The following is a 143,241-nucleotide window of genomic DNA, read 5'->3' as shown; positions in this document are numbered from 1 at the left end:
TCTCCCTTCCCATTTTGCTTCCTCTCTGTTAATTGGTTGCTCATAAAATTGTGTAAAATTACACATTCTCTGGAAAAAGTGTGATGGTGAAATGACTCATAATAAGACTGCACTTAGGTATTCCATTTATAGTACATATCTTGGCCCATTAACAATAAAAACATGTGCATTAGCCAGTCAAGGTCATTGAGGGGGCATGGAAGAGCCAGTTGCCATGAGTCTACTGACCTGAACAGACTTAGGGATGCCAGGTCACCACTAGCTGATGTTAAACCATCTGCATGCTTCAGGGTGCTATGCCAGTAGCTTTAATCCCAGTTCTGAGCATTGCCTGCTGCCAGCAGTACATACTTGATCAAGATGAAGCTTGGGTAGTTACACTTCTTAAATTAAGCAGAACAAAGAAGTTTATGCCAGTTTTTTTCTTCTTGTTGCCTTTATTGTATGCACTTGTGTTCTGGCTTGGCTGATATGAATAAGGTTAAAATGCAATGAGTAACTACTGTCTCATCTGAAAACCTTCAGGTACAAGGTTAGCCCGTGGCTTAAACTGCAATGGTTTAATCTGTTAGAAAATATTAGATTGACATTTATGTCTTGTGGCCGTTGTGTTTTTCATCTCATGTTACACCCCAAGAGCCAGATTAACATCTGAGGAACCATTTCCATAATAAACAATTTTGCAGCGTTTTCAAAAGGAAGGTGTTTATCTGAATGTTTTGCAGATAGAGAAACACAGGCAGAAAGGCATTAAATGACTTGACAAGGTCATCCAGAAAAATCAGTAATGAAAGAGGGAATACAGTGCGGGCCTCCCAGCTGCCAGTTGCTTTCTCTAATCACTGCTTTCCCAGGAGGATTTCTCAAATTGTGCTTGTCAAACATTCAGAATTGGCCTGTAAACTTGGGACTTCCTTTGAAACTACTGAAGCAGCTAAATATTATTGTCAGAGAAAGATAGTATGAGTGCATATATTGAATCTGTTTTCCCCTAATTCAGCTGAAGTTGTGTGGAAAATGGTTTGTTTGCAGTATCTTCTAGCATCTCTCTTCCAAGAGTGATTTCTGGCAGATGTGCTAAAGGCTTCTGTAGGAGGAAAACAGAAGCTCAATCTTTTACCAAAACATAAATTTCAAAATGTGGTTTCAAAAGAGGCAGAAGTAAACCAAGAGCATCAGATACTCCCATCAAATCCTTTAAAAATAATGTGTTATTGAAATGGCATGTGAAAAGAAGGAATTATTAGGGGGACATAAAGCCAGTCAGCATGTGTAAAAGGCTATACAAATCCTTTTCCTTCGCAGCTTTGTTAGGGCACCTCAGTAGCATATAATATAGTACCTGCAGTTTAGGTAGACCTGAAGCTCAGCCAGTGCAACTCAACCATGGCTGGGCAGATTCTCATGCTGCTCTGTCCTGGAGGTACCAATCACAGCCATGTTTACTTTGGCTGCTGAACCTTAAACATAATTCTAGCACCCTTTACTTTTCTGATCATAGGTTTTTGCTTGACTAGGGTATGCTAGTTTGCTTTTAGTTTTTGGACATGAATGTGTTACGTTTTTACACGTGTATAAAGTAAGCTTTGAACTAGGAGAAATGAGCATTGCGTTAAGACTGGTACACAAGCTATCGCTGATTCGGATTTCTTTGGGGAATTGCATGATTAGTTTTGTATTCAGAGAACAAACACGTAGGAGGATGGTTAAAATGCTTTTTTGTAAAAGGCTACAGAGGTTGCCAATTCTTTAAAATTACCAAATAGATTGTAGAAGGAGACTGGTAGGTGAGCCTGACAGATTGAAATGTGTTTCATCAGAGATGAGATAGCAAATCTCATGTACGTGCCAAGGGTTTATCACTCTGGTGTACTTCAGATTGCTTGAGACTTCGCAGACTGCAGTGGTAAAAGTTAATTCTCTCACTGCAAAAGTACGTAGTCCTGTTAAAAAGTTAGAGAAACACTGTCAGAAGCAGAGAGACCTGTGCAGGAAGAGAGATCTGTTCTGTTCCTGCACAATATGGATTTGATAATGTGCTAATAGTTGTTTTTTCCGTAGAGAAAATTAGAAGGGGTTTGTTATTATTTGGGAGTAAAGCAAAATGATGCAGTAGCCTGGATTATATAGCCTATATGTATGACAGTTGGTTTTGGTACGAGGGATTTTGCTAAGCCATCTACATTATTGATTTTTAATAATAATGGTGGTGATAACAGCAATAATAAAATCATATTACCATAACTTTATTGTCAAGGGTGTGTAGGTTTGCCACAAGTGCAAAAGATGGACTGGAATAACTTATACAAGTTGGATAAATAATGTATTAACAAAATAGAGGCTACGAGATGCATGAAATGGGTAAAATAGGTAACAAATGGTACATTTTAGAAATTCTGGAGGTTTCCCTGTGGTACTGACAACTTACCATCTGCTTCTACCCAGCCGTGTTAAAGGGATAAATAGGATTACTCACAGTGGCATAAATAACAGGCTAGGGAAAAATGTTCTATTCAGAATACTTGATTTATTGCTGTGATTTTTATAATAAACAGTGTTGCCTTATGCTTTAGTTACTTTGTTAGTAGTTGTGAGACTCCCTCAGCAACTGACAGATTCATTCCGTTAATCAATGTTTCACATAGTTGTATCTACTTCCATCTGAATGTGAGCTGACGGTCAGCAACCTCACTGCCCAGATCTCTCAGTGCTAATGAAATGGCAGCATCTCGGTAGTTGATTATTGCATAGCAGTTCTGTACCCATCACAAAAATGTCTTCATCCAGTTCTGTCAACATGTGTCAGCACAGAGAGAACTTCAGAGTTTTCTTACGCAGGAGTTTGAAGCCAAGGACCATGCGGTGTTCCGGGCTTTGGTATGATGGCCTCTGCTGTCCTGAGGAGTGTCGGATGTTCCCATACCTATTAGGGGACCTCATTCCCCACCTGTTGTGGACTGTAGTCACTGAATTTTAGTCATCGTTTTTATCCCGATTTACTTTTTTCCTTGCCAAAATCTACCCCTTGCAATGAGCTTTACATTTTTAAGTGAAAAACAGAAACCAAATCAGTGCATTTCTGACTGAATGTACTTCAGGTATTTTTGTAAGGTAGGAGTGAAGTCTGATGACATGTATTAGGCATCAGGCTTGAATTGTAATTTGCAGTTGTACTTCATAGTCTCTCTTTTCTTTTCAATGGCCATATCAAGATTAAGATTGGATTAAGAGTCCACCCTTTAAGCACCACAAGAATTAAAGGGTCCTTCTGGCTCAGAGTCTTCCAGAATTTTAAGCAGCTGATCCTTCTCATTTTCCAAAGTCAAAACATTTTCTCCAATGAAGTCTTCAATTATACTTTTTTTCAGAAGTCCTTCAGTTTTAGTGTGTCTCCAGAAATTGATTCCATAATTCATGTGTTGTTTCTGTTTATCTAATGGTGACATTCCTAAATTGCCAAGTGTTGTGTACCTAAATGGCACCTTAATCTTACTCTCTAAATTATACTATTTGTGAGGATGCTTGAGATTTACAAGGCAGCTGTGGAAGCTGATATAGCAGTGTATGTTGATGTGCACACTTAGTTATATGACAAAAAAGTAGCCATGTAGTTCTGTGGTTTGCTTATCTTAATTGTCCCTGCCATGGGATTTGCTGGAGCGTTTCAAACTGAGTCAGAATCTGTCAATAGGTAGGTGGATATAGATGTCAAAAAAGTCTGTCTGCACAAGGTCTCTGTGGTGGGTGTGCAACAAGTGGAAGAGCCCCGTGTCCATTCTTCTGTGAGCAGCCAGTGTCGATAGAAAGCAGAGCTTGTCCACAGTCAGCAGGGACAAGCAAAAGGCAGCGTGACTGAATTGGCGTGAAGACCCCTGACTTCGTGATGTCTTTGGCTTTGTTGTGTGTTTTGAAACTCTGTCCATAAACCCTTAGACTTTTTCTAGGGCAGGTCACATTTATTCAAAGAGTAATTTATTTGCATTCCTTTTCTTTCAAGTTTTCCGACTTTCGCACTCATGGCACAGGTGAAGGAGCTTCTGCCTCATAGATTTTCCATTTACTTAGAAAAACCCCACCCACAAACACCCTTCACTGTCAGTGCATCCATTTTGCTGAGTGCTTTTCATTTTCCATGACCTTGAAAACATAAGGGCATTTATTAATTAATTCAAATTTACAGATGGGTGGAGGGGAGAATTGCAGATTGGAGATAAGCAATTTGTTGCATGCCCCTTATTTGATGAGGATTGTGGAAGGAGAAGAGGTCCTCACCAGTGCCAAGATTTCCCATATAACACAATCCAATGTGTTTTTCATTTAACCACTGGTTAAATAGTTACCCTAGCAGGAAGAGAAGACTCTGGACTTAGAGTAATTATTGTAAACTGAATTCCTGATGGTCTTGGATATGGACAGGAGCTGTAATTATCTCTGCTTTTTTAACTCACACTGATTAACTCTGGATGTTTCCTAGTGTAAGCCTGTATATGCTGCTATAAATGCAGCAATAATGGGAGGGACTTCTGACTTGTACACAACTCTGTCAAAGTTTGTTTCTGCCCAAACATATACCAGACCATTAAGAAGTTTTGTAAAGAGGAAAATAGATTTTTTTTTTTCCCCTCAGGCTGCATTTAACTGCTTTTAACAGTTCTTGCAGTGAGCTAGTAGGGAAAAATACCTCTTTGATTCTCTCATTAAGTCTCAACCCCAAAGCTGATACCAGTGAGTTATGTGTGTACAGAGAAGGAAGAAAATATGTCATGAACTTTTGTGCATTCTCAGAGAAGGATATTGTCTCCCCACCACCCACCTGAATTCTGAATTCTTTTTCTAGTCTACTGGATTATCATGTGTTCAACCTAGGACTTACTGGAGCAGGTGAATAGAGGACTCTAAATATGTCTAGCTAGTGTAATATATCTGTGCCTCTTTCTCTGTGCCTGAATAGAATAGAATATTTCAGTTGGAACAACCCACATTAGAACCACTTAGAGTTTAATGATCGATAGCTAAGTCCAAGACTCAAAGCATCCTGTTCCAAATATACAGCCATTTAAAGTAGAGAAAAATCTTTTCTAGCTCTTAATGACATGAGATTTTGATACGCAACTGAACACTGGCAATGCCTTCCAATAAAAAGTGTACTGTGTGGTACACCTTGCCGTGTTCAGCTGCCCCTCTGACATATAACCTGGAATATGTGCCACATGAGAAGGAGCCTCCAGTCCCCTGAATCCCACACTGTTTAGGAAGCAAGGAGCAGAATGCTAAGAAATTTAATTTACTTGCTTAATCTCCCCAGTGTTTTGTATTAATATGAAGTGCATTGTAGGAGCAGGGATATGCTTATATAACAAAATGTTCTCCTTCAGCTTAAGGTTAATGTAGTTACTGGTATTTACCACACATAAAATGCAGGTCTTAATCTCCTGCAGCAGGATACAAGTAACTTCCATGAGAGTTAAGTTACATTCTATGCCAGGAGTCTCTGAGCCAGGGAATGGGATATCAAGTATTTGTAGTTTCCCCAAATCATGGAACAGTAAATACTGGAGACATTGACATCTCACCAAAGGTGACGGAATCAGTATGTGTAGAAGAATAATATTGATCAGCAGCATGCAGTGTTAAACAGGAAATCTTTGTTTGCTTTAGTAGCCTAAAACAAATATTAAAGACCTGTTCTTTCTTCAGCCCTCAAAGACTTCTACTTTGATATTGGACTGCATATGATGCAGTGCAGAAATTATGCTATACTGTGAGGTGCACTATTGTTTTCTTGTTAATTAAAATAAGTGAGATTCATCATTTTTTCCTGTCAGCTCTTTGGGTCAGGTTCCCTTTAAACTTCATTGATGAAATCTCACTGGTAATAGTAGACTGAAACAGTGTTACAGTCTCTCAGTGTTTGATTGACTCAAAGACATTCAACATACGGGAATATTCCATGAGATTATCTTTTCCGAATCAGTATCAGACATATAATGTCTCCCTGTTCTTGAGTGCTGTCTTCCTGTATCTCGTAAGAAATTAATCTGTTAAGTTGTGATAAGTGCAAATAATCAATCATCTCTCATGCTCCCGTATGATACAGGTGGCCAAACATAACTCTCCTCCATTGTCCCTGATTTCATTGGGGCCACTTGCCAAACAGGCAAGCATGATTAAGCTTTGGATGTTTCTTCAAGAGATAGTTTTGTAATAACCCATTTTCATCTCTGAGCCTGCCTTAGTACCTTTTGGACAGGAACTGGTTTTGTTTTCCCATGGTTTTATAGAGCCAAGCATAGTCTCACTATTTCATAAATACAGAATGTCTCCTCTGTAACCTAAGTTATGTTTTTGTTAATTTTAATACGAGTTAAGCTGCTTAGTTCAGTCCAATTTAGTTGCTGCGTGAAAACTGAGGGGTATCTATTGTTATTCTTTGCAGAACCTGTGTGTGATTCTGCTCGTCCAGCAGATTCACAGCAGAACAGTTTTGCCAGCTTCAGCTGATTTCTTCTTGATGTTGTTTGACAGAAGGTAAGAATGAGAGCCTCTCTCAGTCTTATTTGTTGTTGTTACACAAGATGTGAATAGACAGGGAGGCAAATAAACGCAATCTCAGTTGTTATTCTCAGCAAAAAAACCCCAAGTGTGATAGATGGAATGCCATTTGTGATAGAAGATACTTTCTTTTCCTATCTTAGCATTCCAGAGGTAGAGTATTTGCTAACATTTAACAACAGCCTGATGTCAGTGGAAAACTCAGATGTCATTTGACATAAGCTCTCACATTAATGAAGAAAAATGTAATTTTAAGAAACATTTCTGCTGCCTGAACAGAAGTGAGGCTTAGGGTCACAGTGGGAGGTTGGAGATTTAAAGATCATTCTCAAGCTGCTTTTTCTCCTTACATGCTGCAAAGCAATGTTTTTCAAAAACAGTCTTTTTATGAAGTCGAACAATTTCATGGCTCCACTACATTTGTTGTAAAGGTAAACATAAAAATGTCTTAATTACAACAGTGCTGATGTCAAATAATTGCTTTGTGTCTGTGTTTTAAGAGGCTGACAGTGAACGTTTTAACTTGAAGGGTAAAGGACTGGAAGGGAATGGTTTTTGACTGTACTGACATTTCCAGTGCCTCAGAGTCCCTTCCATATCCTGTGTAGTGTGACTCTGGGGTTGAAAGCCACTGCTATAGAGAATCCACAAATCACCTAAACTTTCTACCACTCTGGCATTTCTTTCCAAAAAAAAGATGATTTTGGTGTGATTTCCACATATCCTTTACCATGGATTTCTTCATGCTCCCTGGGTGGTCAGGCAAACCTGTTAGAAGTAAGGTATTGTAAAAGCTACTGCATTGAACTACCTTCAAAATAGAATGAAGCTTGCTGGCATACTGGTGAGCTTTGCCTGTTTGTCTTGGTAGTAACAGCCTGAAAGTTGTTTTTAGGATTTGTGCTTCTCGCCATGAAGGTCCGGTCTAGCTGTATGTACTAGAGATAGTTTAATGCCATATAGAAGGTACTGGGCAAGACCACCCTGCTTGTATCGTCCTGACTGCTGGACTTTCCACTTGTGGATATCTCACTAGTGGAGTAAAAGCCATTATATCAAAGAGGCTCAGTACTTAAAATAGTAACATAGAAGCAATTTGAGAGTATTTGGCAATTTTAAAGGTGTTATTGGACAGTGCACAGCAGAGAATACTTAACTTTGCTTTTCGGTGTAAGTCCAGACTCATATGCTTGTAAGTGAAGTTAAACACTCTTCATATTGAGAAGAAATGATCCTTTAAATCTGTCTGGGCTTTTCATTTACATTTGAAACAGCATATCAAGGTGGTGCAATCTGTAGCTTTTCTTCTCCAGCAGGTGTAAGTTTCATAAGACTGTTGTTTCTTGAGGTTTTGAAAAGCAAAGAAGAACAGGCCGCATTAATCTGAGAGTTTCTTGTAAAACAAAGAAAAATACATTATTTCCGATGTTTAACTGTTTTATTCTTTTTAAGAAAAATGTATAAAAATACAGGACACACACCTGACTGTACAGCAGCACACAGTTCATCTATGGGCCTCTACCGTAGGGTATTGTGGATGCCAAAAGTTTACATGGGTCTGAAAAGTAATTAGACAAATGCAAGAGAAAAAAATCTCCCACTCAGAGGGCTCATGATACTTATTGAAGTGTGTTTGCAAGGGTATAGAAGAACAGTCAAGAAAGAAATGTCCAGAAAGGAGTTAACGTCAAATAAATAGAAGGCAAAATACTTCTCTATCTAGGTGCTTCAAAATGCTCTCTGAAACAGTGTGAAGATCCAAAAGACACTGGCAAGTCATTGCTGATTAAAGAGAACAAGTCAGGGAGTTCGGGTTCCAGCTGATGACTGTTCTTATGTGAGAGTTTACAAATTCCGTTACACTCATGTTAACTTCAGAATTGTTCTTGCTAACTTTCTCCATTGAAGTGCATTCCTTGCACCTTGCTTGATAAAATAGAAAAAGTAATTATAAATTTGGCTCAGAGACAGACAGGAGCTACGTCTGGTTGGGTCTGTGGCTGTTCAATATTCATTTTTCTTCTTCGTTTTGCACAGTGAAAGGACAGTTTATTTTTACAATTGTATTGACATACTTTGTGGATGCTATCAGGTGAACCATTTAGTTGGAATCTTCTCGCTATACTAGGAAGCTGTTCTTGGTCAGTCCTTTTATTCATACACCACAGAACTCAGACCTCAAGAAAAAACAAGGGAAAAGAACAAACTTCATGTGGTCGTGTTGCTTAGCATACAGCTGGATGACAGTCAGATGTAGTGAGGAAAGCAGCACAGGAATCTATATAACACACCTGTGCACTGCACTGAGGAATGCTGCAGTACAGGATACAGTTTCTTGAGAATCAGAGACTCCGTTGGGAACACGCAGACTGACTTCTATACCATAAGCTGTAGAATTTAACCCAGTGCATCTCACTGCAGCCTATAGATGAACTAGAGCATTTCTCTCCGAAACAGTGGTTCGATCTTGTTTTAAAGCCATTAAATGATGCTGTGCCATTTCAATTTAATCAAGTTAATTAGGAAGAGAAGTCTTTTTAAAAAATCACCTTGTAAAAGCAGCAGTACCTCTACCTCTTCCTCTTCACCACTCGGTGAGGAGTAGGTGATCGTAACAGTTTGTATTCAACCTCTTGAAGCCTTCAGGAGAAAGAGGGTGGTCCTGAGTAGGCCTGTTACTGTCACTGGCTGTTCACCTGCTGTCAAGTTGCATGTTTCCTGCTGTCCCTCTCACTACTGCTCACTGCCCTCAGTAGGTGGTACTAGCACTGTGACTGCTTTTCCAGGTACAAGTTAAAAAGTATCTTACTCTTAATACTCAGCCAATGGCATGTACCTCCTTTGATGTTGCACCTCATATTTGCTGCTTTGGGCTTACTATTCTCAGACCTATACCAGCAGTTGGAGTTGTTTTATCCCTTATCAGAGGTTGAACATGGAAGCATTTAAAGATGATGCTGAAGTTCTTGAATAAAGTCAAGTGTGCTTCTCGCTGTGAGTCTATGGGAACCCTGGCTTATGACATACAGAATAGGATAGATGGAGCAATTTCCCTGTCAGTCATTAATGTGGCCAGTGAAAAATATTCCAGCTGGGTTTCATTTAAATGGCAGGTGCTGGGGTTAAAAACGGAAGACATGAGTCTAACAGGAAATTCAAGGAAGAAACTGCAACCTCTCAAAGTCCCTTTGAATTAAGTTTGGGTAGGAATGATTCTTCCTGCTGGCTGATGGAGAAAGGCGGTGGAATCTTCCTCCCTGTTGTGAAGGGTGTCTTGCTGTGTGTATGTATATGATGACAGACATTGCTATTGCCTAACCAAGTCTATGCACCAGCCATACTTTAAAAAACCCCAGATGGTAGAGAACATAACGGGCCTAGCAGCAGAGTAAACTGATGGTCTCTATTTATCCTGGAGAGCAGGAACAGGTCAAGGTATAGCAATATAAATCACTCCCAACTACACGTATGCTCAACCCAGCTCTGGAGATGACAGCAGGAAGTGAGAAGGAATTAATACATGGGTATGAACAAAAGACTCCAGTTGTCTGGGACTGTAGTCTGGTTCTGAACTCACCTCTCAGTGTAGTCTGGCAGCCGTGGACTCCACTAGAAGTATCTACAGAAGGGCAGGTGGGGAGGGGTAGGTGTTCATTCTTCCATGAGGCCTTGGCATGAGATTCCACAGGAGCACAGCCACTGTGCAGTCATTCAGACACAGAAACCTGCCACCAATGCCATGTCCTGACTGGATCTGAAATTGTGACCAGGGGTAAGCGGTGTCTTGAAGAGTTGCCAGCTACACTCCTCTGGATTCCTGCATTTTAAAGGTCCTTTCAACCAAAACGATTCTATGATTCTGTGATTTTGTCTGGTAACCTGTTTGCTTGTCTGCCCGTTACCTATTTCCAGTTGTGAGGATACAACACGGAAGCCTTGGTGTTTGCTTGCAGCCAGTCACCTAAGACACAGTTAGGTACTTGCTTAGTCCTCATCTGGTCCAAGACTGGCACTGACTCCTGCCGTAATTTAATGGGATTTTTTTACTCTAAAAGCATTGTCTGAAAAAGCTGACTTGTTCTACCATGTATAGCAAATGGATCCATCTGCTGAGCCACCTGGAAGGCCTCTATTTTTAGGCTCTTTTCTTGGAGCAGTTGTAATTTGAATTGACATATACCTCTGGAAGTCATGGATTGTTAACACAGCACTAGAAACACCCTAGTGAGAATCTTTGCTTTTTCCAAGCAGGAAAACAAGCACAGAAGTTTAGCTAGCGTAGAACTTGCTTTCAACAGCCAGAGCTGAGCAGTCTTAACAAGTCAGTTATTCAAAGAGAGCAAAAGGATGAAGGACACATTTTATCTGTTTGGGAAAGAGTTCAGACTGTCAGTTACCAGTTGATACGTGAGGCAGACACAAGTGACTGGAGCCTAAAGTGCACTGTTTAAGTTAGGTTCCTAATGCCTCATCTGTACACAGCACGTATGCAGTTTGGGCTAACGTTACATTGTTAGTTTTTAAAGAATTTAATGAAAGTAGCACCAATAGCCATTATGAATGTATTTAATTATGAAATGATTTCTTCAGCATGTTCACACAGTTTACATGAACTTGATTGGGAATTAGCATATCTTAAACTGCACAACATTTTGTACACGCGTCTGCTACCTGCACATACTTGACTGATCAGGTCATGTGGATTACTTACTGCAGTTGCTGTTTTATACATGGTGATAGGTTTCTGTCTGTATGTACATGTGTTAGTTCACAAAAGAGTGGGCGTTGGCCTATAGCATTTGTCCCATAAAGATAATATGCATTATATAACTGTCCTAGACTGACCGAAGGGAAAAGCAGAGGGACCATTTCATCCATCTGTTCCTCTCTGAAGGGTAAGAAGTCGTATCTGGCTAAGGCAAACCTTCCAGGAGAGCATCCAGTCCTGATACAAGGTTATTAAATGACTGAAAATTCACCATCTCCTTGGTAGTTTGTTCTGATAGTTAGCTTGCTTTTAAAGTGTACTGCCGGTTTATCTCCCACTTCAAGACATTTGTTACACATCTTTATGTGTTTCTGTGCTTGCTTACCTAGTTCTTTAGTTGCCAGTGTAATGCCTTTTCATAAATAAGTGTATCACCTCTTGGTCCCTTTTTATGACAGATTAAACATACTGAACTCTTCTCTTACTTTAAGGTGTTTTTTTTTTCCCAGATCTTCACACTTCTTCCTCACTACCCAGCTGCTTCTAGTCCATGGTCACAAAAGCCCTGAGAGCTCATGCAGGCAGTCCTTTTCAGGGCCACTGCTTTATCAGGGTGCAATCCCCTAATCTGCAGATATTCCCATATTTTGCTTCTACATGTATGACCTTGTGTATTGCTGCATTAAATAACACTCTGTTAAATCATCTCCATTTACCAAAGTGCTCTCTGCATTGTGCTGACAGATAAATCATTATTTATCACTTTTGCTTTGTTTCATTCACAAGCGGAATAGGCAAAGACTTTGCATCTATGTGGATCCTCAGAAAGTTAGTCTGAATGTCTTTCTGTGTGTATCTGTGTGTGTGTGCAGAGGCACATTTCTGTTTGCTTTGTTATCACTGTTAAAGGTTGGATCCAGAGCTATTATTTCTGGTCCTTTTTTTCCCGGATCAACTCTGAGAACAACTCTACCAAGACAGGTTTGCTTGGGAATCTGATTTCCTGTTTGTTCTTGTTGAGCTTTCAGAAGAGGGAAGTCTTAATTTCTGCCCCGAATTCTAGCTGTGCAAGGAGCCACGTGCTAAAGCTTTGCCAAATGGAAAACCTGTGCATTCCTAGGAAAGCAGTAACACCTACATTTGCTGGGTTTGTGCATCACTTGTACAAATGGATGCAGTTTAGGTGCTATTTTTTTTTAAATTGTGAACAAGGGAGTGCTTTGATTCCACTCAGGCAATTTGCAGCAGCTTTTCCTTGCTCTGAAATACTGTCAAAATCTCAGTAATCCATATCCTGCCTCTAAAAACATGCATTCATTGGGTTTAAAGTGATTTCCACTTAGTTTTGTGTTCAGAAAGCTGGCAGACCAGTGTATTATCTGGCAATTTGAACTGACTGGAGGAGTTTTCTTCTGTAATATATATCTGCAGCAGTACCAAGGTAAGTCAATAGAATACTGGTCTGTTTGGTCTCAGACTTTTTGTTGAACTAATGCATGTGCCCCAGATGTGCAATCATACTAGAAAACAGGTAGCGTGAGGCACTTCATTTCTGCTGAAGTACAGAACTGTTCTTATGATGTGGAGGGAAACTGTAGGGTAATAATTTCTCTGGCATTATTGATAACGATGGCAAGAGAGAAGATGATAAAATCTGCTTGTTGATGTTGGTTACTAGGCAGAGCAGAGTGACAGTCTTTGCCTTTCCTGTTCAGATCTCTATTGCCAGATGTTCTTCATGTAGCAGTGAAAAGACTAACAATGAATCCCAGAACACAGAACTGTACAAAACTGGGGGTCATTTTCTGGTTTGTCATCAAGCATTCTTTGCACTGAAAAGATTATGTATATTCCTCTGTCTGTGCTGTACCTCTGTCCTCTAGTTAGAAAATGGGAGTGATACTACTATGCTTTATGGTTGTGAAGAGAGAGAAGTAATGGTAAAATTATTCCTGTTAATTACAAAGGAATCCAGCTCCAATTGCTTGTTGTGGTTGTAGGAAAAGTCAGGGATTTCTACCAACCAGATATTGTTTCATTCCCACTAGAATGTCTGTTTCCAGATAATAGAGCAAATGGTCCTAGTCAGTCAGACGCTGCTACTATACCTCAACTCACCAAACACTGAAGCTGTTCAGAAATCCAGGGTAATTGTGGTACATACTTTGACCCTACTTGTCAAAACAATCAGTGACTCAGGGAGAGGATATCTACCAAGGCTGCATTATATTCCTGTGGGATATGGAAACTTCCCCCCTGTGTAACGGAGAACGTGATTAATTCTGACTGTGTTGACGCAAGAAGGTTATTGAATAGGATTTCCTTGTGAAGGGGCAAATCCATTCCCAGCAGAAAACCATTACAGAGATGTCAAACATACTCCCACTGTATTCTGAAAACCCACAGCAAGGCTGCATAAAAACAGCTCAGGGCATGCACAATTAAAAGTTACAGAGAAGCATCTACAAACTTATGCCTTTTTTAGTATTTTGTAGTTATGAAACAATATGGAGAAGACTAATTTATCTCTGGTGCCTTGCTGTGTCTCCTCAGTCTCTGTCTCTATTTTTTCAGTAGCAACTATCCATTAGTCTCTACAACTCTGGGATTTTGGTTCATGCTCCTATGTGTCCAGAGACTTTGGTTCACACTCAAGGCAGTATATAATCACATTCCACATTTTAAGCAGCTTAACAGGTCACTGGCTCAGTTCATGCTTCTCCAGACACAACTTCAGTACCATCTGGAATGAGGTCAGTCCATAAGGGAAGAATCGGTGGCAGCAGTCAAAGCTGAATGAGGCAGCCAGCATGGTAGATGATGAAGTAGAGAGGTCTTCCTCAGTGCTTGTAGCCTCTGCTGTTTGAAGACACATACCTACACTAGACAACTTTGGTTAGTGAATCAGGAGATGGGAGGAACCTTTCCTGGCAGCAAGGGTAGGATTTATTTCCCCTAGTGTAAAATTTTGCATGTCAAGGCTGGTCACAACATAGCTCACTTTATAGCCACTGGAGAGCAGAAGACACTGCCAGAGTGTCCAGCCCCTTATAGATAGACATTTAGAGTGAGGAATTGTGCCTCCATTGATTATGAAGAGAAATGAGTAAATGACTTAGATCTGCACTGCAGGCATCCATGTTTGGTCAAACAAATCATACATCTGAGTGATGCATTCATCACTGTTATCCTCTAGAGGTAACTAAGGACCCTGACAGATCTGATCACCTTTTGCTTCAAATGCAAGGTGTGCATCATCTTGACATCTGACAACAAATCTGTGCGCGTGTAAGTGGGTAACACTTGACCTGCATATACTTTGCCCCCTACTGAGAGGATGTAAGAACAAGAAAGTGACAGATATTGCTCATGGTGCTCTAAGCACTGTTGAAAGATATTTTGGTGCAAGGTAATGGATGTAGTATAGCTGTGTAGAATTGCCACTGAATTCACTAAGATATAAGCATGCATTAAAACTGCTGGAGTGCTGCACTGACTAAGGTAAGCTCCCCTTAAACAGCAGTCACCTTTCTGTTGCTCCGTTAAGCTCACTAGAGTCAGTGGAAAGACTTGCAGCTATTAAAAGTCACAGAGAGGTAGCTGTTACCGCTCTATGAAGTTCTAAAATCCTCCTTTAGCAACTGTTGAAAAGCTCTGCCTATGACTCATAAAGGCTTCTCCTTTTTTATGACCGTTTCTGGCAAGTACATTTTCGTGGACAGAGCAGTGTGTCCTTCTGGAAGGTATAGATAGCTGTGAATACCATTTGATATATTTCTGGTGCCACAAGAGGACTAGATATATCAGCACAAAGTATTACAGCAGTTAACAGGATTGGTGTGATTGCAGGGGCCCTCTTTACTCTCTGGTTGTGTAGATTCCCTTGGAAGAGTTTACTGCTTATCACAGTCATAATACACAACAGTGCTTGACACAGCACAAAGTCTCAAAACAAATAAGAAAAAAAAATAGATTATTTAAGCCATCTCATTCATATATTGGACACTTTTAACTAGAGTATCAAGAGGACTCTGTGAAGAATCAAGATGTTTTGTACATTTGCTTGCCAGATGATGTCAGGCATATGGTAGGTTTTGGAATTTATTGATGAACCCTTAAATATTTATTTCTTGGTGTCTGCAAGGCAAGTTCTCACTTAAGCAGTTAACCTGCCTTCAAGAGAAAGGTGTTGGTGACTGAATGACTGCTTATTTGCAGTAAATCTGTTCCAAAGCATGGTGAACTTTTGGTCTGAATAGATGGGCTTCAACTGTGCTCTCAGTCTCACTGAGTAAATACACAGGAATTCATCCCAATGTCATCAGTGGAGTTACTCTATAGAGTTTCTTATATTAAATCAGATTTTTAAAAATTCATTGTTCTACCTTCTGTGGTGGCATAAAGAATTCAAATTGCTTTTGCCATCTGGAGAGGATAGTTGGATCATTTTTCCTGTGTAAGTGAACAACCCACTGGTAGAAATGTGATATATTTCAAGTTTGCCTCTCTGACTGAGCTTGTCAGCTGTGGCAGTTTAAATACAGTTTCTTCAACTGTATAGTTAGCTCTTGGGGTTTTTTTGCATCTCAAAATATTTGGTACTTCTCAAATGCAACAGCTTCCAAATTAAGAGCACAAGGTAAACATCACAGATTCGTGTTGTTATTTATTTTGGGGGGTGGTGGTGGAAGATAACATCTGTAGATGTAGAAAAACGTCAAGTGACTTGTTAGACAGTCATTTTTTAAAAATAGATCTCTTGGTTTTGAAGGCTTAGTTTAAAACTCTTGAAGTAGTGTCTGGCTTAAAACACTTGAAGTGGTAATGCTGAAGTAGAAATTCTTTCTGAAAAAGTCCGTCTGAACCTGAGCAAGGTTGGGAGGGCATCCTTGTACACATGTAGTAGGTGGTAGAGAAGTGTGATAGAAGGAGAAGAGAGAATAAGATGATCAGGTGAAAGGAATGATATTCCTTGATAATATTAACTTGCTTTCTTTTGGAACAATGAGGTAGGACAGTTAAACATTTTGAGATGCCCTTGACAGTCATGGAACAAAACTATTCATTTTGTACTGACTCCCAGCATATTTCTAGTCTGTGTTACTCAGCATCACTTGTCTTTTGCCACAAGTTGTATCTACATGGGTTGGGGGAAGGAGCAGGTAGATTTCTGCTGTGTTGTGAAATTTATGGTTTTACTTCAGAAGGTTTCTTTCTGTAGCTGCAAGGAGTCATTTTTTATGATAGCGGTAAAGTCTGTAGAAAGACTAAATCCTGATCACAGATTCCAAAAATAAGCAAATTCCTGGTATTCTAGATCTAAGGAGTGGGCACGTGGAGGCTGTATGCAGCTTTGTTGCACGTCTGTCTGTCTGAATAGCAGTGGATGTGATGTATGAATATCGAAGAGAAGGGTTGTTTTAAAAGTGCACTATTTTAGATTGGGCATATATTGGATAAGAAACCCTGCCACTGATGTGTATTTCTTTGTTCATTGCCCATATACATACATATACATTTATATAAATGTACACCTGTACATGCATACCTGTATAGACTCTGGAAATAAAACCTCAGTTTTGAGCTTGTGTCTTGGTTGCCAATCTGCCTATATGAGTAGAAGATAATATGGCTGAGACTTCAGATTAGTGACAGAGAGGGATCATTCTATTTTCTGAATGCTGCAATTTGTGTAGTTTGGGATTGCTTCTTGGATTATATCTCACTTGGGGCCTAAGAGTGCAGTTAGGGTGAGGTGTGTTGTTCAGTGGCTTGAGGTTACTAGTTAGGGGACTGGTTTTACTGTATCCCAAGTCAGCAGGTGCCTGAACTGCAAGGGGAGGTTTCATGTCATTCATACATCTCCTGTTTAATGACCATCACACTTTGGACTCTTTTGAGAATGCTGCTTCCATAGCCCCATCTTGGTTTTGACTTGAGCTAAAACACTAGACCACCACTCTTAAGTTCAGCTTGAGCTAAAAGACCGAGTTAGAGAAATAAATACTTGCTAGCAAAGGAGCACAAGAGGAAATGTATATCATACTCAGCCCAGTGGGGTGTACAAAACATTGTCAAAACTGGACAGTGTTATTGCACATACTTCAAGGCTAATACAGACCTCAACCCCAAAAGCTTCACTTCACTGGGGAGAAAAAAGTGAAAATATATGCTGTATAAGATGGCTTTTTATCCCAGTCTGATTATCAACAGAGTCCCTCTTTGTCCGAGATATCATCATCAATTATACCTTTTCCCCCCAGAGCCGTTTACTGTAAAAATCTATTTTCAGAGCTATATGTAGTAGCAACAACAAGAAGAAGAAAGGCAAAGAAAGCTGACATTTTACCCTTCAGGTACAAAGAAAAGGATCTATTAGTGGTAGGGAATGCTATTTTAGAAGTGTTACCACTGTCCCACTTATTCACTGGTCTGATCCTTCCATCTACCTTTCAAAAACCTGTAACAATAGCAGGGGAAAAAAAAGCCTTTAGAAATCTATGTGTGTCTTGCTCCTGTTTAATTGGTGTGTTGGGTGACTGAGCTCAAAAGACTTGTTCCGTGTCAGCCTCTGTCCCAGTTCCTGCACTGCTGTGAGAGGCTGTCCTCACCGTGTTCCTGCTGTGTGTAACACAATGCTCCAGCACAGCTGCGGAAGACTTTGGGTCCCTCTGCTGCATACTGCTGTCACTGACAGCAGGAAGGAAACTGAACTGTGCTGAAAAGCATAGATGCACATAGGGCCTTTTTTAACTGCGGGGAATAGTGTCATTTATTTCTAACTGCAGTGAAGAACTGAAGTACTACAAGGGCCAAAATCTCCAACCTGTGTAAGCCCTGCTCCCCACAAGCCTGCTAAAGCTTTTGACTTAGTTTTAAGGCTCCATGTTTTAGGGGCAGGGTGTGAGGGAGTCTGAACAGCGTGAAGTTTGATCTAGTTTACATTGTCCATTCTAGAAGCTGGAAGTCACTGGAGTTCAGTGTACAAATCCTGACCTTTGTTTTATCTAGGTAAACTTAGAAGCAGGGGAAGCAAATGGCTTATGAGTGTGTGTGACAAATAACCCTTACAGAGTTAGATCTGCTCTGGCTTTAAGGCAGTTTTGTTTCTGGAGATCTTCCCCAATGTGATAGTTACACTTGAAATGTGCTTTGCTTAGTAACTGTCTAGTGTTTAGACTGGAAACTAAGATAACGTAACCTGGGGGAAGTCATGAAATTGCATACGACCCTATTTGCAAGTTTGGGATATTAGTCCTCTTCTTGAAGAAGGGCAAGAAAACATATATTCAAGTTTCCTAGGAGGAAGGCTGCTGGGGCAGTGAGCATCATTGCAATTCACTTGCTGGAGTGAGACGTGAGTACAATTTGCAGTGAGCTCTGCAGCATTAGCAATATTCTCTTCATTCTGTTGTACTGAGGTTTTATAATTCTATTACTTTAAAATCGATATAACATGAAGGCAAATCAGCCTATGGAATGGAAGCGTACTTCAGTGCATACACTCATCCTTTTTAATATGTTTAGGCAGGGGTACATCCCACTGGAAGTAGTTCATGCCTATGTTGTGAAAAGCTTAGTAGGGGAAATGGAGGCACACACATCCTTCAGATTACTCACCTGCCCAAAAGCTTGTCCCTTTTTTCAAACTACAAACACTTCCATTTAATGTGTATGATTTTCATAACAATAAATATTTAACAGCCTTGAAGAACTCCAGACTTTTACACATCTACCAAATGATTCAAGCAGAAAAACTTGTCCTATCCTTGCATGTGCTGCTCTAAACAGGGAGAAAGTTTGCGTTCCGTGGCTCATCCAGTTCTTAATAGGCAAGCCAGTTTTTATCTGGGAACAGAACTGAAATAATTTAATGCTCTCTGTCCAGTAATCAAGAGAAGACATCAATTCTGGCTCTCTACTGATGTGAGCAATGTGAGCTAGATTTGTTCTTGAGGCTCTGGTTATCAATGCAATTCTCTAGTCATTCCGTCTTCTTTCTAACTCTATCTCAAATTCATAAGACAGTCTTTATCATATCGCCCATCCTAGTTAGTCCTGAGACTATAATTTAATTTTGTTACTGACAATGAATTACATGATGAATGTATGCAAAGGGAAAGAACTATGAATGAGAAAGTAATTGTGGAAGAATTGCTGCTTTAATTCCCCCACACTCATCCCTGTCCCTCTCATCCACACACGCCTTGCCTGCATTAAGAGGTTACAAGTGAAATTATGAAGTTTCAGGGAGCAGCAGGAGCAGGGCTATTCCACAAGGAAAGGCAAGCCAGCAGCTGAGGGAGACCACAGCACAGGCAGGGGCAGTGTCCTCACCAACAGGGCACAGACCCACAGTACCTCAGCTGGGCAAGCAGGACAGGGCTGGTGACGGTAATGGGTTCCATCAACAGCCCAGCCATCCTCAAGCAAAGAACAAGTGAGGTCCAAGGTCAGTCCAGGAAAGGCAAATAACTCAGGAACAAGCATGGAAACAGGTACACCTACAATATAGCTTAGGCCAGGACTGGGTGCCCAGGCCTGAGCTTGAATGGAGCTACTGGAGCAAAGAGCAGAGGTTGTTTGGGTAGGGCTGGTGGGGCAATTAAGACCTGCTGGTGCACTGAGGACCCTGACACTACAAGTTGAATAGTGATCTGTCTTTAAAAGATGAGTGCCTGCTTCCCTGTCTCCTCACACAGTGCTGGCTGGCATTGTGGATGCAGAGTTGCTGTTCCCTTCATTTGAATGAAATGAATGTGCTAAAGCCAGTCGCAGCCTGACCATCGCAAGCAATTTATGGTAAAGCAATTCTGTTGTTTTCCAAAGTGTCATCGCAAGCCAATTTGAAATGCAGGTTTATCTTCCCATTTCTTTAACTGTTGGTTCCTGGAAATTCACAGCATAGAATAAATGAAGAGCACATAGTAATAAATTACCCTTGTTCAGGCTGCTTGGTGTCCAAAACACTGCAGACGGAAAGAGACGTCACATCATTGTTATGGTGACAGTGAAGTCAGTGAAGGATGATCCTGCCCCCACCCTCAGCTCCAGTCATGAAAATTCACCTATCATACCTCTTTAGTCTGTGATGTGTGCCAGCTGCCACTCATTAAGCAGCAGTAGAGAATTTGCATCCATCCCTACCACATATGATTTACTAACCAACAACGGGGAACCTTTTCTGAAGAAACAACTTGTTTCTACCCTCCTTTATACATACAGCAGCTTGAGGCAGGGCTAGCTTTTCTTCCTTAATTCCAAATTATTTATTTTTGAGGCAACCAAATAGCTGACTTATTCCTGACCACTCCAATGTCTTCACATCTGACAGGCTCTTCTGTGGGCTGCTGCTGAGCTGTCCTTTTAGACATTGTGTCTTGGCTGCTGCTCCACAAGATACTTTGTCCCAATTCAAGACTAAAATATTAGTCTATTCCCCAAAAGAGCAAGTCCATATTTCAGTCAGATGCTACAGCTGAGTGATGAGTCCTTTCAGTCCTATACAGGAGAAGCACTGCAGAAGTTGCTCATTAAGGGAGAAGCTATGTTTTCTCATCTGATGTCACTGTTACGAGGTGCTGTTCAGTCATGGGCCCTGTGCTTTGGGCCTGCCTGAGGCATTGCACCTAAAAAAGCGTTTTAAAACATACTTTGCATCAGATTCCTGAGAGTTAAAGACAATCTGACAACATTTAGTGCCATAACTGGTCTCCTTTGTGTTCCCTATTTTAGCACATTCTTAGTAAAACAGCTTTGTGATAATCTCTTCCCTAATCCTGCAGAAACCTGGTTTTCACTAGGCTGCCAAGGCTGTGGTCCATAGAGGTCAGATTCGGGATATAGATGCACTCAGGAGCATGGTCTTTCTTACACTTGACGGGGTCTTCCCAGGCGTGATCACTCTGATTCTCTGATTCTCAGCCTCTTTTTTGACTGAAGAGTCTTTGAAAGCAAGGGATTCTTCCACACATAAGCCATGATCAGTTTACAAGTCTATTGGTCTTCCTTGTCCTTTTTGATGAGAAATGAGGCCCACTTCTACCTTCAGTTTACTGACCAAGGAGAAGGTGGCTGCCTGCGTTACAGCTCACATTCTCCAAAAGAAACCAAACATTCCTGTGTAGGTCAATACGTTGAGTCTTGTCCCACTTTGAACTAGACTACAACTGGTGGCCCAAGAGTGGAGAGGTGTTGCATCTTTTTGTTCTACCAAGACATCTAATTTCATAGAAGAGGATACAAGTATTTACAAATACTGGTGTTCTGGTTAATTAAGGAACCCATTTTCCATCGTCCCACGAGCAGACATTAATTTCTGTAGAAATCCAGCAATCTCTGACCCAGAGAACAGATCTGTTCACTGTTTATGGCCTGCACTGAAAGGTTTTCTAAAAAACTTGAGAGACAGGGATTTGATCTTGAATGATTCATCCCCAAGAAGGTCTGATAAGTATTTCACAGTTGCAGCAGCATCCTCACAGACTTTATTCCTGTTGTTCACTTAACTTCTTTGAACTCCTTATTAGTCTCCGATTTCTTTCTGTCTTGCCCATAACCACCATGACGGAATCCAGGGACAGGCAATTCTGTCTCTCGCTGTCTCTATTAAGCTCACAGCATTCGTTTCTGAGTTACCACAACAACAGGGATTACGTGGCAAGCAAATGAAGAACCAGTCAGATAATGGAGTTTTTAAAATGGGGATTACTGGCACTGAAGATGTAATGGCCTCTTTGATGCTGTTACTATCTATAGCATAAATCCGCCTCAGTCTTTGAACTGTTGACCTGACACACTGAAAAGGCTCTTTTGCAGCCCCTGTTGTCCAAAGACAGGGAAAAGCTTTGAGCGCAGACATCTCCAAGGCACAGGAAAAACACAAGGCCAAGAGATAAGCTTGGTAATTTGAAGGCGTTTTATTTCTTTCAAGCACAATCCCAATGTTTTTGCTGAAACTGATAGCCCGATTTTATCTGTGTTGCTTTTTCTCCAAGGTGTGCACTCAATACTTTGTAATTGCTAAAGATATCCTGAGCTGATCTCCTTGGGGTCGGAGCGGCAGCCTTGCAAATCAGCATCTGCTGCCAAGGACTGTCTAGTGAGATTTTGGAAAAAACAGTTGTCCCTGACACTTCGGCCATTGTGTCTCTTGGAGTGTCTGCAGGCCTCTCGTATGTACTCTTTACTACCTGAGAATAAACAAAGAGCTGGATTTTGGAATAACTAGGTTGATTGTTCTTGGTTTGGGAGATACGAGTTAATGGCAGTGGAATAATTTGTAGAAAAGTGAGAATTTTTAGCCTTTGTCCATAACAAATGCTAACTCTCTGCAGAGCTGTTAATGTAAAGAGAACTTTTTCTGAATTCTGCGAATATGAACCCTTTGTGCTTTCATCCAGAGATCTCTGAGGTTTTTTACAAATAGTTTATCAGGTTCATAATATTGTGAGGAAGTAGGGGAATGTAATTCTCCCTATTTTACAGGTATAAGGTGAAATTATTTCCTGAATTAGGGCAACATTATGCTTTATAGCAGAGTTATGAAGATTGCCTGCAGAAACTTAACAGGTGTAGCTATGCTTCTCACACACACACACCTAGCGCTCCTTTGCTAGGTTCTCTGATTAGTCTTTGGTTTTATGAGAGCTCTGTGGGATACCGAGCAATTAGCAAGTGTTGGACCAGTTTCAGTTTGCTCTGAAATTAAAAATATGTGGGTAAAAGAAAACTGAGGGGTGAGGTTGAAGGCTACACTTGTACAGAAGTTGCTTCCCTCGGTTTTGACTCTGCTCCTCAGCTCCATTCAAGGACAGACACATGAAAACTAAGAATAATGAGACTCCTTTTCATCCAGATACCTTATCATCACCGTCACTGTGAGTCTCTGTTCTATAACACACGCTGTCACTCAGTGCGTGAACAAGCCTCCCGCTGATGCTAACACGTTTGTTACGTTACACTGCCCAAGTTCACAGAGGCCGGTGTTTCCTTTTTGTTGTTGCCTGTTTGAGACTAAGGACTCAAAAGAGTTGTCCAGGGGCTTGAAGTAGGTGAAGTGTACTTCTACAGTGACTTCAGAGTGTTTTACAGGGCAACTGTGCTTTCCCTTTCTGTGTGCCAGTGTGTATATCATCAGAGCTGTTTAGGCATTTGTGCTCAAGACCTTCGTTTTTACAGGTTTTGAACATTTCTCTTTATCAGTTGCACTGTTCATGTAGCAGCAACATCTCCCTGTCGGGAAGCTCTCCTGGGCTTTAGCCTATGCTGCTTTTACTCCGTTCCCTTTTCCTTCCTTCTCATTATTGCACTTCATAACAACTAAATTTCCCTCCCACCTTGTATTCAAACCCTTCAGCTATTGGAGGGTGGCTATCGTGGGCCCCCCGTCATTGCTGAGCCAAGCTATACATATTTAATTTTGTTAATTTAATCTTTCTTCACAAGTCAATCCCTTCAGCTCCCCAGTCACTTGTGTGGCTTTTTTCTGAACTCCCTACAAAATCTGTCAATGTCTTTATGATAACAAGGACCCCATCACAGAACACCATGTTATAGATGCAATTTCACCACAGGGGGAAAGAAGACATTTTACCGTTTCCTTGTTGCATAATACAATGCTGGTGCAGAATCTCCCTCAAAATTGCTTTCTCTCTTCCTTTTTGTCGATATATTTTAGTGAAAACTTACTTCCAATTTTCTGTTCATTCTTAGGCCTCAGGTCTTGCCCGTGGTCACACATAGTACGCAGGACTTGAGGAAGTTATTTGCTTTAAGTTATTTGTAAGAACAATCCAACTTGTTTTCATTGTTTTTTGTGTGGGGGAAGGATGGTGGTCTTATTTATCAGGGTGGATAGAGCTCGTGGCAGGAGTCCCTCAAGGCATACCAGTTTAAATAGAACTAAATTCAGGTAATGAGTCATGGCCAGAGCTGAGAACAGGAGACAGGAACTCTGGTTACTTATTTTCTGCATCAGCCTTTGACCTCACACCTCAGATACACGGGCACCTTCCTGACTGAGGAATGGCCCATATCAGAAACTGCTTGCTTTTAACTGCCCGTGGCAAGCTGAACAGAATCAATGACAAATTGATGTTTATCTAGTGTGCAGGCACACCAGAGCTGGTTGTCTGCAAGCCCCTGGAGGGAAAGCAAAGTTTATTCACAAAAGCAGCTATACACATTCTAGACTGCACTGTGTGAACTGTTCAGATTGGAGCTGGTTTAGGTGTTATCTATTACATAGGCAGTGACAAGGTGAAACTGTGCAAAGGGAAAATTAGTTGAAGTATCAAAGTGTTGTAACAGAGAAACAGCGTTGGTGTATTGAACTGGGTTGGTACTCAGGAGACCTTGGCTATACGCTTGCCTTCACCACTGAATGACTATGTGAGAATGATTAAATCACCTTCTCACCCTCATCCTCGCTTTGCTCTCTGACTCTTTATCTAGAACATAAACCCTCTGAAACAACAGCTGCCTGTCAAGGTATGTTTTATGCAGTGCCTAACACAGCAGGACCTGGTTTTAGCTAGGATTCTCCTATAAATCACCATAATGAAGCCCATCACAAGAGAACAAACTACAGAAATAGAGCAGAGTGATGACCCCATCACTAGGTTATTTGAACTACAACAGGGCTAAATCCCACAGAATCTGCGGAGGACAAGACTGGTGGCAAAGGGAATGCAAGTAACCTAAAACATGTATGAGCTAAGATACGCTGGGACAAGAACACATGGCCATAAGCTAGCCACAAGTAAAATTTAGGCTGAAAAGTAGGAAAAGAGCTTTCTAAGCATCAAGCCAGGGATGTTCTGGAAGAGTTTCCCGACTAAGGAAGACGGAGGCAAAAGACCTAACTGTTTGTACTAACTATAAGTGCCCTCTTTAAAGTTCGTTAGTAACAGGATATGGGGCTTGCTTAATACTGTATTAAAACATGGGCAAGTCGTGAAGTTTAGGGACAGATTCCTACTCCCCATCTTCCTTTCTTAAAGCTATGTCAGATCTTCATTCCTTCTCTGTTCTTTTCTAGCTTTAATCTCTACAATGAATTTAATTCAGTTAACTTGGACAAGAATCCAAAACAAATTTGTGAAATAAACTAAGCTCAGATCAGAGAGTGTGACCTGTCCATTCAAAACCTGAGAAACTGTGGCTTCCCACTCAGGACTTTTAACAGAACTTTTGTCTGAAGCACATTGCCATGATGGAGATAAATTTGTCCCTTGATTGCATCAGTCCACTTAAGGAAGTTTGTAACTTAAGTGTACAAGCAAATGCTCATTCTTCACTATCAGTAGGAATGGAGCCTCTGCTCCCTTGCCTGCCACATTTGATTTATGCAGCACGCTCCCTAGGACTTGCCTGTTTCTTAAATAGGTCAGTCAATATGTAAAGTGGAACCTTAGCTAGTTATCGCAGGTGAGGAAATCAGTGTCTTGGGTTTCAGCACAATCTGCTGATACAACCTGGTGGGAAAATTACTTCAGTGGAAAAAGCTACATTTGTGAAGGAACAAAGCAGAGAGGAATTTGAATCTGCTTTGGCTGAGAAACTCTGCTTGGTATCTGCCTGCCTTTGTCCCACCTTACAATGCATTTGCTCTAAAGTATATAGCAGAAGAACAAGCACAAGACTTCTTGGACTGTAAAATCACAGGAATTCTGCCTGAGCAGATCAGTGTCATTCTTGGGCCAGTAACATGTCTCTGACAGGACTGCTGGATGTGAAGTCCAGTCAGAGCCAATCATAACCTCAAAGCCCAAGCAACACTTTTCTGTAAGAGCTGGGTTTACAGCATCTTTTTCCAGAAGGTTTTGCAGGGTAATGCTGACTGGGAGGCAGGATAGTCTTACATAGAGCCTGCACTTGAAGAATTAACACAGTATGTGGAGTGGGAAATACAGTCTAGATCACTTGTTTCTGTTTGAGATCTTCCTTCAGTCTGTGATTCACTGCTTTGTCCTTTCTCACATGATGGTTCATTGTGGAAGGCAAATCACAGCTGCCCTGTCTTTTTTTACAGGGAGGTACATATGCTGCTGAAATTAGAGTCCTGAGACTCCTATAGAGGTACTATCTGATACTGCCCAGTCAGAGCCCAGTACAGAATGTTCTTCAGGGCTTCCAGCACTTCTTTCTGAAAACATCTCAGCAGCTTTCCTGGCAAGGAATCCCTTCCTGATGTCTCTACCTTACCTTGCTATTTTGTGTGTCAGAGTCAACCTCATCAAAAGGTTACCGCTACTGAAAGCGAGAAGCTTTATTTCCCCAGCTACCTCCTACACTCTGTTGCTTTTACTGCCTCTGGCTCTCATCAGGTGCTTTAATAAACTGATGTAGTCTATTAATCTGTCAGATAACTAAAGAAGCAAACCAAAAAAAATAACGTTTTTTCGCGATTAGCGAATAGAAATGTTTATGAAAGTCCTGTGAGTGCAAGGAAAGAGGAGGGGAGGGCAGAGCTGGAGGATGAACAAGGCCTCTCCTCTTCCAGCATCTGCCAGCTGGTAGATCAGTGTGTGAAACCACAGCTGTAGTTTCATCCTATTATTCTCTTTAACACTAGGAAAAACTGAAAACCCAGAACCAAATTTCATGGGTCAGGGAGATTTCTCACCTAATTATGCACAAATATCTAGGGGGTAACGATCACAGACCACAAAGCACGTGAATGTAGTTCCCTCTGTAATTCTAGTTCTAGGTGTATTTTGGCAGAGTTCAATGCTTAATAGTGAGTATTCTTTTCTTTAGGTGGAATCTAGGCTAGACTCATACAATAAAAGAAAAGAATTAGCTTGTCCCAATGAAACACCGGGTGGTGACTGTCCGTATGCCTGTATTGCTGTTAGAACTTCCACATGTTATTCTGGATTGCAGACTGTTCTCTCCTGCTTCATACGTAGCCTGGTTTCATCTGTCTGGAAATGGCAACTGCGGGGGTTTGATAAATGGATTGAAAGGTTGTCCAACTTCACAACTGTCAGCTTCAGAAACTCGCTTATATAAGGAGTTTCTTGGTGATTCACAGCAGCTACCCCTGCCTGAGCTGCCAGAATCAGCTGGGAGAACCGTTCTCCTGCTCTCTAGTGGTAAAAGCACAAAAAAGCCAAAAATGTTCTGCTTCTTCAGCACAGACTCATACACGCATGCCTCGTTCTTGCTGCGCAGACCTGAAAATGGCTGCCAAATTCCAAGTTAGTAACTTGGAAAATGGAAGTATCTAAACCACCCAAAAAAGAACAAGAAAAAGTTTAATCTGGTATATGTGTATATGCATAGTGTTACTTGAGAGTGTGAGAGCAATCATCATGCTGAATTCTGGAAGCTTTTCAAGTGAGAACTTTTTGCTTTTCTAGGAGCCCTTGCAGGAATGATTTTGCAGAATGAAAATTTCTCCCTGCCATTAGCAGCAGACGGCCCAGGACATGCAGTTGCTCAGTTTAGTTACAGCCAGTAGATAGCAGCAGTAAGCAGACTCACCAGTTTGCTGCCACTTTGTGCCAGGGTAGGCAGGGCAGCACCTGGTGCACAACAGTCTGTTTCATACCAGAGTTGAACAGCCCTGTAACGTGGTTCATTAGGGGATAAAAGTGGTGTGTGAGGCTGTCCTGCATGCTGAAAGAAAGTGGCAGCCTGCTGCAGAAGATGCTCATCAGCATTGTCTGCCAAGAGCATCTCAAAGGCCGCTCCTGGCAGTTCATGGCAAGTCAGGGCGAGGTTGCTTACTCCGTGGGAGAGCAGGGGTCCTTTAGCTAGTCACAGCTAACTGACTTCTTGTAGGGGTCTCTAAGCAATTGCGTACTGTCTTTTCAGAGACTGGAAAACTGAGAGATCGGCCAGTAAAACTGGAGGCAAAACTAGAAGTAAGGTGATTACCCACTTCCCTGCCTCTTATCTCAAGGGTGGCTAACTCCTTCTTTAATTGTGGCTCACAAGTGTCCACTGAGGTCATCGGCAGTGTTACACATCGTCTGTGATCCCTTAGGCTGGCATAGCCACCACTATCTGTGTGGAGTGATCTGCGTAACTACCACTCCACCTGAGACTGGGGTCATGTAATAAGAGTAGTAATAGCAGGGAGGCTACAGGCTCCTTGGCTGCCTGTCAGCTAAGGATGCAATCCTTAAACACATACCTGTAAATATAGTGAGTCCATACTAAACTAAAGGTGAATCTGGATTTTAAACATGCAAACATTTCAGAACAGTGATGTGTGCTGGAGCATCTCTACAGTTCTGTATAATAAAATGAACAAAAAGTTCACTTTAAGGCTTGCTTTAACATGGGCAACTCAGAACAGATGAGTCAGTGCTGGAAAATTGCAGATTATTCCTTTCTCCTTCCCCATCCAGTGGAAAATAAGGAATAGAAACTTTTTCCTGCAGTCACCTGTGGACGTGAGTCGCACATGGTTTGATACCTGGGTAGGCAATCTTCAGCTTAACTGCCTCAGTTGCTCAAGTATCTATTTTAATCAGTGTTGCACAGCACCCTCTTCTGCTGAGAAGTGATGAGAAGTAGAAACCCTTGGTCAGTCTCTTCTCCTGTCTCTGATAGGCATTTATATACTGAAGAAGAAGGTAAGTATAAAAACTCAATTACAGCAGAGGGGAGAATCAATAAAGGAATGAGAAGCTGGCAGCCACGCAGATGGGGGTTTATCTCCGCAGCAGAATCCTGACACATGACATTACAAGAACATAGAGTGCTCAAATGAGTTATGAAGATTGATATTTATGATGACTTGCAATTGTGCTATTTAAAAAACCCACCTATTTGGTAATGAAAACCTGCTGGCAAGATCTGATCAAAGAGGTGAAATTGCAGGAAGAGTGAAATAAGATCAGTAAATCAACTGCTTTAAATCATCAGTGAGGCACACTGCAATTAGGGTTGAATTCAAGAAGGCAGAATTATTGGAATTGTAAGCATAAATCCGTGTCATGCATGTGCTGCCATTTCTTCTGGGAAGCACACGCTCACCTCTAGCATTTCCAGACTGACCTCTGGCAAAGGCAAAAAGATAACAACTGTCTCCTAACGTAATGATTCCCATTGACTGCAGCATGTTTTGGTTCAACAGAGGCTACACAGCCTTTGAGGATCCCCATTTTATTACCTTAGGAAGGCTCTCGGATTTTGTGCCTTCACATGAGCTTTCACAGCAACTTACATAGAATACAGTCTGTGATGTTCATCTGCAGGAGTGGCCCACGGCGCATACAGCTGGATAGGTGCAGAGAGACCACGTGCCTGTTGGTGGAGGCTCAGAGACCTTAGCTGACTTTGCTTGGGAGATTGTTCATTGTTACTGATCTGAAATGCAAAACAACCTTGGAACAGCAGTGCCTTCTACCTGTTCTGACTACAAGCCTTGTCTCTTTTTTTTTTCTTTTTTTAAATTCCACTAGCTCTGTTTGTCTTATGAAAACTTCCAGTTCTTAATCATATACTTGCCAGCGTATGATATCTGCAGCACAGGAATTAAAGGTGAATAAGGCCCTCTAAGTAATGCAGTATAATCTCTTGTATACTGCATGATTATCTCTTTACTTATACATTGAAAGAAAAAAATGTGAGACTATCTAGTCATAAAGTTCCAGCCTGGGATTTCTTTTTTGGTCAGAGATGTCTACTTAGAACATTCATATCAGACAGAGATTGAAGTAGGTAGTTCCTGTCTCAATGGTCATGGCAGCTGGTAGATCAGGTTTAGTGAAAACATGTTTTGGGATGCATTTAGGGAAATGCTTAACAAAAGCTGCTTTGAGTTTAGTGACAACAGCTGGATTTTGGTTTTAAGAGGCAGTGTTGAGCAAGCAGAAGCGGGGAGCAATAGCTTGTTCCAATGGACTCATTATGGGATGAGGAATTAGGAAATCCTGTATTTTAGTTCCTGGCCTGCCACTGCTTTGCTGAGAGGCCTTGGTGAAATCTTTTAGATTCTCTGTAGTGAGCACGTTACTTATTTCATCTCATATAGCATTAAAACGTGCTTTGGTGAACAGTCACAAAGGCTAGCAGCTTGATAAGGTACCAATGTGCCTTGCTTAGAAAATTAAGCAGTGCATGTGGTTTCTTTCCCTACACAGAAACTAGACAGAAGGTGCTGAAATGAAGTTGTGCACCTACTGTAAGGTGCAAAGCAGAGTGAACTTGTTTCAGTAACGCCACGATTTTCATTCTGTGTATACTGAAACTGCTAGAGGGAACTTAGTAAATGAATGGTTAGTTATTATTCGGTCTTCAGAATGCCTCCATCCAGTTCTTTAAAGTGCCAGTTTATTAGTCATTTTACTTAGCTACAAGGCATTAATAAAACATGAAAGGCTAAAGCTGACTTCATTGCACTTGGAAATCCACGCCCTGTAGTTACACAGACTGCGAAATCTCATTTGCATTCATTTTCTACAGGAAAATGAACATTATGCACCAGCAAAGTTTACCATTTGTGGGTTTAAATTTGGATCCCACCAGGGAGCTCAGTGATGTTCTCTCAAGCTTTTGTCAAGCTATCAACCCATGGAGAGCTGGGCAAAGAGGAACCTAATGAGGTTCAACAAGAATAAGTGCAGAGTCCTGCACCTGGGAAGGAGTAATAAAATGCATCAGTACAGGTTTAGGAGGCAATCTGCTAGAGAGCAGCTCCATGGAGAAGGAACTTGGAGTCCTGGTGGACAACAAGTTATCCATGGGACAGCAATGTGCCCTTGTGGCCAAGAAGGCCAATGGTATCCTGGGGTGCATTAAGAAGAGTGTGTCCAGCAGATCGAGGGAGGTCCTCCTCCCTCTGTACTCTACCCTGGTGAGACCTCACCTGGAGCATTGCGTTCAGTTCTGGGCTCCCCAGTTCAAGAGGGACAGAGATCTACTGGAGAGAGTCCAACGGAGGGGTATGAGGATGATTAAGGGACTGGAACACCTGCCTTAGGAAGAAAGGTTGAGAGACCTGGGTCTTTTGAGTCTGGAGAAGAGAAGACTGAGGGGGGATCTGATTGATGTGTATAAATATGAGGGCTGGGTATCAAGAGGAAAGGGGCGACCTCTTGTCACTTGTGCCCTGCGATAGGACAAGGGACAATGGATGCAAGCTAGAGCACAGGAAGTTCAACCTCAACACGAAGAAGAACTTGTTTACTGTAAGGGTTACAGAGCACTGGAGCAGGCTCCCCAGAGAGGTTGTGGGGTCTCCCTTCTCTGGAGACTTTCAAGCCCCGTCTGGATGCGTTCCTGTGTAACCTGCCCTAGATTGGTCCTGCTCTGGCAGGGGGGTTGGACTCGATGGTCTCCAGAGGTCCCTTCCAACCCCTAACATTCTGTGATTCTATGATTCAGCCATGTGCAGGGTAAAGATGTAAGTTTGTTGTTTTGTTTTTTTTTAAAAAAAAAAACAGAACCGTTCTCCCTGTTTTCTCCTAAATTGCAGCTGGTGAAGCAAATGCCACTTTCCCGTTCCCCTAGTGTCCCACAGGAAGCATCTTGGTGAAGTTGCTTCATTGAACAGAAGATTTAAGATTCCATCAGTCGGTAGGAGAGCACAGGAGGGAATATGATTGTCAGCTAATGGTTTAGGGGAGAATCAGGAAGGCCTGACTTCTGGTCCTGCTCCCAGGAAGGTTTCTACAAATCACATGGGAAAGGGCATTGTCTAAAAAGAAGACAGAGTCCAGGAAGCAGCATCTAGAACTGCTGTGTGTTGTCCTGCCCTCACATTAAGCAGCACAGAGCAGTAACGTTAGATGCAGTGTGAAGTTTTCTCATTGATTTCACCGAAAAAAGCTCCAGCATTCACAGAAGAGCCAGGTGAGCCAGATCCCTCCCCCTTGCAAAACCACACATGCACAAACACAAGCCTAGCATCCACTGAGACAAATTTATACAATGATGAACTGATGCTATCAAGGCAATGGCCTCAAGTGTCTGTAGAGCTTTGTTTAAACTGTTACACAAAGGTCAGTGGAGTGTTGAAAACAAATGAAAGCACAGGCTGTGAAAATTAATCAATGGGGAGTCCCTGGGTGGACTTCTAGAACTGCCTCAGCGTGGGGCAGGGTTGGTCACTCCCTGCCTGTGCAGAGCCAAACACAGCCTTGCAGCTCAGCTCCAGGCACATCTGAGCATCTGCCATTGTTTAATCAGGGTCAGCTTGTGTGGCACTGTGGAAGAGAAAAACTTAGTCCTTAGTCTGTGTGCCTGAGAACTAGGGAGATGCCTGCATGACAGATGCTAACTAGTATACAAGGGCATACAGGCTGAATAGATGTGGCTGGCAAGGAGCACCCAGGGAAGGAGAGGCATTGAAGGAACCTTCTGTCTCCACCCTTCTGGGTTTACTGGGTATTTAATCTTTGTCAAGTGTACAGCAGTTGCACTTCCTTTTTATTAGGAAGTCCAGATCTCATTTTATTATTAGCCACTTGGGTAATACATTGGTTCCTAAAATACCATTTAAAAAAGAGAACAGGAAAAGTGCATTTTCTCTTTTTTTCTCTTCTACACGTACAACCTTCTTGTTTCCAAAACCAGCAGGTTTTGCTTTAACTTACAAAAGAAGGAAATCACTTCTTGGTAAACAAAGTTTTCAGAATGTCAGCTTAGTTGGTTGAATACAAGAATGACCATAAAGAAGCTTATAAATCAGCTTATATAAATAGCACGAACACAAGTGTGCATGCATAGACATAGGCAGGAGCAAACCCAAGGAAACAATCTCCAGATTTAGGATAACCACAGCAGCTTTGTGGTGTTGAGTAGGTTATATGCAGTACCACTGAAGGGCTGGTTTCTAAAAGCAAAGCCCAGAGAGAAGAGGCCTTTATTTTAATCTCATAGAATTATTTGCAGCCTTATCACCTGAAGCCTCTTCCCTTTCCTCTACTTATCTACTGGCTCACTGAGGCACTCAGCATTGCTGACAGTTGCAGACACTCCTGCTGAGCAACAGACACGGCGGTGGCACAAATTGCTCTTCTGAACGTGCAAGAAAATGGGCATGTCTTGAGGACTCAGACTGGCCTAACCGGGTTGCTTGTTTGTAGGGGATGCACTTATGCCAGTAAGGAATGAAAAATGCAGACAGAAATACTGTATCTCCCTTGCCTTTGGCCTTGATTTTACTGGCAGTGAAATGGTACTGCATGGAGGTTGCTGAGTGGGAGGAGTAACTACCTGAAACATCCCTCTGTGGGTAGCAGCGTGACCAGGGGTGTCAGTCAGAGGAAATGATAAACTACGATCTTCTGCCTGAAGCTCTTCTACTGCCATATTGTTTAGACATGCAGGCCAAGCTTGTTTTTGCAATTAGGCTATCTTCAAGGGTTCAGGAGTCATGAATAAGCATTAAAATATCTGAGTTTGTTCTCCAAAATCATGAAATGACTTGTAGCTGCCTGCTCGAGGAAATAAAGCTTATACAGTCATGCTTTGTATCCATCAGTCTGTCAGTTCCCTCCTACTAATATTTCAACTTGTTCGAAGGTTAAAACCAAATTTGACAAGAGGGATTGTGTCTCAAAGATAGTATCTTCCTTACATTGTTTTGAAGGTAGGTAGCTAGAGTAAAGGGACAATTCCTGTTGAGTCATAGAATTAAAGGATAATTTAGGTTGGAAGGGACCTCTGAAGGTCTTCTGCTCAAAGCTGCTGCAGCCTACAGCAATGGCATCAACAAATTATTACACATCAGGGAATCCATAGATGACAGTAGGATTATGAATTATAGAGGAAAAGTTTGTATTCTTTAATCCTGCCCATTAGACACGGGAGACTCCAGTCACAAGGCATAAATCTATGGGACATTTCTTTCATAGCCATTTTGCTCACAGAGCATCTTGTTTCTAATCAGTCTCTTATTTAAAATTTTTGAAATCTTCTGCCTGTCTTCAGCAATTTGCTGCAGGGAGGCATTGTTCGGATACATCCATTAGGAGTATGAGTTCTTAAATCAGAGCTGTATAAATGTCTGACAGGTGGTATGGCTGTAAAACTTTGGTTTGCAGTTGCGTCAACAACGTGATGTTGAGTTTGGTTGATTCACTTACTGAGGAAGAGAAAGGGTAAAGTCAGCCTGACACAATTCAGCTCACTAAGAGCAGAGTCTGGACTTCCCAAAGTTGGGGGTTGCCATTACTGTTGTTGGAGACAATAGCACATTTCCCAGCAAACCCAGCACTGCATGATAATCAAAAATAGTACAGTTCGTGTAGACGGAAGATACATTGTCATGGACAGACTTGTGAGAAGGGATCCATTATTCTTTGTGAAGATACAGCTCATTAAATGCTGGTGAAAGGCGCTATTTTGAGAGAGAGTCGTTTGATAGTCACTGAACTGATCCAGTTTGAGCAGACCTCCCCGTGCTATCCCAACCCTCTCCTGAATACTTCCAGATAAGGGTAGAAAAATAAGCTAGTTCTTGGTCTTTAAATAGAAATTTGATGGAATATACATTTGGAAAGCAAATTTTATTGAAGTCCAAAATACAAGCTTAATAGGAGCATTTCAGTGTGGATATTGGAAAATGCATTGGTCGAGTTTAGACCATAATGTAAAAGTGTAGATACTTTGTAAACTAAATGTAATTGTGATTAAATCATAGCCTTGCTTTAATCTCGACAGCTTCGCAGATTCTATGTAATTTCTCTTCCTCAGAGCTGGTTACCTCTGTTTTTCTATTTCTATTACGTTCTCTGTTCTCCAAGGGGAATATTAAAGGTCAGGTGGCAAGATCCTCTTGCTAATCAGTTTCTTTCTAGCTATGATTTTTAGCTACTTGCTCCAGTGAGGATTACCAGCTTTTGCAAAATGTCCAAACATCCTGAAAATCTCACGGGTTTATTTTCTGCATAGTCTGTAACTTCTTTCCATAGACACCAACATGGCTGATTCTTTGGGTAGCACTTCCTTATGGAAGTCCAGTGGTGAGTCCACTCACCTTATGGTGCAGTCCAGTGGCAAAGCTGTTTGTTCATTAGAAGCACCTTCCCAGCAACCCCTAGGCATATCCTAGACAAGTGCTCATGTTTTGAACTTAGTTATAAGGGTGAAGAGAGTGGGATTGCTCCAGATTTGTTTACCACTGGAAGCTGCAATGAATATAGCTTTCCATGTACTTCCTGATACAAGCTTTCCTGCCCTGTTGTGTATCTCACCTCCTGCTGCTGCCTCTCTTGCCAGGCTCCACAGTCCGTTGTTGTTAGGGTTCTGTTTAGTATCTCTCTGCTCCCACTGATGGACTTTGAACCATTCTTTCTCCCAACCCACTCAAATTCTTGCGCAGGACTCCTTTGTTCCATGCTGACATCCAGCTCTGTGGAACTCTTCCCTCTCACCCTTGCCCCCTGGGCTGACTCCCTGGCGTCCAGCATCCTGGCACGGATCTCATTTCCCATTGCTCAGCCGCTTCCTTTATCCTCCCCAGATAATCATGTGCCCTCTTCTCTGTGCCTCAAATAGGTTTCAACATACGTTCCAGCAGTTCAATCCCCCACTTTACAATTTCTATAAGGGACATGATAGAGCAATAAGAACGCCCTGGCTGAATTTCAGCGAGTACCAGCATGACAGCACACTTGGGTAATTAATAGGGGCTAGGGGGAGATAGGAGTTGTGTATTTATGGTGATTATTTCTTTATTATCTCCTAGGTATGATTTAAGCTGCAGAGGCAGCAGGTGCAGAGTCTACTACTGAAACTCTGAGGCAGAATTTCCCTGTTCTGTAGTGTTGAATATTTCATGGATTTCAAATGCCAATTATGAGATACTTGCTGCCTGCTAGGAACAGTACGCAGCTTTGAAAGGACTTGCTCCCGTTCTTCCAATTTATACCATGTTTGTTGACTCCTTTTTTTATCTGAGAATCCAGGTTTCAAGGGTGATGACTGAAACTCTCAGCCAAGCAAAGGTGGTCCTAACAGGCCAGCGTGCAGAAAGCTCGCACTGCTGCTTTCTGTACCCTGAGCTAGAGGATAGCAGTTTTTATGGTTCTTGGTGTATTCTATAGTCCTGAGCTCATTAGGAATGTGATTTTTCACATTTGCGTTGCAGCACTGGATTTTTATTAAAATAGCACCACATATATATGTACCTATATATATATGTATGTATGAGCTGGCAAAATCCCCTAAGAAACAACTGAATCTTTGGCTGCTTCACCTGCGTTCTCCCTACTAAATCCGTTCTCTTTGTATCTGTGCCAATTCTTGGAGCGGTATCTGACAAACATTGTTAAAAAGGAGATAATTTCCCTCAAAAAGGAGATAATTTCCCTCAAAAACATTTCTCCCTTTTTGTGGCAGGTGGGCTTTCTGTACCCCCTCTGAATGTACTCTGCAGCCAATGATAGGCAAGACTTAGTCCTACAACAGTCCTAGCTTTTCTGAAATGTTCTAAAAATGTGCCTGTAAAGGTCCATTTGCTGACATGGAAAGCACTGCCATAATGCCAACAATAAATAATGTCCATGACAGTAGTTTCATACCATTAGACACGGATAATTCTTAGCCTCCTGCACTTAGTTCTTGGAAGGCTCTCAAATAAAATATCATTACTTTGAAGTTCTCTGGACACAAAATTGTCATTACATTCTATGGACTTTAAAACTTCCTCTGAGTTTGGTACCTATAACTCCTGGAGCCAAGTTTTTTGAAGTGTTTAGGAACCCCCACTTGGAGACAGAGCTACACAACAATGCACCTTCTGGTTTTTAGCACTTTGGGCTATCTGCTAGACAAGGCCTAGATTCGATACAGCACTTAGGCTCTTATTTCCAGTTAACCTTTTTTTTTTTCCAAAATGGGACTATAGGATTTGCTAAAATTATGTGCTCGCAAAATTGCTTCAAAGCAGCTGTGACACTGAAGTGAAGCTTAATGCTGATGTAAAGGTTAACAAACGTGGTCCCAAAAAAATAAATTAAAACACTTTTCTATATCTGAGGAATCATACGCGTCGTATATAGGCTGGATGCTGGTGGTTTTTAAGTGCTAGCCAGAATTCTGGGCATGGGGCTATCCGCATGCGTCTGTAATGGTGCAGCAGCGTGCCAGTCAGCCTGGCTCGGTCTGTGCACCTGATAATTTCTTTCCTAGCTACAGAAGTGATAAAGGAGCATTCTGCTGCTTGCATGCTCTGGTGTGTTCTTCCCCACTTCAGGGCTGTAAGAGAATCTTATTTGTGTCATCAAATAAGGCAGCACTCGGAGAGTAATCCCAGAAAGGCCAGGAAATAAAGAGTGTGGGTATTTTCCGAGAGCTGGCTAGAATACCTATAGCTGAAAGAGGACGAACAGCTTGATTCCTTGAGCACGTCCTTTATTGCTCTGTCACTCTCTGGGAACATTAGGGACTGTGTTTAAGAAGCTGCATGAGTTTCAGATGTTATGCACCTCATTAATCAAAACACATCCTTTTGGAAGGCAGTTGATTGCAGCTTAGGCACAGAAGTGCTTACACCTCAGCATCCCTAGTGCCTGAAGGAGGGAGGAAGAGGAAAAAGACCTTTTAATGCTATCTCCGGCTTAGTTCACGTTATCTAATCTTCAGGAGCATTTGAAAATCAACATTTATTTCCACAAAAAAGCCTGTTCTACCAGAAATAGTGATGAAAATAATAATATTAAATAATATTTGCACTGGGTAGCTTCACTGTAGAGTATTTCAAATGAGTCACGGCCGGTCTAGGTTGTGCCAGGAGGTGGGAGGAGAAGAGGAGCAGGTGAATGCTTCAGAGAGAGGATTCAAGAGAGAGGGGGAGAGAGCAGGCAAACAAAGATGAGGAAGCATGTGCTGTCTGCGTGTATGGCCAAGTCACTGCTGATGGCTGCATTGCCTTGAAGTAAGAGCTTAAGTAACATCCTGCTGCTTTAAATGGCAGAGTTACCTTAGGCCAGGGACAGGTGACTCCTGTCCTGGAGGGGAAAAGGTGAATATTTGCTTATGAAAGCAGAAGCCCAGAGGTGGGGTGAGGATTTCCTCACTGCTTGCATCGCGCATTCATTGCCTGTGTTTAGCCTCCCTGCCTGTCTGCACAGTTCACATGGTTTCCTTTTCCTAGGAGGTATGATTTTAAAATATGTTTAAAACAACATTCTAGAAAGCCTCAGATATTGAATATATGCAAAAAATTATGCAAACAGTCTCTCATATGGCTAAATAGATTGTTAATTTAACTCCACTAGTTTGAAAGGCTTTGCACTAGGAAATAATTTGTGCTAGTTTATCAATTGAAGAGCTTCTTAAACATAAGAGAATAAAGAGCCATTCCCAAAGAAGTGTGGGGCTGGACTGATTGCCACGTCTTTTCCTCCTTTTCTCCAAAAAAATCTCTCAAAGAACAAAAGGTAGGGAAATCCCTGATTTTAGCCTTTTTTTTCCCCGCTGCTTTGGCCTCTGTTATACGAGGTGCCTTGTAGCCAGCAGCGAAAGGAAGGAGGATTCCCATCCGGAGCTGTTATTTTCCCAGCACCAACCTCCTGGGAGACGCGCTAGGCGAGGGTGAGCCGCAGAAAGTGCTGACTCAGGTGCCCACTGGGAAGTGGGTTTCCCCGTGTCGTAGGGAGAGCCCACGCATCCCACACACTCCTTCGCCATCCCAATCCAGCCTCCCTCGGTCCGGGAGGGGAGCTCTCTGAGATGCAGGGGAGCTCTTTGAGATGCAGCTTGCTTTCTTTTTTTGAATGACTTTTACAGCTTCAATCCCGCAGGGGAGAAATAGTAACGTTTTGCATGTCTAACTGGGGGAAGCAAGACAGCAAAGGAAAAAGAAACCTTCCAAACCTTCAGTGGTTTGCAGACAGGTACAAAACACAACGTCTTTTCCAGCAGGCAAACTCCTGCTAGAAAAGACAGGAACTCCTCAAGCCCCTGCTTTGCATGCAGGTGAGATTTTCAAGGTGAACCGCTGTTTTTCCTTTAGATTGGGATTTGCCCCTTCCCACAAAACCCCCTGTGTCTTCACAAGCAAACCCGCAACAAAGCAGCCCCAACTCCAGGAGGAAGGATCGTCAGCATCTACGAGAAAAAGGAATCTTCTTGCTCCTATTTTTTTTTTTTTATGTTTATGATGCTGCTATTTTTAAATTCACAGCCGCCCGGTGATGTTTGCCGTTAAACCCAGGCTGGCATCGCCATCCTGGCTGAAGCCGAGCCCCGGTGACTTTAGCTCAGCGGCAGGAGTTCTGCAGCGCCAGCGCGACGCGGTCCTTGCAGCCCGGCAGCGGCCACAGCAGCAGCAGCGTTGCGGCTCCCGTTGAGCCACACACGCCCTCGGCAGCAAGGCGTTGCCCTTTTAAGAAGCCCGGGTGCTGGCTCAGGTAGGCAGAGCCTGTGTGCAGTAGTCGCTCCTATGGCAACCCAATAGAATGGAATCGCTTCATGAATATTCCCAGGAGCAGGGACTGCATGAGAAATAAGTGATGACAGTGATGTAAGCAAGCAGTGGCTGCTGCAGGTTGCAGTTCATTGTGTTAGTGGCCGGCAGGTTGAGGAGTTTGAGGCACCCTGGGCTTGAGCTTCGCTTTCCGGATGATGTCTGCCCGCCGGGAGACACTGCACATTTGCATCTCGAAGCCAACATGGCAAGGCGGCTGCTGCTGCTGCTGCTTCTGCCACCCTCCCTCGCCTTCCAGCCAGAAGTGTGTGGCTCTCCTCTAGACTTCTTGCCCAGTGCTCTGGATGTGAGCAGACAGGGATTGCAGTAACACTCACCAAGGGGAGACAAGCAGCAAGTAGCCAAATCGGAACAACGGAGTGTGGGGGGGGGAGGCTCTTTCGCCTTCCCTCTTTTTTTCCCTTCCCTTCTGGATGCAAAGCCTGTGTTTTGATGCAGAGCCTGTGGATGCCACAGTCTGGTAAGGAGATGACACGCCAGTCTCTGGTCCCTTCTGCCCCTTGAGCTGGGGGCAAGGGCCTGGGGGCAGTGACGATTCCCCTCCTTGGGCAGAGCAGGGGGGTCTCTCCCTCTAACTGAGCAGCAGCAGCAGCAGCATCGGCCATGGACAAGCTACCCCCCTCCATGCGCAAGAGGCTCTACAGCCTGCCCCAGCAGATAGGACCCAAGGCGTCGATCATGGACGAGGAGGAAGACAGTGACAAGGACACCCGGAGGAAAAGCATCAGGCTGAAGCCACTGCCTTCGCCCTCTGCTGGGAGCACCCGGGCACTCGGGGGAGACCCCGGCAGAGGGGGGGACCCCGGCCTCCTGGAGACGGAGGCAGGCAGCAAGGGCACCAAGACCAGCACCAACGGGGACTGCCGCCGCTTCAAAGGGAGCCTGTCCTCGCTGACCAGCAGGCACCTCCACGATGCGGCCGAGGAGAAGAGGCTGATCGGCGGGGAAGGGGAGCCGGCCTCCCCCAGTGAGGACAAGAGCCCCTCTGAGAGTGGGGAGCTGGAGCAGGGGCTGCCAGCGCCCCCACCACCAGCATCCCCACCGGAGCCCCAGCAGCAGCCCCCCCGGGCTTGCTCCTCTACCTCCATCAAAGTGGAAGGAGGTGGAGGGTGCGACCAGATCACCCCAGATGAGGAGCAGAGGCTGGGCCAAGCCGGTTTCATGCAGAGGCAGTTCGGGGCCATGCTTCAGCCGGGGGTCAACAAATTCTCCTTGAGGATGTTTGGCAGCCAGAAGGCCGTGGAGAGAGAGCAGGAAAGGGTTAAGTCTGCCGGGTTCTGGATCATCCATCCCTACAGCGACTTCAGGTACAATCCCCCCCTCCTGGCCCACTCAAAACTAGCTGGCCTGCCCCTTCCCCGACCGTGTCCAGCTCAGACCTTTCCGCGCACCCAGACATAACTTTCCTTCTTAATTTCCTACTCAGAGGAGCTGGAGGACACATCCAGATCTGCTCCAGGCAAACAATCTGCAGGTTTCATTCATATTTGAGCTTAATTTTAGTGTTCCCACACTATTATTAATTTTAAATTGTGTTTTTAAACTGACAAACGTCTTTCGCTTTGGCTTTCTGTAATGGAAAGCCTTTCCATAAGTTCGGTGTAAACGGGGAGAAATGTTCCCACCTGATGCACAACTCTAGACTAAAAGCGTGGTGTCTGCGGCTTAACTAGTTCTACATCTCCAGTTCAGAACATATGGTCTGCCTGATTAATGTTTCAGTTCCCATTTTCGTACCTCCAAGTCCTCTCCCTTCTCCTTCCCCAAGAGTTAGGGAAGGATGTTGCTGCTGTTGCTGTTCTGTGGGGCTTCTTACTGCAGCATCGCTTGTCCGGAATTGGTATGTGCAGGGGATAGCAGCATTCATTGAGAAGGAGCTTAACACCTTCCGAGTCTTACAGAGAAAGATTTTCTCTTTGGCATCTGTAAATCCTTATTTGCAAAATGAATTTGGATAGGGAATAGTTAACATTGTCTTTAGGAAAGTAATGGCTTGCTTTCACTCTGACAGCAACATTTCCATGGAGGTTAATAAGGAAATTAACTTGTAAACCCTAGAGCCAATTTTTTTATAGTTCTGTGTAGCAGAGGTTGTGTTTGGGTATTTCTGAGTAAAGTATTGTCTACTGCACAGGTGAATTGTCCTCTGCAATATGTATGTAAAGTTCTGCAATCAATAATTAATTAGTGCAATCAATGGCTAAGGTTTATTGCTTCAACTTTAATTACAACTGGCTTACATCTCACATTTAAAAGCACACAGTAGAAGAACATTATTCAAACACGTATCTGTCAAACTAAATGATTTTATTGAATTCTTGGACTCTTCAAGAAACTTTGCATTATTCCTTAAAATACAGTTAGCAAGATAATCGCAGGAAGGAGTTCCAGGGTGGATTTGGGTGCCCAAAGACAGAAATGACAAACCTCTTGACACTGCCTTTTAGGGATTTAGTGAGCCGTCCACATGCTTAGAAGATTCAGCACTGGCACTGAACAGATTCCTTGATATTTGCTTGGATTAACAAATGTTATTAGAAGGCTACATGAATTGGAAGACTGCACTGTCGTTTAAATTCAGTGCATTCAGGTGTCCCAAGCACACAGCTGACAGAGCATAGGAGGGTTTCCAGTAGCTACATCATGATACATAGTCCTTGCAAGTACAATCTTACTCAAACCCAATTGGAAAGAGTAAAAAATTGCCTCCCAGTTGTGACTGATCAAGTAATACCTGACAAACACAGTGAAATGTGAGAGTGATTAGCTCTAAAAAGAACAAAACCAATTTCATACTCTTGGCTATAGATCTTTGTATTATTTGCCACGAGTCAGGAGTTTAAAACTAACTACTGTGCTTTCTTGGGCTGTTCGAGGCAGGTGTTGTGTGTGTGTCGCATCCTCAAGGAATTTTGGTTTAGTTTCTGGATTGTATTTGGATTTATGCAAAAGTAGTGTTTGTTTTGCCTATCTTTTATGTATCTGTGTAGTGGATTTATTCCCCTCCATCTTTACGTTTTCAGCATAGAACCAGACTGGCAAACTTCAATAAGAGGATTGTAGCAGTAGCTGAGGTAACCACCTTGCCCAAGGTGAGATGGTCCTAAGAGTTGATTTTTTAAGATTCCTGGAGAGCAAGTGCTTTTTCCTTAAAACGGCACAATAAAGTATGAGGTAAGTTTTTATTTCTGAGGGACTTGGCTATGGGGCCACTCCTAGCCTTACACAAAGGAATGAAACATGCAGGCAAGCTTAGACCCCCAAACCAGATGATCATACTGAGTGCTAACACTCAGATGTTCATATGTATGCAGGTATGTATGAATGCACGTATGACTCGTTAGTATTAATAATAAAATCCTCCCCTGACATAACTTTGCATTTGTGCAGAGAAAGCACAGTGAGTTGGGTATCTGTACCCTGGTGCAAGACACTCGCTGCTTGGGTCAGATTCCAGGTAGGCTGATATCTTGCAGCTTTGTGTTTCTTCTAAATGGATGCGAGAAGCCTCGCACACAAGTACGTGCTGTCTCCCTGCTGCTATGTATCAACATCAGATGGGGCGGTGGTATTGATTGTACAGAGGCATCTTTAGAGGCCAGGAGGAGGTGGGTGCACTACTGTATGGCCAGTGTGTATATTTTCTGGGGAACTTCGTTCACTCCTGTTTCTAGGTCACTTGCAGCATATCTGAATATGAATGCCACTTAGAGAAAATGCGTGGGCTTCCGTGAAGAATGACCTATGAACAATGGGTGCCTTGAAGGAGAAGAGTGGGAGCTTTCCCAGATTCTGTTTGGGTTTTGTATCCCCTCCTCCTCTGAATGCCACTGAAGCATCTGTCTTGGAAACAACTCCTATGAATATGAATAACATTTTTTGACCTCTGAAATGCAGCAGATGATTGCACCAAAAAGCAGGTATTATCAAAACATTTGGAAAAGCTATATCCTTGACCCAAAGGACTCTATTTTCTGCTTTGCAAATTACGCAGTGCAATGCGTGATTGCTCCTTGTTATAGACTGGTGCAGACTCTGGAGCGTTAGGATCTTGTAAGAGGCACGAGCCTCCGTTATCCTGTGCTTTGCTGTCACCAAAGCTGTGCAGCAGCATTGGGTCTACAAGGTTTAAGTTAGTAAATATTTAGACCCAGATCTTGTTTTCTGTCTTTTGGGAGAAACCAGTTTCACCTCTGAGAGTGGGGTACATCTCCAGGCGTTTTGGTAGAGCTGCAGGCCTCATGACTCCTGTCCCAATACAGCTTGAGATGTGAAGTTCTGAATGGAACACTCCAGCCCTATTTACTGGAGCTTGATTCTGCTGTGAAATGACGTTGCTGTAATCCCTCTGACTTTATGGAGTTGCCTCTCTTCGTGCTGTGTGAGAGGAGTTCCTGTTTTAGAATAGAACAGAGGCTTTCATCATAGTCTCATTAAATTATCATTTCAGCATCTAGTATGGCTAATTCCAGTGGCAAATCTATGACCCTCCAAGAGTAAAGCAAATTAATACAGATTAAGGCTCTGTTGATTTCTGCTTTTAGTCCATTGTGAGGGGAAAAGACACCAGATGACCTTTATAAAAACCAAACTCGGTGCCCCTGAGTACTCATGACTAATGCAGTGGACTAGTTCTAGAAGCACTTAAAAGGTGTCTTAGCAATTTCTAATGAAAATAAGAACACTAGCTCCTCTTCCGAGGTGCAGATGTATGTGCTAGCTGCTTATTTGCATCTGTGGTTGATCACACATCGATGCAGAGCCAAACTATTTCCTAGATCAAGATTTATCTGCCACTTTGAAAGCTTTTTCACTGGACAGACAGAATTGTAATTTATTGCTTAGAGGAAGCATTGATCCAGTACAATTGGTTTAATAAAAAAATTCCGGACAAACAATGATCTGTCTAGTTTGTAGCTGACTGAAGCATATCGGTTGTAGCTGCTACCCAGAATTGCTTGCAAAAAAGTGTAGCCTGCTGCTTTTAGAAAGGCCTCAGAACAGATACACTATCTGAAGGACCAAAATAGTCCAAACAGTGGATGTAAATAGAACTGCTCATTATTCACTGCCCAGCAATCTATTAACTTCTTCACAGAAACGAGAAGCTGCTGCTTGCTTGAAAACAAAGGAAAATATTCCATTCAGTAACAGTCCCAACTTCAGACTTTAGAATTTTTCTTTTCACTCTTCTCCCTTACCTGTAATATTTGTCTGCAAACAGATCCTTTTTTTTTCGTTTGCTTCCTCTGCCAGAGCCCCCTGTCTGCTGGGGAACCTGGGGAGATTTCTGTGGCACCAAAAGAAATAGGTGCTCAAGTGCAATGTATGAGGTAGGGGAATTCCTGAAGAACAAAACCATTTTCTCCCCTTCATGTCCAGACCTCTAAGCAGTGTCGTTCAACCTGCCTTCTCGTGGGGAATCAGTGGGGTTTACTAATCATAGTACTAAATACTGAACCCAATAGCACCGGTGAGATTGAGCAAAAAAGGGAAGGATGCGTGTTTACCTTTTCCACTCTCCTAAGAGGAACTCGTTTCCAGAGTGCCTCATGGAGTGCTGCTCTGTCTGGGGAGGTTGTTTTCATTCGGAAGCTTTTCACTGTTTGTCAGAACGGTAAACAATTTGTGGAGCATACAGCACTGCTCCCTGACTTCGTCGGTTCGCTTAGGTGGCTGTTGCTCTCCCTGCTCGCAGACAGTAACGCCCTTTTCTTTACCTGCTGCCCAGAACGCTGCTTCTTGTGCCGGCCTCGCTTCATGGCTGTCCACATTCAGAGGCTGCCCACAATGGCAAACTCTGATCTTGTGACTTGCCCAGTGCTCGTGGCAAATAAAGATGAAAGCTACTCATTGTGTGAGCCTTATGTACAGCAAATTGAAATTCTGGTTCAGTAAAACCCCTGCTTAGAGGGAAAGGTCAGGGAAACAGTTGCGTTAGTAGCAAAAATTGTGTCTGTCATCAGAAATAAACACAAAGTGCAAATCAGGGACAGATTTATTGGTAGGCAGCTCATAGACTTGGCTATCTTCTTTTCTTGTTCGTGCTGATGGCAGTTGCCTCAAAATAGTGTGGGGACACTGCTAGCTGAGGAAGAGGAGATGCTTTCCTGAAGTCAGATCTTGCTGTCTTTACTGCAGATGACTTTCCTGCCAATTCCCAGGGCAGTTTTGCTGGGGATCCAAACAGGAATAATCTGAGGGATAATCCAAGTCCCGCTGAACAGCGTGGATTGGACTTTTGTTGTCTTCAGTGGATTGTGAATCAGACTGCAGGAGAAGAAACATGATTTTGTGACCATGAACTGAGGGACCAAACTAGTGCAGCCATACATCCCATGTCCATGGGCAAGTCATCACAGGCTACATGCCCTACTTCACATGTCATGGGGTGGAGGATAAAAAATCCCACGCTAGACAATCGATGTGGGGATATAGTTTTTTGCATGAGACTATAATCATATAATATTACGGTATTTTCATGTATGTTCATGTGCAGAAAATGAGGTGAAAGAGTATAAATAAATACTAAAGCAAGCACTGAGATTTAAGGAAGTGCCACGATTAAGATTTTCAGCATAAACTTAATTCAGGCCCTTTGTACAAATTGCTGCCAATAGATGAACACGTTATCTCTTCCGTGGAAGCCCAGGCCTCGTTCAGTGCACAGGGATGGTTCCTTTGTGAAAAACTATTTAACATTTTCTCCATCTCCCCTTGTAAGATAGCGTGCCGTATTTATTTCATCTTATTCAGGTCCTATTCTGAAAAAAACACGTTAATTTCCTCATGGCCTTTTTTTTTTTTCTTTGGCACTTACAAAATATTCAACTATAATAGCAATAAATGTTCATTTCGCTTCTCGACACCTCGGCTAGGAAACTGGTACTATCGTCCCCAGTTTGTAGCGAGGTGGCAGAGACTCAGAGAGATTAAGGTCAAAACCATTCATTAACTTGGTGTAGTCAATTTGAGGACCTGCTTTGCAGAGTACGTAGCATTACACAGCATGCCTTATGTTCAGAGCTCTGCCTCTGAGGGTGCTTAGTGAGGAATCAGACGTCACTGGGACCCAGAAGACAAGGGCACAGAGATAACGACTACCTCTTTTAAGAGTAATGGGTGCTTTAAGAGCATTGGGACGTTCTGGTTTGGACCATTTCTTAGACTGGCTTGGTGAGCAGCCAGACTGAGAGCTAGCCGTGCCGATCCCACCCGCCCTCTTCCCAAGCCTCTGCTGTTTGTTAGTTTATCTGTTGTTATAGCAAAAAAAACCCCAACAACATAGCTGTAAACAATGACATAGTGTTCTCTTTAATCATCACCTAAGAATATTATTCTAATTACAGTTTGGGATTGAGCGATTTGCCTAACACCTCTGCAGGCACTTTTTGGCAGAGAGGGAATCTCCAGGGCTCATCTGCCCTAGCCATCACATCTCATTCTGGAGTTCCTTATCTGTTACTGCAAACCTTCCAGACTGTGCAAGAAATGAGCTCCTATAGAAAATCTCTTCCCTGCATACGTCTGCCTCAAGCCCTTCCTCTCATCTTGAATGAAGCATGAATTCTCTGGGAAGAACTGTTTTGAATCATGTAGTGACTGTAACATAATGCGTATGTACAGTTAACCTCCAGTCTGCTGTTTCATAAACTGAGCTTTTGACTTGGCAGGCTGATTTTTAATACAGTGTTTTTGTACTGTTGTTAAGGTTTTAAAAAACAAACCAATCCCTGTCCTCATCATAATAATATCTGTGGATTCATTAGCAGGTATAGATCTTTTCAAGGATATGCTGCACTGCCCTCTGCTCTGAATTAAGCAACAGCCATAGCAGGTAGTTACAGCAAAGGAACGATGATGCACCAGATTCTTGGGTTACTCTCCAGGCTTCAAAGGGAAATATACTTTGCTTCTTACAAACTCTCTGCTTGTTTTCTCTCCAGTCCCTAAGCATGATGCCTTCTGCCTCACTCTCTCCAACCTGTTGTTTTCCCCATCCTTCACTTCAGGTTTGTGTTTCTTATCCCACCAGTCCCATCTCCATTTTCTAGGCTTCCCGTGGCAGGTTTCTTGTCCAGCCAGTCCTAGGTCCCAATACGCAGCTTATCATCTGATCACTGTTTTCCACCTCACCTTAGTTTTTAGTAATACCTCTCCTCTCCCTCTGGCCCCATGTTCCAGTTGCAGTATGTTGCTCTTGGCACTGTGCTCAGTCCAGTTCCTTCCCTTGCTGGTCTCCATGCGTATCCTTCAGATTTTTTTCTGGGTGGGTCTCCCCAAATTAGTTTCCTCTCCTTCTGTGTACTCTTAGGTGCTATCATCCCTCTGACTCTTCAAACAATCTCAGTTTTCTCAGTCCCTGCTTTCCTGCTTCATTTTAGAATATGGATCATTTTGCCTAGTAATTTAAAACCCTTCCACATTATCCCTCTTTCCATCCTCGGACACTACCAGCCACAATGTTTAGATAAACTCTACCCATCCTTAATCCTTTAAACTTGAAATATCTCAAGCATTTAAAATGATGAATTTGTGTAGAAGCACAGTGTCCACTGCATTAGTGTGAAACAGATTTTATTTGAGGTAAAATGTGTTTTGTAAAGGTGTTTATTGGTAGGCACACACAGAATCAGCGTAGGACTTTTCAGCACTACTATAAGCAGGTAAACTTAAGTTTTCAATACAGTGTTATTCTGGTTAGGTAACTGTTCTAGTGCTTTCTGTTGCACTGAGTTTTTTCTGCTGTACAGTCGCTGCTGCTGCACTGAAATCCATTTGTTAGATAGATAAAAGACTGATCTTTGGAGATAACGTAGTGTCATTTTAGCTTAAAACCATTGCAATTTGCCTGTGTTTCTGATGTGTTATGAGCATCTCATTAGCAAGCCCACGAATCCCTCTATTTGCTCTTGAAACCAACTATCTGAGCTCTCATCTCTGCCAGAGCATAGATTTCTTCCTTTCTCTTATTTTTGAAAGCTGTGTTGGTGCCAAGGCAGTTATAGGTCAATTGAGTTATTGTTGGTTCTAATTGGCACTCTAACAAGCTATTAAATCAATTTACCTACAGATGAATGTCACTCAAAAAGAAAGGTGCCAACTCCTTTTCTGTCTTTGAGAACTTCAAAAAAACCCATTTCCACTGAGTGTAAGGAAAAGAAAGGCCAGTCCATAGGGAAGTGGCTAGTGAGAGCCTAAGATTTCACCCCTAAATGTTTATGCCATGAGGTCTGTGGCTGAACAAGGTCCAGGCTGTTCTGTTTGCGGAGGGGTGAGACTATTTCTAGAACTCAAGGCCAAGAGGAAGAATTAAGAAAACCACCAGCTCTGACAAATGCTCTTCTGTCCCTTCCCTGATTTGTAACATAGCGTGGATTTATTTCCATGTGGAGACACCTATGTCCTCTTCTCCTCCTTTACTGATTCTTGGTGTCCCACGTGTGTTCCTGTGCCTGCTGATGCAGGTGTAGTATCCACAGCCATGTTTCAAATCAGGCAGCACCTGGCTGGTGACATCATTACCTTTTTGGGGACCAGTGATCTATAATTTCGTGAGATTTACTTGCTCTGTGTTGCAGAAGAGTCAGAATTATTATGGTGGAGAAGGATGATTTAAGTTCTGTTCTGAAGCGTTTAGATAACCTCTTCCTCTAGCAGCAACACAGTGCTCATTCCCACATAATCTGAGCATTTCTTAGTGAGACGGTTGTAAAACAGTCGCTTTTCAGCCTACACGTCAGGACAAGGTTCCTTGACCAAGCGGCACTGCAGGTTTGTCCTGGGGTCTCCAAATCAAAGCCGCTTTATATACGACAAGCAGTAAGAACCGCTCAGGTATCTCCGCTTAAGTGGGCAATTTTTTCAGTGAAGCACACGGCAGCTGAGAGCGCAGCTTGGCTCTGTGCAGCTCGACAGCTCTGCAGTGCTGACAGCACTAAACCCAGGGTTTTGTCAGCAGACAAAGCAGTTGGGACTCCAGAAGCACAGAAGAGAGAGCAGATGTGTGCTGGGCTAACAAGGTGCTATTATAGAGACCTTTTTCTACCCCTTTTCCATGTTCAATGGTTTGCTACCTGGGAAGTCCCTTTACAAATGGAAATTATTCATTCCATGCAGTATATTCGCAGTGGCTGACATCAAATATGGTCACCCCGTGCCTAGTATTAGCACCAGACTGTAGTAGAACCAGGCTGTTAACTCCCGAAGAGATGCTGCGTGCAGCAGGGGAAGACAGTGCCGCGGAGAGCAAAGCAGACGAGCATCCACAGGGGAATTCCAAGGTCAGCTCGAGGGCCCACCACTTGGACATTATAGGGGCACAACTGCTTCCCCAGCGATGCGCAAAAGCTAATCTCATTTGTGGTGACTCGTCCAAATGTGCTAATTAAGGATTTAAATCTCTGCCTCTTTGGATGGAGAGGTTGTCTGTGTTTATGCATCTATTGTTAAAGAGCTTAGAGGCAGAAGAGGTGCTGCAGGTTGCAAGCTGACTCTAGTGTAGGAGCTATAACTCCTTTTTTTTTTCCTTTTCCCAGCTGTGCTCAGGGTTCGTGTGACTGCCAGGAAATCAGTAGTTGTACACTGAGTAACTCCTCATCCCTGTACACAGCTCCAGTGAGACTGTACGGAGAGGAGCTCTGATGGGATTCCGTTTTCTTGGTGAGAGCTGCTGAGCACTGTTACCGTCTGATGCTCAGTTCCACCCCCTGCATGTTTGGGGGATGGAAAACCGAGTGAAGTGCATTTGGATTTGCCTGGGTGTGGGAAAGAAATGTCTTGCAAAGTTATCAGCGCTCCGAAGCTTGTGAGGGAGATAACAGCTGCATTCCAAAGACTCGGGGACTCCACATTAATAAGTCCCTTCCTCCCGCCCGTTGCTTCACACGTGATTTCAGGGCAAGGTGCTAACTTATCACAGCGCTAACATCATTGTTACCCAGAGCAGTGTCTCATCTGCAAAGGAGCTGTGTGTGCGCGTGAGTATGTGCGTGTCTCTGGGGGACGGGAGGCAGCAGAGGCCCCTAATTATCCAGCCCTGCTCTGCGTGTTCTCTCACCTCTGTCCCCCTTCGTGACTAGGCTGGAGGGACGGTGCAGAGCGCCGGGGTGTGGGCTGAGCGAGCGCAGTGACATCTTGGCTCTCTGCGGAGAGGCAGAAGTTGCATTAGGCACAGTGAGGCAGTGCAAAGGTGACGTTTCCTGGCAGTGTCGGGGTTTGGACTGGCTCTCCCGACAGTCCAAGTGATAACAGAAATGATAACGGTGACTGACTCCATGCAGCTTCTTTAACAATAGCAAACCCACTTTCATTAAGCACAAATTCTTGATGCTTGATCTTTCCCCCTTTGCTTGAAAGCACCAATGTGTGCACAAGTTCTATTAATAACAAGAGGAATACTTTTTTCCATCCCTGGTTTTCTGTGGATTGTGGGGAAGGGAGGAGAAAGGACCAGTCTAGACCACAGATCACAGTCTATTCTCCTTGATACCAGTACAAACCCATTTGTATCATTCTCCCCTGCTCATTTAGCTACAGATACACTTTGAATCATAAGCAATGTATAACGGACAGAAGGACAAACTGGAAGGCAGATCAGGCATCTGGCTTTGACCCTACAAGCCAGCCTGAACCGAATACTCTGTGCCTTGATTTCTCCAAATTTGAGAAGGGGGTGAGGGTACTGCCCCTCACCATGGAAGGTGCTGTGGAACTCTAAAATATATTAATGTAACAGAAGGTGCCAGAGTAGATGTCAGCAAGGGTGTGGTTAATATCTACAAGGCAGTTTCATGAGAATTTCTTCATTATTACCGTTTTCTGTGTACTGCTGTAGATTTAGTTACATTTCTTCTCCATCTTTTGTTAGGACCACAAAAATGAGTAGAGATCCATGTACTGTTAGGTGATTTCTGAATAATTGGTTCTTTTGTCTTAGTAAGGAAACTGGTTACCAACACCTGTACAGTTCCATGTATAATGCTGTGTTGTGTGGCACATTTAGAACTAGGCTGGAAAAAGATAGAATAAAAGCCTGCACGGGCAGGGAGACAAGATGAATTTTACCTTTTCTATCTGTCAATGAGAATTTTGCAGCCCCTGCATGGGGTTTGGAGATGCTCTAAAAAGATGTTCCATTTTTTTCCCTCACCAGTCATGTGTATTGCAAGGTGTGCTGCCCTTTTCTGTGGGAATATGCGAGTTCTTGGCTTTAGTAAACACTCCGGAATGGCAGACGAGCTGGCAAGATGTCTGCCCTTTTCTGTGGCGTGGCAGCTTTAGAGAACATCCTCTAAGCTCACCGACTGTTGAATCTTTCAGATAATCTGTTGCGACCCTTGGCTTTTCTTGCAAACATAGGTGTGCTTAAGGTCCTGCCAGCCATGGTTAAGGTGGTACACCGTGTATGCTGTGGTTAGAGAGCAACTAGGCTCGTTCCCCACTTGGGAACTGGAACAAATGCCTGGGTTGAAGGCATGCTTAAATCAAACTCCAGATTTGGCAAGGGCTGTTGGCTCAACCCTGACTACATTTGGAAGGTTTCTGGTCCTCAGATTTGCAAATCACCATGTCAAGTTAAGTTGTTCGGAGCTTCTCTGGGTGTATTCCTCTTATGACTGGGCTCCTCTGCTGTCTGTGTGCACCACAGGTACTCTTCTCTCATCTGCTCCTGATCTATCACCCAAATGGGGTGAGTTCCTCTGGCTTCTTGTTGTCTACAGACATCAATCGAAAGTTGGGCCAAAGCATAGACTTCCGAACAAGGGCAGCTCTGCTGGTTGTGTGCTCCTTTTGCAGCATAAATAGGAATTTAGGCTGACAGTGGCAGATGTGGGTAAGGCCTAGGGCTCCTGCTTTTGAACCAGGGATCTGGAAGCCTCGTCTGCAAGCAAATTCACACAGCAAAATCTGCACTGCAGACAAAAAAGAAGCTTTGCCTTGACATCATCTGCCCTGCTCTGAGATCTGCAGTCAGTCAGGAGAGCAATGCACAGCTTCCAGTCTCTCTAGCTCAGTAGAATTAAGGCTAAGCTTCATCGTGAGCTAATGCAAGCTGGTCTCACACCAAATAATTGGCTGCTGGATGGCTTTGTGTCTGTCTAAGCATTACTGCATGTGGGTGGATGTGTTATGTGTGTGTGAATGAGTCTGCTTTGGAAATTAATACATAACATCGGGGGTGCATCTAATGATACGATACCTCGTGAGTGATGTGGATGTGAGAAGCGTAAGACAGAGCTGAGCTTGTCACACATCTGTACAAAGATCACTCTCCTTGGTACCACAGGATGGCGATTCCCACGTCCAGACCACCACCACGTCTTTTTTTGCTCCTCCTTCTACCCTAAACCACCTCAGATGTCTTTCCAGTCCTCTGTTTCCCATAGCTGAAACTTAAAAGCAGGAAAAAAATAGCAGTGAGATTTCTCAAAGCTCAGTCCCCCAATCAGCACACCCCTCTTTGCAGGGCAGAGCACCCCATGGTGAATAGGAAATGACAGAGGTGTTGGCTTGTCCGTAGAGATGAAAGACAAAGCCTATCCATGAGCATAGCTGTTGGAGACACTGATGTACAGAAGTCATGCATGACTTGGGGAGTTGGGAGGTGCAACCCCTCTGGGACTTGGCAGCTGTTCTAGGGTATTATTTTCACAAGGCCGAGCTGTTCTTAAACACTCCCTCTAGTGTAATCATGGCACACGCATTTTCTCAGTAAGGGCAAGCCATCAGCATTTCTTTCTAGTCTTCTTAGATAAGAAGTATGGAGACAAGCTGTGAAAGAGCTGAACAAGATGCCTTGACAGTAGACATTCACATCTCCTCAGCTTGGCCCACGAGCAAGCTTTAGGCCTTGCTTTCTGTACACATCCCAGGGACTGAGTCTTTTCAGGGAAAGAGCATCTCTTTCAAGTAAGGGCAGGTAAGGGGAAACTTGTGCCTGCCCCAGACTTGGATACTAAGATCTGCAGTCCAGTTAGGGAAAAAGACATATGGTGGGCTATACCTCTAGTTGCAATGGTTCAAGGTGGAGCATAGCTTTGCTACAGCTGGTCACAAGAGGAGGAGAGAGAATTCTTCACAAGCTCTTTGACAGCTGTTTTTCGAAGGAAAAATATATATGGTCCTGGTTAGCTTAAAAAGCAGAAGGGAAGATAATCCAAATAAAGTAGTTTTGTAGTAATATAAACTACCCTGGTCATTCAAAATCTGTGGCTGTTGACAGAGCAGACTACTAGCCTTTACAGGCAGCCAGGTAACACTGAGTAGTTTTAGTACAGTTTAAATGGTGTGCTTCAGCTTTACTCATACCCTGCCCCGAAGCAGTAGTTGTGTGTTGTTCTGCTGTGTGCTGCTTAACTGCTGCGTGTCACCCCAGTGTTAGCCATGCTACAGTACTGGGTGAAATTTTTTCTCCTCACACCGGGGTTCTCGTGGATGCAGAAGGATATTTCATCATTTCTTTGAAATGAGTTTTTATCAGTAGACATATGGAACCAAATTCCTCGGTGAGAATCCGTTGCAGCTAGTGGGGTGACGCTGGGAATCAGTTTTACTCCTTGGAGCTGCTTCTGGCCTGTCTCTCTTGTACCCGTACCTCTGAGGCACATATGGGCACTGTGTCTAGCACTGTCTGAGACCTGCTAATAGTGAGAGATACCAGATTACACTGACGTGGTGATGGTTGTGGAATGGATGTTCAAAGCAGGATTCAGCAAGGCTAGCTCTCTGTTGCTGCAGTGGAAGTATTTGAGAGCACTGAATTTTCTGCTCTCCACCCACGAAATAGCTATTTCTGATTCAATGATGTCTTTCAGAAAGGAAATCCCGAATTTACGATCTGAATATCTAATAGGCTAAAGTGGTTTTGGATATACATGAGAGCAGAGCTAATCTGCTGTCTGCTTTTCGTGGACTCCAGTGAAAGCCCTTCTGCTATTCCCCACTGAAACCATGGAGTGCTGAGGCTGTTGGCTCGAGTGACTTGCAGAGCTTTCTTCCAGGTACCCTCGTCACTGAGCCATCTTTATTCTTCTCTTTCTCAACCTTCCTGTGATCTGTTGAGTGCCAGCCAGTTGGGCTGAGTCATATCACAAGTATTTCTGGTGGGATGAATTTGAAAGAACACAGAGGAAAACCCTAGCTTTTGCCTTACTACTAAGCTTATTTAAACAGAAGGATGAGATTAACTAAAAAGAAGAAAACCAAGTGCACAAGTTCCCAGCTCATTTCCATAACATGCTAGCGCATCCCTGCTCTTCCTGAAATCAAAGGTTAAGTCAGTGCCTGCTACAGTGGCCTTTAAATCGGGTCCTGTATGCGTAGAAGTAAAAAAAACTGCAAGTATATTTCATGTTTTAGAGAAGGCGGCCTTTGAGAGTGCGTTCTTGTGTTGCTTCTTGGAAAAGCTGGAGTTCATTGAGACGTTGCTGCCATTCTAGGTACCCAAAACAGGGCAGGGAACAGACTTGCCTCTAGGCACAACGAGCAAAGGGTAAGACGTCTTTTATTTTAAGACACAAAATTTAGAAGTCTGAATAGTCTTTTGTGGCTGTAACTTCCAGTATCCAGAGGATGCTTAGGTTCTTTTGGGGTTTCTTCTTCCAGACTCGGGACCAGAAGTACGTCTTTCTAGGCTGGGGAGGAGGGCTGTGACATCTGCAAAGTGCCATTGCTCATCATGCAGTTGCATGTGCTTCTCTGGGCTTCGGGCATCAATACACCCTGTCCTCACCAAAAGAGGAAAAGAAAATAGAAAGAGCTCTGTGCTGAGTTCCTGCCTTGAAGTAAGGGGATTTAGCATTTAAAACAGGATCAGGTAGATTTAAAATATACACTTAGACCTTGTTTGTCAGTGGAATCTGCACCTTAAATAGGCAGGAAAGTGCTCAAATATCACTGCTTTGGAATAGATACCTGCCCAGCTATCCTTTCGGTAATTGTTTACTATGTTTCAGTTATACCTGCATTCTGTGGGAATTACATTGGTCATATGTCCCAAAATCTTCAGAGGGATTGTTATTTCACATTCACTTCCTAGCATGTCTGAGCCCTGATGCTGAAGTGCAAATATAGTTTGTTTGTTTTTTTAATTATTTATTGAGTTTTCATTACTATCATGTCTGCACTGTCCCAGCTGTTTGTAGAAATAACTTTGTAATATTTCTGTGAAATAACAAGGATATTTTATTCCCCTTTTATGCCTGGAAACCTAATATACAGAGAAACTGCATTGTTTTCTAGAGAGATGCTCACAGAACCTGAACTTGAGTTATGTAGACAGCACAAGGAGCTAGTCAGTGACAGGACTGTCCTACCTTTGTCTGCAATGTCCCTCTAGCTTAGGCTGGAAGCTGGCAGGCTGGAGCCTCCTCGTTATGTATTGATGGAAAATGGGCTGCATCAATCTGAATATATTTCTGAAACAACTTGTTTCTGGCAGGTTGTTCATTCTAAAAATATATTTATTTCTAATTGCTGAGCAGAATGCTTAATGAATTCTTCCTTCCCAAGAACAATTAATCAAAGAAGTGATTTAGGGCTGGCACTTGCTTCCCCAGGGCTCAATGGCTGTGTTCCATTGACTTAAATAGAGCAGATCAAGCCCAGCCCATACTGGAAAAGATTTATCTAAGCATTTTTTAATGGTGCCCATCACTATTTCTCTGGATGTCTCTGGCAGAAAAGTACTATATAGATTGGAGGAGCAGCACTGGACGTTATAGTAGAGTTACAGCAAGCTGCTGTGTTTTGCAACCAGTGTTTTCCTGTTTTCTGTGTAATTGGTGATTCAAAGCGTCCTCTTTGAGCAAGTGTGTCTCATCCAGGAGAATCTATTTTAAATGTCCAGTTCCTGAGTTTTCCATTCTCGTATCTCAGAGCATTCACCAAGTCCTCCTCATTTTTCCCCAAGTCTCCTGCTGCCCTTAAGCGGTTTCTTACAGTCAGTTCAATGCAGAAATGTTTTGGGGGGCAACAAATAATAGTTTCTCAGAAGCTGAAAAGGACTTTGGAGCACAGTGGCTCCTTGCATGAGGAACTGCCTGTCTGTGGAGCTGAAGTGCTAAGTTGTGAGCTGAGTTGAGTGGCCTTAAGACACGGGAGTGGATGTCAGGATTCCTAGTCTCTCTTCTCCTTTCTGCTGTGGACCCGCATCTGAGTGAGGTGCTTAGGAAATGATTGCCCCTCCGCACCTCAGTTTCCCCAGCTGGCAGATGCTGATGGTGAGACTCAGCCACTTGCCATAAAGTGCTTTGAGGTCAAAAGGAAAAAGTCCCTTGTGAGCTACGTACTGTTTCAGTACATTCAGTAATTAATCCAGCATCCGATGTTAGGAGGGGATAGTGGATTCACGTGGATGCCTTATCTAAGTGTAGCTTTAGTGCAGTGTGTTTCTTCTGAGACCTAAAATATTCAGAGGCAATTGGACTTTTTTTTTTTTCCTTAACTGCTGCATTTTTAGAAGGTGATTTATCTCTTGTCTGGGGTCTCAGATACCTGAATAGCCCCAAGATCCCAGCACCATTAGTCTTTTTGAAGATTCATTGTGCTCCAATCCTGCCTGAATAACTCATTGCAAACAAGAATCTGATGTTAACAGCAGGAGGAATTGGGGAGGAAAAATATATTCTGCTTTTGAAACTGAAACACACATAGTCACTACCTCGTTATCATTTCAGATGTCTTACTCCCTTCCACCCCCATCTTCTCATCCCCACAGAAAGAGGCGTATCGCTGGCCCTTTGTTCTGAAGCTTGCCTGAAACAGGGATGCCAGCATTAACGTTTCCCACCAGGGCTGAAAGTTGTGATGTAATTGGGTTCCCATCCTGCCAGTAAGCAGGAAAGAGGTTAAAGTTTTTCTCTCTGCCCATCTGGCGTATCCAGGGCTCACAGAGCAGTAGGAATAAGCGCGCACGGGTGCTGAGGTCTGGCAGATGCTGTTGCTTATCTCGGACATAAATCCTGGTAACTCTAGAAGTTGAAGAGAGAACATGGGAGCGCACGTGTGCCTTATCCTGTGAGCAGAGATGTATCTCATTGAGTAAATTGCTTCATGGAGCTGCATGACAGCTGCATCAGGCTCAGGTTTGATCCCTCCTCAGGCACAGGAAGCTCTTCCTCTGTTTTTTTCAGTCTTTCATCATAAAGTAACTGGATGTAAATAGCCAGCTACTCAGCTGAACGACATACTTAGCTGTTCCTAAGGCTGCTTAAGTCCACTGGTGACCTGCTGCGGTGATCGTTGTCCTGGTACCCCAAACCTGGGTCCCTAGGAGCCCCTCTGAGAGCCTAGATGTTGTAATAAGAGATCTTCTGTTTCACCCCGCTTTCCATTTGGGGAGCCTGGAGTTGTGATTCCTAATCAACACCCAGCTGTGGCATAGCAATACCTAGGAGGAAGATTTGTAGCATCTCAGATGGCTGGAAGTCTTTTTCTCAGCCTGGCAGATGACTTAGCTATCTGCTGCATGCATTTATCACCTCTTTGGAGCCTACTGCAGAGCAGGAGGGCATAAATTTGTCAATCCAAAGCAAAACAACAGCTAGCAGAAAGCAGAGCAATGTCCTTTCTACTGTCCCCCACTTTCTAAACTGTGGTTCTTATCTAGTTATGTGACTCATGCCATCTCTCTGCCCTATTTGAGTGTTTAATTTTAGTAAATTTGGGTTCCTAGTAGTGACGCTGACATAGCATGAGTTTACGTGAGATGAGGGTGTCGAGAGTGCCATGTCAAAACAAAATAGTTAAGAAACCAACCTCTCATCCTTGTAACTTACCAAGAAGACAAGTTGGTGGAAAATACCCGTTCCATCAGTTGGTGTCATGTGTCCTCTGCCACTCCTGCAGTAGCATTTACTCTGAACCAATATGTGTATGTACATATATATCTATATCATCTGTATAGATGTAAAGTGTGGACCTGCAGCACTGAATCTTGTAAGTGTGAGATGCTGTTAATTCTCTGGCAAGTAAAGGTGAAAGATCAGTTAGGTGTTGTAATCTCTACCTGTATGTCTCCAAGCAATCGGAGTCTGGGCATTCTGAAATAAGACAGAGTCCCTTTCCTTTGTGTACTTGGGTACAAATCAAACCCTTGGCCCAGTGTTGGTGCTTTTTGAGACAATTCAGAACTCCCTAGTGCAGATCCACCTTTCTAACAGACTGCTCAAACATTTGAATTTGAGTCATCCTACATGCTGGATATGGGCCAGGGCCTGAACTTCAAAATGTGACAACTTCTGTATGTCTCTAGGTTTTAGTCCTTCACATTCCACAACATATTCATGATGACTTGGAAGCTGCAGCCCTTATTGATCTATCTGTTCTCTACAACAACATATGGCACGTTTCCATGGCAATAGGTCCCCCTAAAGGGACTTCCTTCACTTTCTTCAGTTTATTGGTCTTTTTCATTATTAAATCATCAGAGATAAATGCACACAGAGGGGTCAACATCTGGATCAATGGACAGCAAACAAAGAGGAACTTTTCCATATTCATACAAGCGAGAGATTTCAGCAGATCAAACAACGCAGAATCGCCAAGCCCTTAGCACGTCAGTCTCATACATAATGTATTTGGGGAGTTCTATGAAATCGATACACATCTAACACCTTGAAAACCTTTGGGATTCAGCATGGGGGGGCCAGAGGAGGGGAGAATCGAGAAATATTTATGAGTGCAGTAAGGTGGGATACGAAGAGAGAGTTAAGCTCTCTGGCCTGGGCTTTCTGCCATGAGCGTGCTTTTGGTTAAACACTACAAGTAGAAAATTGTACGTAGTTCTTTAACTCTAGGAGGATGTGGTGTTGCATGTTCCTTCTGATGGTGTTTGATGAGACCGCCACAGAGTGGAACACATCTTAAGCCGTGATGTGGCTGTGCAGGAGGTAACCCCAGACCACCAGCAGCTGGTGTGCAATCTGTCTTTACCTTCCCTCAACAGGGATCCTGAAAGGGTCTAACATATCATGAGTTGGGAGAGGAGACCATCCAGACAGGTTAGAGCTTGGTTTGCCAGTGGTTGCACTGACCTGGATTTCTTCTAGAGGAAACTTGTGCTTATAAATTTCCCACTGAATCTGTATCATATTATCTTCCCAATGGTATCTCCAGCTCCTGCTGCAATGAATTTCCACTGCAGAAAAATTTATATCTTTGATCACCTCATTGGTGCTATGAGAACAACAAAAAATTGTCTAGATTCAGTGTGTAAACGTTCATCATTTGGGGCTTCAAAAAGAGAGGGAATAAGCTTTCCTCCAGGTAGTACCCACAAAATTTCCCTGCTTTTGCAGCTTGTGTCAGGGGAATTCTCCATGAGCTAGTAATAGCTGCATCCAGGCAAGTGAGAAAATATTACTAATGCTGTTTTTATTTGGAAATGGGCTCTGTGCTCTATTGACCTCCATACTCCAAATTTAGAGCCGGAACAAACGAAGTCTCTTGTGGCTATCTCTGTTGCTGTGTGTGTGTTCCCCGAAGGGGGAAATGAAATCTTGTTTATTTTTACCTTTCTGGGAAGATTGCATTCTAAGTATAGATTTAAGATACAGTTTAATTTGTTAGGATGATATCTGCAGGCAGGAAGGCAGTAGGAGTTGAGGAGAGTGGTCAATTTGACTGCTTCATGCAGAATCCACCATGACTTTTCGTATTCTTGTGGCATGTTTGTGTTTCAGCGTTACTGGAAATGAAGTGCAGGAGCATATTGTTTGTGTGATACAGTATCTCTGCGAACCAAGGACTTGGTGTAAGTGTTCCAATGCATTTGCATTTATCGAATGGCAGATTGCACATAAAGCTCTTGAAAAGGCTTACACAGTTTCTGTGAAGCACGCCGCAGGGTTAGGTGGTAGACGTTGACTTAACAGGTCAGATGTCCAGAACTGTCATCATCCCAGGACACATGCAAGCCAGGCAGCAACACTGCAACCTCTGTGAACTCTCCTGTCCTGACATGCCTCAGAGTGTAATGAAATGACACCCAGCAAGGTTTGCTCAGTCTCCACGAAACTGAGGTCAGTGGTACCGCTTGCTGTGTAGTTCACACACACCGTATGGCATTTGGAGGAACTTGAGTGAAAGATAGCACTATCTAGTGGGTAGAGTGCTGTTGTCCTAGCCAAGTCACTTAAATTCTATCATCAGCTTCCCTATCTGAGTGAAAGTTAAGAACACTTAGGAGAAGGAGTGTCAGCAGCTCTTTGGGATAAGGTTCCATGTTTTTTTACATGCTTGAACAATTCTTAATGTGGTTTTGGTTCATGACTGGTGCATTTCAGCGCAAAGATAATACAAAGTGCGTGGGGTTTCTGAGACAGAAAAACAGGAAACAGAATGAAGTTGTTCCAACAAAGTCGCACAACACCAGGGCTGTGTGTCTTGGCTGATTCACCAAGCCTGTTTTAAACGGGCTAGATGGAAGCCATAGAAATGTCTGTATCTTGACAACTCTAGTTTTTGTGAAGGACAATCAGTTCCTTGGTGGCTCCTCTAGCAGCTCCCATAGGCAATGCTGAGTGTCGCAGCTATCCAGAAGAGCTCCGGAGGAGAGATTCCCTGGAAGTCCCAGCAGATGGGATGTTCTTGCTCCCTGCAGAGGCCAGAGCCCACGCAAGGCGAAGGCTTTGCCATTTCTCCATAGCTAATACTTGATGCAAAAGGCAAACCCCCTGGTCAGGAGCTCATGTTGCGTTTGGCAGTTTTTGACCAGAGCTGGTGGGAAGCGCCAGGTCCGAGGCTTGCGTGGTCATGGCAATAAAAGCCTGGGCTCGTCCAAAGGGGGCTGCCAGGCACCACGGGGTGGGTGCCACAGGGCTGCAGCACGGCTGTGGCACTGTCTGTGGTCCGCTCTGACCAGGCCAGAGGCCACCGTCTGCTGGTGGCAGGGGCGTTGCCAACAGCTACCGAACTCCCTGTGTATTGAGAGCATTGAGCTGTTCTGTAGTTCAAACACATTCCCTGGCAGATGACCTTTGGTGTAAGGTCTGCTTTACTGGTTCTCAGTTCTTTTGAATTCTCCTGTAAAAATCTCTGTCACACAAATCTTCATCTCTTTAAGGAGCCTGACAGCAGAGTGGGTGTATTGTAGGTACTATCAAAGAACTAATAATTTCAGCTAACTCATATTGATGTAATGTGTTGTGTTTTGTAAGTCAAAGAAAACGCATAATTCATAATGTACTATGTTATAATTGGGGAAATGCATCAATGCCTCAAATGTGTTGTTTGCAAATTGTCAAGCATTATAGCTGCAATAAAAATATCGCTAAGTAATGTGTATATTTATATTTTTACAATGAAAGAGAAAGGAAATTTCTCCTTTGCTGCTACTGATCAAATTACAGTATATAACATGACTGAAAACCTCTTCTGAAAGTAGACAACCATATTTTCTGGATGGTAGTTCTACCTCTGAGTAAGTTACCTAAATCTTTAGCATCTCATAGTCTATCTATTTGTAACATAGGATGATAATACCTTTTTAATTTTATCTGTGAGATTTAATTAAGGTGTGGACATTACTTTGAACAATGCAGGGTGTTGATTATTGTTTAATAATGTAGTGTTAGATTTAAAAGCTGATGATAGAGAAGCAATAAAAAGCTAACATGCTACCTTGCTTGGGCTGCAAATGCCATTTAAGGTATTACATAAGCAATAGCTTTCTTAATTTTCCACTCACCAAAATCCATGTAATGATATTTTAAGGTAATAATATGAGCGTATGTGTTAAACTCGAAACACAGTGTGGAATTCTGCACAGTTCAGAGGGGATTAGGTGAGCAGTTATGTACATTGGAGATAATCTAAGTGAAAGGCTAAACACAGACCTTGGAAGATATCTTGCCTCAAGTAAAACTGACAGTTGAATTCAGCGTAAATTTTGTCACAGGCAGCACGTGAGTTTTAAGGAATGTAGATGCAAAGTGCTCCAAGGCACACACCTCGCTGGTAACGGGCACGGTGCTGTGAGATATCCCTACTGATACACCCGCTTATGTAAGCACTTAAAATCCATCGCTGGCTAATAGTCCTTTTGCTCCTGAGAGGAGAGTTAATCACAGGCAGAACTGTATCCCATCTTAGTAACTCCCTGGTACCACTTACTCGCTGATACCTAGCTGAGGCATCATGATGACTACAGCCTCTAAGTTCAAAAGAAAGATGAATAGTTCAGACTAGCAACTGCACGGGGCTCCCAGTCCTGCCTCCCTGCTGTCACCATGAGGAGACAGGTGGAACATCTTCCTTAGACCCATAGGTGCAGGTAGTCTGAGTGTAGCCCTTAACCGCTGTACCAGCCCTGGGTGTATCTCCGCTGTTTATGTGCTATGTATTTGCAGAGCACCAACTGGCAGTGGAGTTGAATTTGGTGTAGCCCGTGGTCTGTAACAGAAAGGGACAACCAGGGCTGAATGAGAAGCAGCCCGTGCTGCCAAAGCAGGCGACCAGGGAGTTCTAGAGGAGGCTGAGACAGAGCAGAGCTCTTTTCTTCGTGCTGTCGTAATGCATGGCTGATTATCAGTGCTCTCATGGGGTTTATTCAGGATGGCAGAGGATATATATTTTCATAGATTGGTCGGAAGGAACTAAAACTGTTTGTCTTATTCTTTAGCTAGGTCCCCCTAATTGTTTCATGGAATCACAGACGGGCTGGGGTTGGAAGGCACCTCTGGAGATCATCTAGTCCAACCTCCTGCTAAAGCAGGCTCCCCTAGAGCACCTTACACAGGGTCATGTCCAGGTGGGGTTTGAATATCTCCAGAGAAGAAGACTCTACAGCCTCCCTGGGATATATAATTTCCCACAGAGAATATTTTCGTAAGTCATTTGACTATTTTTTTAGGCGAGTTTTCATTTCAAAGAGGTTTTCAAGTGCACAGGTATTTGAATAACTCCCTATAAATAAATGAATTCTTCTAGCAAGTGAATTCTTGGATTCAGTAGCTGGTTAAGTGTCCTTTAATGTGTTTAGGAGCCATGAATCACCATGTTCCTCCTATTATCTCTGTGAATAATCAAAGTTTGTAACTCTCCAGTAGAAATACGCCTACTTATGTCTGGGAGAAGCAGTGCTTCCAAAGACAGAGAAGGATCTCTTCCTGCTTCTTTCTCTCTCCTCTGTGTTCAGACACCTATGTGAATGGCTGCTTTCTGGAGTAAACTTTCCTCCCACCGATGCTGCTCCAGCCACACTGACAGCCACTAATGCTCTTTACAAAAGATGATTTCTATTTCTAGCCCGACTAGCAGTCCTGGGAATTAAAGCGCGACCTCTCTTCTGTCAGGATAGTTGCTGGTGAGCACAGCAGTGTCTAATTCGAGATGCAGTCCCGAGGAGAGAGAAGGGAGCTGCCGCTGTGGAGAAAAAAGCAGATTTTCCTCAGCTCTTTAAAGGCACAATGTAGCCATTCCTCCCAGTGCAAAGCAGAGGACGGAGATGTCATTTGTGACTCCGTAGGTAGCACTCTGTTTCTTGAGTCAGCACCAAGCCGGTGCTCCTGCCTGGGCTTGGTAGGGCAATTGGATTTGTCTTTGGTTTTGGTTTTAGCGAGATATGTTCATTAAAGATCTGTTCTTGTAAGGTCAGCAAGGTTGGCCGCGGTGTCTGAGCTAAATTCCATTGCTGGTCAGAGTGTCCTGGCTCCCTGGCATTTTCAGTTAGATGCATTTTTATTTTTGCTTCTTTTCTGTGCACTTTCAGGCAGCGCCTCAGTTCAACCAGAGTTGGCTGCCTTTCAGCAGAAGCTGAAAACATCCAAAAAGCTTTGTTAATTTAGAGGTGAGGTTGCTCAAGTCTATTTTCTCTTGACAGTGCAAACACTACAGAGCAAGAACAGAAGTTAAGGCCGCAAATGTGCCCCACTCAGGGGCAGGCTTTGAACGGCAGACTGACACAGTGATGCTGACTGGGCGAACCTCTGCAATTCACTTTTTTCTCTCCAATTGGTCACAATCCTTGCTGAGCTCATGCATTATAATTGCTTACACCGCATCATGGCATAGTTTTGAAAAATCAAGGTTTATTTAATTTAAAAAATGACATCCGAAAGCAATATTCCCAGCCTGCTGTTACATTACGCACCAGACAGAACGGGAAGATGATCCAACTGCCTGGTCAAAACCCACAGACTAATACCTACAAAGTGTACATGCTATCACATCAACTGAGTGATTCCAACTGTGCTTAAAGAGCGTATATTCTTGAAGTGTCTTTGCCACACTAATTCTCAGGCGCATTCTGTTACAACTAAATAATTTATTAGGAATTAAAAGATCGGAGGTAGCGGTGCATGTTAAAGTGCTATTTCAGATCTAAGGAACGTGCATAGGGTAGGATGTAGTATAAAACCCAAGTATGGTTGAACAAGACATCTGGTTTACACAGTGCTGGCAGTTCCCTGTGCTGTAAGCTGTTTGGTCACACTGAGTCAACTATAATAAAATGATACATTCATATTTATTAATTTTTTTAATGTAGACTTTTGAAAACAGGAAGAGAAGGGAGAAGAAGACAGGATATCAGAGGACGATGTCCATGAGATGCATCTCTGTTAAACTCTTTTTCAAGCCAGATGAATAGCTTCAGATCTGGTTAGACTCAAGAATCGAATTCAGGTCCTAACCTGTATTTAGCCTCGGATTTCTGTGGACAAATCCCATTCTCTTAACTTTGCCATGGGGCTTCTCTGTGTGCAAGACAGGGATAATAACTCCATCTGCTTCTCATGGGTGCAGCGGAGCTGATTTCATCACTGTCAGCTCTGTGGAATCCCTGGGTGAAAGGAACAACAGAAATACAGAAAACATCGGTTATTAATAGCTGGTGCTTGCCCTTACATACATCATATGTGCCGTTAGTCATTCTGGCCAATAATTTACAGGGAGTGAAGAGATGTTCCTCAGTGTAAATACAAAATGACACATGGATTATATTAGACCTCTGAGGTGTTGCGGTCCCTGAGAGTCTGTTCAGTCTAACTGCAGTGATGCCACCCTGAGCAGATCATACTTCATATGTGGGTAAAAATAGAATGTGCAGGAGCTGTGGAATCTTAATAGTTAAATTTCAACTTCTAGGCAGTTTACATTGTAAAGGCAGGTGACTTTGCTGTGCTGGAATTGGTGTGCAGGCCAAATTCTTGGTGCTTTTCAGCTTTTTCTGTCTCCTTCGTAGAGTCCAAAGGTTATCTCCTCCCTGACACACTGGATACCCTTTTATTAGCAGGGGTGCATTGGATACAAAAGTTTACCTTCTGTGTTTTGTAAGTGATGGCTTTAAAGGTCAGACCTGAGGGGAGCCTGTGACAATAATCTTGAGTCGCTAGTACACCCTTGAGGAGAACTGTGGCAGTGAATTTTAGCACTTCATCTTTGCTTGTCCACACTGCAAACCGTGATACCCTGGACGATTCAGCAGTAAGAGCAGGCTGGGACTGAAGAGCTTGTGTGAAGTGAGTTTGAAGACCTTAGAACTGGAGCAGCAAGAAATGCTGTAGATCAGGATGCAGGACAGCTGACCGTGGTGTGACCAGGCTTGACTATGAGAGTGGGGTAGCAGGAGGTGCTTCAGTCAGGCAGAAAGCATTTTACTGGGGTTGTGTGTGTGTGTGGAAAACATCTTAAACTGTGAGCCATCCTAGCCACTGTTGTCATTGTTCCCAGTTGCCACTAAGTATTGAAATCACCAACCAGTGTAGAAATAAGAGGCAGAAAGATCCAAAGGTCTCTGAAGAAAGCCACTTCTTTCCATCTCTGCGTGTCTGGCCATGTCTGTCTCATGCCATTAATTTGAAACTGGGGAAAAATAATTTTCTTTGTGCATATCTCCTTCTGTATCCCCTAAGGCAAATTAAAGATGGCTGGGAGGTTATTTATTTTCGATAATAATATACACGCTGCTTCCAGACTTCCTGCTATTGTGCGATTATCTAGATTAATTGACTAGGAAAGCTGCAGCATCATCTCGGGCCCTTAATAAGGAAGACCGCAACGTGGATTTATACAGCATTAATGCACGTTACTGTGTGACACGGCCTTGCTCTTAGAAGCATCTTGGACAAATCTCATTGCAGTGTCTACCAGCACCGACCTTTATACTAAGGGAAGGATTGCACGCTACCTTGCCTGCAAGGGCACGGCACCTTGAGAGCAAGGAAGAGAGAGTTGATGGCATTTTTAGAAACCTTGTTTGTGGGTAACTTTGCTCATACTGAGGTCAGTTCCCCTCAGCCTCTGCTGAACGTTTCTGAGGATGGCTGGTGTGCTGCCGGTTTGTGACCCTGGCTGTACACGTGTGATAGCTGGAGTCTTAAATATGCTTTTAGGCGCTTTAAAGGGGTTATGTTCTTACGAGGGAGAGAGAATCTATACAGAGGAGGCTTTTAAGGCATATTCTGCCCTTTTTGTTTTCCTGCTGAGGGTTTAACAATTTGCTGTCGTTGCCTCCCTATAGTGATACTGTTCTGCAGCCGCTCAGTCTGGTCCAAGCCCAGGCTTAAGCTGAACAGCTCTTACCAAAGCTAGATTTTGGGGATCTTTGAGGCGAATCTGTTTCTCCTGAAACATTTCAGTGATTTTGACTGTAATCTGTCAGACAGAGAAGCAGCATGTGTGTGTCCTTCTTCAGCAAACCCAACAGTTTCCCTCATTACATCATTGTAAATCCAGAGCCACTCTGTTGACTTTGCTGCTACCGAGATGATTGGTTTAAAGGAAGGCTCTAGTCTCTCCCTTGTGTTAACTTGCTGCTGCCTTTTTTATGGGCTAGGAAGTTAAGCTTATTTGGTACTCAAGAGATTAATAATAATATAAACACCGTGCTAATTTGTGTGACTGGAGGAGCCACTGCAGCTTTCTGAACGTTGCATCTTCATGTTTAAGCAGCCAAACCTGATAAACAATTTGCTCTGTGTACTTTGCTCATTTGCTGTGACAAGTGCATCTTAATACAAGTTATTTATGATACCTCACACTATTGTGGTAGCCGCCCTGTAGTATACAGTGTAGAGCTGATGATGATGAAAACTTGGCGGTGTGAAACCACAGTACATTGGCATCTCTACGTGTGAAACGTTTGGAAGGAACTGGAGCACCGCGGTGTTGGGCAGTGAGGCTCCTTTGTGAGACTCCTCAACAAAGCACGAGACCCAGAAAAGATTTTAGTCCTCACTCTGGGTGAGTTGTGGCAGCATTGTGTGATTGTGTATCTTTTACACTAATACCTGGGGAAAATCTCAAAAAAAATCCCAAACAAATAAATTAGGAACGATATTCAGACTGTGTGCTTTCAAAATCAAAAATGAATGTTGTAAGGCCCGCTGGATAATACTGACTTGCCACTAAAGTGAAGATAAGCTTCTTGGCGACTGTGCTTCATGGAACAGTAGTTAAGTGTTGTCGTTGCTTACTTTAGAAATGAAATAGCTGTTTCCAGGCACGTGACTCCAAGCTTTATTATTTCTGTACAACACAGGAGTCTATAGAATGTGGACTAAACTCCGGAAGTCCAGGCTCAGCATAAGCTTGGCTCAGCAAGAAACCTAAACTGAACATTGTAGGTCACAGCACAGTCTCCAGTTCTGTCCTGATCCCAATGCTATCAGCGCCAGCTACTTCTAAAGAAGGATCAGACAGTAGGAGCAAGTCTCATCATTTTAACCCCAAATGGCTTTTTGGCATACAAACTCTGAGGCCTTCCAAATACTTGTTCTGTCTCTCTCGTTGCCTGACAGTCATTTTAGTAACTCAAGTATGTCAGTCTCTTCTTGGGTGACTCTGAAGTCCCAGTTGAAGTTTTCAAGTGGGCATGTCCAGCCATGTGCTCAATTCCTTTCCGAACCCTCTAAGCCAGAAGATGAGTGTTCCTGTGGTATTAAGTACTTAATTAGCAGCTTGTGCACTCTGAGTACATCAGGCAGACGAGCAGAGCATAGGGAATGAATGACAGCAGAGATGTATAAAGCCCGTTAGTTCTGTTGACCTGGGCTCTCTGATCTCCCACTCTATAGCTGATCTCATGTGTCTCTGTCTTGCTGTCCAGGTTTTATTGGGATTTGACCATGCTGCTCCTGATGGTAGGGAACCTGATCATCATCCCTGTGGGCATCACTTTCTTCAAGGATGAAAACACTACTCCATGGATTGTCTTCAATGTGGTTTCTGACACGTTCTTCCTCATCGACCTTGTCCTCAACTTCCGAACAGGCATAGTGGTGGAGGACAACACAGAGATCATCCTAGACCCACAGAGGATCAAGATGAAGTACCTGAAGAGCTGGTTTGTGGTGGATTTTATCTCCTCCATCCCCGTGGACTATATCTTCCTGATTGTTGAAACCCGCATTGATTCTGAGGTGTACAAGACAGCCCGGGCACTGCGCATCGTGCGCTTCACGAAGATCCTCAGCCTGCTCCGGCTGCTGCGGCTCTCCCGGCTCATCCGCTACATTCATCAGTGGGAGGAGGTGAGCAGAGGCTGTGATGCACTTGCATCCTAAATCTTTTCTCCGCTTATACTGGTATTACACAGAAGTGCTTTCTTTGAATGCCCGTTCTCCTATTTTATCCCAGTGTGAATGCTGAAGAATTGTGTGTTGAATCTGATGCTTTGCTTGTAGCAGGTTCCCGAGAGGGCCTTCAGTGTATTGTTACTTAGTCACTTGAGACTGTGCTATCTGCTTCATGGTCATAATATATATAATTTGTGGAGATGATGCATGGGCTGGGAGGAGAGTAAGTGCAGGTGGATCCCGTGCAGAAAGTGGGTAGTTATAGAGCTGCCTGTGAGTGGAGCAGTTAGCCAGACAGCGGGGTCTTGCCCTTTCAGAGCCCCAAAAGGTCCAGAAACAGCTCAGAGGAAAGAGACAGCTGATTTGCAGAACCTGTGGCATTTGTTTACCCAAGCATCATCTTCTTTTACATGCTTATCTCTTGAATAAATGGCTTGGTGATGTATTTATAACCTTCTTGCTTTCTAAATTCTCTGACACTATGTTAAGGGGAAGAGAAGAGCAATCTGCAGACAAATAGGGTCTGTTTAAAGACATAAAGGTCTGGTGAAAAGCAAGAGCCTCACTACCCCTGAACCCTGTGCTGTTCCCAGGGAGTTCCAATACTCAGGATGAGTTGGCAGGCCTCATGTGAGTGAAGCCACAACCTTACAAGTAGCTTGAAGATTAGTTATTTTTTCCTGTCTCTGTGCTCTCCAAAGCAGAGAGAAAGCTCCCTGCAGCTTTCTTCACATGTCAGGAGCATATTTTCAGGACAAGGAAAGCTGGTCAAGGCAATTTCATCTTCCTCCCCATACTTTCTCCTCTGCTTTGGAGCAGAGCATGATCTAATGCAGAGTGTGCTCCTGGGAATGTGAAGGGAAAGCAGGCATGCAAGTCATGGTTAGATTGCACCGAGCTGTCAGAACACTAATTCGTGATAGAGCTGAACCATTTCCTCCTCCCAGCATCACAGACACAGAGGGACAGCATTGGTGCATACTTTACAAATTTCAGGTTTCACCTTTGTGGTATTAAGATTTGTGAATGCTTCACTTAGAGCAGAGCGTAGTGCCTTGTTGAAGTTGGGGATGGCATTGTGCAAGGTGCTGTATGGTTGTATAGGGAGAGATGGCTACAGCCCTGAAGAATTCACTACCAGGTTAATTTGCTCATAGCACAGGCAGGCAGGAAGTGCATAGAGAGATGGAGAAGAATAAAGCAAAAGTGTCCTTCCCGCTGTGACTCAGTAAGTCGGGGACTGAGCAGAGCAGTGAAATATCTCCAGGTCTGTTGTCTTGTCCCTTGGTTGTGTTGCTTCTGTGTCCTCTAATCCGAGAACACTCAGGAAAGGCGAGTTGGTGGCTTAGGCTGTTGTTACAGTAGCTCCTTCATACAGATTTACATGTAGCCACAGCAGCGCAGAGCTCCATGCTTGCTTGTCTCTGCTCCTTAACTTCCTTTCTGTAAGGTGGTTGAAGAGGATTTAAGTATATATGCTGTTGATTGTACTGAATTTGTTTTAAAAAGTAATGAAATGAAAGCAAATCAGCGCTTTTCCCCTGTCTTGCTCCTCATAGAGTTTCACTGAGCAGCCAGTTCTAGTTTCAGTCTCGTAATAAAAATCGGTGGGGTGTTCTGCCCTTCTCCTGCTGTCATGGGTAGCGGGGGACAGCACAGCCAGGTGGTCTCTGGATCCCCCCTGAAGAACAGACTCCCTGGAGTGATGCAGTGCTGCAAGTGGAAGGGACAGATGGTGTTGGATTGCAGTTTCAGACTGCAATGCAGACTCTGTTATGCATTGCAGAGCGCAGCAGAGCAAACGTGATAGTCTTTTTTTCAAACAGGGCTTGACCCAAGCAGCACTTTCCCGGAGAGTGTGATACTAGGAGGTTTTCCAACTTCTCGAATGAGGGAGGGAAGCAGAGAGAAGGGGTGATCCCTTGTCATTGGTACAGTGCCTGCTACAAAGCACCAAGGAGATGGGGAAGTGCTGCTTCATCTTTGCATGGGAGTACATCGTTGTGCTCCCTGAAATCACACTGACAGTTTTTTCTTCCTCTTGCTCTGAAGTGCCTACAGATGATCCATCTCTGCAAGTCCACATTAATCTTTCTCACTGCACAGATCAGCAGTGGTGATCTGGGAGTGTTAATTCCTGTAGGATGGAGAAATGTTGGACTGGACTTACTCTGGGTGTACACAAGGGGCCGGTTGCAGAGTTAAAGAAAGAGGAGGACTGTTGGAAGAGGGGATTGCTGAAGAATTCTGTTCTCCTTTGCTCCCCTATGCTATCTCACTCTGTGTCTCATCTGCTTCTCTCGTAGGCTCTTTGCATATGACCAGATAAGCTAGAAAAGGCTTGTGAGTAGGGTGTGCTGGTCCGCTGGAGAAGAGTACGTGTGCAAACTACAGGAGTGTGTGTAGGGCAGTCTGAGGCAGAGTTAGAAGTGGATGGAGTAGTCGGAGAAGGGAGCGTGCTGCGTTGTGTCTGGCTAGAGCATCCCCACTCACCTCGACTGAGCTTATGCAGTGACTGTTGATGGAGAGATTGCTGCTGCCGTGGGAAACAACTCCTTGCTTATAACTAGTGCTGAGACTCTGGGTCCTGTATGAGGAGGAGAGGGGGATCCAGTATCCACAGAGATGTTAATCTACTTACTCCGCCTCCTGCATGAACATGACATCTGTGCATTAGTGTAACTCTGAGTGAGTACAGGGATAAGTGGTCACTTCCAGCCTCTCCATTTCTTCCCCTGCAATTGTCCATGCTCTGCATGAATTTATCACTCACCCTGCAGTGAGGAGAGAGCAGCCTTCTCGAAGGCTGCAATGCTGTAAAACAGCCAGCCACTCATCAGTTCCACATCAATGCTAGTCATGAGTCTGTGGGCTCGAAAGCCAGTGGTTTGAAGTGCCTGCACCATTCTGGTTCAGCAGTGGACTACTCTGATGTCCTCCCCCAGATCTGAAACCAGAGCTTTGGGGACTACAGGTGGGCAAACACCTTAAAGAAAAAAAAAAAAAGAAAAAAAAAAGAAAAACAATCTAATGCACTCATGTTTGCTGGAGTACAAAAATAAGCTTAGTTCCAAATGTAGCAGTTCCATTTGCATTATCCATTTTGCATGAGTGGTCCAACGAATGAATTCAGCAGTAGAGCAGAATGTAAATAGAGTCTTTCTGAAGTGTCTGCCTTATCTACCCTGCAGTAGGAAGCTTGCCCGCAGTGTAGGACGGCGTACCCGCACTGGCTCGAGCCTGGCTTGTCTGAGTATCATATTAGAAACTTCAGTGTCTGGTGGTCACCAAGTCGGAGAGCAGAGATCCAGGAGGGCTGGCATGGTCTGTGTCTGGATTAGAACGAACATGGGTGCTCCAGTCATGGCTTGGTCATACCCAGGGAAGCTCTCATCATCTCAGCCTTTGAACCACTCCAACAGCTCCTCAGGGTATCTGGGTTGGTCTGTGGCTCTTGGCCCTGTGAACATCGAGGCACGCTGTCACTCGCAGAGGCAGGGAGCTGGCCCTTGGCACTGTTGTCTTTGGGAAGCTGTTCAGAGAAAGCAGACTCTGAACATTAACGTCCTACAAACCTTATCCCAAGGTCACCCAGCAGAAAGAATAAAAGCAGAATAATACTATGTAACCCGTATACCAAATCAAAATGAACCAATGCAGTTCAGATTGTGAGTGTCACACACACAAAAAAAAAAACCCTTCAGGTTTTCATAGGCAAAATTGTTTGATTTTTTTTTTTTTCCTAAGAGCAATTTGCTGAGCCTTCCCTGTTTTATGCACAGCATCTACCCCTGTGTTTGGTGTCAGGATGCACTAACCTATATTTAAGATCAAGCTTTTTTGACTTATGAACAAGGAACATTTATTGGGACAACAGTAAAATCCTACTCCTATAAATTGGTTTCTAAATAGCACATAGGCTTAGATAACCAAATTATTTTTATTTCAGAATCTACGTGAGGGATTGTGATGGGAAGGGAAGGAAAGGAACTAACTGGTATTGGTACATATCACAATGATAAGATTATCATAAGTGAGAGGAGTTCTTCAGATTTTTGTCAGAAAGAATTTATAGTTTTCAATTTTGGCAGCTGAAACCTGAAGAAAAGGACAAATTGATAATTTTCAAACTATTACATCAATGAAAACTTGAAAACTTTCCTGAATGCTGTCCTTTTCTTCCCTCGAGTTTCCATATCACATCAAAGTTTTAGAATGGAGGGAATGCCATCTTCTCGGGTCTGTTACTGGCCACAGATTACATCATCTGAAAGGTGACATCATTTTAAGAAGATTCAGAGTTATGCAGAAAACTGATTCAAAGCTAGAGGGCCTGCATGGAAGGACTAGGAGAGAGCTTCCATATGAGAATGTGGCTCCCAATTGATTCTCATTTTGATTTGAACAACTAATTCCCTTAGTTTCTTCTGACCTATTTATAGCCTTCCTTAAATTAAATTAAAATAACGTGGCTAGTGGCCTGGGGATGTAATGTTAGGCCAGATCCATAACTGGATCCTGAGAGGGGAGGAGCTGGGCAAAATGGTTGTTCTCAAGTAGCACAGCGGGGTCCCATTCCGTAAGCAGTTCAAAATGGCTTAGCAGATTTTTTATCGATATGATTTGCAATTCTGTCGTGTTAAATAGCAAGGCAGACCCATGAGAGTAACTCATTAAAACCTCAGGCCACCCTTGAGTAAAATCAGGCTCAACAAACACTGGTAATGTGGCAGGGAGGGGGAGAGTGGGCTGGATTTCATCCTAAATTTGCATTCCATCATTTCTGAAGGCAGCATTATCAAGCGTTTGTCTTTAATGTCATTACAGGAGCTTATTAGAACCATAATGCAAGTTACAGTAATTTGCATTCGCACTGCACAAAGTGACCCAAAACTCGAGCGTCTTTTCCTTTTAGAGAAAATCCTGCCTGCACTGAAATCGACGGCAAAAAACTCGTGTTGACATATTAGAGGAAAGTCGTTCAAGATTTTACCCCAGCCTTTTACATTGAACTGTTTCCACTTGTGCAGCACAACATCCTTGCGGAGGGAGGGCAGCCAACAGGAGGAAACAGATGTCCTCCATCCCTGTCCAGACATTGCATTTTCCCTGCCCTGTGCCATGTTACTTTTCAGGAGAAAGAAACCTAAGGAAGTTTTTTGGTGGAGTTTGTCTTTAGCAGAATGTTCTACTGCTATAATGCAAATTAAGCTTCCCCCCTGGGCAATGGGAATACAGTTTCAAAGAGACTATCATAAAAAATGGGCAATAATGAATTATAAGGAGCCAGGCAAATATTTGAGTAGCTGTGCTGCTACAGAGGTTGCCACAAAAAGGAAAAAGCCTTTTATTTTTTTTTAAGGTCCCCTTCTGGCAGTGCTTAATGTCTTCTGTCAACAGGATGGTGTGATAGGGGGAATAGATGGCTTGAGGGGTTGGGATTAGGGCACGGAGCCATTTGTCTCTAGGTCAGTAGTTCAGATCCAGAGTCATTTGCTGTCTCATGGATGTTTTTTCTCTGATCTGTTCTTAGCAGACAGGTGCCTGTGTGACAAAATCATCTGGGGGACTGGCCCTGGTAAGCTGCTGGCTCCCTGGAGCAGCAGCAGTGGGGTTAAATTCCCCCACGCATCTGAAGTGAAGTCTCCACTGACCAGGGTGTAAGGTGGGTTAGAAGAGGGTCTTGCCTGTGCCCAGCCTCTGGTTCTCTGTGTCCCAAGGGCCGTCAGTCTGGGCTTTTATGCTGGGATGGAATTATAAAGGTTTTCAGAAGAGAGAGGCTGATCTCCTAATGATCTCTAATCACTGTGATAGCTGGTTGCTGCTCCAACTTTTCATTTTCCTCTGCCCTCAGACTCCTCCTGGCCTACTCCTTACCTGTCCCTTCACTGGACACTGGGGTAAGTGTGCCTTTCCCTTGGGGAGCTCACGTCTCTCTCTTTCTCTGCCAGCACCAGCTGCCTGCAGCTCAACACCCATATCTTGCCAGCTGCCTGTCATTTGTCTTCAAGCCATTGTTTCTGGAGGGGGTTTATTATTGCTGTTGTGTTACAATAACAGAGGGTCCTCAAAGGAGAAGTGCTGGAGTCTGGTGTGAGGAGATTCCTCCTGCGATGCGTGTCATTTTCTAAGATTTAATACCATGGAGGCTTCACACTTGATTGATGAGGCATGCTCCAGCTGCAGCGATGGAGGGACCCCGGGCCCTCAGCATGTTCACCCAGCCTGCCGTGTTGCTGTCAGATAGCATCAGGGCATGCTTGTGGAGGGTGCTGTGACCTACATCAAGTACCTTTGTAACAGGGAGAGGGCTCTGGAGAACCCTGTACTCTGACTGCAGAGCTTAAGGAAAACTCAGCCAGGGCTGAGCCTTGTGTCGATACATCATACGGTGTCTAGGTGATGTACACATACATAGTGCTGATGTTAGGAACAGCCAATACAGCTTTTGAAGCCACTTAGAGGGAGGCTCCTGTTACCATTTGGGTTGCTGATCCAATGCCAAATCTGTTCTTGTCTTTTAGCAGTATGGGAATCATGTTCTGCCAAACTCACCCAAGACTTTCAGGCCAGTGTGTCAAAGGCACATTGGCCTTGGCAAGTGGTAGCAAATTAATTGCTCCTCTCATTGAAGCTTCTTCCAGGAAGGCACTATTGATTGCATTCATATTAAGTGAAAAACTTTAATGAGGTAGCTGAAGAGAACAGCATTTCCTCGCCTCACTTTTTGTATTTAGCGAGACAGGGTTGTAAAGGAACGTGCCGAATCCATAAGTTGTGTGAATGAAGCAGGAGCTTGGCCCAAATAGGACCATGGAAAAAAAAAAAGTCAAGTTGGTTGATAGGGGACAAAGGAAAGGGGATTTTGGAGTGTAAGAAGGAGCATGGCAGCATGGAGTTGCTTTTTGCCAGGAGAGATTGAAGTCAATTACTTCATCTCCCCACAGAGCATCCTCAGTGCTGTGATCCAGTGACTGGGCAAGGGGAAGTGCCAGCTGGGGACCTGAACAGCTCCTGCTGGAGTTGGAGTGAAAGGAGGAGCAAAGCTTTGTTAGCAGGAAGAGAAAAATACCCCACTCACAGGGGTAATTGAAGGGTTAGGTTCTGGAAAAGAATCTGTATCTGAACAACTCTCCAGATATGTGTGTGGTTTCTTCTGTCTGGTTTGCTTTGCTTGTCTCCCCCCTTGACGCTGGTGGGCACTCTGAGGCACCACTGGACACCAGAGGAATCCACGGTAGTGGATACCTAGTCCATTTTATTCTAGTAAGTGGACAGGGCTGGTGGGAGAGAACAACCAATTATCACCACACCTCACTGTCTGTAGAACAACACCCCGTGGCAGGGGCTGTTGTGTTGTGGAGCTCAGGGCAGAGCAGAAGCCTGAATCCCTCTCCTAGACCAAGCTCCTAGGATGCAGTGCAGTGTTCAGACCTCAGGCTCCAGCACCACCGCTAGATAATACGGTGAGTTGAAGAATTCATATGTGTTGCCATGCAAACTAGGTAGCCGAAGGCAAGCTCTTGCCTTGGAACGCTGCTGTGCGCTGAGGAAGGGGAACAGGGTAATGTCAGCCACGCAGAAAGGTCAGGACCCATCCTGCCGGCGGGGCCGCACGAGGGCTCGGCTGTCTGGAAGGGCCTGACCCTGGCCAGACCCACCGGGAAAAGAACGAACCCTCTTCCACAGGGCAGCAAAACCCGAGGCCAAGCGTTGGCTCTGAGCAATTCTCACTTCCACTCCAGAGAAAAAGTTGCCAGCCACAGTGTAAGACTCTCTGCGACACACCATGTGTGGGGAACCGGAGCTGGAAAGCCCCAGCCCCGAGAATGTTTGGTTTTCACCCTCTTTTCTTCGTGCCAGAAATATGCTAATGCAATGCAAAACAGCCTTACTTTACCCACTAGTTTGAGGTGAAAGGAAGAAGTCGTCCTTCTCGGGAAGGACAAGCTTCTCTCCTGAGCAAGGCACCGAGAGGTGCGAAGGTTTAATGGGCAAGAGCCTTATTGATGAAGTTATTTTCTGAGCACCGCTGCGAAATGAGCTGTTTTGAAGACAGTTTCAGGACATGCAATTATCCAGTTTGCCAGCTTAATGCATTCGACTTAACCTCATTTTTATGAAGCAGAAATCAATGTGGTAACTTTTTCAGAGCTGAGAGATGACATTTTATTCTTGCTTTTCGCATAAGGATGCATATTTTTAAGCTTCCTCGTCTACTTTAACTCCTCCCTCCCCCAGTTTTGATTAAGCAGGAATACCCCAAGGGCTAGAGGAAAGGGTGAGGCAATTTCCATATTCCCAGAGTCACATTAGAATGGAAAATGTTTCTGAAATCTCTTTGCAGTACGTGGCAAAATCTTCCCTATTGCCTTCTTGGGAAAGGACTTGGAAGTATATCTATGACCTCAGTGCAAGAACTTTTTTGTTCATTTCATTCAAGCACCACTTCACCAGGGAAGAATTCTAATGTGTTGTTGATGGTGCTGATCTTCACCCCAGTTTTTCATGGTCTAGTTGACAGGGTGGTGTCAGGGCAACGGTTGGACTCGATGATCCCAGAGGTCTCTTCCGACCTGGTTGATTCCGTGATTCTGTGAACGCATGTCTCCTGTTCTCTGCTCTTCCAGCATCTGTCACCTTCTCTACTTCCACATGGTCAGGGATGTTTTAGTAACTATTCCTAGTTTGTGTCTTCTCCCCTTCCTAAGCAAGAAGTCCTGCAGAACAGCAGCTGCCAGAGCTGTGAGCTGGATAGTGGCTGTCCAGAAGGTCCTCAACAAGAGTGTGCCATAAAATTGAAGAGAGTAGGGTAACTGCCCTGCTTTTGATTCATTGCCACCTCTCCTACCCCTGGCACTTCCTGAAGTGGGTTGCAACACACATATGGTATTTTAGGCTGGTGACACATGCAAAATCCTTGCAGACTAAGGATAAAACTTTACAATAAAAATCTTCAGCCCAGGCTTACTGTACTGCTGCCTTACCCATCGTGATTCTCTTATGTTCAAGAAAGTAGGAGTCCTTTACTTTTCTGATTCTTTCAGGTAAATGTGAGTTGTAGCTCTCCCCCTCCCCCTGATCAGTGCCCTGTGACTGTTTTTTTTTAATCTTAGAAGTTGAGAAGAACATTTCCTTGGGGTCCCTCGTTTTAAGCTTTTTGTAGTGGCTTGATGGCACAACGGTCCCGAAGAGCAGAGCAGCCCAAGGCCACCCCGGGGCTCCCTGAGCAGCTCGGCGCGTGACTCAGCAGCGCTGCCGTTAGATGCACTGCAGCACCGGAGGGACGGACGGTGGCAGCCGGCCACACGCTGTGCAGCGCTGAGCTGGGCCCGCTGCGGCGGAGCCTGGACCGTGCAGCGCTCTCAGTTCTCACCTCAGTGGTTCTCTGCATGATCTGGTTGGTCAAGGGCAGAATGCAAGGGGGTGTACAGAGGGAAAGGGGAGCAAAGACTGTGGACTTTGGCTTTTTAATCTAAAGACAAAACTATTTTCCTTGACAGTGTAAAATGTTCATGGTGGCTCTGTCCACCTTGGCAGAGCCATGTAGCAGGCTGAACTGCTGTGATTGTGTCTTTGCCATTTGCTCATCCAGTATTTATGAGGGAGAAACCAGAAATCAGGGTGGGCTTGATCGCAGGAAACGTTCTGCCTTTCGTGACAGCAGGAAAGTGAGAGATGTGGTCTGAAAAGAGAAACACCAGAATTCTTCTTCTAGCTTCCTTCTGGGCTTAGGACAAGCCACGTGCCCGTAGTCCCATGATGTGCCTTTCCGTAAATGGAGGTAATAATGCAGTCACTTTGCAGGTCTTACACAGCTGCAGTTTGTTCATGCTTCTGAGGTGCCGTTAGGTCTGGGATCTGCTCTGACACAGACCCTGAGCAATCCCATGGAGATATGCCATAAACATACTTCTCTGCAGGTCCTGTCCCCAGGGCTGGGGTGACACGGTTCCTGATCTTCTCTACAACCAGAGCCCTAACCCAATGTGGGACATACATATCTTTATCTTAGCACACCCTACTGTCTCATGTGGCTTTTCATTATTCTGTGATGTATCTAATATCCTCTCCCTTGACCTGTTGACTTGGGGTCATCAAGGTACCTGAGCACAGGAGAGGATGGTATCATGGTTACTCTGTATCTTTGATTCCTGAGGGTTTGGAGGAGGTTGGGGAATGTGTTTCTCAAGTTTGGATCCAGCCAGGACAGATCATTGAGAAAGGATGATGGTCTCTGCAGTGTGTAAGCGGATTTGGTGCAGAAGGAGATGCACGGGAGGGGAAGTCTTGAGTTAGGGAGTGAGTCACAGAATCAATCAGGTTGGAAGAGCCCTCTGGGATCATCGAGTCCAACCGTTGCCCTGACACCACCCCGTCAACTAGACCATGGCACTAAGTGCCATGTCCAGTCTTTTCTTAAACCCCTCCAGAGATGGTGACTCCACCACCTCCCTGGGCAGCCCCTTCCAATGGCTAATGACCCTTGCTGAGAAGAAATGCTTCCTAATGTCCAACCTGAACCTCCCCTGGTGAAGCTTGAGGCTGTGTCCTCTTGTCCTATCGCTAGTTGCCTGGGAGAAGAGTCAGGTGTGGGCCAGGAGCTGAAGATGGCTAGAGACAACTTAAAGAAGTGACTTGGTGTTAGTGGAGGAGAGAGGAGCAACACTGGGCAGTGAGCTCAGGGAGGGGAAGTCGCTCTGCAAACGCTGCCCAGTGCTGGGCTGTGCCCGGAGCCATACCCCAGGGAGCAGCTGGGAGTCTGCCCTCGCGGAGGATCACGTTAGGTCTGGCTCCACTCTTGTGGTGGTGGAGCTTGTGGAGGGTGAACTTTGAGAGAACGTCTCTCTGCGCTGGCAGTGACAAGCAATCAAACAAGCAGCAGCAGCGCTTCCTTGTAAACACTGGGAAGAAACTGTGAGGATAATGTCCCTTAAAGCAGCTGACAGGCCTGCTCTCCCTCAAGTCCCTGGAGGGGGTGGAGAGCAGTTAAGACACAGCAGCTGTGTTTGTGTTTTTTTTTTCATTTATATATTTTTTTTCCACCCAGCAAACTGCCGGGTGTTAATTCCTCTTGATTTGCTGTGTCTCAGTGCAGCCCAGTTTGGAGAGGCTATCCCTCAAATAGGGTTGATTAGACTCCTCTCCAGTATGCATCACCCAAACATCCACTAATTCCGCTTTATCCCAACAGTGTGACTGGCTTTTCTGATGCTACAAAGAATTAAGCTGAAATTGTGTAGTTAATTATACAAACTTGGTGCAGCCCAAGTCCAGGGACCTCTGTCAGGGCCCAGCAGCGATCACCAGTGAAAGGTCCTGAGCAGAGATATAATTTCCAGTCGCCCTCTCATCACCACCACCCAAAACTAATCCCATCTACTGGCCCCAGCTCTACCTGATTTCTGCAAGTAAGGGGAAATGAAATGTCAACGTGACCATGTCACTAAGAAAGCTCCTCCCTTTCAGTGTTAAAGAGATGCAACACCCCCCTCCCCTAAATTCACCGTACTTATAAATCTTCCCTGAAAAATACAAGTGGTGGGTCAGGGGAACTGTGCCTCTGCTACACTGGAAAGTTGTTATAGCACATCACAGAAGTCAGAACAGCTTGGGAGCAGCCCTGACAAATGCCTTGGCTGGCAGAGCCTTACCATGGCCTTTATCTGTCCTTACGTGCCACAGGGGTATCTGCAGAGAGCATCTAGAGAAAGCTTGGCCAGCTGCACACCTCCCAGGGGCTCCCTGCGGGCTGGCAATATCCCCCGCAGCAGGAGGGGGATATTCTTCTGGTGGGACTGTGTAAATGTGTTGTAATGCACTGATGAACTTTGGGTATCGCATGAGCCCAGCACTTCTTCACTCTCCTTATATCTCCCTGTGTCTCCGTCCCTGCCTCGTGCTGGAGCATCCATGGGAGACGCAAAGTGAAGCTAATGAGTCATGGGGAGCTTGTGCCGTGATCGCCTTCCTCCCTATTTCCATATTACTCTTTCATGCATAGAAAGGATAAAAAGAGCTGTCATTTGCATACAGATGGAGAGAGGAAAAAAATATGTGTGATTCAGGTTGGTTGTGCCTTCTCCAGCAGGCTCTTCCCCCTCCCCACAGGCCTGGCCCGTGGGTGAGCCTTCTGCAGTCGATAAGTCACCTCAAGCTTGTAGGTATGAGGCAGGGCAGATAAGAACTTTTCCCTTTAGCTCTCTTCCCTCCAGACCTGAAAGACATGTTTGTGTTTTGTCCTAAGCGTAAAGCAGACCCAGTCCAACTCTGGGACGTGAAAGAAATACGGAGGAAGGCCAGCAAGGCAAGAGGAGAGCAGAATAAAAAGGGCTTCTGAGAAATGAGACAGTAGAAATGAGGGATGGGAAGGCCTGCTGCATCATCTAGTCTGTCCTGGCACAGAATTGTCTGTTTGATCTTCAAGGGTTGTTGTCAGATAAGCTTTAAATGTGCCAAGTAGCAATACCTTCACTTTTTCTGAGATGTTCATCTTGCAGCATTGTCTTGGATCCTGTGAATGGGGTTACTTACTTCCCAGTGCAGCAGATCGCCGTGCTTAGCCAGGGTCTGACTGTTCTTTGGCCCACAGAGAACAAGCGGGCCAGACAGTGGAGAGCGGGTCTTTGCTGTTGCCAGTGGGAAGAGATTGGCTTCTCCAGCATGGAAAGCAAAAGGAGAGATCTCTTGTATGCACTGTGAAAGAGAGGGGTCAGTGTGTAGCAGTGAGCGCAGCACGTTGCAGCTCCGTCCTGCTTTGCTGCCTTCCACAGTGCTTCCCGTGAGTGCAGGTGGGTAGAGTGCAGCTGTGCTTCAGGGGAACTTGAGGAATCCTTCCTGGAGCTTCTCTCATGACCCATGGCAATAATCTTCCTGGAGATGAGATGCAAGCGCATGATGCTACTGCTTCTCATATGCAGATTTTTGCCCCTCTCCTTGCCCTCTTCAAGGTCATTTTAGCAGCTGGCAGGGAAGGAAGAACACAGCCCATTTTAGGAAGATGGAAAAAACCCTTCAGTTTCCATCCTGGCTCGGTGTGAGTGCTGGGAATGCAGACAATGAGGTCTGGAGCCAGGCTGGAGCATGTTCCTCTGGCCTTTACCCTCTCCTTCCTCCCCCCTTCCCAAGGCACAGCAGGCCGCAAGCTCCTACAGGAGACGATTCCTTTAAAAGGAACCTTATCGCAAAGCACTCTCCCCTTATCTGCAGCCTTCAGATGTGGACGTGGTGCACAGAGTGCTGACTGGGGACCTGCAGCAGCTCGCAGCAGCTTTCCATCTGCTGCTGACAAGAGGAAGCTCTCTGGACCTCCCTCCCAGCCTGTCTGCAGCAGTGCATCCACTCAACCAGCCACGCACGGTCATGGCAGAGGCGTCCCTCCTCCTTCTAAAGATTTACCAGGCTGCAGAAAAATGCATATGTATCTCTGCCGACTTTGCTCTAGTCTGGATATCAATAGCACCATGGAGGGGGGACCTTAGTGTCAGAGCAGGATCCCACCCCCACTGAATATGCATGGCCCTCGGTGAGGTTTGCACAGCTCGTGGGGAGGCTCGCACTGCTCCATCTGCCCTGCTCGTTGTGTTCAAGCCAACCTGCTGCTGGGGGCTACAAATGCAGTGTGGCAAGCTCCTGAGGGGCTGCTCTGCCATTTCTTTGCCTGATAAATGGTGCCCCAGCCTGAGCGATTGCCAGCAGCAGCAGACGGAGGGGAAGCAGCCTCAGAGCCCAGCGTTTGACCCTGATCAGCTAATGGGGGTGAGGGAAGGGAGAAGAGTGAGTGCCACAATCAGTCATTTGAGTGAAGCGGCGCCGGTTTTGATTAGCTAACAATTTTTCTGGTCATTTGGAGGAAAAGTTGGCTGCATGTGTTCCCTCCTTCCTGGGGAGAGAGCTGTAGGACACCACCCCAAAACTTCCTGTACTCTTTTGGAAGGGGGGAGAAACTTCTGTGCAGGAATCTTTCGAATAGAAGAGGAGGGAGAGGATATTTCCACAGTGACTGAAGGGGAAAGACCAGGCTAAACGGTATGGAGCATATTTTGTTCCAGACAAGGCATTTCCTCAGCATGAGGGCTGGCCATCAGCACCCCACACGGTGGCTTCTTGCTCCCGTCACTTGTTTGCAGATGGTCCAGAGCTTACCCTGTCTGACAGCTAACAACCAGCTCCTTGCCTCTGAGGCTGGCAGTTCAGTGCGCTGTGGGTTGCTTTTAAGAGCCGGGAAGGTGGGAAGGTTGCACGATGTGCCAGCTTAATTGACAGCTGGCACAGAAAAGGGGATGTGCTGATGGATGGGGGGCAGCTGCCAACTCCAGATGCCAGCACTGGCATCAGAAGAGTGGCAGGAGAAAGGGCCAGGAGCAAGCCAGGGTGGTGGTGGGGAAATGAGTCTGGGCTATAACGATGTGAGGGGGGTTAGTGCGTAACTCTGTGTTGAGAGCCTAGGAAATGTGGCAGACCAGGTGGCTGGCTGGGAGGCTTGTCTGCGAGGGCAGCGGAGTGCTCCGAGTCCTTGGTCCGGAGCCTCCTGGGAGCAGGACAGCAAGCTGTGCGCTTTTCTGCTTACTGCTGGGAAGTCTCGAAGCCAGGTGCGAAGGGCTGAGCTCCCCGCAGTTGGGGATGACAGGAGAGCAATGTCAGCCACTTCACAGGCTAACCAGGGAGAGATCTTCTTGATTCCTGGAGCGGTGGCAGCTGGAGGTCACCTGTGGTCATCAGTTCTAGTGGAGACATCCTTTCGTCTTGCCTACATGTGTATATTTGTGTAGAGTCTGGTATTCCCTTTCTGTCTGTTGTGATGGTAAGGATTTGCCAGGTGACCTTGGGTGTACTGAATTGTAGCGAAGATACACAGGGTTGGGCAGGTAGAGGTGCAGTTGCAGCTGCTCACAGAAGCCTCCCGTACTCCATATCAGCCCTGATTTCTGATGCCCTACAAGATGTGGCTTCCTACCTTTCCTTTAGCAAGGTGATGCTGCTAGAAGTGCCTTACAATCAGTGTTTTCCCCTCATGTTCAATTTAGGGTTTTCTCTAATTGCATCCCAGTATATTCTACTCCATGCCCCTCACCTCATCCCTAATGATCCTCAACACTTTCCTCCTCACCTCCCTCTTGACATCCAGCAGATCTGAAGAAGAGACAATTGCCAAATTCTTTCTCTTTAGTCTTGTCAAAAGTATTTACATCCTCCATGATATTTAGTCTACAGATGAGAGATGGGATCTGTAATGAAATCCCGATGTTCAGATCATTTCTTGTGTCTGTGGTAGGCAGAGTTACGTAGCTCAGACTCAAATACCCACCATTTGTTAAAGATTTGGACACCAGTCTAATTCTTCCAGAGACTGAGGTGCCTGGGGTTTTAGGGAGATCCAGACTAATCACTGGGATATCAGACATCTGTTCCTGATTCCCTTCCATTTGCAGTCTCCCCACTGGGGGCTGTGAAATATTTGATCCCTCAGATTATGTTGTTTACTGCTCTTCGGAGTGCCCACAGCGTTCTGCGTGCTTCAGAGCAAATTCTCTTGAGGAAGTCGCCAGTTTGTGGTCACGAAGAGAAACTTCCCTGCAATTCCCATGGCTCCCTAGCTGCCCACTTTGTGCACAAAATTCTGAAACACGATGGTGCTGTGAACCGAACAGATACTCTGGTAAGTTTAGTGAAAGGAGATAAATCCATTTTAGGAGATTTCAACTGTATCAGACACAGAACTGGGAAATCAGATCCCGTGGTTCTGAATTCGTGCTAAGCCCTAAACTGATGGAGCAGGCTCGTATCTGGGCTCTCCCATTCAGGCTTTGAAATCTGAAGAGGTCAAGTTTGGTGCCCTGCATTTGCTTCATCCCATGCTCAGTTTAACGTTGTCTTTCTGAGGCACCCCTCCACCCCTCCTCGGCCTGCTGGGAGGACAGCACTCTGAGAAAGGGTCAAGTTTGCCCGAAGGTGCGTTTCAAAACAGCATTTCTTATCCCTGTGTTACTCTAGCAGAACTCCTTGTCTGCAACTTAACTCCCTGTTCACAAGGAAAGCACCATAAACACAAAGAAAGAAACTAGTAGTATTATTTAAACCAGAGAATCATGTAGTCCCAGTGTTAAAGCTTTCTGAAATGAGTACTTTAACCTTGTCTAGGAAGAACGTCCCCAGTGCCTTGCTGGTTCTCCTTGCCTGATCCCATATGTTGCAGCTGCTCCTGGTATCTACATCCTCTGCCTCACATGGTTGTGTCCTAATTCACATTTCTTGCTCTGCCAAAGCTTTACGGGGTCAGGGATCCGGCTTCATTTATAATCACCACTGACACTTAATAATAATTCTGCCTTAGGTTAGAAGTGCTCATGAAAAGTCACTCATTACAGTAAACACAAACCACTGAAGCACTGCACTGGTCCCTTCTCCAGCCCTTCTTACAGCATGGCTTGCTCTCTGTGGCAGAAATCTAGTCTTGGGTTGCAGTTTTACCACTCTATTCATACTCTTTTCTGTGGAGGGAAAGGTAATGTCAGCCTTTCTCGATTCCTGCTGTCACTTCAGTGTGAGTTTGAACCACTTCTTGAGTCCCAGCTTGTCTAGTATCTGCACTGCATCCACACAAGCACACATCCAGGCATGTGTGGCACCTTCTTCCAAGGTGGAGGACCTGAGTATTTTCTGCCCTTTTGCACAGCTCTCATTCATGTGGTCTGAGAGATGAAGCGTGACTGAGGCTGAACACCGTCCAAGAGCAGATATCCTAAGATATTCAGCCCTCCTAGATTCACTGTTGATACTTTGAGCCAGTGCTACAGCTACAGTCGCTGCTAGGGATGGAAAAGTGTGTGCCACGAGGCTGGCTCCACATACCTGTCACTTGCTTGGACTCCATTCTTACTTTCCAGTGTGGATGTAGCCTCTGTGTACATAGCCTGTAGCCTTTGTAGACATAGCTCTTGTAAAGCCCACTCAGTCACAGAGGTAAAGCAGATCCTACCCTGGACTTAATTGCTCTGAATAAATATTCAGAGGTATTGACCAGGGAGGCTCTGCTGCAGCAGCATGCAGTGAGCTGCTAGGGGATTGTAAAGAATGATCAATGCTGTCATTTTTAGGTACTTCATTTCCCCTGGTAATTTTTCAGTGCTGCTGCCGTCATTTCTTTGCCCATTTCTTCTTACACTGATGGGGGCAAATTTTCCTACTGCCGGACTGGGGGCTTTCACAGCGGTGAGGTGTCATTAAATCAGACAAGGCAGCAGAAGTGAAGAATGATCCAGACTATAGAGGGCAAGGCAGGAGAGGTCGAATGAGCAGGTTATGAAGTGAAGTCCCAAAGGACTCAGTTTCTTTTAAAACTGACCAAGAAACCAAGCAGATTTAAGTACAAACAGTTAAAGCAGCTCCATTTCTGTTTCATGGTATAGCTTCTTTATAGAAGCTGCTTCTGTATAGCTTCTTACTGTCTGGTTCTCTGCTGGAGGGGATAAAACAGCAGAACTGGGACTGGGGGCACACGGGGTGGAGACAAGCATTAAAAAATAATATAAATGACCATTGTAGGATAACTGAGGATAAAAATAGCCCAATTTTAGTTACTTGGGCTACTTCTACACTGTAGGAGTAACGGGAATTTAGAGAAAAATAATAAGAATGATTGAGAACAACCTGGAATAAATGAAAAGTTTGAAATTCTTTCCTTTAAGGGGAAGAGAAAAAGCCTGTAAAGTAGTAAGTAAGCTAGAAAAAAATGAGGGCTGTATATATTTTTCCTGCTGTATTCAGCAAAGATATTGAGCAGTCAGTGAAATTGAAAAGGCAGCAAATTCCAAATGCATTCAAGGAAATACTCTTTCAGACAGCATGTATTCAGACATCGGAGCTTCTTCCCCAGACACACAATTCAAGGGCAGTTTGGATGTTTATGTGAGCTATATCCACAGTTATAAGGTAGACAAGAGCTTTGGAAGGTTAAAAAACACTCCTGCTTCCAAGTTTAAATCAATCTCTCACTATTACACATTCAGGTGAAGTCTTCCAAGGAGGTGGGCTATCATTCCTCTGCCTCATGTGAGGTTTCTTATGCCTTATTCTGAATTAACTGGTGCTGGTTGCTGCCAAAGAGAGTTTTCTGGAGCAATTGGGCTCCACATCTGATGTGGTTTGACCTTGTTCTCTTCATGTGGTTTCAACTGAAGTGGGTTGAGTTATTCTTTGTGTATGCTGGTGTGAAGGAAGCCAGGAGAGGAGTGAATCAGGAGAGAGTGGTGGGTCTCATGCCCATCAGGATTAAAAGGAGAAATTGTACAGATGTAGCAGCAAAGCCCTTTCAGAAGGAAAAAAGCAAAAATTGGGCCAAAGCAAGTAGCTTTGTTTAAATAATTCTATCATGCAAAGTGCATTTGGGAGAGAAATACCAATAAAATACTTTCTGATCACACAATGCAACGAGAAGAAGAGGCTTCAAGAGGACTTTGTTAACATCTGTGTGAGCATCTTGCGATGCCGTGGTGGTGTCTGGGTCCGTTCCAGCACCGACAGACCTGGTATCAAATGCCTCTTCCTTTTCAGGGGAAGAGGATAAAAACCTGCCTGTGGAAGGGTGGGGCCTTTGAAAAGCACTTGGTGGAGTTTCTTTTGCCTTTTGGATGGTTGGTTGGTATGGATTTGCTGCAAAGATAGGGTGACAAAGCTTGGAGAGTCATTTCAAGGACAGAGAAGCTCCATACTGTGGATGTGAAGAGGGACTCCCCTTTACATTATCAGCTTGATGATGCGCCTCCAGATCTCAACCTCTGGGGCACAGCTGGAGACAGAAGGGACAGCAGCACTTCTTTATAACACCCTGGTATTTTGCTTGAACATACAACATCCCTGTCAAACTATTATTATTACTATTATTATAATATTATGATGTTATACCCTTAAAAGAGCTGTGCAAATCTCTTCCTTCTCCCAGGCTGCAGCTCTGGGGATTTTTGCCTTTATACCTGTCATCAGGCGGCGTTTCCTGTTGGGTTTCTAATTAAACTGGCAGCCTTTAGGGACAGCTTTCCTACCCAGCATATATTCATGGAGGTTTAAGAACATTTTAGGTAGAGTTTAAATACTGCTTTTAAACATCTTTGTTCTTAGTTCATTTTTCTAGAATCAGCCACAGTATCTACAACCACAGCAGGAATTAACCTGTCGTACTTTCATAAATATAATCTCCACTGCTTCTTGGTTAAAAAACAGTTTGCCCTGCCCCAGATTCTTAAAGCAAATAAAAACTGTACCCAGCCACTTCCCCCCTCCCATTCGCTCTCCTCCTGGGATCAGTGCAGCCTGCATGTGTGTGAGGGTAAGGGCTGTATCTCCTCCAGCTACTCCTCTTCCTCTAATTTCTCCACATCTCCTCAGCCTCTGTGAAGGTTATGGGAGGGCGCAGGTTTTCTGAGGTGTATTACTCAGGGAGTTATTTTCACCGCGCTATTCTTTTAAGAGTTGCCTTCTCTAAGGTGCACGTTGCCATACTGAAAAGGTTATATTGCTATTATTACTCCAGAAGAGTAGGAGGGCGTTTTGTCTCTCCTTTTACTCGTCTTGGGCCGGATGCGACATGTGTGACACACTGTATGCAAATACATTTGCATCAGTCTGTGCAATGAAATCTTTTGGCAAACTGTTGAGGTCTCTCAAAAGATGATTCAGATCCTTGTTGGAAATATTCAAACCAGCCTCCATCAAAGCAATTTAGGGAAAAAACCCAAGAGTAACAAAGCAATTTAAGTTTGTGCTACTAGGGACCGAAGCGCAGCCTACCCAGCAGCCTGGCACACCTCTCTGCTGAATTTGTCCAGGGCTGCCGTCAAAAATTTTTATCGCTGTGGTATGAAGTGCACCATTCGTCTTATCTGCTGCTTCTGAAATGTTGCTAGCAAGGAAAAGAGTGCCCAAAGTGGGTCAGTGGAGGCTTTGCAGGCAAATGCTCAGCCCATCTGTAAATCAGGCTGTCGTGCCGAGCATCCTCAGTCTGTGAACTTTGGTCTCCGTTAAAACACAGTGTCACCGAGTTTGCAGCCGGAGGAGCTTTCATTATCTTTGCTCACACTCTCTGCCTCGTGGCGCAGGAAACCCTTCAAGTCTCCAGGCCTGCCAGGCTGGTTCCCTTCGTGGACGTTAGAATCACTAACAGCATAAGAAAAGTCGAGGGTGGAAGTTGTGCTTGGTTGGCGGGGTTGTAATCGAATTAAACTAGAGGACTGAGTTAGGTGGAAAGTTCTCAATCTCCCTGCAGAACATGAACCACCCTGGCAGGCTGAGCTGTGCTGTAAGCAGCAATAGGTTATGCTTTTGTACATAAATATACCCAAACGTCGCACGCTCCCAGCCTCGGAGGGCGGATGCAGCCAGCAGACATTTCCCTTATCGGCTCTGCCTAAAAACAGGAGGAAAAAACTTGCCATCACTTCAGTCGACAGAAAGGCTGATCCTTTACACTACTGCTGGCTGCAGAGCTGAGGAGAGAGCGGTGTGAAAATAGGGGTAGCTGCAGTTCTTTTAAAGAGCTGTAGGACTCGTTTTGGCTGCTGCCCTCATCTCTCTGTGCTGCTTCTATAGGGTCCCCCGTACAGAGGTTTACCTTCGGAGCCGTAGGGCAGATTTCTGTAGGGAGAGAGCCTATAAACTCTTCTGCTTCCAACTGCTCGAGCCCCTTCTGGGCTGAGGTGGGGGCCTCGCCTCGGTGTGCAAATGTTGCTTTGCTCATGCAGAGAGAAGTGGTTTAAAGACAAACAGGCGCCTGCTCGTTCCAGTTTGGGGGGCGCATTTTTTTGGCTCAGCTTCTTTCAGTGCGCTCTTACAGACATCAGAATAGGGCTTAATAGTGGGTTAATACGTGTGTGCTTTACTCTCTTGATTGAAATGCAAGATGCACTAAAGAAATACTGATTGACCAAGAGTAAACTCCATGAGTTCTGTAGTTCTTCAGCAAGTTTGCACTTACTGGGCAGGGCCTAATGAGTTCATATTCTGTCCCAGGTGGTAATCATGTGAATCCGTAAGTACGGTAAGTGACAGTCTTGGATTTCTAAAAATCTGTTCTGAATCTTAACCTGAAAAATTCAAGTGTGACTGAAAGAAATATGAAGACAAAGGTTGCTGCTAATTTCTTTTGCAACAGCTTTCTCTAGAAGGTGAACTATGGCTATTTTATAGGCAATCTTAATTCTGAGAAAATTATTTTCTTTCTCATTTGAAGGGTCTGTTCCCTTGATCTGATTTTCTTTCTCCCGTGTTCTGGTGGTGTGTTTGTGGATACAAACACAGCTGGCAGTCTCTAGTTCTCTGGGTCAGGCTCTTCCAGGTATGTAAATGGGGACAGGGAGGCACTGTGGCAGACCACACGTTCATTTAGTCCACTCTCCTGCTCTTAATAGTGAGCAAATGCTTTAGAGGGAGCATGTGATGAGTTCCAAAACAGCAGCTCTAAAATAATCTGCTCACAGGTAGATTTGTTCCTCAGGGTTTTTTAAGCACTGAAAAAGAAGAATATAAACCATTTTTTTAAAGAAGTTATTAGTCAGCCATTTATTTATTTAGGCATGTTTTTAATATCCTGCCAAGTTCCTGGCCTGGAGGATCCCTGCGGCAATGCATTCCGCAAGCTAAACTGCACATTGTTTGGGAAAAAGAGCATTTCGTCTCATCGGCTGATCCTTCACTTTGATAAAAAGTCCTCTTGTCTTGGGGTAAGAGAGGGTAGTTAAGAGCACTAAGCCTATCCCATGATGCTGATGTCTTTCTGGGATACTTCTGGCTTTCCTGCCTGTCACAATTTCCTCCCTGGACCAAACTGTCCCAGAAGGTGTTCTATAATTACTGGTTTTTAACTCCTACCTGTTAATCAGGGATTCCCAAACTATGGTAAAGCTATCACTTAATGGAAGGCAAACAGCTTCAAAACAGGACATGACATGGCCCAGCTTTGGGACCTGATGTTGCTGCTGGGAAGAAAGATTGGGATCCCCTTCTCCAGGACACCTATTTATACGGTTTTTAACTTCCTGGCTGAAAATAGCGCCATGCTCCAAGGGAAGGGGGGTCACTGACCTAGGTAAGAGCATAACCTGATCAATATTGCCGTTAGTACTTTGTCTCATTACTTGTCCGTGCTAACCTTTTTAATTGACTTTGTGCCTGGTAGCTCATTGCACTCAGGGGGTGTTTTCCCACTTAGTGAATTTTTGATCAGACCACAGATTAGGTCCTTCTGACATAGGCTGCAGCCTGGTCTCACCTCCATCATCTGAGTCATCCATCGATTACCTCATCTTGCTGCTCAGCTGCCTTTTCCAGTGATGAATACCCTCACTGAGCACCAGTCCAGCACGGAGCCATGTGGACCAGCCTCTCAGACCACTTAGCACTCCTTCGTGATGCCATTTCCAGGCCTTGAGGCCCCAGTTTCAAACCAGTTGTGTTTCTTGTCTCCTTCTCAGGTATTTATGCTTCCTTTCCCCTCAGCCTCCCAGCTATTTCTTTCCCTAGGCATATCTATGTATAGCTACTGAGCTAGACAGCCCTTTTGCCTGATCACTGTGGTCATTCTTAAACTTCCAAAAAAGCCTGTGACCTATTTCCAAAATGTGATTTATTGCCAGCCTCTCAGAAGAACTACAGTTCCCAAAGAAGCAGATAAGAGCCAGGAGAGGTTTAAAAAAAAATGCCTAGGTAGGTAAGGTATCTAATTCCCACTGAGAGCGAGACACCTAACCTACTTACAGCTCTAGGGGCTTGATTTTTCTTTTTCCAAAAGCATTTAACTATATCGAGAGCTACAGTTAAAAACCTGAGCTGTAGGCGGATGGGAACATAAGCCCCGTTGAAAAGCAAAGGGCCACATCCTCCAAAGTCATAGAGGTTCTGAAAAAGCCCTGGCCCCAGTGCTTGACTTGCTGCTCTGGGACACATTCCCTGGGAGGTGAAAATGCCATCGTCCCTCTGCGCTGGAGGCACCGGCCAGCTCCTGTCCCTGCTAGCTGGCGTCCATGGGACGTTTACGGCTTGGTTCAGTGGAGGCAGAATCCATCCTTCAATGTTTTCTCCTAGAGGTTTAAAGAAAACCATGCAGGAGAGACAGTCGTTTGAGTTGCGCTAGAAAATATTTTTAAAAGTCTGTGTCACGTTGCTATGGTGACAAAAGTTCTTAAAATGATGAAGATTAAAGTCTAGGCTGGGAATGGTGGCATGGGGAGGGGAAGGGGGGCTGTTGTCATGACAGCCTCAACTCGGAGAGTGCAAGAGGCAAAACACATGGTGGTGGCAGGATCTTTGGGGTTTATATATATCTATAAACAGCTGCCATTTATGCCAGCTTTCTCAGTGCTAATTAGCCCTGCTATTTCACCTTTCTCTGCTGTAAATATTTTCCAGTAGATGCAAATCTCTGAGGGAGAAGGCAAGAAAATGCTTTTTTTTTTTTCCCTTTCATTTTTGCATGGACTTTCTGCTGTTCTCTGTCCATGGCACCTCAGCTCCTACCTGGAGAAGAACTACCATTAGCCAGAAGTAAGCTGCCTGGGAAGAGTTAAATGATCTCAGGAGGAGGTAGAGGCTTGCAGGCTTGCATCATGTTCTTACAGAGCTTTAACAGCACGAGTTTGCTGCAAGATCACTCCTCCCTGCCCTGCATGCACATACGCACTGGCTTTTCTTGGCGCTGAAGTGGCTCTTTCTGAATGGTACCTCCTTGGGCTCGAGTTAGTAGCCACAATACATGGGCAGTTGTTAGAGATCAAAGCTGGCATCTCAGCTGTGGCTCACAACTTTACTCTCAGCTTTCTGTGCAACCTCTGGCAAGTGACTTTTGCCTTTTGTGTGCCTCCTTTTGCCCATCTACAATAATGGAGATCACACGTTCACTGGAGATAGCGAAGCACACCAGATTAATGTCAGCCGAGCCCCTTGAGACCGTCAGGTGAAAACTGCCACAGCAGCACAAAGGATTATTATATTTTAAGTGTAAAATCTACTTGGATATCTCTCTGAACACCTGACACTCAGTGCACTTCCCTCAAACTCACTGTTCCAGGCAGCCCTGAGACAAGCACGCTCCACAATACCTTCCCCCGTGAGCATTAAACCTAATGAATCACGGCCCTGATTCTCCTCTCGCACTGACTCACAGCAGCATCAGCAACTCCGCCGACATTGGTTATGTCATTTGGTGCAAAGCAAGCATAAAAAGAGAATCAACCCCAAACTCTGGCCTTCATCTAAAACTCGCTCTTCTGGCTGTAGCTTTGCTTGCTGGCACAGCAAAAAGCAGGCAAACCCAAATCCCACACCATCTCAAACTGTCGAGCGCATCCCTGAATCTGCACGCTGCTTGCAGATGTATCTGTGCACCACAGATGATTTTCTCCAGTCCATCTGCTCTGTGCTGGCTGGTGCTTTCAGCGTTGTCCCAATACAATCTGGATCCCGAAGCTCCCTCCCTCCCATACCATTGCGCCGGTTTGCCAAGCCCATTGTGATTAGCACAGCCCAAAGGTGTCTGACCCAAAGCTGATCCTTTGGAAGGGACTCCTGCTTCCCAGTTACACTGTGAAGTTGTAAGTAAGCCCAACGGCGTCCCTTTACATCATTTTTCTTCCTTAACTAAGCCCATTTTCAGCAGGCCAGCCTGAGCAACAGTTGCCTCAGAAATTCAGAGTTTTAGTGGCAAGAACAGCATTTTGTCCATTCTTCCAAAAGAACCAAACGTGTGGCCTGGTAAGTTACTCGAGACAGCAAACCTTCTGAAGTAAAATTAGTTTATGTTTTGGCATAGCTTAAACATGATATCGCTGGAAGAATAAATAGAAAGATGGAGAGGGTGAGGAAGGAGCAGGTAAAGGGGTTGATGGTGCATTTCCCATAGCAGCATCAGGAGAGGGAGAACAGCAGCTGAGATCTCTTGCGTTGCTTTGCTGAAACATTGTGTTTCCCCGTGGTGTGGGTTAACTCACCAGGCTGGATTTCTTGGGGAGCTGCCCTTTCTCTCTCAACTCTGATTTCTTGTGTGTCCTTACACTGAGTTGCTCAGGGCTTTTGGCTCTGTGTGTGCCTTGTGTATGCTCGTGGCTTCCATGCTTCGGTGCTCTAATGTGCATAATGCTGTGTGTGCCTGGAGAGGGTTGTTCCTCCCGGGGGGAGCCCATCCTGTGAGTTCTGTGGGTTGGTTGTCTCTCCCCTTGTTTCAGCCTCCCAGGACGGATCTGCATGTCAAGGCTGCCAAGCCCTTCCCCTCTTACCTGGGTTGTCTCACTCAAGACTCCTGCTGAGTGCGGAGAAGGTGACATTTTGCCCCTTGCTACAAGAACTGGCATTGTTTTGTGGCAGCGATCCTGAAATGAGCAAAAGCACTGGTTTTTCAGTGAGCTGCCTTTAGTTTGTGTGTTGGTCAGGATGAGTAAGAGCTTAAACCATTGTCCAGTCAGTCATAGCGAAGCAGGAGGAGGCCCAGTCAGTGATTAGATAGGTGATATGCAGCAACACTGTAGCTGGTGATGCAGGGACTTAGTACACCCACCCTACAGTGATCTGTCTGACAGTATTTTAGGCTCAGAAAAGCTCTGTTATCTACAAAAGCCAAGTAAAGAAAGGAAGAGTGAAAGACCTGTCAACTTTCTTCCCCATAGTCCCTAAATACTCTTCTTAAATGTAAGTAAATACGTATTTCCTCGCAGCAGAACAACCTTAACTCTGACCCTGGAGCACTCAAAATGACCTATTTTTGATTCTCTTTTGAGATTTGTATTGCCTTTTAAGGTCTGTTTTTTTTGAAGCCGTGAATTAAGAGTACATTGTTTGCTTTCTGTTAAGCTGGAGCAGTGTCACAGCTACTTGATTATCCACAGGGGATTTCTCACAGTTGTGTATTAACCACAGTGTGGATACAGACACCAGCACTGTCTTGGGACCAGCAGGCGCTCTCGGTTTGGATGCAGCGCTACACCAATACTGCTATGTTCCTAGTAGAGATAGTGGAGGGCAACAAGCAGTTCCACTGCTCTCCTGTGGTGCAGAATCTGTTCATAAACCCTGTGGATGGCAGGCAGGTCTGTGTAGAGTCAGCATTCAGCTGGGCGAGCGTGGCTGCTCTTCGCTCTCTCTGGCAGGGTGTTTAGCTCCGGCTCAGCCATGCTGGCTCCAGACAGAATCATTAGTGTGCCTCTGCGTTGTGGTCCCCAGACCCTCAGAAAAACCCCCTTTGTTCCAAGCGTAGCACCTCCAGTACACGCAGAGCCAGCAGGGGTGTGCAATCACACCCCAGCCTGCAGAGCTTGGCGTCCTGGGGAGCTGGGTGCAGACAGAGGCTTGGCCTGGGCCTGGCAGGGCTGGGGCAGAGCGTGCCTGGACCGAGCTGCGGTCCAGCCTCCACGGCCCTAGACAGACAGACACACTAATGCAACATGGCGCTCAAGGATCTGAGAAATTCTGGTGACCTCTTGGTTTGGATAGCCACCCCGAGCTGTGTGCCAACATAACACACCTCATTAAACTTACAACTTTGGTTTCAGTCAAAGCCCTTGTTTCACTGCCAGAGCCAGGCCTCCACTTCTCCAAGGTGTCCTTGATTTCTTCCAGCTCAAGTGATCAGGTTCGAGGCATCCTGCTGCAGTACAGAGCCGACTGAGGAGTACTGTGCAGAGTTATTTGGAGCTGACAAGATTTCAGATTCATACCGATAGGATCCTGATAGCTTGTTCTGTATAAGTGGGATTTCCAGGATAGAGTTCTTATCTGACTAGAGCTGACTTTGTTGAGGTAAGTTTTGGTCCTCCCACTTTCCCAAGCTGTCCTTTCAGAAAGTGTTTCAAGGTGTCCTTTGCTTAGAAGGACAGAGCCGACTTTGTAGCAGGGACTCTGAAGCCGCAGCTTGTTTTGGACAATCAAAACCAGGGATATCGGCTCTTTCAGAGAATACCCTTGGAAAGAGGTGCTTTTAAGCGTGAATCCATGCTTTGTCCTTCTCCTCCTCCTCACTCCCTTTTTCCAAATCACAGGCAGCAGAAAGCCAGAAAGCACGAGCAGTTCCAGGGGCAGAAGGAGGCGTGATGCTCTGGGACCCAGCCTGGGTTGCGTTACAACAGGACAAGAAAGCCCTGAGTGTTAATGATGAAAACCAGAGGCGTTCCAGTTACCACTCATGTTCCTCTGCTCGTGGACCAGCTATTCTAGAATGTTTCTTCCCCACCTCTCCCCGGCGAGCTATAGACTGCTTTAGGGCACTGCAGCACTGCCTTAGACACTCTCCAGCACACAACTGGGGTTAGTGTTCCCTGCAACGCAGGCACCTACTCACAGTCGGAGCTGCTTCTCAATGGAAGGTGTTCGTTCACGCCCCTTCACAGTTACTCCTGTGTGCTGCACAGTGAGTGTTTCTTATTTTTCTCTTGCATGTGAATGCAAATGTATTCCGAGGAGTGGGCTTAAGCTGGTAACTCCTAAGACTGACATTTGAAGTTGGATTTGCCCTGCCTGCAGTTCAGACATTTACAGTTGGAGTTCATTATCTAGGCTTGCTTTATGGGCAGCAGAGAGAACCAGGAGGTCCTGACACACAGTGCATCTCCTTCTCAGTTAAACAAGTACCACAGACCAGATGTGTCACCCGCTGGGGGTGTGTTTCCCTCCAGTGACTCTAATGATATAGCCTAGGTCTCAAGGTCCAAAGGAGGTGAGCTGAATCCACCCTTGTGTAAAGCAGATATTGTCTCTACCTGTGTGGGAAGTTTGTGTCAGCTCAGTTGTGCTCCTTCCCTCTAGGCAGTGCTGGGCATTAGAGGACAGTGGCCACTGAGCTCCTGGCCTCTCTGAGCTCTGCGCTGGGAACATCCACTTAATAGTGTTAATAGAGGCAGAACTCTCCTCCTCTTTGTGCTTCAGCACTGGGTCCTATGCTTACAGGTGGGTTATGTGATGGGTGGTGACCCAGCGGTGAAGGAAGCCCTGTGAGCCAAGACATACACACACACCGCACAGAGCTGTCATTTCTCAGCCGCCAGCAAATGTGTGAGTTATTAGTGCGTGAGAGGAAGCAGAGGGGCCTGACGGCAGGAGCAAACACACTCATTTATTCCTGGTTTTTGGAGGTGCACCAAAGAATAAAGGCTTTCTGCCCTAGCCTGACCAGAACAGATCCCCATCATCATATAAGAAGCTCCATATCCATTCCCTCAGGCTCTTCACTCTCTGCTTTTAATATATTAAAGGAAGAAAGACACTTCCTAAATGTGACAGGGTTTCTCCCTGTCCCTGGCTGGAGTTCCCTGGGTTACAGGAGGGCTGGAGCTCTTTGAAAAACACACATAGGTGAGAGAGAAAAAGTCATTAGCACAGTAAAACCTTGATGATACAGAAGATCCATTCAGAGATCCTTCTGCAAACTGCTGCTCTGGCTTCACTAAAAGCATAGCCTGTGGCTGTCACTCACCCAGGCTGGATTCACTTTGGGTTATCTAAATGAGAATGATCATTTCTGCAATGTAAAAAAAAAGGTGAAACCAGTAGGAGTTATTCTTTATTAATTATGTGCTCAGCTTTCATACTGACCTATTGAGTCAGTATTGAGAGTTGGATTTCCTAGAACAGCCTTTCATGCTGGATTTTAGATATTTTCTTCTTTGCAGCCCAGAAATATCACTTGAATGGCCTTTCTCACACTAAGGAACACTGTGGACTCCAGCTACATCTTGGATGCAGTGGAAATAAGGGAGTTGAGAAGAGGTTATCCAAATCATTCGTCCTTCTGGTTTCCAGCATTCTTCTGTGACTCCCTCCTGGTCTGGATTGAGCATGTCGGCATCTCTCAATGCGTATGACCTCGTGGCATCCTGATTAGTTGGGGAAGTGTTAATATCTGGTATGGAAACAGGCATTCAAATTGAGCAGCATAGTTCTGACAACAGAGTGATGAGCCAATTTAGGCAGCTAAACTGCCAAACCACAATTCCTTTCTTTTATAACAAAAGTTTTCTGCCTTTTTAGCTGCTTGAACTGACTCACTACGGGATGAGAGGAGGCCGATCCCTGGGATAGGCAAAGATGGCAGGTCCATACCGCCTTGGGTTGCTGGGAGGAGCAGGAGTTTCTCTGCCAGAGCAGCAAGGAGTTATATGGACTTCGCCATACACTCACAGAGGATGCCTAATGGTTTGTCCCCTGTTTCAGACACTTCCCTGACAGTCATCTCCCTCGGTAATCGCTTGCCCCCCGCAGAGGTGGTTCCCAGGTGCCTGAGTGACCCGCTGCATGCCTGTCTTCTGACACTGAGGCTCAGTGGAGCCCAGCTCTGGAGGTGTTCAGTGCTCAGGAAGCACGAGGTGTGCTTCTCCCTGCCGTTTCAGTCACTGCACTCTCAGTTTTTATTAATTAACACGGCAAACTGAAAATTACTTTACTATCCTATATAAGTTTGTATGAGGGTCACTGTGCCTTTTGGGCCACTGCTGGTGCCCCATAAGAAAGTTGTGTTTACAGGTTTATTTTAGAGCTGAAGAGCTGACAGTTAATCCTGCTACATCCCTGAGGAGATGGTGAGCTTGGAGAGGTGTCACTGTGTGCTCTGCATGGCTCTCTTGGAGGTCAGTTTTACAACAGCACTAAGAGTCACACTGGAACGAGAGGTGTGATGGCAGGTCAGCAAACAGAAAGTGTGACTATGCCAGGCTGGGGCAGCAGGGCAGCGCCGAGGTGCAAGAGCAGAGCTGGGGAGGGGGACTTTGCAGGTGACATAGCAGAGAGGCTGTGGGCTGGAGTGGAGGGTCTGTAGCAGGGCTGTCGGGGAGTCCGGGGCTGAGAGAGCAGGAGGGGCTGCAGGGGGTGGTAAACAAGCTCTGTGGGCAGCTTCAAGATTATGTAGCCAAATTAGGACAGAGCTGATGATTGAAATACCCTGGAAGGGAGTAGCCTCGTACAGGTCAGGGTGGAAGGGCAGGAACAGAGCTGGGACATGCAGCCTCATCTGATTCACAGGAGTGTTTGCTCCTCGCATTCCTCTGCTTTTTGTTCCCTTCCATTAAATCCAGCTAGGACATCGTGTCACCAGATTGCGGGCTGGGCTGCAAAACAGGCAGGCTGTATGTGCCTTCAAACCGTGGGGGGGCCTCCTGAGAGGGCCCAGCTATGGCAGCTGGCAGCAGTGAGTCTCTCCGCTTCAGTCACACACAGCTGTCCACGTATTTTACTCCTCCTCTACCAGAAACAGCAAGGGGAGCAGTGATTAACGTTTCTCCAGATGAAAGGGTAGGAGATGTTAGCAGGGCTGGGGCAGCTGTCAAGCCTCCATCCATCCCAGCTCTGTCACAAGTTGCCGTGGTGACACGCAGCATGTGGGAGGGGATGCCAGATGTGTTTGGGGTCTCTGTTTTCAGGGTGATACAGTAGGCTTCTGCAGCTGGAAGCCAACACACTGTGAGGACTAAGTGTATGGTCCTTAGTGTGGATCCAAACCATTGCTCGGTGACAGTTTGAAGGTCTCCTCTCTTCAGGAACTGTGTTAATGGCAAAAGAGGGCAGAAGGTGGGCTCTGTGCCACACACAGGGCCAGCCACGCTCTCCAGAGCCCACCTCTCCTCACTGTGGCATGTTGTAAGGTAGGGAAAACCAAACCTGGGTGGATGTGTAGCTCAGGATAGCAGTTGCTGGCATGCCCTGTGTGTCTGTCATCACACAGCTGGGCATAGAAGAGCCAAGCACTCCCAAGGTCTCTACAACACACCACCCACAGGAAAAAAATAGTGTCCATCGAGTAATTCCTGACTGCGTTTCTGGGCTTTCTTGCTAAGAACTGCTATAGAGCTCTGCCGTGTTTCTCTTTTCCTTGCCCACCTTCGTGTAAGGCTAGAAGTGGTACAGCAGCAGAATACAAGAAATACAAGAAAATAATTGAATCAGATCCTCTGCTAGAAGTCTGCTGAGTTTGAGGCCCTTCTTTCTTGCATTTGATGCTTGCAGAGACCACGTCTGACGGCCGGTACAAAGGCAGCTTCCACCTGGGTCAGTGTGTAGTGTATATCCAGCAAGAGCAGAAATCAAAGAAGGGCATTGCAGTTAAAGAGATGTAATGATAGAGTGAGTGGCTGATGTTCCAGAAATATTTGCAACCAGCTTATTTAATAAAACGTGTTATGAAGCTTTTAATGGAAATTAGAAGGCAAAATCAAAGGGCAAGAGGGGTGAATGATTATGATTTTGTATTTTGGTTTTTAATCTGTTTTTCAGCTGGTTCTGCTTGCATACTGTGACTGACCTGAGCTGAGCTGATGCAGCCTTTTCTGTAACTTTAGCAAGGTTCTTGACCCTGAATACTGCATCTAATTATGTTGGGTTGGTTGTTTGGGGAGCTGCCATCTAATCTGCTCCCTGTTGGCCCCTGCAGATCTTCCACATGACCTACGATCTGGCCAGCGCAGTGGTGCGGATTGTGAACCTGATTGGGATGATGCTGCTGCTGTGTCACTGGGATGGCTGCCTCCAGTTCCTCGTGCCTATGCTGCAGGACTTCCCCGACGACTGTTGGGTGTCCCTCAACCGCATGGTGGTAAGTGCCTGCCCTGCATGCTCCCTCACCGCCCTAATCCCAGGCCCTGGGTCACAGCATCACCATTTCAGCATCGACCTCCCAGCGCTAACATGGCATCCCCCAGCTTCCTATTTCCCCCCACCTCCTTTTAGGGCCTTTCTCCACTCTCCAGCAGGCGCTTGTAAAGCTGCTGTGGGCATGGAGGTAGTCTCTGCAATGAGCCAGTCTCGGGGCTGCAGAGCAGGAACCAGCCCCAGCAGAGCCTGCTGTAGGTTGCCTGCAGCAGAAGGCAGGAGCCAGGCTCCCTCTCCTGGAAGGAAACAGCAAAGAGCAAGAATGGAAAAGGTTTTCTGCTGGCATCTGGGCACACTGAGCCACAGGCAGGAGGCAGAGGGGGTCCTAGAGCCATAGCTGGGTCTGATTCATAGTTCCCATTACTGGTCCCAAGGAAACTGTTCAGCCTTCTACTCCATATCCACTTGAAGGGTCGGTGTGATCACCCACCTTCTCCCTGGGGAGCTGCACAATACCCCATTAGAGTGGGCTGAAACAGACTGTGCCAAGCCACAGTTCAGCCTCCTGTCATGGGATTGGTAGCCAGACTTCCCAATAACGTCCCAAGCTGTGCTGCTCACCCTGCTGTTTGCTGTGAGGGAGATTTATACCATATGGTAAATGCACGGGGAGTTCATGGTTACCTTTCAACCATCTCGCTGAGAATTCAGGATCTTTTATTCAAAGGGACAATGTCCAGTTGATTAAGCAGAAAAACTGACAAAGCTTAAAAAATTGCCTCCTATTGCAACTCTTAACCTCCACATTCCCCCAGCCAATTACTTCTTAAAAAAAATAATAATCAGGCACTCGGGCAGAACAGAACAAATGCAAAATGTATAAAAGAACTGCCAACTTCCCATGCCTCCCACACGCGGAGCCGTGGGCACATGCTGCCCGTGCCTGAGAGGAGTGAGCATCCATGACAAAGTCGTCTGTTTGGTGTTTATTTATTCATTTCTTCCCTCTGCAGTAATCATTCGCTTCCTGCTGTTGAAAGGTGCCAGACTGACAGTTCTGGAGACTAGAGCCCTTTATTTATCTACAGCAGAAGAACAACCCATGCAGCAGCTGCCTTATCTTCCCCCATGCTGCCTTTTTATTATTTATATGGCAGGAGCAATGAAAGATCAGGGCCCCCATTGTGCTTGTGCTATTCAGGTTCAAAGGGACATACAGCTCCTCGTTCTGGAGAGCTCAGAGGCACAGATAGAAATCATCCCCCATCTGATGAAGTGACTTGGCCACGGTGTCCTTGCAGGACAGCTTCAGAGCAGCAGATTTGAACCATGTTTCCTTGACCCTAACATGTGGGTGGAGGCTGCTGTCTGCTGGCAACAACTTCTCTTTGCTTTTCCCATCCAACCCCGGAGGAAGAGGTAAAAGCTCGGGTTCCAGAGTTACAAGTGTGAGTAGCCCACTTGGCTCAAAGGCCAGCGGATGAGAGCTGCAAGCCAAGCTGCAAAGTGACCTGAAGAGTCAAAACAGCCAGGTCTACTGGTAACTGGTGCAGGGAAAACCTTCGCAGAAGGCGATAACTTGCAACGGCAGACACACATGGTGAGACGAAGAATAATCCAGTGGCTGGGGCACTGACAAAGTGGGACATCTGGGTTCAGTTCCCACCTCTGTTCTGTGTGATCCCAGGCAAGTCAGATGGGAGGCTCAGAAAGTTCTCCCTCCCCAGATGCTTCTGAGGAGAAGTAAATACATAATGGTGGGTATCTAAAAGAGTCTGAGAGACATGGGGTTGTACTGAGTAGGTTGCACAAATGTGTGGCACAAGCTAACGCAAATTGGCTCTTGGACACTTATCACTCAGCTGTAAAGCCAGAAAACCACTTGTGTAACCCAGTGCAACGAGGAGCCGCAAATATCCTGGGATCAGAGCCTGTTGAGGAGGGAAACAAAGCTAAATTCATGTAATCTAGAAAAAGAGTTACCTGGGCCAGTCTATGGTCAGAACCCGTAAATGACCATCAAGGTAACTCTGTAGGGAAGGGAGAGGGTCTTGAAAGGTGGCAGGAGACAGGACAGAGGAGAAAAGCTTTAGCCTAGGCACCTTTCTTAGCAGCAGGACTGAGGAGAGGGGGAAAGGATGCATCCCACAGGCAGGAGGGCTCAGGAGAGTCTCCAGGAGGGGCAGGGTAGAAAGTTTCTGTCCAAAGCAGAGCTTTACCAGGCAAGGACTCATGCTGCAGTACTTGTCTTCCCAGCCTTGAGAGCCTGTGAAGCTGGGAATTAAACTTGCCTTGTGTGATTTTTTCCGCTTCTCCTCTGCAGCTAAATCACCTCCACTTTTTCCACTTAATAAAAGTGAAAAAAACTATTATCTCAGTGACTGTCACAGAAATGGAGCCTCAGGAAACTGGGATGAAGCACTGGAGGGATGGTTACATGCCCCACCTATAGTTCAGGTGGTTTCCACTCCATAATCTGTACAGGAATACACCAGCCCCAAAATAGCTTGGGTTTAAAACATGTAACAAAGTGAATGATTAGTTCTTCTGGAATCAGATAGTTTCTTCTCACAATAAGGTTCTGTCCTCTAATCTCCTGAGAAGATTTCCAGATGTGTCATTGGGACCAGAGATGGACATGGATGATATGATTAGTGCAACAATTTGTGTATGTCTATAGTGAAGTGATAGGGGAGGCCACTGAGTCAAGGAACAACAAGAAACTGGTGGTCTGGGCTGTTCTCAGACTTTGGTGCCAAGATCTTGATGGCAGTTTCCAGAATGGCTCTGTTTGAGAGCTGTGATGGACAGAGTTGGGAGGTAGGAGGCCAGGATGGCATCTGTCTGTGACAGAGTCGGTAGGTTGGATTTTGGGACATTCTGTAGTGACCTGGTCACAGCTTTGAGGAGAAAAATATACATGGTGCATGACCACTCTGATTACACACAGGAGCCAAAAAGCTGGGTTGGAACCTCTGTAGGGAAAAAAAGAATCTTCTGAAGCTGCTGCAGCCAAGGGGAGCTGAAAGTGAGATGCCAAATGCTTTGGAGACTTTCTCCTGGGTATGCTGGTGCTGCTCTTCCACCGCTCTGGAGTTTCCCACCTAGCCACTTGGCAGGCCGTAAAAGCAGCTCTGATTCGAATGCAGCAGGGAAAGAAGATTCATCACCTCCCATCTGCTTCCTAAAGGTTTGATCCTCTTCCAGGGGATCTGTGAAGGGTCTGGTGTTGCCAAAATTATATCAGGGGCTCGATACATCCCTGGGTCCAATTCATGTTGGTGTTTTCTACATGCACCATGTTTCGTCTTTAGCAGTTGCAGGAGTGAGTCTCTGAACTAGCTCTGAAATGGCAGGGAAGGATGTTTTCAGTATTAATTGCTCAGCCCCAATCTCAGGGGCTTCAGCATTAGCTTCCCTACAGGGCACTTTATTAAAAAGAGAAACACTAGTGAGTCAGCTGCAGAGCAACATGTGTGCAGGCAGCAGCATCTCCCCGAGACCCTTGGCTGGAAGCTCCTCATCAGAGAAATCTGAGCTCCGCTGAGACCTGGAAGCTGCTGGAAACACGTGGCTCGCTCCCTTGGGTGTTGTGCTGAACTGATAAACCCTGCAGGGAAGGCAAATACCCCACGTCTAATGCAGCGACCTTGCCTAGGAAGTACTAATTGTCTTCCCTTCTGCCAGAAGGAGGAGAGTAGCTTTACTTTGGAGCTTAAACCGCCCTCCCCTCCCCAAAACATATTCTTGTAGTGTTGCTGATAGAAAAGAGGAAGAGAAATGAATGCAGCATGTGTTGTGGAAGACAGAGCAATCCTGCATAGACCTCCTGTGTGATTCCTAACTCGCCCCAAGCCTCTGGTCCAGCAGGTCCCTCCTGCCCTTACTCAGCAGGCATCTGAGCTTGTGTAGTAGATGATCGTGTTTTAAAAAGTCTATCAGGGAGCAGCAAGAGTAAGGCTGCTCCACGATGGGATATCAGCCAGGAGCCAAGGGTGACCCCTGCACAGGCAGTGCCCTCGCTAACTAGAGCACAGTCCTACCAGTCCAAAACAGGATGGGGAGAGCAGAAGTGGGGATAACAGGGTCCCTTGACCATTCCAGTGAAGGCAGGGTGACAGCCATGCCCAGGGTCTACCCAGGGAGTCCAGTTGGGAGCAGCAAGAGGTGGGGCCAGAGGCAAGGCTGGAAACAAGGCTAAAGCATATGCTCAGGGCCTAGGGCTGGGTACAGGTACAGCTAGCTCAGGCAAGGTCTGGGTGCCCAGGCCTGAGCTGAAATGGAGCTCCAGGAATAATGGATGCATGGGTGGGGGTACCAGACAAGGCTGACTGGGCCAGTTAAACCATACTGGTGCACTCACAGTCCTGAGAAAATCTTCTCTTCTGTTAGGTGAAGGCCATGCAAAGCTCTTCTTGGAAATAAGCCCAGAACAGGCAGGTTCTATCCGATGTGAAGTTTGACCCATCATCTCCATTTCTCCTCCCACTATTCCCTTCCTTTAAACTGGGCCTGAAGGTTGGTTTTCCCGGCCCAGCAGTAACAGTGTTGTCCAGGGGAGGACAGTGATGTCAGAGGCCTTATTTCACAGCTTGACATAAGTGGTGTGCAGTAGCAAACCCCCAGGAACAACTCTGTGGCCAGCTAAGATCACTGCTGAGACAAATGTGGGAGTTCACAAGACTGAAATATGCCCTTTCACTACAGACAGCTCCTTAATACCCCAAAATGTTTTGTGTAAGTCAGGCATAACATTGTGCCCGTGGACTATGCCCCTACTCCAAGAATCTGCCAGTACTTCTCTGTGTCTTTATTTCTCTCTCTAGTGATGGGTTCGACCAGGTACGCTCACATGTACATCAGAGCCAGAACATCCTATAAGACACCACACTGTTTCTTTAGGTGCTTCTGTGAGGTGCTGCAGAACCCACCACTGCCTTTGAAGCGTTCCAGGAATGTGTCTCCCAGTATTCAAGGGTGTATCTGAGCAGAGGCATTGCAGTCCACACACTAATCCCAGAGAAACCCTTATAGTCCTGCCAGTGTGGATGTTAAAAACAAGCTAGTCTGAGAAACCGCTTCAAAGTGACGTTAACTCCCTTTTGCAGATGCTCTTAGTGCCTGGCATGTGGCTGAGCTAACATCCCCTTTGACTGTGTTCAAGCACGGATCTGTAGCTCCATTTTCGCTTGCTTTGAGATTTGGTTAACGAGGAGTCATTTTCTTTCTGCAGTTTAAGGCCTCGTTTACCTACCCCAATGGGCCATTTTAGCCACTCCAGTATATTTGAAGGAGTACAACCCTCCCACCGTGGGGACTGGCGTAGTGGTATGAGTGTAGGGGTCTGGCTCTTACAGAAACAAGCTGTATCAGTCTAAGGCACTGTGATGCTGGTAAACTTGTGGCCATGGTACATTTGGAACCACTGCTACTAGTCCAGCTTAACGTACCGCATTCTTGACCTGTTTATTGTGTGGAGAACAAAAGAGCATTGAGCAGGCCTAAAAACTAAAGATATATAAGACCTATAAGCAGAGTCATCATATAGACCATGCCGTGAGGATCCAGCTCTTCACAGATGCTCAGAGAGCTCAGAGGTTGTGTCTTAAAGGTAAATGCTCTGAAAGTTTTCCCCTTCATGGAAGTGCCTCTCTTTCAGCAGTCCTTGATCTCTTCTCCCAGCACACCACATTGCCCAGGTTTTTTTTTAAACACTCCATGTTTTCCTCTAGCTCTCGCCCCTCGGTCTGTCATTACTCAGCGATCTCCTGAGTCTGGCACGAAGCAGGCTGTCCTCCCGGGGAGCCGTGCTGCTGATGGGAATTGGGGTTGTGACTTGTACGTGTAGAGTTCCCGCGGAGACAGAAGTATTTCCAGGCCACGGGGGCTCAGTGATGTTGGATGTTGTAGTTTTGGATGATTAATTCCTACAAAATGCTGGCAAGCTTCCTCATAAACAGCACTCCTGAGGAGCAAGTTGCTGGAAGAATGGCTTTTAAAACTTGAACCTGCCTCATACCAGATGTTCCTCTTAGGTTCTGATTATTCATGGCCATTAAAGACCCTGGCAGCCAGTTTCCTGATATATCGAATTCCAGCTCAACTACTCTTATTCTGTCTCCCCAAATTCCCTGTGCAGTTTCAGTTTGGCATTTCTTTTCTCCCTGCTCTCATTTCTGTTATGGAGGTGTGCTGCCCCGTTAAACTACTGCCACACTGAGCTCAGAAGGCAGCAGCACTTCTGCAATGTCCAGTGAGAAATGCCTGTGTGGGAAAGGAATTCATTTAACAAGGAAGGGATGGGGCAGGACACCTGCACTACTGCCTCTGCCCTGGTAACGCTGTGAATGTGCTGCCCACCTTTATGGCTGATGCACCATTTTAAGCAAGGGTTGGTCAAGTGTGACTGCTCCTGCCTGTTGTCTCAGGATGATGACTTCCCTGCTGAAGCATGGACAATAGATGGGCTAAAGCTGTAGAGTTTACAGCATTTGTAAGTGCAGGGGCCACGGCTTTATGACTGCTGGTACTACAGGGCTGAGGGAAAGGGACTGTGGCTCCTGGAAATGTTAACAGTGAAGATGCAGGGATGCCTGTGGAAGGTGTGTGAGATGCTTGGTGTCTTCACAGATCACAAGCGGGTCTGCAAAATGACACAAAACCTGAGTGGTGGGAAAATGGACCCCCCCCATTCCTTTGGCTGGGACTCTAGGAGCCACAGCATAGACATGGGTGAGGCGAAGGAGCAAGCAGATTCACTCCTTTGGTGCTTACACCTCAGGCCGCCCCCGTGGTCGGATCCTTCCTGCTGCCCTGTACAGGCAGCAGAGTGCAAATGCGCTTTGCCTTCATCTGTAGCTGGCTCCCCTCTGGGCTGTGACTCCTCACACGCTGGCAAGCCAACTGCATAGCCAGGAACAGACACCAATGGCCGCATTGTCTCTTGTCTCTCTCTCTTGACTCAAGGGTAGTTTTTTCCAGTGCAGGAGGTGAACAGGTACCTGCTTTGTTACGGAGGTGAGCCCAGACAGGCTGGCGCCAGGAGGGAGCAGTTTCTTCTGGGGCTGTGAATGTGCTGCTGCTTCTGTGTCCGCTTTGCTGTCACTTCTGTTGCTTTGCCCTTCTTGTTGCAGTGTGAATCAGGCCTGTCTCGCATAACGTAACTGAATATGGCCAGAGTAACGCTATCGCCTGTCTTTGTCCGCGTGCTTATCTCCTCACCAAGCATTAACGCTCTCCAGAGGTTCCAGCTCTTTGCCACAGCTCACGAACAGCAACAGTTCGCTTTGCTTCCGTTTACTCCTCGTAAGCTTATGGAAAATTTCCATCAACATTAGTGACCCTGAGAGAGCTGTTTGCAGAGAGGTCATCGGCCATCCAATGTGATTCGATACTTCCTGATGGTGATTCAATACCTCCAAGGAGGTGTCCAGTAAATTCTGGGGCTCCCAGCATTGCTGGTCACTGGTGCTGAGGCTGCTGCATCTCTCTGCATAGAGTTCACCAAAGTATTGCTTGTGTCTTTGAGGAGCCACAAACCAGGCCTTGTATACAATGACCTTCTAAGCTGCCATGGTGTATGGACCTGCACAGCAATATCCATAATGTTAACACCTTCCTAGGCACAGAAAGAAGACTGATGAACGTACAGATTATATGCTGCGGTGAATGTCACTGCAGCAGAGGTATTTTTTCACATACCTTGTAACAGCAATGTGTGATGACAGTGCATTTACTTTACAAGGTTTTGTGGCAAGGACTTGCTAGCGTATAATACCCACAGGATGTTCCTTGAGCTGTTCCATGAACTCAAGCTAATCAGAATAATCATGAAACTTAGGCTGTTTTTTCTCCCCGTCCCATGATGTAATTGCTGAGGTACTTCTTGTGTTAGTTGCAGTGGGAGAGCACAGGGTGTCCAAAAGAAGCCGTTGGCTTCAGCTGGCTTCTCACGGGGGTTTATTGCATCTCTCAGATGAGACCATTTGTAGTTTTCTCAGCTCCCTGAAAAAAAGCCCTGTTTTACACTGAGAAGAACTCACTGTCTGGACATTATCATCTTCATTTTCTGCCCTTCCCATCTCTTCAGGTAACGAGCAGAGATCCTGACAATTTCCTAAATTGCTGGGGAGTGCTTTTCCCCACTCCAAGATCTTGCTGCTGGCAGCCTTGCTGAGGCTCTCTTGCACCAGTTCTCTGTTCAAGTTCATTTCCCAGCGGAGTGATCATTTGCTTCAGTTCCTTCTCCCACACGTGGGTCATTTTGAAAATATCCCAATGCATCACCTCAGTTTATCCCAGGTTACCAATGTGTCAGACTGTCTGGCTCTGTTTCTGGAAAGTTTTGCTGGAAAGAGTACACGGAATCTGTAAAAACCCTGGCCAAAGTCAGTTAGTGACAGATGACTAAAGTTGGGCTTTTTATTTTTTTAAGTCGAGTGTGCCCAGCGCTCCCAAGCCATCAAAGAATTAAATTGCTCGTTTAATATATATAGAGGTGCTTTAAAGATGGACTTTTGTGTCTAACATTAGGTATACTTTTCTGAAATGTGTTCATCTCCGAGAATGTCTTGTCCCACTGCTAAAGCTTTGTCTGTCTATCTGTCTCTTTAGAATGACTCCTGGGGGAAGCAGTATTCCTATGCGCTGTTCAAGGCCATGAGTCACATGCTCTGCATTGGCTACGGGCAGCAGGCGCCCGTTGGCATGTCCGATGTGTGGCTCACTATGCTGAGCATGATTGTCGGTGCCACCTGCTATGCCATGTTCATCGGCCATGCCACAGCCCTAATCCAGTCTCTGGACTCCTCACGGCGTCAGTACCAGGAGAAGGTAAGGACTGGGCTTTGCAACCCTTCTGTGACCCAGGGGTGGTTTACGCACTGTCTGGAGGAGGCCAGGGCTGTCAGTGGCCCATGTGAGGGGCCAAAGGTGCGGTGTCTTTGTCACCACGGCAGTTTATTGGTAATTCATACCCCTCCGTTCACTCGAATGGAAGGAAACAGATGCAAGATCAGATGAATACTAGTAGGGCAAGTGGGTGAGTCTTGTTGTCTCTGACTGTCTTTTTAGATCAACATTATCAATGTCACTGGTATCTAAACTTGTAAGTCACTTTTTCCTTTCCATGGTCTTGTTTCAAATCCCAAGTGAATGTTCCAGAATGTGCAGCTTTTGTTTAGCAAGTACTTTCTTTAAAAGTATCCAGATTATTCACTTCAGTGCTCGTGAGTGAAACCACGTAACAAACCCCAAAGCACAGATCAAAGCTCAGGGGCTCTGAACAGGTAGCTATCAAATTAATCGCACAGTTGTTGAATTGCCTCATGTAGGGCACAAACCGAAATGTCACAACTGCTCAGGTTACCACTGCGGCGGCAGTAACTGGTGGTGGGTGGGTTTAAGGTGATGCTGTGAATTTGTAAGGTGGTAAGGGGCAAACGGGGTCAGTCACTGTGATTCAGCTGATGAGGGGTAACTTGTGGAGCTGCATCACTTCCTTCCCTCTTTCCATGCCTTCAGTGTGTTGTTATCTGCACAACAACATATTGTTATCTAAAGCGAAGGGGCTGCTGGTGCAATGAGACCTTTCCCACTAGGACATAGGCAAAACTTCTGCCTTCAACTTCTGGTTGGACCAGGAGGTCTGCACCTCCACAAAACAGGAGAGCTGACTGAAGAGTGACTGTGTCCTACTAAGAGCAAGGGCCTGGGTGGCTCAGAGGTGAGGAAGGGACTTCACCACAAAGGCAGTAGGTTACTTTCAGGCATCAGCAAAAGCAACTGCCCTCAACTAGTAGGGCTGAGGATGCCATCGGCAAGGAGGTGGTGTGGTCAAGGTCTTATGGATGCATTTGATCTGAAGATTAAGAGAGGAAGAATTAGTTGCTAGCCCTATTCTGACCCTGCCAGGTGCAGTTAGATTAGGTGGAAAGGTAGCTGTTACTTGAGTGGGTAAACTATGCTAGCATGCACAGGCTAGGTGAATTTTTAAGTTCAGGGAGGAGGTGGGAGAAAGGATTTGTTAGATGGCGTAGGAACAGGTTTGAGACAAGGGGATTACAGAAAGAGAGGGCCACAGAAAGAGAGTAGGGCAGAGAGTGAAAGCAAAGAAGACCAGAGGCTGAATCATGATTTGAGGATAGGGAAGATTTCAAACCTCAGCTAGAGCTAAAAGAGGGAAAAAGCCCAGGAGAGGAAGCGTGGAGGACTGGGATGCAACTGGAGCACTGGGCTTTGTATAGGGTTTTACCCCTGTGTTACAGATTGGCTGGACTAACTCTAATTGAGAGTAAGGCATGCCAAAGAGAAGGACACTGCAGCACTAGGAATGCAAGCTGATCAAATCTGTGTATGCAGAGTATTTATTCAAAGGTATTTGAAGTTGCATAGAAGTCAAGGAGTGATTTGCAAATCCAACCACCTGGTCAACCTGGCTGCAGCCAAGTTTACACCTGCAGGACTGGGCACTACGATTTTTCTCTCAAGCCAGGTCTGCAGACAAGGGCAGAGCTTGACCCTGGAAGTCGTATTCCAGTCAGTGCTCAGGGAAATCAGTCACCAGCAAGCCAGCAGGGACTGCAATGGGGGTTGGCAGAAGAAATGTGAAATGTTAAAGCCTTATTAGAATTGGAGATGTGAATGAGAGGGTTAATAGATCCAGAAGAAAAGCTTTGTGATAAAAGCAGTGGGTAGAGGATTTAACAAAGGGTGTATCTCATGTGTAGTGGTTATAGCAGGTTCATTTCCCAAGGTATTCTCCTAGGAATAAAGCCTCAGGGATTGAGTACGTTCATTTTCCTTTTGCAAATGGGACAAATGACGGCCTTAAAACAAATATGTATTTACTTTCTGCATTCCTTAGCACTTGAATAGCCGTGATTAAAATGAGGCTGCTTTGTGATTTGCAGCTCTGCAACTCAATTTAGTTCAGTCCTCATGGGACAATGTGTCTGTTGAAGCATATTATAAGCAAAGAATCTCAACAAGTTTGCAGGTCGATTGGTAGAAGCAGACAGCAGTTTAGAGACTGCTGAGTACACCCTTGGGCTGCAGACAGGGCTCTGCCTCTCACCTCAGCAGAGCCTCAGCCTCCCGAGACTTCAGCAGCTGTTCTGGGAGCAGGCAAAGAAAGGGGAGACAGTGGGGAGGGAGAGGCAGAGCAGAAATGACATAGGAACAAGACAGAAGGTTATTGCTAGTAACTGTGTTGACAGGTTTTGCTTCGTGTAACCTTCAGGAGTGGGTTTGTGGTGAAGTTTCAGATTGGCTAGATCTCTGCCAAACCTTGTTCTTCCTTGTACAAACAGGGCTTTGAGAAGAGGACTAAAAGCCAAGATGTGCTGGCTGTTGGCTTCAGTAGCAGGCCTGTCTCGCTCTGGGTTGGATTCATTGAACATTTGGACATTCAATCCCTGTCCTGTCTAAATCTCCTCCTGTAGCATCTGACTTCAAGCTACGCTAGTTTCTGCAAGGCAAGGATCTGTATAGGATTGATGGGGTGGTAGGTAGCATGGAGAATTTGGAGAGGGAAGTTGCACCCTCCAAGACAGTGTAGTGCCAAGTTTTGAGTACAAGTGGAGAGTCCCATGTGGCACAGAGCACTCACACCAGCTCAGGCACTGGAAGTGGCACAGCCATCATCTAAGTCTGGCTCTGTGCCTGCCTTAAAAAGCTCTGAATCAGAACAGCTCTTTAGATCCGGCGCTCTGAAGTGACTGATTTATTTCCAGTCCCAGAGGCAAAGTTAGCAGGGACCTCTCTGCCCCACGTTGCATTGCAGAGTGTGTTATGCCCTAAATTACTTGCCCGTGGTCACAGAGAGAGTCAGTGGCAGGATCAGGAGCTGACTCTTACCTCCTAACCTCAGTCTGGTGTGTAACTCCAAAATATCTTTGGACCCAAGACTGATGTCTATTTCCTACGTGTGAGAGAATATTACTACAAGTCCATCCTGAAGGATTCTGATAGAAAAATTTCCCAAAGTCATGTTGGGCAGTTCCATATTATAACAGAATTGATGTGACAGCTCTGACCAAAGAGGGGAAGCCTCACATACCCGTTCTCACCCAGTGCTCCCTGCCACTGTTCTCAACCGCACCGTCTCACTCTTGTGCACCACCTTTCATACTTCTCAGACCTTTACTGAGCTGATTTCTTTCTTCTGCGTTAGTTTTCTGACAGATTAGTGTGTTGAATTAGCTTACTATAGAGTCCAGTGAGTGCCAGCGCTGGTGCAGGGTGCTGGTGGAGGAGGCCCATAAGCAAGAGCAGAGGCACAAGGCCCTTTTCAGCTATTCTGGGATCAGCTCAAGCCTTAACGTGTAAGTTCATCACTGACTGCGAAATTACCCCACAACCTGCAGCAACTGTGGCTCAGAAGAGAGAAAGAGTGTTTCCTGCCCAGGAGACAAATAAACTAGACTGATATGCAAGTTATTTTCATGCTTTTTGCAGGTTCCCCTATTAATTTCTTTCTCTAATCCTAAAGCTCAGCTGGATTAATATTTATGTCAAGTCACCACATGCACACACACACACGCTCATCCTCCCCAGCAGACTCTGTAACCTTGAGGCTTTTGGGAGCGGTGATGATGCTGCGTACTGCAGCCCTGCTCCTCGGAACAAAGCAGAGAGAGACTCGGGGCTTCGCTCTCCCATCCCAGCAGGATGCAAACAGTGATGGGCATCCTGCAGAGAGGCTCGGCTCTTCCCGTGTTATCTTCTCAGGTACACACGGAAGGCTGACTGATGAGAGGTAGGAAATGCTGCTGTCAGTGTTGCAGAGCCCAGCAAAGCCGTAATCTCTCCTTCCAGAGCCTCATCTCTCCGCCGCAAGATCTGTCTGCTACACTGGCATTCCCTCAAGCTCTCTGCTCTCCGCATTCAATCCCTTGCTCCTCCTCCCCCCTGAGCCATCAGGGTCTGAACTATCCAATGAACCCTGAGCTATTCAATACCTCTTGCTCTTAAAATATATATTGAAACTGGGTGGATAATTGCATATTCACTTGTCGTTATTCTGAAGAAGCACCTGCTGCAGCACAGTTGCAAGGGGGCAAGCAGGTAACACTAAAGAGAGAATGACTTTATAAATCTTACAGAAGCACTAATGACATCACCTCTCAGTTCCTGAAACAGCCCTGCTTAACCATCAGCACAGTCATTCTTGCCACAGTTTGATCCCATGGTCTGGCTGCCCAAGCAAAAAAGCACTTTACTGTCCAACTATCAACATTTCAGACCTTCTGTCATCGGCCTGAATTCAACAAAGAGTAATTGGGGAGAATTTAGTAACTGTGAAGGCTGAAGCGTAACAACTGGAACATGCCAGCTCTGTTGGAGACAAAGCAGATGTTAGACTAATATTTGTGAGACAAATGTCACGAGTGAGACCCTGCCATTGTGCCTGCCTACTCCAACGAGAGCTGAGAGTCTGTCTTTGGGCTTAGTCAGTCCTTGCCCTTCCTTGGAGACCAGCAGTACAGAGGCTTATTAGGCAACATGTTGAAGAAGGTTTTGGGTTTTTTTTTAATGGTGTGTAATTAAACTGTGGAACTCGCTGCTGCAGGGTGCTGTGGAGGCCCAAAGTTTGATTAGCCTCAGAGTATTTAGACACACTCACATAAGGAAAATCTTTCAAGGGTTACTGAATGCTAAGATTCAGATATAACCCCTGGCAGTGGGTATCCCTCATCTGCTTTGGTCAGAAAAGCTGGGAGGGTATGGCCAGGAGCTGGATTGCTGTGTGCCTCTTCTATTCTTTCTCCTCTTCCTCAGAGCACCTGAAATGGTCAGAGACACACCGTGAGGTGAGAGGAGCCCTCGGCCTGACCCTTCATGGCTGCTCCTGTGGTTTTAGGCCGTTTTCCTGTGCAGTTCGGTGTTCTGAACTGCCTCCAAACGAACGTGTGCAGGGATTTGGTGCAGAGATCCTAGCTGCGGTCCTGGCTACAGTATAATCACATTAGCCTTGCTGATTAGCCCCCCTCCACCCCTCCTTTAAGCACAGCTAATTAACCCAAGCGCAGCACTGTGCCAAAGCTGTATTAATTCTTGTAGCTCCAGGGCTGGCTTAGCCAGTGCTACCTTGGGGCCGACACAGCGCAGATAACTAGTGTCAGCTGCTCTCTTAGCGTGGAGTTGGGCAAAGGCTGCCGTTATTCCCACACCTACTCTGCCACAGACCTGTCAGATGGGAGATTTCATGTTCATTACTGCTCCAGACAGGATTGAAGTGCCATTCCTGAGATGCCTGGTCACCAATGTCTGTAGGTTCTCAGGTGGCATTCCCAGAGTCCAAAGGGGTTATGTAGAAGTCCCCTCCTGAGCTAGCATCTCAGTTCTGGATGGCAAGAAACCTGCAAAGCTCCCTTACTCTTCTGGTAATGAGTGTGAAGGAGAGGGTAGGGAGTGTGCAGCACTCCAGAAATTAAAGGTGCCTGGAAAATCTAATCAAAAGCAAAATTTAATCAGATTTCCTAATTGGAAAAAGTTTGGAGTGCCTTGCTTTATCCTGTTATGACTGCCCTAGTTGGGTATTCAGTCTGTTAAGAGATGGCCTGAGAACTATTATGTCCCATGTTACTGTCAATCAAAGCATTTGGGGTTGATAACAAGGCTTATAAATGATGTGCTTTATTGATTGTGTCTAGAAGCAAGAGCCTCTGATGTGCCCCGGGCTCTGTGTCTCAGCACTGCCTTTAGGGAGGTTTTTGTGTAACCAGGACAGGTTTTTCTGGCTGATTTGCAGCCCCGAGTCAGCAAGTGAAAGGAGCAAGGTTAGATGCAGCTTAAGTTAATAGGAGGGGTCCAGCTTCGCCCCTGACTTACTAAAGAAAGGCTGGAATAGTAAAGCATCCCTCATCCCCACCTTCTCTGCTTGCCCACCTACGTGTGATAGTAGGTCCAAGGAGGTTACCAGAAAATTGCAACCTGATGTAAGTTGGCCCTGCTTTGAGTGGGGGTTTGGTCCAGATGACCCCCTGAGGTCCCTTCCAGTTTCTGTCATCCTTTGACTCTGATTTGCAGTCCCTAAGTGCTATCAGGCAGGGAGCAGTCAAGATTTGGTGCGAATGGCTGGCTCGGGATTGTGCATCCAGCGCTGCAAGGCAGCTGGCCTTTTCCAGATACAACATCCATCTTGGTTTTAGAAGGATGTTGGTAAGAAATAGGTAACGGAGTGGTATAAATAATGATTCTCTCAGTTCAGCTCAACCGAAAAATGAGAAATTTCTGTCAGTTGTTTTAAGGTTATTTAATCCTTTTCGTGAAAGAATCCTGGGCTGGTTATAAAATGGAAATGTTTTCTGAATGAAAACCTAATGGTTTCTTTTAAAAACATCTTGCAGTGCAACTTGCCTTCCCTTTATGGCCTTAACTAAACTGGGGTCGAGTAGTTTTTGTTCTTGCAGAAGAATAGTTCGTTGGTGGACTTACTATTCTGTTTACCCATGTGTAACTAAGGGAAGCCCCATTTTGCAACACATCTTCTAGATATCTACGTGGTGGTGATCAGGCAGCACTTAAAGCAGGCAGTTCAGTGCCCAGGTGTGTGAGTGCGTCCATCTCACGGGCGGCAGTGCCTATGTGGGGCCTATGACTGCGATGAAGTGCGGGGGACACCCAGCACCCTCTCCACGCTCCCAGGAACGAGGGAAGGAAGGAGTCAGCGACATTGCAGTGACTTTGTAGCACATCTTTACAGAGCAAGGCTGCCACGTATATTGCCTTCTGTCAGCAGGTTTACGTTAGGAATTCATCTTGGTTTGCTGTATCAGAGATACTGAGATGAGAGCTGGGATTTTGACATCTTATTTCTGCGAGTGGAAGGCAGACAAATAGTTCTGTTCTTTGAGCAACGGCAGTGACAGCCTGGTCTGAGCAGTATGTTTGTGCACGCACGAGCACTGCCGGTGTTGTCACGAAAAGGAAAGTGCTCTTGCCTCAGCAGTTCTTCGTATCCCAGGGTGGGATTTCAAACTTCATTATCAGTTTTGAAATTCATTTGGCACTTGAACTGCACATAAATAAATAAATAAATACATCACAATGCGAAGTGCTAAGCCTCCCCGCTGAGCCGTCTCTGCTGGCAAAAGGCTGCTCCCAGCAATACTGATTTCAAATTGCACAGACTCACTGTTCCCTTTTCCCCATCTCTGGCCTTTGTCTGGTGGCAGATTTTACCTCACCTCTCTCATTCTGCTCTTCTGGTGAAAGTAATGTTGATCTCTTTTTTCCCCATCACACCTCCGGATATGTGAATCCAGTGACAAAACATCTCTAAAATATCTTGTGATATGAGTTTCACAGTGCTTAATGAATAAGAAAAGATTCGTTGACCAGGTCCAAAAGTTCCCTGTGCTGGACTACTGACTTATGCCAGGTCGTGACCTCTCAAACCTAGCAGGGCATTCTCCTCAGGTGCCTTTCCCAGGCTGGAGCTAGTCATGGAAACCAAGCTGTTTCTGTAGCCATGATGTACAGGTTTGTACATAATACATTCATCATTGCACCACCTTGCTGTGATGCACAGGATTAGACCTTAAGCTCCAAGAATTTTCTGCTAGTGTCTGTGGTCTTTGTAACACAGGAGGAGATAAAGAGCCTGATTGTAGGTGAGGTAATTTCTTAAGGTATCACTGCAGTAAGGGTCAAAGTGTTCCATGTTTTTCAGCATGTAACATGCAACGCTTAAAAGTCATCTTCCTGTAGCAACTGCAAGTGCCGTGGTACAAAAATTAACCCGGCCTTTGGAAGAACTCAGAAGCAGGACATTACGTAAAGCTTTTTGCAGAATGGATGTAGCTATCAAATAGCTTCCAAAGCCGAAGAGTAGATGGATGTGGGTTTAAATTTAGCTCATTAATCAGAAAGCAAAAGTAGCACTGATAATGTTCGGTGCTGTGCTAGATGTGGTCTGAGTTGTTCTGGTTGAATGGGTATTGAAATAACCACCGGTTCCTATACATGCTCCAATTTGCCTGCAGCACACTCTGATCCCCCCGCCACTACCACTCCCCTCATGCAGGCACCCCAGCTGGCTTTCCACTTACTCATTCACGTAGTGTTACACAGAATCAGTCAGGTTGGAAGAGCCCTCTGGGATCATCGAGTCCAACCATTGCCCTGACACCACCATGGCAACTAGACCGTGGCACTAAGTGCCATGTCCAGTCTTTTCTTAAACCCCTCCAGAGATGGTGACTCCACCACCTCCCTGGACAGCCCCTTCCAATGGCTAATGACCCTTGCTGAGAAGAAATGCTTCCTAATGTCCAACCTGAACCTCCCCTGGTGAAGCTTGAGGCTGTGTCCTCTTGTCCTATCGCTAGTTGCCTGGTAGAAGAGGCCGACTCCCACTGCGCTACAACCTCCCTTCAGGTAGTTGTAGACTGCACTAAGGTCACCTCTGAGCCTCCTCTTCTCCAGGCTAAACAACCCCAGCTCCCTCAGCCGTTCCTCGTAGGTCAGACCCTCCAGACTCTTCACCAGTTTGGTCGCCCTCCTCTGGACTCGCTCCAACACCTCAACATCTTTCTTGAAGTGCGGGGCCCAGAACTGGACACAGGATTCAAGCTGCGGCCTCACCAGTGCCGAGTACAGAGGGACGATCACTTCCCTAGACCGGCTGGCTACACTATTCCTGATAGAGGCCAAGATGCTGGTGGCCTTGGCCGCCTGGGCACACTGCTGGCTCATGTTTAGCCGGCTGTCGATCAGCACCCCCAGGGCTCTTTCCGCCGGGCCGCTTTCTAACCACTCTTCCCTCAGCCTGTAGCGCTGCAGGGGGTTGTTGTGGCCCAGATGTAAGACCCGGCACTTGTTCTTGTTGAACCTCATGCCGTTGGTCTCGGCCCATCTATCCAACCTGCCCAGATCCCTCTGTAGGGCCTTCCTGCCCTCCAGCAGATCGACACTCCCACCCAGCTTGGTGTCATCTGCAAATTTGCTGAGGGTGCACTCAATCCCTACGTCTAAATCATCTATAAAGATATTGAACAGCACCGGCCCCAGAACTGAGCCCTGGGGAACACCGCTAGTGACCGGCCGCCGGCTGGACTTTGCCCCATTCACCACCACTCTCTGGGCTCGGCCATCCAGCCAGTTTTTAACCCATCGAAGAGTCCACCCATCCAAGCCTCGGGCAGCCAGTTTGTCTAGGAGGATGCTGTGGGAGACAGTGTCAAATGCCTTACTGAAGCCTAGATAGATATATCCACAGCCCTGCCCTCATCTACTAAGCGGGTCACTTGGTCATAGAAGGAGACCAGGTTGGTCAAGCAGGACCTGCCTTTCATGAATGCATGTTGGCTGGCCCCGATGCCCCGATTGTCCTGCGTGTGTTTCCTTTGATTCCCTCCATGAAGGAATCCAGCTCCTGCTTCAGCCTCGTCTGTAAGCCCATCCTCTTGCTGCCTGTGGGCTGGAGTATGGAAAGGACAGCATATGAATAGAGCTGAGTACAGCTCCTCTCAATCCCTTCCCTATCGCTATGGAGAAGACGGCCCTGTGCACATTTAATTTGATGATTGTCTATATTCTTGTTGGAAAACAGCAGGACAGTGCTCATGAGCATGAGTATGTGTGTAGAGCCAACTGCCTTCATAAGCGTTGGCAGACTCACTTGGGATAAACTGTGATAGCCTGCAGCTACACATAACCAGGTACAGTTCTCAGCAACGTTGCAGGGAGAGAAAAGATTAAAAAAGAAAAAAGGACTGATGCTAAATATGATCAAGCACGGAGCTCTGCAAAGGGAAACCAGCAAAGATCCAGCAGTGTCGGCATGATTTTATTGTGTTGCAAAAGGTCACTTTTCTTCCCTTAAACTACTCACTTCTAGAGTCATTTGACTCCATGAGAATGTATGTCTCGATCGTTTTGAGTAAGATGGATATCTGGTCGTAGAGCAAATCCTGAGGATGGGAATATGAATGGCTCGAAAGACAAAAAAAAATGGAACTCAGCCTTTATTTGGTTTTGCTGATGCCTAAATGCCAGGGAGCTGCACTGTTTTACTGCTAATCGCAGGTCAGAGAAAATAAAACAAAGATGCAACCGTGTCCCATCAAGACACTCCATCTGGTGAATCTCATGACTTGATCTTTGCCCCTATGAAGCACTAATCCACTTGAGAGAGCCACAGCATTGTACATCGTGGCTGCTTATGTTTATATTAATCCAGTCTCACGGGATATAAACCACCAGCATTCGGAATACAGTCACAGCAGCAGCATTTTTCATTTAATTGAAGGTGCATTACTCTGCTTGATTGTCCTTTTTCTTACACAAGTGCATCTCTTGTTGACTCCCATGGAGTCCAGATGTGGAGATTGTGACTAAGATTAAACTCTGTCCCATGGTGAGTTCAGCCTATTTCTGGAAGGATGCAAGCTCTATATAGGAAATGTATATTTATCTTTGGATCGAGGGAGACGAGCATCCCAAGTGCCTTCATTACAGCAGGTTACGTGTGTGTGCCCGTGTCGGCAGGCGTACTGTTGGAGCGGGTGAGGGTGTTTGAATTAACTGAGATGCAAAAATGGAAATCAACGCTTCTCTGAAGCTTTGAAGAGTGATGTGTGTGGACCCAAAGGGGATACAAAGGGGTGTCAATGCCAGGACTGGGATGGGAGCAGCTCTTCTCACATGCAGGATCTTTTTTATTTTCAGAAGTAGGGCATGGAAATAGTCCAGCCTTTTCAGCCAGTGATTTATTACTGCCAGAGAGAGGAGGATTCATGATAGAGATTGAGGACATCATGGAAGGAGTTAAAAATACTTAGTTCCCTTTGGACTGTGAGTGATCTGAGCTTTGGTAGAAGGGGAGGGGAGTGGTGAGACAACTAAGGAAAGTGGCCAGTTATAGAAGGAAAAATACTCAGCTAAATGGTTTCCTTTTGATATATTAATACCTCCTTCAAGGGCTTATTTGAGGAAAAACAGACTTAAGAAAATGAGTTAGGATTTAAATGGACTCAATTGTCTTCAGAGAGATTTAAATAATTCCTAAATGAGCCTTTTTAGTTCAACTCAGAGAGGCCACTAATCTCTGCGCCTTCCTCCGAGCACAGGTCAGGCTGAGGACATGGAGACAAGTAGGAGGGCTGAACGGACAAGGAGGCAAAAGGGGGCTGTCAGGTTAGGCCTGGCCACATCACAAAGGAACACAAAGGGGTGCCAGCTCAAGGGGGCATGAAGTGGCTCTAGAGAGTGCAAGATCTGCAGTGCTCTTGATGTTCACCACACGATTACCCTTGCCCCTTTGCGTTATCCCGTTACTGAGTGTTGCTGGTGACCTCAGGAGTGATCTCGTTTAGAGCTAGAGCTGAGAAGAGACACGTAGGTCCCACTACACTTTGAAAGGCCCTCCCTCATGCAGTTTCTTCGTGGCCTTTTGGTTAGTCGCTACCGATGCTTGACACTGCAAGAGTGGTGGCCTTCAGCCTGGCTGAGCAGCTCCAAGCAAAGGGGGAGAACCCTACTTGAATCTTCAGTTTATCAAACGTAGAGAGAAGGGGGTGATGCTTTCATTTCTGAGCACCTCTGCAGGACTCCATCTCTGTGCAAGGGAGAGCTGAGAGCCCACAAAACTGTCCAGCTGGCATGGGTGAGAGGAGGTAGCACTAGCAGAGACAGGAGAGCCAAGGTGTGTACCTCTTGTTAACTACGACAGAGAATTACAGTTTCTTATTTTACAATTTTCTTTTATAACCATGTTTTTCATTTGTAATCAGAAGCAGAACCTTTTTTTCTGGTGAAGTCAATTTGTCCTGTTTTTACTCTAGCCTTATTTAGGGGTAGTGATTGTAAGAGAATCTGACAAGCCCATGGGACTTAGCAGAGCAGTAATTTATTGCTCTTTGTTACAAAGCAATAAACCCATATCCAGTAGTGAAGAAGCAAAGAGTCTGAGTCGCCCCATCCAGCCTGTGCTTGTGAATCTAAGAAGCTGGGGGTATTTTTCCCAAGAAGCAAAGGTCAGTTGAAGATTGATCTCAAGGGCTTATGGTGGAGAGAAGAGGGGTAGCAGGCAGGTGGCTGGCAGCAGGTGATGAGAGGCATCTTGGGACACTGGTCAATGTTCCGATTCAAGACAAGGGCTAAAACTGACAGTATAAGGTGATGTTTTTGGCAAATGATTTATTCAACAAAAATACAGCATTAAAACAAGCAGAACTGTTTGTGGGTTTAGGATAAATTTAATAAACCTGAGGCAGCAAAAGCTAGTGCCTAACGATTTCCCTTTCCATGATGAGTGTCCTGCATGTCCTGTGTCCGACTTGCCGGGTCCCACGGATGTCTCAAATGCTGCAGTGCATCTGCAGTGGCAGTAGACATCTATGTTAAGGCGTCTGAGCCAAGCCCTTAAACCTTCTGCATTTAAGAGCTTAACCTGTGAAATCCTTGATGGGCTCAGACCACTGAGTTGTCCACAGGTGAGATGTTGGTTTCTGCTCCCTTTATCTTCCTAACTCAGGAGGTGCAGACTGTGCAGCACCCAGTGCAGCGCCACCTGACCCAGCGTCCTGCCAGGCTCCACAGAACCTGAGCAATCCAAATCACAAAGTACGGCGTTCATTGCCGATTCTCTGCCTGGTTCCCTGTGGGGCGGTGGTGACTCGCTTGACTTTGATCATGCTGGAGGGATCATGAATATTTACAGCCAGCTCCTCTGCTGCTAGCTACAGACAAAAAGCTCTGGAAATGCCAGGAAACCCCGAGTGTCCCCTCTGCCACCTTGGCTTCTCAGAGTAATTCCTTCTCCTCTCTGGTGCGGATCGAGTTGTTAGCATGCAAGGCAGTGCCAGCACAGACTGTGCTGAGAGCAGAGTGACACTGGTGTGTGCAGGGCGGTCTGTAATGAGCAGAAGTTCAGTAATTAAGCACTTCAGCACAAGCTGCAGGAAAGGGACATTCAGGGACAGATTTATCAGGGAGAAGAGGGGAAGGAGGGATGGCAAAGGGGGAGCGTAGTCCTTTGTCAGCATTATTTAGTATGGTGTGTGCTCAGGATCGTATTCTGTATTGCGTACCAGGGGGAGGGAGCACGACCATTGCAATGCACACACCTTGTCCCTGCAGCACTTTCAAGGCAAGTGGATCCATTTAGAGTCCTGTGCCCTTGAGGAAGTGTCGTTTGCTCATAGAAAGCACCATTCACCCCCAAATACTGCTCTGACATCAGTCAGTGTGCCCTTGTGTTCCCCTCGAAATGACATGATGGAAATGCAAATCGTTACGTAAAAATACGGACAGGTTAGAGAGCACGAGTGCATGGGGCAGTCGGGACGCAGCAAAAGGTGGAGAGAACCTGGACCTGTGCAGCCCCGAGGTGGGAAAGCAAAGGTGCCATCATAGCAGGGCAGATGAGAACCCAGAGGAGAGGAAAAGCAGGTCACGGGTGCTGCAGCTTCAACCGAATAACTGTCAGATTCCTGTCTGTGTGTGTCCTTCGGTTTGTCTGTGACTGTGAGCGTCCAAGGCAGGACTGTGTTCTGCTGTTTCCTACAGCCCCGGGTACAGTGGGCTCCTGTGCTTGGCTGAGGCCTCGAGGTGCTGCACATCCCTTAGCGGTCTAGAGCCAAGCTGCCAGCTCATACGCCCTGGCCCCCATTCTCCGTGTGCCGTGGAAAAACCTTCTGTTGAGGTCACGTTGTACTTCCCTTGCTCTTATTCTGCACGGGGCCTGGGCAGTCTTCACTCAGCAATATTTGCTGAGAGGAGATTCCCAGCTGAGCGCTTCTGACCCATCTCTGCTCCCAGCTCCCTCACTCAGTGCCCAGGGAGTGAGGAGTTGTCTCCACAGTGTAACTTGCTGAGGATAAGTTTAAAGGTTAAAACATGAGGCAGCCATTTGGGGAATATAACAAAGATGTCTGCAGACTCCCCGTGTGTTCAGAGAGTTGCTCTCTCCTGCACCAGATTTATCTGCCTGGGCCTGGCTTGGCGGTACGGTCTAACATGTGCTTGTCACCATTTGTTGCATGTCCTGGTAACTCCTTCTCTTCCTCTCTCCCCCGTGCAGTACAAGCAAGTGGAACAGTATATGTCCTTCCACAAGCTCCCTGCAGACATGCGGCAGCGCATCCATGATTACTACGAGCATCGCTACCAGGGGAAGATGTTTGATGAGGAGAGCATCCTGGGAGAGCTGAGTGAGCCCCTCCGAGAGGTAAGGAGGGGGCAGTGAATGGGCAATGCATGTTCCTGTCATCTTCGGCAGCTGTGGAGTTCCTAGTGTGCAGTCTCCTGTCTCAGTGCTTTGCAGAGGACACCATGAGTTGATAGGAGTGGTGGGAGGACAGCTTTCCCATTAGCACTGGTTCTGTGTGCCCTCTAATGTCATGCCTAGCAGAGACAGCACGTCCCTGTGTCTGAGCAGCCATAAAGGCCCCATTTTGCTTGGGGCTGTACCTGTTCCTGTGTTGTGCCTAACTTTCTGGGAGAGCAAAGCAATGAAGAACATGGTCCACAGCTTGGCTACGTCTTTGTCGGAGACCGTTTCCTTCAGAGGGAGTGACTGTCCCAGCCATTGGTGTATGTCTGCTATTCTCTTGCCTTGATCACAGCAGAAGTCACTGCTGTGGAGAGAGAAACCCAGGCCTTTGGCATCTGCAGGACTCCTGATGTCTGATGTAAAGGCAATGGGGGCTGCAATGTGCAGGCCCTGCCACCCGCTCAGCATGTGAGTAGGGACATCTTGACACCTTCTGAGGCCATGGCAGTGTCTGATAATGTCCTCCCCATTCCCAAAGAACCCCTGCAGGAGAGCGCTCTGCAAAGTGCCTTGCTGTTACCTCTCACTTTGGCAAGACCTCTTCCCTCCCTGCACCTGCTATGGTGTCTCAGTAAGCTCCTGCCTCATGCTCCCTAACATTAAGCTGTATCTCGTGTATTTATATAAACCTGTATGTGGTGTGCTGGCCTCAGCTGTGCCCCATCCATCAGCTGCACCAGCATAGAGAGTCAAGGGAAAGGAGGAGCCTCCTAGCAGGGCCCACACCTGAAAGGAGTCTCTACAGAAAACCCCGTCCTCTAGCTGAAGCCTGGCAATGCAGGTTCTCGCTAGTGCATGCCTCTAATATGTTACCCACAAGCATCAGAAGTGGTCTTCCTTCTGTCTTTCCCCCCAGCCACGTACCTCCATAGGAAAGAGAAGAGCTGAGGATTTACCAGCTATATTTTAAAACTAGCTCTGCCAAAGTCTTAAAGGGCAACCCTGAAAAGAACCCCAGTGAGGAGGAGACAGATGCTTCTCCAGCCCTCCTTCTTCCTGCTGCAGTCATCCCGATCCTCCGTCCCTGCTTGGCTGGGGAATGTTTTGCTGAGGTGATTTACTCAAGTCTCACTTTCAGCCGCTTTCTGAGTCTGAGCTGACACAGCACAGAGCAGCTCCTGTGCAAAGTGCTGTCATACCCTCCAAGTGACACCAACCCCCAGGAGGAGGCACAGTTCCTGTCTGCTATGTGACAGCTGAACAGCTGAACTGGGTTTTCTTCATCTGAGGTTGATGATCCAGCCCATGTCCCAGTGACTGGTGGGCAGCTTTCCCTCCCCTCTCTTGACGCTGTCCCCATCTGCCCGGGCTAATTCTTTCTCTGAGCGCCTTGGCACATTTGTGCTGTTTAATATCTCGTTGACAAGGAAGGGCAACAGAGAACACAGGGCTGCCAAGGTGAGTTATGACATTTTCCCGGAGAGGAGCCTTGGGCTTTTTCATACAGCATTTCACCAGTGCTGTGCACCTCTCACAGTCCAGAGTTCCCTGCAGGAAGAGATCTATTGTGTGTGTTTGGGAGGTTGGGGGGTATCGCCCCTGCTTGAAGAAAAAGCATATGAATGAGAGCAGTGAAGCCTGGTGTCAAGCTGTCAGCTTCAGCTCGTGCTGCTGCATGCTCTGAGCATCCAGAGCCCATTCCAGCCTGCACTGGGAGCCAGACGAAGGGAACAGCATTTTTGGTTTTTCCACTTTCTAACGTACAGGTCAAGTGGTGGAACTTCATAGGTTATTAGATATTGACTAAATATACCTGTGTGTCTTTTCTGCTCCCTGTCCCATCTTTTCTCCCTCCTCCCTCTCTCTCTTTCCCTCTCTCTGTTTTTCATCACATCGTGGTCAGGAAATCATAAACTTCAACTGCCGAAAGCTGGTTGCCTCCATGCCCCTCTTTGCCAACGCAGATCCCAACTTTGTGACGTCCATGTTGACCAAGTTGCGGTTCGAGGTGTTTCAGCCAGGGGATTACATCATCCGGGAGGGCACCATTGGCAAGAAGATGTACTTCATCCAGCATGGGGTGGTGAGCGTCCTCACCAAAGGCAACAAGGAGACCAAGCTGGCAGATGGCTCCTACTTTGGAGGTGTGTGTTAGTGAGTCACCCTTACATAGCGATACCCACTGGGATGGCAGCACGTGGAACTGATACCCCAGGCACCTCCTCCTCCACCCTCTGTGTCTGTTCATCTCACCAGTCTTGCAGCTTCCCGTGTAGTAAATTGTGCAATGGGAGGTGACTGGGATTCATCGGCAGTGCAGGAGTCTGGATAATAAATAATAACAAAGCACAGAAAGGAAACTTAGTTCTTGTAGGTTCATTTCTTTTTGCCTCAAGCAAACTTGACAGATCTGTGAAGCTGAGAAGCTAAAGGAAAAAAATGGAGCATTGTCAGTTCTCCAAGCACATTTACAGTGTTGCCTAGTCCTACTGTCTGGCATCTATCATACGAGGTACTGTATAAACACGGAGGAAAAAACATAGTCCATCATCTCCCCAGCCTGTGGCTCAGCAAAATGTTTGTGAAGGTCAGCAGGCAGGCGTCATGTATCAGCAGCAGAGCTCTGGAACAGTGAAACTAGCATGAGGTCAGAAAAGGCTGTAAGAGAAGATTTAGGATATTGATCTTATGAGTAACACAGAGACACCCTCCTATCAGAGCCCGTAGAGACCTCACTAACAGCCCATGACAGTCCTCTGATAGATGCATGTTTCAGTACAAGCACTGAATGCACCACAATTAATGGCATACTGAGAGGGGGCAGAAGGAAACTTGCCTTTCCTCACATTCTGTAAGGCCTTTTCTCTATTCAAAAAATCCCTATCATGCATTTTCTACGTTCTTCTTAGACTCTTAGTCCCTTTGAAACAACCTGTCTGCCCCTACCTGGAGTACAAGGATTTTGCACATCCCTAGCAAGCTGGGTCAGATTGCTGGGGTTTGGAGTTAAAGTGTTGAAGTCAGGATATCCTCACTCTGACAGATATTTGGTTAAAATTGCCAATTTGACATAAAATTGACATTCAGTGTGGTTTGGATACCATACACACAACTCCTCACACACGTTCAGAGCTGGCACGGTCTCACAGGCATCATTTCCTTAGGAAAGCAGCCTACTAATGCACTTACAACCTTGTCGCGCTGCTGTAGCAGGGCTTTGGGGTAGACCCAGAATGAATCCTGAGAGTGGTGCTGGTGGATTGACGCCCAACATACAGCACAAAGAGTGCTGTCACTCTTTAGGTTGCACCGTCTGTCTTGAAGTCCTGTGTGTTGAAGGAGCGTCTGTGCCCAAGTCAGACGTTCATGGTAGAGTCAAGGGCTTCCTGTTCTGTAACCAGCTGAGCGTTCTCCTAGGAGTAGATGACTGCAGTGTAAGTACACCAAGGTGCCACTAACTTGGCTTTCCCTGACAATCTGTAAGCTTCTGGCCTACCTACAAAAAACTTTGAAAAGGCAAATGCACCTGGTGTGGGGATCAAAATGACTACCAGGCACCAAAGCCACAGGTCAGCACAGAGCCTTTACTATGAATCTAGAGAGAGAATTAGCTTCAATGAGAGCACAGCTTGACCCTCTGCTCCCAGTGCCCATGAGGAGCTGGAGCAAGACAGCTTCTCCAGTCTGAATGCACAAATGGTATCTTTGATAATCCACCATAACAAAACTTGTCTGGCTAATTGTCAGCAGGATCCCTGAGGTGCAATTGTGTGTAGCAGCTGCCACAACTGAGCCCCCTGGTATTTTTAATGTTACGGCATACGCGCAATGTTACCACTGTTCGTGTTTTCAGGGGGGGAGCAGGTAGAGTCCAGCTAGAGAGGAGACCGGGTGGCAGTGCCAGGTCTTGTATCGCAGGGGTGATGGTGTCTATCCCCATGTTCTCAAGCTGGCTCTTTCATTCCAGAAATTTGTCTGCTGACCCGTGGCCGGCGCACAGCCAGCGTGCGAGCAGATACCTACTGCCGGCTCTACTCCCTCTCGGTGGACAACTTCAATGAGGTGCTGGAAGAGTATCCCATGATGCGGCGAGCTTTTGAAACCGTGGCTCTTGACAGGCTGGACAGGATTGGTAAGTAGAGGGTGTGAGGGTCTCCTTCCCACTACCTCCTGTCCTTTGCTGGAGTTGTGAACTGAAGGAGATCCCAGCCTGTCTCTCCTTACTCAGCTTCAGGTCCGACAAGGAGCCCCATTCGCAGTCAGTTAAATCCACATCCTTCTCTCTCTTTCTCTCTCTCACATACACATTTCTGCTGGCTCCTGCTTCCATGTGTTTCCAAGAGGTCTTTTCGAAGAACCAAGATCTGCAATCTGAGGCCATCAGGGCCATGCTGGTGAATTCACTAGATTTTGAATTTTATATGTAAAAACGCAATTGATGATAAAAACCTAACCTCCACAATTAACCAAAGGGTATTACTGGATTGTTGTAGCTCATAGTGACCCGTTCCAGGACGCTCTCCTCTCCTGTGTGAGGCATAACCTGTGCTGCAAACATCCTTGTCTAACTAGAGAAGACCAGGATAACATTCCTTGGTCACAACCAGAGGCGTTTAACTCAGACAGACTAAGAGACTTCTGCAAGGTCATGCAAGAAAGTCTTTGCAGAGCTGAGGACCGAGCGTTTCAGTGTCCCAGTCTAATTTCTTCAGCTTCTTATTATACATCTCTTAAAACTGCATGAATTTTCATTGCTTTTCAGAATCAAAAGGGTCAGCGCAGGTCTGAGTACAATGGAGAAGGCGAGGAGGATAATGGGGTGAGGTGGGTAGGGAATAAGCTGGCATCCCAGCAAGGGGTGCGGTCCTCTGGGGATTTTCATGCCAGGAACATTGTATTCTGTGCATCTCATTACCTGCTGCGCATCAGAAAGTGTGATCCCTGAGGAAAAGGTTGTGAGCTAAATATGTAGAGTTTGGCAAAGTCCACGCTAATGAGGCCCTAGTGTAAGTGGCAACAGTCCCATCACTTGGGTTATTTAAATTACACTGTACAAACCACTAAGAAAATGTAATGTCAGGCACAACCAGGGATGGGCCAGCTTGACTTTATCTCAAATTCTTCAGCTTTAGGTGGTTGGTGCTGCTCAGCTCCCTAGCCTGGTGCTCTCTGTGGCAGGGTATGCAGGTGGGCAGGGCATCCTGTGCTGCTTGGCTTTTGCTCTGTGTGCTGCTGCGCACGTAACTAAAATTAATGGAAAATTCTGAGCCAGCAGAAAGAACCTCACGTGTTTCTTCCCCTAGGAGAAATTCCCTTCCACAGACAGCTGCAAAATGTCAGCGTAAGGTCAGAAGGTGACACAGAGCAACTGGAATAACAGGCCCTTCGGTGCCGAGCCCTGGCATTGTCCCCCCCTCCTTTTGCCATTCTACTAACCTGAGACAACACCAGTCCCTTTGCCACGTGAAAGGTAGAGACCTTCAGAGACACACATTGAAAATCCTGGTGCTACCCTTGTTTCCCTGGCAGTCAGACTTGAGAAATGCCTCTTCTCTCAACTTTACATCCTCTGCTATTGCAAAATAGCAACTTTCCAACCCTGTTTTGACCAACGCTCTTTGGGGGGAATTTCCCAAAAGAGCCTAAGGAAGTTATGCACACCGTACTGAAATTGGCAGATCCCATGGAAATCCCTGTCTTTCTAAATAAGGCATTTCTTCACCTTCCCCTGAAACATGCACCATCGAGAAAAACCAGTGCAGTAGCTGTGTAACAGCATGCGACTTTTTAGGGAAGTCAAGATTACTGCATTCTGCTGAGACTCTCTCTGAAAGTAGAGGGGTTATTCTAGAGGACTGAAGTTCATAAAACCAGGTATGAACAGAATCAGGACCATGGTTTTGATTCCTGTTACGTTCAGCTCAGGATCTGTATGCAAGATGGAAGCAAATGGGAGCCTCTTTCCAAGTCAGTGGTGCATTCACTAACTCCCTTCTACCCAAATGACAAGAAGTCCTTGAGAAGCCCGTGCCTCACCAAGTGTCTGAAATGATTCAGAGGGCTCTGTTGCTGTTCTGGTACCAGGATAAGATCCATCCAGTATTCCCCCTGTGCAGTGAGGAATCAAGAGAGCAGGGAGAAAATCTCAGTCCATCCAGTCACAGTGACTGGAGAGGTGTTTGCAGGATTACCTGCTGCATGGAGGATTTGGAAAGCGTGGTCTAAGCTTATCTAGGTAGCAGGGAGACAGGATGAGAACGTGAGACCTCATCCCTTGAAGCAACAGGAGCACTACTGGTTGGCTGGAGGTGTGATGAGGCATTCACTTTGCAGAGCAAATGGGGTTTGAAGGCCTGGGGCTAGGCAGAGGGGAAGGAGAGGGGCAGATGCACCCTGATCTCTGTGCCCCCATCGCTTCCTGCTGGTAGGTGGGCAGTGCATCAGCATGGAGGGCACAGCCCCCCAGGGAGCTGTCAGCTGCACTGATCGCTCGGCAAAGAGCATGTTGATGTATCCTTCTAACCTCTGTTGTTAATGGGAATTGATATTGGCGTCCTGCCTGTGCCACACGTGGCTGGGGAAGAAGTTTCCCAGGTGTTTGGCACTTGCAGAGCTCTTTAAAGACTGGAAGGGGTTAGTCTCCAGGAATTGGCTAAGGCTGGGATTCTACAAAGGTTTGTGTTCCTGCTTAACTCTGCTCTCTGAGGAACTTCAGACTCTAAAGAACTCCTCAAGCTGCAGAATATCACAGGTCTAACTCTCCACGGGCTCAGGGCCTGAAGACTGAGACTCAAGGAAATTAGGCTGATCACTGATTAATGATCATTTTATCACTCATTAAATCTTCCTCTATCTCTTGTTCTTGACCAAGCTGTAAAATTCTTCATAGTATTTGTGTGTTGAGATGATTTGTTCATTTCACCAGTGAGTAATTCTTTGCCTGACGAGCATTTGTGAATCGTCCCAGTTTGTGATGCATCAGTTACGTAAGTCACATCATTCCCTTCCTGACTGGCTTTGAAACTGGCTTTCAGTGACCATTGAAGCTTAAAATTAGATTTTCACAAGTATTTGCACTCGTAAAACACAACCACTCAAATGTTCATTGACAGTAAATACAACACGGGTCGTGAATATCGTCGAATCGAAATTCACTGCTGCGTTCAAAAAATAGTGGGGGGCAATTATTTTCCATTGTTAATTGTGCTGTAATAAATACCAGAAATGCCTGTCGTAAGGTTGCTTACCATCCGTATCGAGGTCACTGGGGAGAGCTGAAGGCATACTGAAAGCCAGAGGAAGTTATTTTTTCATTTTCATCGGGAGTTTTTTGCCACGTGGTTTGAAGCGCGTACATTTTGATTTGAATTGCACACATTTTGAATGGCAGTTGCCTATGTTTTGATACAAGGATCCCAGTTAACCCACGATTAAGTGTGCCTTGCATTCCCTGCAGGCATTGCAGATGCTAAAAACACAAAGAAAAGCTAAGAAAAACCAATACCAGTCTCTAAACATAATTATATGATATTATTGTGGAACAAGAGTGTCGGTTCAAGGTATTACAGAATCACAGAATCAACCAGGTTGGAAGACCCCTCTGGTATCATCGAGTCCAACCATTGCCCTGACACCACCATGTCAACTAGACCAGGGCACTAAGTGCCATGTCCAGTCTTTTCTTAAACACCTCCAGAGATGGTGACTCCACCACCTCCCTGGGCAGCCCATTCCAATGTCTAATGACCCTTTCTGAGAAGAAATTCTTCCTGATGTCCAACCTGAACCTCCCCTGGCAAAGCTTGAGGCTGTGTCCTCTTGTCCTATCGCTGGTTGCCTGGGAGAAGAAGCCGACTCCCACTGCGCTACAACCTCCCTTCAGGTAGTTGTAGACTGCACTAAGGTCACCCCTGAGCCTCCTCTTCTCCAGGCTAAACACCCCCAGCTCCCTCAGCCGTTCCTCATAGGTCAGACCCTCCAGACCCTTCACCAGCTTGGTCGCCCTCCTCTGGACCCGCTCCAACACCTCAACATCTTTCTTGAAGTGCGGGGCCCGGAACTGGACACAGGATTCAAGGTGCGGCCTCACCAGTGCCGAGCACAGAGGGACAATCACTTCCCTAGACCGGCTGGCTACACTATTCCTAATAGAGACCAGGATGCCATTGGCCTTCTTGGCCACCTGGGCACACTGCTGGCTCATGTTTAGCCGGCTGTCGCTCAGCACCCCCAGGTCTCTTTCCGCCGGGCCGCTCTCTAACCGCTCTTCCCCCAGCCTGTAGCGCTGCAGGGGGTTGGTGTGGCCCAAGTGTAAGACCCGGCACTTGTTCTTGTTGAACCTCACGCCGTTGGTCTCGGCCCATCTATCCAGCCTGTCCAGAAAGTGGTAGAAGTTTTATAATATAGAAGTTTTATAATTCTACCAGTATTATAGTGGTAGAAGTTTTAAAAGCTTTGTCATATAACCAAGCCACAAAAATAGCTGTTCCCAAACTTTTTGACTGGTCACTCTTTGTCAGCTCATGATCACGCTTCTGCAATTGAAATCCTGTTGGGTTTGCAACCCCGCTTGTCTAGGTCATGACTAACAGTCTGGGAGCTGCTGCCTCAGAGGAGGGGCTGGCCTGTGCTGGGCTAGGTGCGCTGTGAATGAGATCTGGGAGCTGTGCCAAGCTCTGCCACCGCTTCCCTGTTTGTCCTTGTCATGCCTTTGCTCTGTGCCTCGGTTCCTCATCTCTTCGACAGGGAAAATAACGCTAACGAAGGTGGAGCCCGGTCCCTGAATGCTTCTTAGCTGCCTACTCCCTTGTGGCAGGTGCCGTGCAAGATCGTATAAATAAATGAAACAGACTGAAATGTGTCTAAATAAAACAATATGTACTCAGCATAAATCTTACACTGTATCCACATTGTACTCCCAAATTTGTTTACTGTACGTGGGTGAGTAATCCCCAAAGAGCTGCACGTGTGAGATGAGCAAGCAGATCTGGTCAGAAGGTGCTCTCTCTCTAAATATATGCGTCTTATTTGAGGCTGCTGATGCAGGCACAGGTGATGTAAGGGTACGAGTTCCTGTGGCCCAGGTATACAACACTAGAGTGGGTGTGCTTGGGGAGAAAGCTTTATTTCAAAAGCACGTTGAACTCTGCCCAGCCCTTTGAGGAGGTGGAATCTTACTACCCAAGTACTGCCCAGGTAAGGGTATCAGTGGCTGACAACAGATAAGATAATTCTGTGTTGTGTCCTCTCTGATGACCCAAATAACCCACAAACATAACTATTTATGAGGAATCAAAGTTGAAATACCACTGTGTGTATTCCTTTGCCTTGAAATCCTCTCCCATCATTTCCAACAGGACGATGTGGAGATCTGAATCTGACTTTTATAGTCAGCAGAGAGAAAAAGGCATTTAGAGTGTGATTCGTCTTCTCCTAAGGTGGCTATCTGAAATGGCTTAGGTGAATCTCACCCTGGAAGTGCTATCTAGCACAGATATGCAGGGTACAAGCTTGGACTTAAGCAGGAATGGAGTATTGGAAATTCTTTTTATTTGGAAGTGAAGGCCCAGATTCAGAGTATTCTCTGTTTAGCCTAAGGAAAGATAGCAGCAACTCACCAGCCATGAGTGAATGCAAATTACTTCAGCTTAATTAAGGTGAACTGGCAACCCTGTTCACCTAAATATGAAATGTCATTTCTCATGCAACTCTAGAAGGAAAATAAAGCCTAAGAGACCCCGATAGAAGGGACAGTGGGGGTGGTGACGAGATCTCAGGAGACCTGTCTCTGTAAATGACCTTGGTCACATCAGTCTCTCCCAACCCGTGCCTATCTCGCAGTGTACAAGTTTTCTGGGAAGTTTGGTGTTCTAGGCAGGAGTCAGTAGTGCTACAAACGGGTAGTTGGCTACCTGGGAGACATTAAGCAGAAGTGAGAGAGTTGAGGATGTTGTAGGAGATATTTGTGCCCCATCTCCATGGGTCCCCAAGTTACCGGATTCCTTTTGTATTTAGAGAGCCACATCCACAGCTCTTTGCTATCTGCATCAAAATTAACCAGCTGTTCAGATAACATTTTACCATCCCAGCACCATTAAAAATCATTTTCAGCCCGCTCTTTAATTACATGAAGTAGGACCTGCATACCAACCACACCTCTATACTCAGGGGACTTCTCCTGCCTTGAAGGCTGTCTGTGACCAGACCACACTGCAAAGCATACAGCTGACAGAAAAACAGTGCCAGAACGTCCAGACTCTTCCAGAATCTGTCCCTGTCATAGCTGTCAGCTCCAGCAGAGCACTGAGAATTGAGTGCAGGAGCTTTGGCTCCAGACATAAGCACTTCTGCCACTTGAGGAGAAGGCAGCTCTTTGGCTTCAGTCTCCGGTGATAAGTAACAGCCAGGGCACTGTGCTTCAGGCAGCACAGGCCATCACAGGCACTCCAGAAGAACACAATTCTTACACCTGTTCATGGATATTCATCAGCAGTTTGCTCGAGATATATTCAATTTTTTTCCTGCAGAGCTCTGTATGGTGGGCAGAACTGTAAAGACTGGGAGGGAAGAGCTTCACTTCTTTTAAAGTTTTGTTTCCCTGTCATGAGATTCATCAGATAACATTATTCACCGTGTATCATTTGACCTACAGCAGTTTGGCCCAGTTAAATGTTGTGTTCTGTCTGTTAAAAGAGATGCCACATATTTTGGAAGGTAGCTGTTCGATTTATGGGAGAGGAGAAGCAATGAGTGGCAGGCCTGAGCTGTACAGGGAGGGAAGACCTCCACTTGGAAAGACAGGGAATTGTCCATTTTAAATTTTTGAACTCATTATTGTTTGTTAAGATGGTAATAAGAAAACAGGTTCAGCTAACCTCCCCAGTACAACGGGCTCTACACTGATAACATTTCCCTTTCAGGATCGTGTTTGGCTTTCCTGCGGTAAAACCCCTGTGTACAGGTGTAACTACACACAGGCTTGCAGAGGACAGAGCAGGGGAGAAGGAGACATTGTTGTACTTTAAAGGTACCACCAGAGTTCAAAGGATACAGCTTTAGCAAGAGAGAAATGAAACTGGACACATACGTGTCGTGGCATAAGAGCACACATATGGCAACCGCTGCAGAGCAGTTCATCGAGAGCCACACATACAATTTGTACTGTATTTACACAGCCAGGCTCTCAGGAAAGCTAATCTGAATTAGTTTCTAGAGCAGGTTTGTTGAGTGCACTGAACTCCTCTGTGGATGCTCTTAGAGTTGATCCAGCTGGCTTGGCTTTGCTTCCAAGAGCTACTTCAGTTCTGAGCAGAAACCTTTACGTGACAGTTCATACAGTTCGCTGTGGGTTAAGTTCCATTTGAGAGCAAGTCAGGCTTCAACAGGAAAAGAGCACATATACTGGGAGTTAGGAATTATTTTGAACTCTCCATTCCAGCTCATTTCCCTGTGTACACTGACTCTAAGACAGTGGCAAGAGCCGGTGCAGTGAGACCTTCCCTTTGCTGCAACCAGTGATCCAAGCAGGGTGTTTAGTACCCAGTCGGATGAATAATAAGAAGCAAAAACCTGCAAGTAGTAACCATGTGTCAGGGGGCAGCCACTTTGACAGCAGGCCAGGGCATAAACCAGCCTAATAAAGTGAAATTATTTCAAATACGTGCAAATTCAGAAAGCAATTTAGTGACCTGAATTCTTAAACTGCAGCCAGTGGGCTTAGGCAGAACTGAAAAGAGAAATGAACAGAAAGCCACAGCTAATTTCCCCTGTGTCTGTGCAGAATTTTAACAACAGAAGGCTAATTTTGATGATTTGATAGAAGAATTATTGTTGAGTGCTGGCTCCTTTTATGAAATCACATGAGCCTTTCTCCCTGTTCTTTTGTGTGCTATCTACAATTGAGGAAAATCTGACTTTGCAATTCTTTATTAAGGGAGCAGCATCTATTTGCTTAGTTTCCATAATTTTACATACCCTACTCCACTTCAAAGCACCAGTAGCTTTGCTGTGAGCATCTTCTAGGCTCTAAATATCTTCCTTTTTTTTTTTCCCTGTATTTAGCCTATTTGTTGCAGTGAGGAAAATAGGAGCTTTTAGAACCCAGAGCACTCCATTATGATGTTTATTTTTGTCTGACTATGTGCTGGGAGCTGTACAAAGAGAACAACAAAGTCAGTTGTGCCATGGAGACCTTTTAGCCTAAGCCCTTTACCTGCCTGTGCTCCTGTCCCTGAGCCCTGTTCACATCACATCCAGCCCAAGTGGCTGCTTGGGAGCCCCCCAACCTCATCAGGTCATCACACACCCCTTGCCCTGCAGCAACCCAAGGCAGCTCTTCTCTCCTCTGGAGAAAGGTAAGGGGCCTTGAGCAACCTCAGAGTAAGCAAGGGTGGGGAGCTGGTGTGTGAGGTGGTTGCAGACGGCTCCTGTGCCAGCTCCGTTGCATCTCAGTAACTTCGTATAGTGCTTTTGGGTTTGGGAGCAGCGCTTGGGTGGTTTGTTTATCTTAGGACCTTAGAGACTGCTCAGCACTTTAATTTATGTGGGATAAACAACAGAGAAGGAGAAACTCCATAACGTACAGCCTCCTGCGCTTCAGTGATTAGATTGAAGGGGAAACAGGAGTCGCTTTTCCTCTCTCCTAATGAAGCTTCTCACTGGCTTAGCAAGAACACAGGACTCTCTCGCAGCTCACAGAGCAAAGCTGTGAGCTGCAGAACATCGTTTCAATTAGGGTTACACAGAGCCAAACTCATCAGCCTTTCAGTCCTTTGATTGCTGTCTTTTTTGCTCTCCTTTTGAGGCAGGCGCTGGGACAATAAATCGAGAGCAGGAGAAATGAATTTGAAACTGCAGCAATTTCATAAGTAAGATGAAGGGGAGAGATAATCTCGGAACAACCGGCCCAAGCAAACTTACTCCTACTGCCTCATTCCACTGTTGGCTTCTGTTTCGTGCAGGACCACAGACAGACCTGCCAGGAAAATGTCTTTGTCCCAGCAGGGCTCTGCAGTGTGCCTGTTCTCATCTAGTGATGGTTGGAGGGAGGATTTTCTCCAGAAGCGACTAATATGACTTAAACTGGTGTGTGGAAACATCACGTAAATGATGCAATTAATTAGAACGGTGGAACCAATTAATTTTGCAGTTTGCTAACCGGTTACAATTTTGAAAAATTATTTGGAAAAATTCCTCTTCCCTTCAATAATTGAAAGAACATTTTCAGTAATCTTTTAAAAAGTTCTGGAGCAGAAATTTGAGACGTTCTTGGCAGAAGAATTTGATCTAATGAAACAGTTGATAGATTCAAGTTGGGCTCAGGAAAACAGAGAAGCGTAATATAATTTTAAAGGAAAATTGAAATGTTCTGTTTTAAAAACTAAGAAAAATAATCATTCCAAGGTTTTTTGCTGGAATTATTTTATCAATTTGACATGAATTTAAGGAGGTTTGATCAAACCATTTCCAGTAAAGAGTATGGATATTTGGGAAGTGTTAGCGTGTTCTCTACGTAGTGCTCTGCCAAGGAAACCAGAGTCTGCTCTTCAGCTCTTTCTGTGTCACCAAGAGCTCCAGTTATGAAAGCATCAGTCCCCTCAATTCATCCGTGCAGCTCTGATTAACACCGCTGTGGCTTCTCATTTGAGTCGAGGGCAGCACTGGAAATTGCAGCCTATTCAAGCACAGACAAGCAAATCAGAAGCCTAAGACGGGTGACACGGAATTAAAGGAGTGAGATGAGGTGTAATGATGGGAACACCGAGCAGTTGCTGGTACTGAGCTACATCTGCTGTTTCTCCTTCTCCTACCCCTCGCCGTTCCTCCCCAGCCCCCTTTTGCTACAGTCTGTTTTCAAGAAAGCCAATGTGGTAAGGTGGTGGTTTTGCCCGCCTGCTTCGAGCTCAGCGTGCCATCTCCCACCCACAGCCTGACCTTGCAGCTGGGCGAGATAGCTACACATTCCCCCCATGCTGGGATTTGTACCTTCAGCTCTAGAAGGAGAATGATCACAAACCTGCAGGCTGAATCCCTCGAACTCAAGTGTGCTGGCCAGACTCTCTCATACCTGTCAGTTCTGTTTAGATGGCTTGTTCCTCCTCTCCAGACTTGGAGCAGTTAGTATTTCTGTTTCTGTTCAAGCAGCTCTTTGTGATCTAATTTGTTTGTGAGCACGTATATGATTCTAGTAGTTACCAGGTGGAAATTCCTGTCCGTGGGTGTGCAGTGTGACCCTCTGCACCATTCACTCCCTTTCACTGTATGTTCACTGCAAAAATGCTCTTAAATTTAAAGGTGACATTCATGCTCCCTCTGGTGTGCCCGGCTGCCGAAGAGCAGCTAGAGCCAGGATCTGTCTGTTTAGGGGATATCTTGTGCTGTCTATTCCAGTCTGGTATACGATGAAACAGACATTATATACATGCCCTACACATGCACTTCCAGTGCAGCCGAGCTCTCCAGCCCCTATAGTGACATTAGCAGCCTAGAACACTGTTTGCCATCAGGACTGTGTCCTTCCAGGGCTGTTGTCTTTCTTCAAGGTGAGAAAAGAAACGCCAGACCTTACTGCTTTATTTGGAGGGAGTGGTTAGCAGTAGGTAAAACACAGAAGCATTAAGCATCCCATAGCAGTACCCACAACAGACACGTCACAAATGCACCGGTTGCAGATCCAGAATCAAAACTCTGCAGTCTACAACTACCTGAAGGGAGGTTGTAGTGAAGTGGGAGTCAGCCTCTTCTCCCGGGCAACTAGTGATAGGACAAGAGGACACAGCCTCAAGCTTCGCCAGGGGGGGTTCAGGTTGGACATTAGGAAGCATTTCTTCTCAGCAAGGGTCATTAGCCATTGGAAGGGGCTGCCCAGGGAGGTGGTGGAGTCACCATCCCTGGTGTGTTTAAGAAAAGACTGGACATGGCCCTTAGTGCCATGGTCTAGTTGACATGGTGGTGTCAGGGCAACGGTTGTACTCGATGATCCCAGAGGGCTCTTCCAGCCTGGCTGATTCTGTGATTTTAGTGGTTTGGTTTTGTGGTGCAGTTCAGCCCACTCTAGCTTGCAAGCTTTACCCGCTCTGAACAATTGCATAGCTCTATTGCATAACACTCAGTTCTTCGAGCCACACCTCGTCCTTTACAAAGAGATAAACACTTGATTTGAAAAAGTACAGTGAAGGAAAAACCCTTGGTGTGTTCTTCCAATGCTCAACTACAATTACAGTTAGATTGCTCCTTCTTTTTTTTTTTATGGGCTTGTCTAAAATCACTGCAACCGAAGGGAGTGGTTCTTAGCAGCTTCCTTCATCGGTGAAGTTCCCTATAAATCAGTATCAAATCACCTCTTCTCTGAGAGAAGCTGAATACGTTGTGCTCAGTCACTGATGTTTTTCAAGCCTGATTCTTGTGAATATTTTCTGTACCTTTTCATGCTTTGCTGCTAGACACTAGAACTAAAACAGCGTACTGTATGCCTTCCTAGCATTATATGTGGTAGTGACTAGTATCTCCCTTACACTTTACAGTTTCCTCTTTATTTGTGCAATAATTGCTTCACCTTTTTCTGGTGGTAGATTTGGAACTCAACTAGTTATATTCAAGACTCTGACGTTCCAGAGTTCCTTTTTAGGACACCAGGATATCAGCTACCCTCTTCAGAGTGTCATTCAAGTTCTTTGCTGCCAGATGTTTTACGTTTGGCTAGAGTAAGAGGCATGTCCTTAAACTCTGACTCTTTGATCTGTTACAGATATAAAATATACAGCATACACTAAAAAACCCAAACAACAATCTGGATGTCATCTATGCATAGAGATGTACCCACAGCTGGACATAAAGATCTGAGATCTGACTGGTAGAGGAGTGCAAGGAAATTGCTCTGGAATCTCACTGGGAACTACTACCCAACACATCACTCTTAACCATTCCTTCTGGGAAACTATCAGCTGACCAGTTTACACTAGAATGCTGTATGGGACGAATTAAATCTCATATTGTGGTCTGTCAATAGAATCAACAGTTGGCTTATCTTGAAAATTGTGGTTTCATGACAGCGTGGAGATAAGTTTAATGGACGAGCCCCTGTTTGCAGGAAACAATGGACATGAGCTGTGCTGCCAGCCTTTAATTCTTAAAGCATGACATGATTTGGGGGTTAAAATACAGAAAAAGAGGCCCTTCTACATCCAGGCCTCCATTCCATACAGGAACTAGAAGTGATTAGAGAGGAACCAGCAGAAATAACACTTGAAGCAGAGCAGAGGTTTGCTAATGGGTGCGGGGCTGAGGAATGGTTCTGTCCTTCAGTCCAGGAGAGTGCATCCCTTCAGTGCCAGGTGCGCTCTCAGACCAGACAAACTCATTGTGCCACATTTTCCAGCCCATTAAAAAGGCGAGGCGCTGAGCTGGTGTTTTGCTGCAGGCTAGGAAGTCCGGGTGGAACATGACATTTGCTAGGCTGCAGTTTCCTGGCTAGAAGGGCATGGCCAAGTGAGATGGTAGCTGCAGCAGGTCTGAGGGCTCTTACTTTGGCCACTTGAGCTTTTCCAGCGTGTTAAGTCCTCCTGTCCCTTATTCACAAAGAAATTTCAACTAGAAACACATACTTGACTTCCTAGTGAACAAGTTGCATGAGACAGATGAGGAAAAGGTGTCTGGACTTACTTTTTGAGGTTTTTCCTTTGCAAACAGAAAAAAAAAATGCAGCCTTTGGATTTATTGTCTCTTTCTAATGGAAGTTCAGATTATGAGGTGCAAAATGGGAATCTTCCAGGTTCAGAAACTTTGCTACCAGTCAGCCACACTTATCAAAAGTGGCTTTTCTGTCTAACTAAGAATATATGTCCTGTCGGGCACATTTTTATGGGATCTTAAGATTTGTTGATCACACCACAAAAGCAGAAGATGTGATGTTAGCCCTTTTGTTGCTGGAGCACAGAGACTATACACAGATCCCGTAATGACAGTGAAGAGGAGACAGTGCCAGCAATTTGAGGAAAGTCTGGCAGGAAGCTTTGAGGAAGCCTCCCATGCTTTGACATATCAGAATGACTCTTTCTCTCTTCACTTTCTCTACAGGCAAGAAAAATTCCATTCTGCTGCATAAAGTCCAGCACGACCTCAATTCGGGGGTTTTCAACTACCAAGAGAATGAGATCATCCAGCAGATTGTGCAGCACGACAGAGAGATGGCCCACTGCGCTCACAACGTCCAGGCTGCCGCCGCCGCTGCCGCCGCTGCCGCGTCCACGCCCACCCCTGTCATCTGGACTCCCCTCATCCAGGCACCCCTGCAAGCTGCAGCAGCCACCACGTCTGTCGCTATAGCTCTGACCCACCACCCACGCCTCCCGACAGCCATCTTCCGTCCTCCGGTGTCCGTCCTGGGTTCCTTGGGACAGCAATCCAACCAGACTCCAAGACAGCTGAAAAGGCTGCAGTCTCTAATCCCGTCAACTGGGCCTTCTGCCGTTGGCTCTCCCTCCAGTACTCCATCCCAGCTGCATACACCAGGAGCAGAAACCCCTTCTTCCTCTTCCTTCCACATCCAGCAGCTCGCAGGATTCTCAGCTGCCGCCGGCTTAGGCCAGTTCCAGGTGGGGTCCCCTCCAGGTGGCTCGAGCCAGCCGGGTTTGAGCAGCGCATCCTCGGTGGGACTGAGCCACTTCCAAAACGCACCTTCCGGATCACCCTTAGGTACAGCTCAGCCCATGCAGCAGCAACAGCAGCAGCAGCAGCCAGCCCTTTCCAGCGGTGGATTTGGGCACTTCCAGCAAGCCACAACTAGCTCCCCATCAACATCACTCACCCAGCTCTCATCAAACTCACCTCCTAGTCTTCTCAACCAGTTCCAGCCCACCACAAGACCACTGCAGGGCGGACAGTTACAGCAGCTCTCGGGCAGTGGGACTTTGGGGGGAATGAATCACTTCCAGCCCCCTCCTTCTTCCAACTCTCCATCCTCCAGCCTAAGCCAGCTGGCACAGGCCTCTGGTGGGCCGTCCTCAGGCCTGTGCCAAACACATCCAAGTGCATTAGGATCTTTAACTGGAACAATAGCCCAGCTCCACCAAGAGCGGCCACCTTTTGCCTCCATGTCTCCACTACAACAGTCTGGTGTCGCCTCTCCCTGTTATACCCCTTCTGGCCTTAGTCCTCCGAGTCAGAGCCCAGTGGCAACAAGAACTTTTCAATGTGGCCCTTCTGGGGCTTCAGGCTCTCACGGATCTCTGCTCCTGCCTCAGACCGCCAGCCCGCCTCCGCAGATCCTGCAGTCCAAGAGCACACCGCCTGTGCCACCAGGACGTCTGAACCAGGACATCAAGTTGATTTCTGCTTCCCAGCCATCTTTGCCCCAAGAGCTGGCTCAGACACTGAGCCAAAGTTCTCCTCATTCCTCTAGAGAATCTGTTTCCAGCTTCTCTCCTTTTCCTGGTGGAGGGACTGGACTTCTTGGGAAGCCTTGTAGCTCAATTCCTGGGCGTGTGACTTTACCACGTCAGATGTCCTCAGGTTCTTTACCACATCCGCTGGTGTTTGGGGCCAGCGCTGCGGGCGCTGCTTCTCTGACTGCTGGTGGGCGGAAAGAATCCATAGTGTTCACAGGGGATCTGGAACCTGTCAGATCCAAACTGCCCTCCAATTTGTGAGGACTCCTTCTGAGAGCTGGTTATGTCAGCCACGCAATTCAGTTCCTGATTAGACTTTCATGATTCATTTTTTCCTTTTCTTTTTTTGCCCCCTCCTCTTTTTTCTCCATTTCTTTTGTTTAGGTTGAACTGTGATTAGAAACAAACAAAAAACACACGAAAAACAACAAAAAAAGAGAAGATAACCAGGTATTCTTAGAGCTATAGATTTTTGGTCACTTGATTTTATAGAATATTTTAATACATGGAACAAAAGGATATGAGCAAATTTAATCCAACGAGGTAACGCACAGACAAGGCGTGTGCCTGAGCTGGAACATACGAATGATCAGCCATAGAAGCCACCAAAAAAAAAGGTTTTCCTGTTGAGACAAAGATCTGAGGTTGACGTGGGCCATAAAAGGGAACATCGGGTCAGGCCCTGTAGCTGGTGTTTTTAGAACAGCTCTGGTTGGCCTCAGCTTTGCACCAGCTGTGAACCTTGCCCGCAGCACCTAGTTATGGGGGGACTTGGACGGCTCACTGTGTGCGTCAGAGAGTTTCACTTCCTCCCAGGTTTTCTCCTGTGATCAGCAGGTTGCAGAGGAAGCAAGAAGAGGAGTGAGTTTCATTAACATGGTCCCCTCTAGGGACTGCAGAAGGGCTGAGTT

The 143,241-nt window shown here is 45.6% G+C and overlaps 1 protein-coding gene across 1 annotated transcript; it reads left to right on the top strand.

Annotated features, from left to right (window-relative positions):
* Positions 1-40,262: 40,262 nt before the first annotated feature.
* On the top strand, positions 40,263-142,591 carry HCN4 (hyperpolarization activated cyclic nucleotide gated potassium channel 4). Its single transcript, XM_068410614.1, has 8 exons — positions 40,263-40,966; positions 68,710-69,133; positions 100,569-100,730; positions 109,340-109,558; positions 123,756-123,902; positions 125,851-126,091; positions 127,915-128,079; positions 141,021-142,591. Exons 1-8 carry the CDS (start codon positions 40,263-40,265, stop codon positions 142,589-142,591), a joined length of 3,633 nt encoding a protein of 1,210 aa, XP_068266715.1.
* Positions 142,592-143,241: the final 650 nt, after the last annotated feature.

Source organism: Nyctibius grandis, chromosome 11, assembly GCF_013368605.1.
Source record: "Nyctibius grandis isolate bNycGra1 chromosome 11, bNycGra1.pri, whole genome shotgun sequence".
In the NCBI taxonomy this organism is placed as follows: domain Eukaryota; kingdom Metazoa; phylum Chordata; class Aves; order Nyctibiiformes; family Nyctibiidae; genus Nyctibius; species Nyctibius grandis.
The sequence above is the reverse complement of the archived record's forward strand: the minus strand, read 5'-3'. Positions and strand labels throughout refer to the sequence as shown.

Bases quoted from the DNA above. Each gene is read 5' to 3' on its own strand.
- HCN4 (XM_068410614.1), top strand. From the start codon at position 40,263: ATGGACAAGCTACCCCCCTCCATGCGCAAGAGGCTCTACAGCCTGCCC. The intron at 69,134-100,568 runs GTGAGCAGAGGC...TGGCCCCTGCAG, and splicing joins ACATTCATCAGTGGGAGGAG to ATCTTCCACATGACCTACGA. The intron at 123,903-125,850 runs GTAAGGAGGGGG...CATCGTGGTCAG, and splicing joins TGAGTGAGCCCCTCCGAGAG to GAAATCATAAACTTCAACTG.